Source organism: Tiliqua scincoides, chromosome 4 (genome assembly GCF_035046505.1).
Source record: "Tiliqua scincoides isolate rTilSci1 chromosome 4, rTilSci1.hap2, whole genome shotgun sequence".
Classification (NCBI taxonomy): domain Eukaryota; kingdom Metazoa; phylum Chordata; class Lepidosauria; order Squamata; family Scincidae; genus Tiliqua; species Tiliqua scincoides.
The window spans coordinates 80,023,148-80,167,326 of record NC_089824.1 but is presented as its reverse complement, the minus strand read 5'-3'; the positions used below and the strand labels follow the sequence as shown (position 1 = coordinate 80,167,326).

The window sequence follows — 144,179 nt, the reverse complement described above, 5'->3', positions numbered from 1 at the left end:
GGTGACCAGATCTGCAGATGATAACTATTCAGGGTAGTAAACATCAAAGCAGATTGTGAAGAGTTCCTAAAGGACTCCGCTAAGCAGGATGAATGGGCAAATGCGGTTCAATGTCAATAAGTATAAGGGGATGTACACTGGAGCAAAAAAATATGCACTGATGGTGTCAAAGGTGTGGTGTAGCTACATTTGTTCTTCGTGCTGTTCTGGTTGCCATGTATCAAGATCTGGGAAAGGTGCAAAAGAAGGCAACCAAGATGATCAGAGGGCTAGAATATGCCCTTACGAGGAACGTCTGCAACATTTGCTCTTTTTAGCTTGGAAAAAAAGGCAGTCTGGGTTGGGGGGATCTAATTAAGACTTAAGACCCAATCTTATTCAACTTTCCAGTGTTAGTGCAGCTGTAGTGCTGCCCTGAGGTAAGAAAAATGGCAATGAATTTCACAGACTCTTTCAACTCTATCCAACTCTCTAGCACCGGTGCAACAAAAATGCAGCCCTGAGGTAAGGGAACAAATGTTCCTATACCTTGAAGAGGCCTCCATGACTGCCCCCCTCCACAGCAGGATACAGTGCATGCCCCATTGGCACTGCTACATTGGCACTGAAAAGTTGGATAGGATTGGGCCCCTCACACAACTATGTATTATGAGGAGAGAGAAATTTTTCTTCTCTTTTCACAATACTAGAACATTCTAGGATCTCACAAAACTAGTCATTCAAACTGTTTGGTAGGAGATTTAGAACAGACAAAAGGAGGTACACTAAATCCCCAGCATAACGTACCAGTTCTGTTCTGCAGATCGTTCTGGAAGTTGGAACATACGTACCTCAAACAGCTGGTTCATGCTGGCCCAGCACTAGTGTGCCTGCACAAAAGCACCACAAAGGACAGAGGACATACTGTGCCTGCACAAAAGCACCAACACCACTACCATTAAGTCAGATGTCCATAACTGAGGGAGCCAGTGTACTTCTTCAAACAGCACATAATTAAGGGCCAAATCCTATCCAATTTTCCAATGCCGGTACAGCTGTACCAATGGGGCGTGCCCTGCATCCTGTGGTAGGGAGGCAGTCACAGAGGCTTCCTCAAGGTATGGGAACATTTGTTCCATTACCTCAAGGCTGCATTTCAGTTGCACCGGTGCTGGAAAGTTGGATGGGGCCATGAGTCTGAAATTCGTTGCCACAAGTTGTGGCAATGGCCACTAGCAAGGATGGCTTTAAAAGGGTTTGGACAAATTCATAGAGGGCAGGTCTATCAGTGGCTGCTAGTCATTCTGGCTATGTGCTGCCCCCAGGTTTCAGAGGTAGCATGTCACTGAACAGCAGCTGCAAGGGAGCACTGGCAAAAGAGAATATGCCTTTCTTTCCTGCTTGTGTGCTTCCCAGAAGTAGCATTGTGGGAAAAGAATGCTGGACTAGCTGGGCCTTCGGTTAATCCAGCAGGACTTTCTTTATGTATTGACAATACACAGTGGCATAGTACTTCTGGTTTTCAGAAAAAACTGGAAGTGCCTTATGGAGGCCCCTTAGACAGCCCCTCAAGGTTTGATACCTGGGGTAATGTACCTTCCATTAGCTACGCCACTGTGTGTTATATACTCTGGCTAGCTGTAGTTCTCTGATATCTAAGGGCTCAATCCTATCCAACTTGCCAGCACTGATGCAGCTGTGGCAATGGGGCATGTGCTGCATCCCTGCGGTGTGGGGGTAGTCATGGAGGCTTCCTCAAGGTAAGGGAACAGTTGATCCCTTACCTCAGGGCTGCACTGAGGCTGTGTCGGTGCTGGAAAGTTGGATAGGATTGGGCCCTAAGCCCTGATGTCTCAGATACTTTAACTGGAAGTACTGGGCAGTGAATCTGTATGCAGATCATATACACTACTGTTGAGCTATGTTCTTCTCCAGAAAGTTTTTATTCCACCAAGACAGTGCTGTCGGCTTACATGAAGTTATCCACAAGTCTTGTGATGCTGCTGCTCATGGTTGCTGCTCCTTTGAGAGGTAGGGAATGCAATAAGGGGGAAAACACTCTGGAGGAATTGTTGCCATATTGCTGCTCCCATGTGGCTAAATCAGAAGCTAGGAATTAAAATAAACTTGCAGTCCTAAGCATACTTACTTGATAGTTAACTCCATAAAAAGCAATGGAAATTGTTTCAGAAAACATATGTTTAGGGTGGAACATTAATGTGAAATACACTGTTCTTTTTTGTTCAAAAATCTAACATGTAGGGAAAAGCTTGCACACAGACCCCAAAACATACTTTGCCCCCTTTTTGTCCCCCAATATATCTTTTCCTGTTTACTACCACTGTATATATCTATTGTTTTGTGATGGCTTTCAACACAGTTTTACAGCTAAGCATGTCAAAATAATGTGGAAGTAGAGCCAAGTATAAATAATGATGCTCACTCTGCCCTGATTTGGTCTGTGACAGCAACATTGTTTTTCTCATGTGATTCCACCCTTCTACATGGCTTCTTCGTTCTTCTGTTCCCAGGAACAGCATGGAAGGATGCCACCAGGAAACCGCAACCACTTTGACCCTGTAATATAAGAATCAGGTCTAAGCTGACTGCTCTTCTAGAATTCCATTCTGAAAAGGCTTCCCTGAGTTTCTTATTGCTCCGAAGAAAGACAAGAAGCAGAACATCTTGTTATTAATGATGGCTGTGATTGTGAAGACTGTAGTGTGTGGATTTCCCAGAGTTACCTGCGGAACGAAAGGTGAATAAGGGCGCAATCCTAACCAACTTCCCAGCACTGAGGTAAAGGCAATGCAACTCTGAGGTAAGGGAACAAACATTGCCTTACCTTGAGGAGGCCTCCATGACTGCCTCCCAACTGCAAGATGCAGTACATGCCCCACTGGTACAGCTATGCTAGTGCTGGAAAGTTAGTTAGGATTGCGCCCTAAGTATCTAACTAGTTGTGACCCAAACATGCATTTACAGAACTAACTACTTTTAGATACAAGCTTGGTCTCATTCCAGTGCTTGTTACAACACTGTGCTAAATAGGCAGGGGAGATTGACTGATTTTTATTACATTTTTCTTGTATGCCTTCCAGTACTGCTACCTATGGCCTATTGCCCAATGAGTTTCACAGAACGTACTGATAGAAAAAAAGCATGCCCTCCTGTGGCAACAGCCTTTCATGTTACATCTTGCTCTTCATTCACATGAAATGAGCTTCTCCTGTAACTTGACAATGATGTCACTTGCTTCAGTGACTTCCATTTCATCTAAAGATAAAAAATTATGTTCCATCAGTCTTGGAATTCTTTGGCTTAAAAAGAAGAAGTTAGAACTGAATACCAGTGCCACTTAGGTAAGGTACTAGTACTGCTTTTGACAAGTGGCACCCAAACTGAAACAGAACAACATGTCAGTCATAAGTCATTCAGTTTATTTTCTTCTCTGTTCTGTGTTGAAAGACAAACCCCATTTACACGTACCATGATTTCAACATAACATTTAATGCTTCAAGGTGGAATGTTTGCAAACTTCCCCAATCTTCCTCAGGAGCTGCTGATTATTATTATTATCTTCATCATTAAGGACTGATGTTGCCTAATGGCTAAGAGACTGAGCTGCAACCCCAACTTCCCTGATTTGAATCTCATGTCCGCCATGAACTCAAGAGGTGGCCTAAAGCTACTCCCTTTCAAGAGGCAGCTGCAATATGAGGAAAATCTTTACCTTACAGGGTTGTCATATGGTAAATTCAACCACAAGAAAATTCATGTGAAGCACTTTGCGCGCTCAGGAAACACTATACAAATGCTAAGTAAGTATTGGTAATGATTAGAAGCTTTAAAACACCCTAGCCTTTGCAAGAAGCATGAAGCTGCTTCCAGCATGATGGTGCTGAGTTGGAATTCATTTGCAGACTTGGCAAAATCAGAATTGGGCTCAGTAGATCGTGGGAGCGGCTACCTCATTTAGAAAGTAATTGCCCCTCTTGAGGTGATTGTGGAAAGATTACTCACATTACCAGTTCATCACCAGTTAAGAATGGGTCACCTATATTCTGATTGGATCTTTTATTTTTCAGTCTGGAGCTTGTTGTTATTTGACTCTGCCTAAATGACACCCCTATCACTTGCATCTCTGGGCCTTCTGGCCTCACTTTGTACTAATAGTGCCTCCCTACTACCCTTTTCTGCATGTATTGATGTGTACATATAGAGAATGGTCAACTGAGGACTGCACTTCATATATCTGAAAAAGTAGGCTCAGGCTTATGCCACAATCAATGTGTTAGTCTTTAACTTCCCACAATACTCTGTTTTTTGCCATAGTACTCTTTGCTTTTTTGCTAACAGACAGGCAGCCCAATCCTAACCACTGTTTGCACCAGCACAGCACATGGTTTATGGGCGAAGGCTGTCACAAAGGGTGCTATAAAACACGTTATGACAGCATTCCAGTTAATAGTGCCAGCGGGAAGGTTGGAACCTTCCCCCACATGCAAACATACGGAGCAGTGCCCGCCAGACCATGTAAGTCCAGCGGTGTGCAGCACCAAGGCAGGGGAGGGCAGGGGAGGGGTGGGAAGGGGTATAATGGGATAGGGGGAGAGCAACAATGGTGGCAAGGGGGTCCGATCAGGCTCGGTTAGGGAACAAGATCATGGCGCCAGCACACAGCCTACCCTATCCCCCTTCCCAGGCCTGATTCAGCGACACAGATCACCAGCTATATATCTGGTACAGATCTGCATTGATCTGTTGTGCAGCCTGGGGCTTATACCGCTCTAAGGGACAAATGTCCCCTTACCCCAAGAAGACTTTCTGCCTGCTAAACTCCCCTGCAGGGTGCAGTACAGCCCGTGTTGACACCGCAGCATCAGCATGGGGAAGTTTAGGTAGGATTGGGCTGTAACACACCTACCCCTCTGAGTTTTGTTCAGTTGTGCCCACTACCAATAATGTACCTCTAATAATAACAATGATTCATCATTTATTTATCTGATTTATTTGTGTAAAGAATTCTTTGATGAGATCACAAACATGCATCTCTAGGCTCAACAAGCTCAAAGGAACCCTATCTTGGCAATTAAACAACCACCAATCCTGTACAGTATCTCATGTTCACCTACAGATATTTCTGATGCCCGAGAGAGAGAAAAATCTATCTAAAATTTTATCTGAAATTGCCTGACCCTATCGGACAATTACAAAGACATTCTCAAATTTGCCTGTGATTCCCCAGTGTGCTGTATGCATTACTGGCATGAGCTGTGCACACCAAGTGATTTGTCAAGATTGAATTTTTTAACTTGGAACATCAGAACGCTGGAAAAAAAAATCCTTGGGAAAATCTCAATTCCTTCAATTATATTGATTTCATTCAGAAAGAATGGTTATTATTTGTGAAGGAACACTGAGCAGACAAGATGTCTTGGTCTGGGCACTCATGCTGCTGGTCCCCTTCCTCAGTTCCATTTTGCTCTGGGTAACATGATCAGGGGCAGCTGCCTGGCTGCATCACTCACAGTGACATCCCTCCTTTTCATTTTCAACGAAACATTCCAAAGCTAAAGCCAGCCTTTGTCCAGAATCCCAGAAAACCTCAGCACATGTTTCAAAATAACTCAGTCCTCTCCGTTCTTACTTCTCTAGCCATTGTCATGCTAGCTATATCACACTGGCTATGATTAACACGATTTCTTACATCCAATCTGTGGTTTGTTCCCCTGCCACCACCCAGTATGACCCCCTCTCCCACAAAGTGTTGCAGTCTCCCCAGGAAAACCTTGTGTTTTGCTGCTGTAAAATTCTCTGATGGGGCTGAGAAGTTCCCATTAATGCGTTCTGCAGATGGATGTTTCTGGATGGTGCTCACTGGTGAGACCCTTCCATTTTTGTGCTTATCAAGTGAAGCAGAAAAACAGCATTAATTTAAATGCGTGGAATGAATAACCAACACAACAAGATTGATTTGGGTCTCACCCATGAGTACTAAAAGCAAACCGCCCAACCTGTATGTGGACTGCTTGCAGTAATTCATTACCAATAAGGTCTGTCAACAGTTTTAACAGAGAAGCAGTAGGAGAGCATAGGTTAATTATAAGCAGAAAGATGACTACTGACTAATATACAACCATGAAAAGACAGCCGCAGCACAATCCTATACTCCATTTGCACCAGCACAGCACACACTCCACCACAACAGGCAAACATGCCATCCTGTTGGCACCACTGCAGCCTTGACACGCACCGGTGCAGATAAGTAGTGGGGGGCGGAAGGAGGGCAGGGGCGGGTAGGGATGGGGTGGAATGAGGCGGGGTGGGCGGGTGGGTAGGGGGCAAGGTGGGTAAATTGGGTCCAGGAGGGGGGTGGGATTGTCGGCAGTGGTGCACACTGTATCCTATCCTCCTTCCCGGGCCAGAGTTACTGACACAGGTCCACTTGGACTTGAGCCAGTGATCTAGCAAGCGCAAGTGTGAGTAGATTCATTGCCATGGCTGGGACTTTCCCTTGGGCAAGGGGCCAAATGTCCCCTTGCTGAGACCTCCTGCTAAGACCTCCAGACCGCAAAATTCCCCCGCAGGGTACAGCACAAGCGGCACTGGCTTTGTTGCATCAGCACAGGGGAATTTCAATAGGTTTGAGCTGTCCATGTCATGTAATGTCATGTAACCAAAGTTTTGAATTTGGTGCAGGGAGACCTGAGTTCAAATCTCTGCTCAATTTCCCTGGGCCAGTCACTCCCAGCCTATCCTACCTGCTTGAACCAATCATTCTAATTGCTCTCACATGGTTGTTGTGAGGATGACCTGTGCTAAACAGAAATATACCCACCTAACCTTGGAGAAAGGTAGGATACAAATGCAATAAAAATATTCTGAAGCTTGGTATCACTCTATCTCCATGCCAGGAAGAGCATTACATGTTGCATTTTGGTATGCCAATCTGCTGTTAAGGGCACAGAAGCAGGGCCTACACATGAAAGGCTGGCAACCCTAGCCTTGCCAAGAATGATAAAAGCAGCATCTTTTTCCTTTGTTTTCAGTGCATTTAAATGACATCTGTGGATTTTAAATAGTGTGTAGGAAAACCGAACCACGTGCCAACAGTGATTATTGATTAATTAATCCAGAGTATATTTGTATCCTTTACCTCTGTCTACATCTGCACACAGAAGTCCCACTTGGCAATGATTTTTGCAAGTTGTACTGCTCTGCTTCCTAATGACTGTGGGCAGCTAACATGCTCAAGAGACACATACTTGAACATTAAAAAAATAAATAACTGAACAGGGAACATGAAGATGTAACTATTTACAAAACCACTTAGCATAATGTATGATTTTAAAAAGTGAAAAAGAACAGAAGACAGGAGATATGAGGATGGTAATAAAACATGAGCTTTGAACTGAGGCCAAAGTAAGGGCTTCCAATGCGCTTGAAAGATGCACTGAAGATGTGCCCCAGTTGGCATACGCTTGCTGCCCAAGTGTTTATAAGGGAAAACAAGACAAATGCAGCTGTTTCCAGTTTCCCACGTTGGCAGGATAAGTGTGCTGCTAGATTGCCACAGTCATTCGAGCAACTAGCATCAACATGTGGTGCTTCCAATCCGTACATTCAAATCTCATGCCAACACATAAAAATATCATCCCCCTCACATTGCACTGGCACTATCAAAACTCCCTTCCACCCACATCACATCTGGTCCTAATCTAAAATGCGCCTTTTAAATTTTTCTTTCCCCTCACCTCATCTTTAGAATCAGGCCTTTAAAAACAAACAAATATCCTATTTAAAAATCTATTTTACATTTGTATAAAGGCTTGGAGGCAAAAAGCCCTTTTTGCAAACATCAGGCCCTTCTGCTCATGCAAAAGAAGGGGACTTTGATGTTCACAGATTGTTCCCCTCTATACCGCATCCATTCAAGAGGGTCTCCTAGGAGTGACTTTCTGAGTGTGCAAGGGGTTGTGTGAGAAGGAGAAAGTGGGAAAGCCCTGTAGTGCAAACAGAAGTCTGCTTGCATTTCCCTGATCCAAGCCAGAGTTCAGTTTAATTCAGGCAAATGAAGGAAAATTTTGCTTTGTTTTCACAGTCTTCCATTTTTAAGTTTCTGAAATGGGAATAATTGCTCCTGAAGTAATCTGGATTTGTCTACAAAACCCTTTTTTTTCTCTTTCAATATTTCCATACCCAGTTTGTCCCCTTCCCCACTTTGGTTCTGCTTTTCTATTTATATCATCCTAATTGCTGCATCATGGGGTTCTCTGGTCCCATGATGTGGTTGTGTGCCTGTGTTGTATCACAAGGAGAAGGAAGGGCACAAGAGACTGTCTTGAGAAAAGGGAATGCAGGGAATGTACTTGCTGACCTGGGAGTTCTGCATGAGGATAATCTTACTCCTAGTTAGTTCTTGTCATCAACCCCCACCTAAGGAACATCTCAATGCTTAAAAGAAATCCAGATCATCTGAAACAACAGACCGCCTTCTCCACCATGTCATGTCTTTAAGATTGACTGAAAAATGCTTTCTTGGTGACACCGTCTGTGCGCTGTCAGTATAAGATTTGCACAGCTGAAGAGTTTTTCAGATACATTTAACCTTTTGAATGGGCCTGGCTTTCACCATTAGGATTAACCTGGCAGTGAATGATCTTAGCTTACAGCAGGGGTCTCCAAACCCCGGCCCAGGAGCCAAATGCAGCCCGCAGCAAGCCTCTTTCCGGCCCATGGCCAACCTCTTGTCCCCTGAAAGCCTCTGACCCACTCAACTGAACATGACCAAAACTGTACTCTGATTATGACTGGAGGGTGTTCTGAGGGCCAGAGAGGTTGAAAGAATGAACCCATTCATTCATTTATTCACTCATCTAAGTTCCATCTCTTATTTATTTATTTAAATTTTATATTTAGATTTTTTTTCCAGCCCTCCACACCAGATATTTGTTGCAGCCCTCTGGTCAAAAAGTTTGGAGACCCCTGGCTTACAGGCAGGAGATATGGTAAAGACTCCCTCTTCCCCACAATCCAGGAGCTGCCTTCAGTCCAGGGAAAGGGGGGGGAGAGAGGAGTGACACTGGTGTCCCTGCTGGAGATGGCTGGGCATTCAGCATGAAGTGTGGTTTTGCACTTACTGCCACCATCTGCATAAGCAAACTGTTTTACTTTTCCCCACTGATATAGGTGAATGTGTGTCCATGGGGGACACCATCGGAGTGAGGGCTAAACCTGACTTTGTTGGACCAACCATTAATAATCAAACTTATTCCTATCTCCATGGGCCCATTGGTTCGCTTTCTGGTTGCACTAAAGTGGGATAAAATCTTGGCTACTGGTGTGTGCATACGCTGTACATGTGAATGTGTGCCTATACATGTAAACTGACATTAGTACAGTGGTTAAGAGCCTGTCTGACTGACATATGTTTACTGACATATGTTACTTGAAATAACTATGCAAAAACCCACATAGAAACCAGCATTTCCCACAAATATAAGTACATGTTTGGATGCTAAACCCATATGCATTTCCTTTTCTGTTTCTTCCTACAGAATAAGCTAAGCACTTTTTCACTTCTTAATCCGTGAGTTCAGAATCTTCCACGTGGCTTTTGAATGTATGGTTGGAAATGCAAGTGGTTGTTTTATAGTTTTGAGGAGGGAAGACAGTATCCTACATTGTCTCTCAGGAAGGGTTTACAGGACCACTAAGTTTACTGCCTCCAAAGGGTAAACCTTTATGCGGAAGCTCTTGTCCTGTCCCTTTTAGCAGGCAAGTGCTGCTGGGATACATGCAGATACAGGAAAAGAGCCAAAGGATGATTGACAGTGCTGGAGGGGGGAATATTGTGACACAGATAAAACCCCTAGATTGGCGTTAACCTCTAGTTGCACATCGCAAATGGGCTGTGCACATTAGGACTGGGTCTTAGGCTGCATTAAATACTGTTGGACTTGAGGCATGGTGTAACCCACATGTAAAGGCCTCTGTAGCAACACATAAGCATAGTGGAAAAAAGGCTGCTTGGTGTTTAGAAAGAATCATTTTGCAAGTCTGAAGCACAGAGAATAGTAAAAGCTGCTTGATTTTATTAAAGGCAATAAGCTGACTGAGGCTGGAACTTTGGGGCCTCAAAGGCTGTGTTATACATGTTGGAATTTAGCCTAGAAAACAGTACCAGCCTGGAGATGTATGCCTTGATAGAAAACACACCTTTTGGAAATTAATTTTGGCTAAGTTTTAAGGTGAAACCGCACCTGTATGTATGTAAATCAGAGCCAATCAGTGGTTTTGCCCACTTATTGCCCACCTATTTTCTATCTTTAATGCAAATGGTATCTTATCTATATCCTATTAGGAATTAGCCCCATTTATGATGTCAAATTTTCAGCAAATGGAGAGTCTAGATTTTCAAACAAAGGGCCATGAGTCGTATAAGACTTCTGGACACAGTCAAAACCAGGTCCATGCTTTGGACATGAGTCCCGTGGACCAATTGTATACATTTCAAATAAAAGCCTGTGAACCTTCATCCCTGTGTGCCGAGTTGTTCTTGAGTTGCTGCTTATCAGCCTTGCAACAGACTTACTTCTGAGAAAACTTGGATTGTGCTGTTAGTCTCAGTGACTTCAACTAAAGTTTCTCAGCGAGTATGCTTAGGATCGCAGCCTAAAAATATGTACTGAATAGTCCCTGTATCCACCCTTGCCTCACTCACAAGGGTAGCCCAGTCCTAACCTGCACTGGTACAGCCAGGCCTCCATGGCCTGCACTATATCCAATGCAGGTTGGGAGGCTGCTGCAGGTCACTTTGGGGTAAGAGGATATTTTCCCCTTTACCCCATGTCAAGTCCCAGTCTAATCTATGTCAAGCCCTATCCTACCAGCTATTTAGCTGGTGCAAATCTGAGCAGCCCATGTAAGGCTACCAGGGCTGGAGCTGGAGGCAGGGCCAGGGGTTAGGATATAGCATGTGCTGCCACCACTGTCCCCCTCCTGGGCCCAGTCCTCCCGTTCCACTCTCTCCCTGACCAAAAATGTCCCATCCCTGGAACACCCTCCTGCTGTCCTCTTCCACCCCCTGCGCTTCCTGGTACCTCCTACAGCTAGTGGAGGACCTGGTGAGCAGGCATGGGCCTCCATACTGGCCCAGCCAACTCCTCAGTGGAGCTGGCACAGAGGGCCTGTGCCAGCTCAAGTGCCACTTAGGATCGCACAGTAACTTAGGTTAGGGCGCAATCCTAACCCCTTATGTCAGTGCTTTCCAGCACTGGCATAGCAGTGTCAATGGGATACGTACTGCATCCTGCAGTTGGGTGTCACTCACAGAGGTCTCCTCAAAGTAAGGGAATGTTTGTTCCCTTACCTCAGAGTGGCATTGCCCTTATATCAGTGCTGGAAAGCACTGACATAAGGGGTTAGGATTGCACCCTAAGTCTCTTTGTCTTAGCCTCAGCCCCATGTCTCTTGTGTGGGATCAGGGATGGGCCATCCATGAAAGTGACAGAGGTGGTCGCCTAGGGCAGCAGGTCCGCAGGGATGCCACCACCCCAGTCCACTCACCTTCACTACTTTCCCTCTTCCTACCACTCTACTCCTTTTCCTTCCTCCCAGGATTGGAAAAGGAAGAGGGAGAGTGGAAGAAGTATGGAAGAGTGGAGAGGAGCAGGCTAGGAGCACCCTGAGCACTTAAAATGTATTATTTAAATGACAAGTATAGTGTACATGTGTGTATGGAAAGTGTGCATAGGAAGATACATATGAAGCTGTCTTCTGTTTCAAGCCATTGGTCAATCTAGCTCTACCCTGCCTACAGCAACTTGCCAAGGTTCCAGGTGGGGACCTTTTCAACCTTTCCCAGAGATGCCAAGGATTGAACTTTGGACCTTCTGTGAGCAAGCATTTTTTTGCTTTTAAATCACTGCACGCAAGCCCATGCAAGACACAGACAGAAAGACACTTTCAAGTGGGATGTAGAGTCTATGATATGGCATCAGGCACCTGCAAGTCTTCATTGGACCCTGACCAATTTTTAAAGATTCCGTCCATAATGTCTTGATAAGGTGGGTTAAAAATCTGACTGTATAGTTACTTAAATAAAATATATAAATGCAGTTATTATTTTCTACATGATTAGGTGCTGTAATGTTTTGGGGGAATAAAGTGTGTTCCCAAGAGTATCTACTAAGAATAATTGTCTGTTAGTGGGAGGAAATGTTGGATAATTATTTTTTAGCCTTGAAAGAATTCATTATGAAATCTTCAGCTGACACAGAGTTCAGCTAAATGTATGGGGGAAAGATCACCCAGTAATATAGCCTTACAATATCAGAATCTAATCTCTCTTCTATACTTGCAAGGTTGTAGCCTACAGTCTATGTTCCATTGAGTCTGAAGTAAATCAAGATGGTTCCAGTTTTAATGTCCCAAATCACCTGTTTCCTTTCACAATTTAAGCAACTCTGTTAATACTCTAATAAAACACATCCATATTTTATAATTTCTGCAGTATTTTCCTGGGGCTTTAATTATATTGTAACAAATTGACTAGTGAAATTTAAATAGCTACTGGTTTTTGGCTGCCTGCCTTGTGGCAAGATTTTGGTGTGTGAGCTAGATGGTAGCAGGCCTTGCAGGTTTAAATAATGGTTGGTCTGCACTCTAGAATGGTATTGCACAATTTGTACAAATGCTTTGATTGTTTTTCAGGTTGTTAAAATCATTGGGGGGAATAAAAATGAATGAATATCAAAACAACTGAGTTTGCACTTTTGTGGGCTGGGAGGATTCCCAGATTGCTATACTGTGTGCTCATGGGCTCCCTTTTTCTGCCCCAGATAGGTGCTCAATCTCTTCAGCTAGGTGCTAACTCAAAATCATAACTTAAAGCATGTATAATTTGTGTTTATCGTTATTATAACTGGGACATTCCCCATGAGCTTCCCACAAGGAAAGTCTAAAGTACTTGCATTGCTTTAGTCTAGCACAGGGGTCTCCAAACTTTTTGGCCAGAGGGCCGCATCAAATATCTGGCATGGTGTGGAGGGCTGGAAAAAAAATTTAAATATAAAATTTAAATAAAAAAATTAGAGATGGAACTTAGATGAGTGAATAAATGAATGAATGGGCTCATTCATTCAACCTCTCTGGCCCTCAGAACACCCTCCAGACACAATCAGAGCACAGTTCTGGTCTTGTTCAGTTGAGTGGGCCAGAGACTTTCAGGGGACAAGAGGTTGGCCGCGGGCCAGAAAGAGGCTTGCTGTGGGCCACATCTGGCCCCCAGGCCAGGGTTTGGAGACCCCTGGTCTAGCAGAAATGACAGCTATAGGGTGGGCATGGCTGAGATTTAAATTATGACTGGCTGTGCATCAGATACATTATTATCCTACTTTGATAATACCAAGACAGAGACACCTACAGAGGTTGATTGGCAGTAGTTAGGCAGTGGCAGGGCTAAAAAAGGAAGTACACAGGCAGCCCAATCCTAAGCTCCCTGGTGCTCCCAGGTGCAGCGGCACCAAAATGGCTACCTCTGCATCCAGCGGGGCCAGGGAAGCCAAGGAAGGTCTCCTCAGGAGAAGGGGACTTTCATCCCCTTCCACTAAGGAAAACCCCAAGCCCCACAATGGGGCTACTCAAGTCTTTGTCAACTATTTTGCCGGCACAGATGAGAAAAGCCCTGTGTCAGGCTTTGCAGCTCAACACAGGGGATAGGATCTGGTGGAGGGGGACTTTGTTGGTCCCACCCCCTCCTGGGTCAGTATCACCCTCCCTCTGTCCCTCCTTCCCTCCCTCCCCCACCCTGGAATGCCTCCCCCACTCCAAAAAGCCGCACTGCCACCTGGCGGTGCTACTTAACATCGGCGGCTCAGTGACCTCCTCCTTCCAGCTCTGAGGCCCAGTGCCAAATGGCACTGGCGCTCCCTCCTTTCCTGGTGCTGCAAATGTGCTTTGGGGCACATTTGTGACACCCAGCATCGGTTGAACAAGCGTATGGCTGGTGCTAGAGCCCTCAGAATTGGGTTCTAAGTCTCCAACATATGTACTGGTTCTGTTCCGGAGTTCTGTATGGAAGTCAGAATGTACATATCTTGAAACAGCCAGCTTTTACCAACCCAGCACTATCACACTGGAGTAGAAGCACCGCATGAACAAACTGCACCTGCATGAAAGCATTGACACAGTCATCAGTAACTTGGGCATTCATCACTTGGGGTGCCAGTGTACAGGGAGTGTATTTTAAACTTATGAATGTAATTATAGTCACTAGCTTACGTGTCTTTTCAAAAAGATTAGATCAATTCATGGATGATAGGCTTATCAAATACTATCAGCAATGGCAGCTAAATGCAGAAGATGTTCAGGCATGCCCTAAGTACCAGGTGCTGAGGAAAAAACTAATCAGGTGATATCTATCATGCCATATACTGTTTGTGAGTTTCTTGGGACATTTGGCTTATAGTTGATGGAAACACAAAGCTGAACTAGCAAATCTTGGTCTTGTCTAGCAAGGTGATTTTTATGTTCTTATTTTCACTTTGACTGAGATGAGACTCATTGATAAAAAGAATCCAGGTACGGCCTAGATTTGTGGGGCTTTCTTTATCAAGTCACTCTTAGTTTCTGGAATTCTGAACACTATGATAAGTAGTTGAAAGCCATAATCTCAACTTGACCAACTCAGTCATGCTCTATTCATAGCTCACCTCTATTTTACTGCCCTGCTTCTTTCTGTCAATTGCATCCAACACCTCTCTATCCTCTCTCCTCAAATTTAGTTTCCATTTGCTACATACACCTTTGTTTTGCCTGGATTTAATTTCAACTTATTTGTTCTCATCCATCCCATCATTGACTCTAATCAGTGGTTCATAACTTTCCCAACATGAGACAGAATGAAGCAGGGACGGGCAAGTCCAACACGACTTGACTGGAGTTGAGTCACAAGACTCCCCCCCCCCCCCCGCAACTTAATTCAAAAACAAGTCATAACAGGGGCACTTTCCGAGTCACCCAGACTGTTTTCACGACTCAAGGCTCAAGTTGTTCCCTTTAAAAAACCCAGCAGTGGGGGAAAAAAGGGCTGCTGCCAGGCTGAGTGCATGCGTGCGAGTTTTCTTTAAACATTCCCCTGCTGTCCCATCCCACCTGTAAACAAGACAGGAGAGGGTGGGACAGACTACATGAGAGGGGGGACAGAAGTGGCAAGAGGGCGGAGGGTCACACACAGCAGCTGCGAGGCTTACCAGGATGATCCTTTGCAGTCTACCAATCCTTTGCAGCTCTACTCAAGAGCTCTACTCTACTCTACTCTACCCAGCTCAGTGGAGCATGGGAGGCGAAGGACCAGAGAGAGACCAGACTGGGAAGGAATCCAGCTGGAACGAGGAGTTCTATGAAAGACTAGAACTATTCAATTGTAAAAATCCCTACGGGGGTTTAGAACAGCCTGCCTATGTAAACTGCCTTGGATTAAAGAAAGGCGGTATATAAATACCCGTATAAATAAATAAATAAATACTCAAGTTTCCTCCTCCCAAGTAACAATGGAGCCCACCAGTAGGGTAGCTAGAGGATGTGCAAAGCACTAAGTTTTGCAGCAACTGTGTCTCTGCAGATGCCCAATCTTGTCTGATCTCAGAAGCTAAGCAGGGTCAGCCCTGGTTAGTATTTGGATGGGAGACCGCCTGGGAATACCAGGTGCTGTAGGCTTATACCATAGTCTTTCGAGACTGAAGGTTGCCAACCAAGTTTTGCAGGGAGCCTCACCTAGGCTTGCAAAGCACTAGGCATTGCATGTAGCCTCACCGAAGATGTGCAAGCAGCCAGAGTGGGGATGGAATTGAAGCAGAACTGCCCTGTCATTGTCTGTGGAAAACCACCGCAGCTGCCCCACCTGCTTAGACCCAAGGAGGCTCTCCTTACATCTGAGAAAGCTGGTGTAAGGAGAGCCTCCTCAGGTGTAAGGAGAGCCTCCTCAGGTGTAAGCAGGCGGGACAGCTGTGGTGTTTTTCCACTGACAATGACCAGGCAGTTCTGCCTCACCTGCCACTTTGAAGGGGAGGGGGCCACCTGCATGCATGTGGTGAGGCTCCATGCACTATAGTGCTTTGCAAGCCAAGAGGAGGCTCCCTGCAAACCTAGTGCTTTGCTCCCCCTCAAGCTATGCTACTGGAACCAGCAGTTAGAAAGTGTGATCCCCTTGGGCTCCACCTTCTGCCCTACCTCAGCCAAAGAAAAAAATCAGACCAACCATCCTTCATCCAATGTTCAGTAAAGGAAAAGAGAGCCTGCGCCTGCCTCCCCCCCCCCACTTGATGCAAAAGAAAAACATTAACCCTTCCCTGCCTCCTGGCTGAAACTTTCCTGCTGCTCATCTGGTCTGAAAGATAGCTCCACAAAGTCTTTCACACAGCATAAAAAGTAAGCAAGCACACCCAGACAGACAGACTCCAGTGCGCATGCATGGAGAATTAACGCTGAGTCAAGTAGCCTCAGACTCGAGTCAATGCCAGAGTCATCAACGCAGGTGACTGGAGTTTCCACGAGTCAGCAAAAAAAGCTGGTTTTCGCAACTTGGACTCGAGTCGCCTGACCCGAATTCCCACCCGAGTTGGAATGAAGATACAGAGTTGAATATAAGCCACACATTGGGGACACTCAACTACAAATTCGCTGATAACCTCCCCCAGTGGTTTCATGTAGTTGCCAATAAATATGAGGGATAAGACAGAAATAACCCTGCAGACACCATAGACCAAAGGCCATGGCAAAGAGCAGGAGCTCCCCAATAATACTTTCTGGCGTATACCCTCCTTGAAGAACCACAGCCATTGCAAAACATTGCCCATAGCCCCAACCCAACAAGGAGATGTAGAAGGGCACCAGGGGCAGTGGAGTTAAAAGCTGTTGAGAGGTCCATCAGTACCAACAGGGATGCATTCCTCTTGTCCATCCACCAGGGTGCATGCAACAAGGCTGTTTTCATCCCAAACTGTGGTTGGAAGGTAGACTGAAAAGGATCCAAATAAATCATTTTATCCAATAACACCTGGAGTTATTATGCTACTACCCACTACCCACTCTCAAAAATGGGCTTTGAGACCGGCTGAAAAATTCGTCAGGATAAGGGATACAGGAAGGGGTTTTCTCAAGACAGGATAGACAACCACTATTTTCAGACAATCTGGTACCATAACTGCCCTCAAAGATATATTAATAGCCTCCCTGCACCTCCCTGCCATCCCCCGCCCCCCCCTTCCCGGGAAGTTCTAATTAGCCAAGGTGGACAAGGCCAGAACAAGCAGATGGCCAGACTCATCCTTCCAAGAATGTTGAAGACATCCTCAAAGTGCATAAAGTAAAAAGAATCCATTACAGCTGGTGAAATAGTTGTTTGGGATGGTATGGAAATTGTCAGTGTGGAGTCCAAGTCATGGCAGATCTGAGTAATGTTATCCTCAAAATATCTAGCAAATCAGTCATGTTGGGCCTCTGAGGTCTCCCACACCTTACCCTGAGATCCAAAATCTAATAATGCTTGAACAACTTGAAATCGTTTTGCTGAAAAACTCTGTAGAATTGATGGTGGCAGAGAGGTGTCACCACCAAACCACCATCCTCATAGAATAGGCCCTAAAATGAATTCTAACTCATGCTTAGTAGGATTTACCACAACTTTTCTTCCACTGTCACTCATGACATCTACCTAGACATTCAATGCTAGCTGCTCCCAAGTGGTAGATTGGTTCTCCAACTAGGCAGAAACACTCAGGAGCAATGATGCCAATTACCTTGGTCATTTTTTTTATTCCAGATGGCCTTGGCTGTATCCCCAGCTCTACCAGCAAGAAAATCCCCAAGAACCAGCAGGAATTCATTAAGACCCATGAGCCTCCAAGAGAAGATCTTTCAAATAGGTCCTTCATCCCTGCGGAGGGAAGGACCATGATAAGCCTACCAGGTGGTTATCTATCCATGACAAAGGAGCAATGTTATTCTCCTCTACCCCCAGATCACCATCCATCTCCTCCTTAGGAAACACAGGGTTCAATGTGTGTCCTGCCAAATGTATAGGTATAGATATTGAGACAGCCCCCTGGCTGCCATGGTCCTAATCTGCTTGTGAGCTGGGAACCTAGGAGAGGATATTGAAATCCCCTGACACTAAAATCTTGGAGGACTCCAATGCCACACCCACTCTTCTGCTTTCCTCCTAGAACATAAAACATAGAGATAATTCTAACTACTACATCATACCACCGTTTGCAAATTCTGGTGCTTCTTTTTGATGGAGCACCTGATTTTAGAAGTAGACTAACTCAGAATGCCAGATGAAGGGGAGTGCACCAGGATGCAAGTTGTGTCTTACTGCCTTGTGTGCTCCCTGAAGCATTTGGTGGGCCACTGTGAGATACAGGAAGATGGACTACTAGTAGATGGGCCTTTGGCCTGATCCAGCGGGGCTATTCTTATGGAGAAGAATCAAGGAACTCTCAGCCATGTGATTGTTGCCAGACATTTAGATAAGCCCTGAACATTATGCATTACTGAGGCTTGCCAGAATGTCCCACAATGGTTAAAATACTGTTGCAGCATATGTTGACTGATCTTCTAGATAAGCCCTTAGGTACCAAGTATTATACATGTCTGCAGCAGGTACACAGAGTGAGAAAATAGAAAATAGGTACCTATTAGATAGGTAGGTATTAGATAGGCAGGTATATAGAAAATAGGTGCCTATTAGATAGGTACAATGGGAGGGTTCACACTATTTCTTCAGCAGCCTTGTACTAATGAGTAAATCAAAACCAGAAAAAGTTAATCAGATGCTAAATTAAATGAAGGAGGCTTCTGGTATGTTCTTAAGGTCACTGCTTGACTCAAGGACTGGCCAGTTGCCAGGAGAGTAAACTCCAAAAGCACAAGTACAGAAGCAAGGAAATCCTTGCTGTTAAAAGCAGAAGGGCAAGAACTTAGCCACTGCCAGCAAATGGTTCCAAATGGTTTGATGGCAGGGTGGACCAAATAAAGGCACTCATTTCATTGTCTTCCCCATTATCTTCATACCACATGTTGTAGCCAGTGGCCTACTACATCTACAGAGAAACTACACTGTATAGTTCAGTTATATTATAGTTTAGCCTCAAGGAGATATGCAGGTGGTGGGAGGTCTGTAAGGACTGTCAACTATTTTTCAACCTCAACCTGCAGGCAGAGGCAATGTGTTGCCATGTAAAATCTAAACTTAGTGATAGACTGTGGAAAGAGATAGCTCTGTAGTTTATGGTCACTGAACTTAGCTGCCTCTGGTGTGGCTGGAAATGGCTGAAGTTAACAGCTGTGGTACTTTTTGCCACATTTTCACAGAAATGCTTGTAGCAAAGACTATGGAGAGTATCTGACATCTCACCACCATATGTTGGTACAGTAGCCTTCTTTCTCCCAGCAGTGATATCTTGAATGGCAGATGTGGACTTTTTGAATTCTTCAGCATCCTAGAGGATGGATGAATCTTTCATAACCGTCTGTGCCAAACTGCAAGGTGGTGTTACATCCTCACATGGATGAAGAGCAAGTTGCTACACAGTTCCAAACCTAATGTTGGCGGTTACTTGTATATGCCAGATTTTGCTGCTTCAGTTTTTGTTTGTTTGTTGTAATCTGCCTTTGTTCTGGCTGGAATAGTAGCTTGTCTGCTCTGCATCTACCCATAAAAAAAGGTGATACCAAGATTTCTGTGTCATCAGCAACTACATCTCCTTGCAATGTAGCAGCAATGGCTGCCTGTATAGGGAATTTGGGTTGTTTTAGGAAAGACTCTATTCTGTCAGCCTCAGTCCACCATCTGATTATGTGGATTATAATGTTTCTGGTCTACATAACTGGGCTGTTGTAAGAATGTATTAAGATCCTGAATGTCAAGTACTCAGAATGTGCTCTTAAAATCAAATTAATATTTTTTAATTGTATTGTTAAAAAATTGTATTTAGTTATTGTATTTATTGTATTTAGTTATTTGATTTTTCTCTGTAAACCGCTTTGTGAACTTTTTGTTGAAAAGCGGTATATAAATACTGTTGTTAATAATAATAATAGTAATAAGAATAACAATAATAATAACAGACATAACTATAACTATAACTATATTGTTATATATAAAACTGCAGCAAATTTGTTCAAAATACGCAGATTTTGTTTTTTGCAGTTTAATCTGAAATATATCCAAGAACAGGCCTTTGTATTAGTATAAATTTTTCTCTCCACCTGACATTTCCACAACTCAAATCTTAACATGGCAATCTCCTGCAGGTGATGTTTTATCTGAATAGTAACTCTTAACAAAGTTGTTTCTGTTTCTTTCAAAAATAAATGTAGACTCCTAATGTTTAGTAGAATGTTTGCATACGTCTGGAGACAGGATGAATCCTGAACTATATGTGATAAAACAACTGTCCTTGTATGACCCATTGTGGGTTTGTATGAGATGGGAACAGCAGATGTTAACCAAGGCCCATTAGGTAAAGTCTATTAACATGGTCATGTAGATTGATTTACTAGAAGGACTTGAGGGATGAATAGAGGGAGATGTGTGAGATGAAAGGGAGAGACAGTCCGTACATAGCAGTCAGGATAGATATGAATAGCCCTTGAAGGACATGGACTTCTGGAAAAGCAACTAGTAGACAGTCTATTGAGAGACTTTTGGCAATCCCATGTAGTCTCAGTGGATTGGGGAGAGAGATAAGACATATACAAGTCAGACAAGTATCTGTTTCATGGGCACATTCCTCCCCATTCAGTAACCATGTGACAAAGATCTTGAAAGCTATAGCTGCTGGCAAGAGCCCAGCGCTACAAGCTTTCTCAAGTGTGGAGAAAACCCCTATCACTGCAGCAACTGAAACTGAAATCTCTCTTGATGGCTTAACAACAATTATAGTGGCTTGGTTCTATGAAGTAATGGGTACATGACATGCACAGTTCTTTGCTTCTGGATACTTTCCCTTTCTCTGACCACTTTCTTCACCCCCCACCCTTTGTTTACAATACTTCAAAGTTTTGCATATGCCTGCCAGACATCTAGACTCTCTGGAAAAGGCAGTTTGGATATGCAGGAATGTTGTTCATTGGGATGCACAGGGATATTCAGCTATGTGGTTGACCTAGTGAATTTGAATATCTAATAATCTAACCATCTGTCTCTAACCATCTTGTACAAAAATTGAGGGGGGCATGGAAGAGGGGGATTTTCATGATCCACAATGAATTCAAGTTTGACAAAGGATGGTCATTCTTACCCTGCAATGTCATAAGGGTTAAACTCAAGAGGCAAGGTCTACTTCAGTTCAGGACAATATTAATGGCATGAAGTGGCTGAAGAACTTAGTAGAATGGCATCTGATCCCTTTCCTGTAATCCTGTTTCATCTGTTCTTTGTGCTAGCATACAGATTCTATACTTGTACAGGGAAGTGGTTGGCAGTGTGGTGGCAATTCCAGGACTTCTTTGATGACATAGATTTTCTGGACCCATTGCCAGTCAGGACTCAGGGCAGGGTTTGGGACTGAAATCAACAGTATTTATATATCAACAGTATTTATATACCGCTTTTCAAATCACTTTGTTTTATTTATTTTTCCCCCCAAATTTTTAACTACTTTTCAACAACCAGCCTAAAGGTAGTGTACAAATCAATTAAAACATCATAAAAACAGAATACACCAAAACCTAAACAAGAACTGGAGCATGTGAAGCCAACCCTCTCCAGAAGATCTTGTGGTGAGTAGAATCACTTGGGATTCAGAGTGCTGAAGTCTTTAAAGCTAATGCCATGGTTAGTTGCCAAAGACGATGAGAGCCTGTGTGGACTATTAACACTATTAGAGTGTTGGAACAGGAAGACCTGAGTTCAAATTCCCATCAGTCATGAAGATTACTGGGTGACCTTAGGCCAGTCACTCTCTCTCACCCTAACCTGCCTCACATAATTGCTGTGAGAAAAAAAGCAGGAGAAGAACTCCAATGCCATGAACTCCTTGGAAGAAGGGCAATATATAAATGCAAAACATAAATAAACTCATTGTAGCTGCTCATTGTTAAGAGGAAAAGAACAGTTTGTGTCAGATGCCTTCTTTTCACTATTTCACATATCCTTGTTAGGCCTCAGCACTAAAACAGATGTCTGACAGCCATAGCTGTTTGTAGCAGCAGGACTCCGAGAGCAGAAATAGGATATGGTCCAGGAGAAACTGGGCTCACCAGTTGAGGAGATTATTTGACAGCCAGAAGCAAAGATCAGCTCAGGGAAATTCCTGTTCAGGCAGCCATGGAATCTTATCGGAGCACAGAGGCAAGAGTTGGGTTGGGTAAGCCAAACTTCGAAGATAGTTTGAAGAGGCAGGCACGAAAGAAGGACTTTTTCCCTCAGGGATTCCTTTCCATATCTACTTACTGCCACAGAACCCCGCACACCTGGTGGAGGATGCTGGGAAATATTCTAGGATGTAGACCCAGACTGAATTCCTAAACACACTTTCCTGGGAGCAACCCCCATTGAATACAGTGGTACTTACTTCTGTGTAGACATGCATAGAATTGCACTGTCAGCCAGGGCTTCATCAATGCTCCTCACTGATAGTGTGCTCTACATACTCAACGTGTTCCCACAGCTGCAGATTTCAGGGTAGGGGTGATAATGGGCAGGCTAACTCCCTGTCAGGAAAGCTATCATCACTATCACTATCACGGATAACCTCCCAAGGAATCACTGCTTGAAAATGACTGGAAGCATAGCTTCTCCTGTCAGCTTTACAGCCTAGTGGCATTCCCGGGGGGGGGGGCAAAGCACTTCATTTTTCAGGCCACCTCAACATGCCTTGTAAGCTGCCTCTCCGCCACACCACCAGACCCATTCTAGACAGAGAGAGCTATGTGGAGGAGACACCTCCATGTTGCTGTTGCCCCCCAGAATGGGTCCAACAGTGAGGGGAAGGGGCAGCTTTCAGGGTGCGTTGAGGCACACTGCAAAACTTATGTTTGCCCCCACCCCACCATCTAGGAATGCTACTGTTACAGCCTAATCCTATCTAGCGTTCTGGTGGTGGGGCATGCTTTATGGCTGAAAGTGCACTGAGGTGCACACTTCCAGAATACCACTGAAGAGGCTGAAGCAGCCTTGTTCACGGTGGTGGGAAATGGAGGGCCAGCTGACAAAGGTAGGTCAGTGGGGAGGGTGGAATGGGGTAGAAGAGGGGAGGGCTAGGTGTGTGACAAAAGTGGGAGGGAGCACCCCATTCAGGTGACCTGCGCTGGATGTTATCTCCATCAATAGTAGCCAGCACGCTCCCTTTCTCTTCTCAGACTTGTGCCAGCTAAAGAGCTGGTGCAGGTCTGAGGAGATTCATTGGTGAGTGGGAGGCTTACAGGGCGGTAAAGGAAAACATTTTCCCTCTCCCTCTCCCAATCTGCCCCATTCCAGGATGCCGCGCAAGCCTCCTTGGCACGGCTGCACTGGTGGAGGGGGGGATAGAAAGGCTCAGACTGGGCTGAATAAGGTTGCAGTGGCATCACTAGGGTTCACGTCACCCAGTGCGGGATGCCAGCGCGTCATCCTCCCATGCAGTGGGGGGCAACACCCAAGGTGGTGGGCGTGGTGATGTACCATCACTCCACCCCCACTGGTTTTGGGCTGTACCTTTTGATAGAACAAAGATAGAACACATTCTGCATCAAATTACGCATTGATTGATATATAACATGCTGGTATTATTCCTCCAAACTGTGATTTTAGTGATTTTGGTCACTAGTGATACCATTCCCCCCCCCCCCCCCGGGTGTCAACTTACTAACACCTTATTGCAGCAGTTATCAAACTTTTAGTACTGGGACACACTTTTTAGAATGACAATACTACTACTACTACTACTACTACTACTACTACTACTACTACTACTACTACTAACAACAACAATAACAACAACAACTAGGTATTTATATACCGCCTTTCTGTTCATCGGATTACTCCTCTGACTTTATTCAAGGCGGTTTACATAGGCAGGCGTTTCTAAATCCCTCAAGGGGATTTTTGCAATCATAGAGGTTCTGTTGTTCAAGAACCAACAACATTTCAGAATGGATCTTCCTGGTTTGGTCTCAATTCTGGCCTCCAGCTCTCCCATGCAGGCTGCCAAGCAGCTCCATCTCTCACATGGAGGGCAGCCAAGACGCTTCTTGCTCACACCAAGAGCAGGTCATTGGATTCCTCTCAGCCTGCCCTTTCCTATGGACTGAGGTATGTTCGCCTACTCGTGAGTAAATGCACAATACGGCTCACTTTCACTTTCCATAGGGATCCATGCATTTTTTGTTCTCCAGTTTTTTGGCCATAACTTTTGATAGAAAGGAGATATTTCACTTGGGTTTTTTGCATTGCATTCCGCTCGAAATTCCGCATCCAACGGTATATAAATATGATGGGGTTACTCCTAACCACTGTGATTTTAGCATGTCACCCCCTCAGTGCGCATCACCCCCCGTGCGCATCACCCGGTGCGGTCCGCACCCCCTGCACCTCCTAGCGACGCCACTGTAAGGTTGTAAGCCTTATTGCTTCTGCATTCTGTATGCCACTTCGACTATGGTGTCACGCTCTGAATGGTGGTTCTGGAACAGAGTGTCCTCTCCAGTGCACGAAGCCTGGGTAAAGTACGTATGGAGGATAGACTGTTACCCATGCAGCAAATCCCCCCTCTCCACGTCGCTGAAATGGTCCAATGGAAAGGCAGAGGCCAGTACAGTTGGTTCCAGCGGCGTCGCAGGAGTTGCCAGAACGTAACTGTGTTCAGCCATGAACTGCCTCAGGGACTCCGGCTCCGGATTTTGCCTCGAGGTTGACTCCTGAAGCCTTTTCCATAACTGGATGTAGCCACAAGGCAGTGGAGGTTTGGGATCAGAGTTCATCTGAGAGATCATCTGAGAGAAGGAAATGCCACTTAACATTCAGCCATTAGGTGCAAACTAATGCCACAGAAAAAATGTTCCTGAACTGAGATGGAATTACAGAGGAGACTCCTTACTTTTTGTTATGGCCTCCCTGTGCTACTGTTTCAGAAGGCCCACGGGTAGGCTGTGATTTGAGTAAACGAGAAGGGAATCAGAATCTTGTACTTCATTATGACCCCCCTACTTTCCTCCTTATTTCAAGCCCTTCCTCTAGGCCTGAGCTTGTGCACAGCTTCTAACCCACTCACTGATTTTCCAAACCTGACCCACAGGCCTCTGGGACCAGGAGTCAGGACTTTCAGGACCTGAATGCAACTTCCAAACAGCCATGAGCCTCCCTTGGCACATTTCCTTTTAGAATTCTGCTATAATGTCCTCAAGCAATAGTTGCTTCTCAAGGTTGCCTTCCAGGTAGCTGGGTTGTTTGAAAGCACACTGCACATGGATGCGGTGACAGAGTAATAGCATCACCACTGCACATGTTGGCGAGGGCCACTGAATACTCTCTTAAATGTCTATACTGCTTTTCGGTTCAAAGGCTGCAAACAAACATTGTGTATAGTGGAGAAGGGATCATATTTTTCTGATAACGATGATGGTCAGTTCACAGAAGTGCATGCTGAATTCTGTGGGCTGCCATTACATACATGGAAAGCAGACAAAGGGGTGGCATGTTGCTCCAGGGGGCACAAAAGGTCATAGCATAGAGTCGGAGAACAGAAGTTAATAGACTCCAACCCTTCTCCCCATGGCAAGGTCTTCCATATATCAGACTGCCACAGAATGCCAGAAACAGAGACCTTGTGTACTGCACATATGAAAACACACTACAGCAAAAACATGATTAGCCCTGGCTCACTGATGCTCACTTCCATGAAATTACACAAATGAGGTTGAGAGGTGCTTTAAACGCTACATTTTTAGAAGAAACCGAATATGGATCTGTATCTAGAACAGTAAGATGTGAGGTGACCTTCATGATAGTCCTAGCTGTTTCCTGTCTGACAGGAAATGGTGACACAGTACTGATGAGATTAGCAGTTCTCCATCTTTGTGGTGAGAAAAAAAAATCCAAGAATCAAGAACAAAGCTGGACCAACTCACCCTTCAGGCTGATTTGTGACTAAGAGAAGTCTTTATTGTCCTTTCAGTTGGAAAGTATTTATCAGAATACCTCTGCTAACTCCCAGCGTGAGCTGTCCTGTCATTTATAATCACAGAGCTTGCGAAGTAGTAATTAAATTGTACAATGTGCTTGAGCAGCTCTGATGGGTATGTCTAACAAAGCAGGCAAGCAGGGTGGAGCTCCCTGGGCTTTCTCTTCCCCCACCCAAAGGAAAAGATTTCGGGGAAAGTGAACAGCACCATATGCAAAAGGCAATGACTGAATTAACCGGGCACCTGCTGCTGCCATTCTTCCAGCGCTGTAAAAACTGTGTAAGCAGATCACGACTCACTGAGATGAGAATACTCATCAGGTATGCTGGAGCAAGGGAGAAACCACAACTTGGCTGGCAGGGTTAGGCTCAAACTTCACACTGACTGGGTCATCTATGGTCATGATTCAAAAATAGATTCAGTTTACTGAAAGTCACAAAAGCCACGGTGAGTGAACACAGAATAAAAGACCTATTCATGTTGGCAGGTATTATCAGTTCCCATGATACTCTCTATGTTTCAGATCTGGCAAGTGGTTTAATTTTATTTTTCAGCAGTAACTGCTACAGGGAGCTTGCACACAAGAAGTTTCACCATCTTGTACAGCTGGCAACATAACTACACGTGGAACTTTAGCAGCCCCTTCGTACTGTAAGCACTGAAGTAGGATCTCAGTGGTTACATTTCTGTACATGGACCAGGGGAGATCTGGATTCAAATCCCATGCTAGCTAACTATTTGTATTTCCCCTCTATAAATCAGTGCTGTATTTGGTCCTGTATGCTCCTAATTTTTAAATTTATTTTTAATAATTATATATATATATATATATATATATATATATATATATATATATATATATACACATATATAATTGTGCATGCACATTATATGAGAGAGGACAGAGCAGGAAGGAATGGGGGAAATCCAGAAGCCAATTGCAATTTGCCCAGCTGATCACTGTCTGCTATCAGTAGCAGCAATGGATGTACCACCCAAAACCCAGCTGCCATAGCACAGACTCATTGATCCCACCCACTCTACTTTACTAATTTCTGCCAAGAATTCATGTTCATAGGTTGCCCTGCCACATTCCATTAGCACAGTGCTTTTCAACCTTTTTAATTTCGGGGCACACTGACAAGGCACTAAAATTGCCAAGGCACACCTTCAGTTTTTTGGCAATTGACAAGGCGCACCATGCTGTTAGTGGGGGCCTCACATTCCCCAATAGCTCTACTAATAAACACACCAGTGTGCCATAGCACAGTGGTTGAAAATGGCTACCTTAGCACTCAGCTGCCTGCCTGGAGAAGCTGCCTGGCAGCATCTGACAAAATTCTCTCTTCCAGACACCTCTTAAAGGTACAGAAGCCAAGAGTTCTTTTACATCTGGTTATCCAATGAGTAGATAAGAAAAATGCAAACTGAAAAAGAAGTGAGTTATGTGGATTAAGAGTTTCTATTTCATCCCTCTATGGCAGTGAAGCTATAGATTTCTGGGCTTTCTTAATGCTCTGCTCCCACAACAGCACTTGTGTAAACTAATCTTGTTGAACTAACAAAGAGCATGTTCTTAGCAGCAGCAAAGAGGTTACATTTACAAGCTGCCTGGGGGACCCTTTAAGAGCTGGCAAGCTGGGACCATACGACCTGTCCTCTGGGTCTAATTATATTTTCATTATTCAGGCACTTGATTACTCAGTTATAATTAATTGTTTTGGAAGGTTTGATCTGGAACCAAAGGCTCAGGTACCGAGGATGGGGGAAAAAGCATCAGACAAGCAGGTTCTTCTTTTGAAAATCTACGATTCATCCAGGATTGCTATAACAAGCTGACCTGAGGAGACTCTGGCGCCATATGGCAGGATACAAATCCAACAATAAACTGTAAACACACATGCACACCACCACCACCATTATTTTGTTCTGAGGGCCAGCCTGAAGTTAGGGAAAACCCGTGGAAGCAAATCCAGCTGAATTAACAATGAAATTTATCTTGCAGTTAACACCAGCTTGACAGAAAACAGTACAGGTATTGGGTTTTATTTATCCTTGGTTTTAATCCTTTAACCTCAGAATATCAATATTTGCACAAGCAAATCTGCGTATACAATGCCATGAAAATGGCAAGTTTTGTGACATCATGTTGGTATAATTGCTGGTATGCCTCCTCCGAGCCACTCAGTGTAATGTTTTGAGGTGGGGAATATGAACCTACAGCTGCATGCCCGTTGTCCTGATTTGCACCATCCTTCCATAAACACTCCTTTTGGAAGTGAAAGGATTACAGTAATTGGGGGAATGCACTATGTTGTGTTATATGCACAGTTGGAAGGGTGTGCAATAGCCCACTGTCCCATCACCAGGGACAGCTGCAAATTCTACGTATGTGATGATCTTTAAATCTGTTACCGGAACAGATCTAACCTGTGTAGAATTTGCAACTGGAAAACACATGCTTAATCAAAGTTTTGATAAGCTGCTATAGCAGTCACAATGGAGGGATAGTGAAAATCCATCATTGAGGTCACAATCCTAACCCACTTTCCAGCACTGACATGCGGGCAATGCAACTCTGAGGTAAGAGAACAAACATTGCCTTAACTTGACGAGGCCTCCGTGACTGCGCCCCAACTGCAGGATGCAGCACATGCCCCACTGGCACAACTATGCCAGTGCTGGCAAGTGGGTTAGGGTTACGCCCTAAGTGATGCATGTAGCTAGTCACTGCAACTTTTTTATTTGGGCAGGAATATGCCTATGTTGCAATTCTGCAGGAACACAGAAAAAGGGGGAAATGGTGAATGGGTTGCAGGTCCAAACAAAATTTTCAGTTCATACAACAGTTTAGCTGTGATGTTCAAAAAGTACATTTCAGCCCTTACCATTGCAAACATATGCTCGAATGTTTGTGGGTTATGCCCCTTTCCATAACTTGCCAAACTAGAATTATGCGAATTAAGGGAAGTTGTGCAAATATGCTTGAACAATTTATACAGGTCACAGAATCCAGCTTTTCTTGGTCCAGAATTTGGATTACTGAGCTGCAAAAATTTTAATTGTTAGTTTGAAGTACCCATGGCCCTAGCTATGAGATTTGCAAGGGACAGACTTATTAAGAAGTAGTGTTCTAAGAACAAAAATTCATGATTGTTTCTTCCTAGGAAAAAATTGATCTTTAATGAAAACAGAATAAGAAACAGAGAGCTTTTGGAAGATTTGCCAGGGTATACAATCGGGGTATTGTTTTACTTCCTTTCATCTAGCAGTGCTTCTCCATAAAGCAAACATGAATTGGTACATTGCTTTCTGCCTTCCTGTAACAGATTTAAAGACCATCACATGTCTTCAGATGCAGTGGAAGGGACTTTCTGTCCATTCAAGACTTTGCTTCGAATGGTATCTTTATGATGTATCAAATTGCTTGTTAGCTTAAAAAACTGACTTGAATTATCCAGCAGACTGGGGGGGGGGGGGGAACCTAGCCTGGCCATCTTTCACATATTTAACAGTGGTGTAATATGCAGAAATCAACAGGTGGAGCTTTTAATGGTGTGGATCTAAATGTTATTACCTGTTAATTGCTGAAGATCAAACTGCTGTGAAATGGACAGCTGTAGAGGCTGGTTCCAGAATTTTACAAGGAATATGTAGGCAGGAATAATTACAATCAAGAAAGTCCAGATTCTACTCTCCAGATGAATTATGTACATCAACTAAACATTGCAGGACCTCCCAAGAAGCTTCCATAGTCTCTCAGCTGCTGAGGAGAGTACAACATGACTTTTCTCACTCACTCATCCTTCTGTGGGCAAAATACCACTTTTTAAAGTGCCAGCTGATGAATGTGGGACCAATTGAGTCCTGGGATAGGAGAAGCCATGACTACATTGTCTTCTGCAGTTCTGAGGCTGCTACAGAGACAAGAGGTTCTACAGATGGTGGTTGTTAGCAACACTAGCAAAGCCCTGTCTCTACCCACTATGCAGCACAGCCAGGCTTCCCCAGCATTTTCTCTTATATTGTCATCTTTTTCTCACAAACACGGCAACTAGGAAGCTGCTTATACAAAACTAGAGGGAACTTCCAAGATGCCACATTGCAAGGCAGATGCCCACTTCGACAGTTTGGTGTTCACAGATATACACTGAATTTATGCAGCTGAACGGTTGTAAGGGGATGAATTAGGTAGGTCTTGCTAGCAGCATTTTTTGCAAATGAATTTTGTTACTATTGTGGTGATACTAATATGATGGTGCTTGGAAGCCTGGCTTATGCTCCATGTCTGTTTTAAAGAAACAAGAATTAACACCATTTCACCAATTAACACTAGGGGCTTGTGTAGCCCCTAAATTGTAAAGACAAATTAGGATCCTTACCTGGTGAAGCTTGTCCTATCAGTTTTCTTTCTTGACGTTTATGTGACACTTGGGAGTGTTCAAAGCACTTAATGTGCACATCAATGTTGCAACAGTCTGCAAGGTGGGCCAATATTATTCTCCCCACATTACAGCAGTGGGGAACTGAGGATAAGAGGATGAGCCTAAAACTACTTTGTGACTTAGTGCATGAGAGGAGATTCAAACCAGACTTCATGCATCATAGCCACTATGCCACACTAGCTTTGATCCTAATGCCATCACGCATCTCTCTGACCAAATCCTTTCATTACCACTGGAGAAACAGCATTGCTGATAAGTCACCTCACCACCTTCTAAATCAGTGTTTCCCATACTGTGGGTCGGGAGCTGATTTTTGGTGGATCGTAAAAAGTGTTTTAAACATTAAAAAAAAACCCTTGCAAAAACCCTTGCTCAGTTTTCAGAAGAAAATTGTTAGCTGAAATGCTAACTTGTGGTATGAGGTAATCTTCATACCCCCAAATGAAAATGTCACACTCTTTGATTTTCTCTAGCAATTGGCATGCTGTAGATCAAGTGTGAACCACATTTCAGCCCTTTGTCTGGCCCAGAAGTCCCTAACTGCACATCTTCCTCTCCCATTCAGCCTTCTGGGTACCCTGGAATGACTATAAAGCTTTGGGGAGCAGTCCTTGAACTCAGTTTTTAGGGAGATTCTAGCAAATGCCATATACATGCTATATGAAAGGTTTCTAGCAGCCTTGGGAGCATGGGATACCAATTATTAATTAATAATTTATTAATTATTATTAATAAATAAAATATTTATTTTTTTGTCTAGCAGGTCACAATAGATTGTCATTTTAAAAGTGGGTCCTGGTTCTAAAAAGTTTGGGAAGCTCTGTCCTCAACAGTTGTTTCCGTTGGTATGGAACTCAACAAACCTAAAAGTTTATATTGCTACCTGATCCGCTTATAATAAAACTAGACCAGACATAGCAATTCAGAATACTCTTCTGACATCTGCTGCAGGAATTTAAGGTTCAATCCTATCCAATTTTCCAGTGCTGGTGGAACCTTGCCGATGGGGCATGTGCTGCATCCTATGGTGGTGGGGCATTCACAGAAGCTTCCCCGAGGTATGGGAACATTTGTTCCCTTACCTCAAGGCTGCATTTCAGCTACACCGGTGCTGGAAAGTTGGATAAGACTGGGCCCTTAGTTTGAGTTGCTTTCAAGCATTTATCTCGTTTAGTTGTTGCCCAGAATATTGGCTTGATCTCAGCTGAATGAGATGTGTGAAAAGGCCCCACTGATGAACTTGTCTTCAGAAAAATTTCCCACCAGGAGAAAAATTTCTCCTTCCTTGCTTGTGGTAGGCTGTGGTTCTATGAGTATCTCTAGGAATCCTAAGAGCTAGGACTGCTGGATCTGATAATGCTTATCAATTGCATACCCAGCAATTGCTGTTGAAAGGAACGGGAATTGTGTGTATGTTTTGATGTGATAACTAGGGCTGACAAATTCCAGGCTAGAATGGGGCATGATTACCTTTAAGATACGAGTGGTGAAGCCTTCCTGCCTTCTTCCCATCCCAGCTGCTGTGGTTGCTAGAATCTTCACATCTCTGGGTGCAGGCTTCATGCTGACGGCTGTCTGTCACAATTGCATTTCACAAGTTGATTAGCTTAAACTGTTTTAACAAACCTGCGTTTGAGCTTTGTTGATTATGATTAACCCATTTTTGCCCAGTACACATTTGGTCCCTGTTTTGTATATGCAATGTTGGGCAGAAATGGCTTTAAACTAAACCCAGGAAGGGGAAGCTACTGTATCTGAACCTATCTTTGCTTCTGGTGGGAAGGCAGATGTGAACAGAGAGCTGGTTTGGATGACATTTTTAAACCCATGCTTGCCCCATGTGCTAACTGATGTGCACCCTCATGATGTGTGCATGTCCTGGCCCCTCCCTCACGCAGTGGCATCACTAGGGTTTGCATCACCAGAGTCACTCCCTTGTTGAACCTCCTCCCATGCAGTGAGCAGGGCAATGGCCTGGGTGGTGGATGTGGTGATGCACCACTGCCTCTCCCCTACTGTCTTTTGGTTATACCTTTTGATAGAATAGAGATGTTTCAATGTGATTTATTTCATTACATTCTGCATGAAATTATGCATCAAATGATCTATAACATGATGGTATTATCAAGATTTAAAAAATTTTGACCAGTGGTGATGTCACCCCCTGTGCACGTCACCCAGTGCACACCCCCTAGTGATGCCACTGTCCACACTTCCTCCACTTCCCTTTTATATTTTCCTAATGAGGGAGAGAGAGAGATTCATATAAAATGCACTATTAAACCTACCTTTGGGGGCATGTAAGGAGATGGTTTGGATACCCCCCCCCCCAAATGCAACTAGTGATGTAATTTTTGTGGAAGGCAGGAGAAGGCAAAGGGAGGGGACACGTTGTGTGTGAGCAGGCTGGTTCAGGCTTAAACACACTGTTTAAATTGAACCAGTGCCTCAAATGTCAAAGTCTGGAGTCACTGGTGTATGCATGAATGGTATATAAATATTCTTGATGATAATGTGGAGGTGCATCTGGGGAGAGATGACTTTGCTGAATACACCCAGTGATGCCAATAGCAATATTCATTGCATTCCCAGTAAGGGCAGAACTAGAACTTGATTGGTGCTGATAAGTGTACTGCATACAGGTTGCTTCCCTTAACATACAGTATATAATCTGTGGTTGATTCCTAGAAATATCTGAAGCAAACCTGCCATTAGAGACTATGAGGAAAATTTCATCACTGCTAGAGGAGTTATTCTTTGCTTCATATGAAGAGTAAGGGAAGATAATGCTGTGGATACTAGGATCACATCTTGAGACTACTAGTCCCATGAAAGCCATTACCTCTAACAGCCCAATCCTATGGGCTGGCCATGCTGTGCAGCACAGCTGTGCCAAATGGCTACTGCTGTATCCTGAGGGGCCAGGGAAGCTGCCAAAGGTCTCCTTGGGGAAAGAGAACTTTGGTTCCCTTGCCCAGTGTTGAGACCCGGAGGCCCCAATGGGTCTACTCAGATGTATGCCAGCTCTTGAGCTGGCACAGAACTGCCGATATAGGTCTCCAGGGCTCTGGAAGGGAGACCTCCTGCAGCTTCCCTGGCCTCTATCATCATCTCCGCTTCCTTCCTAGCCCAATTCACCCTCTGGCCCACCCTCCCTTCATCTCATCCCATTCTGCCCCTCCGCTCAGTGCCTTCCCCAGTCCGGAGAAGCCTCCCCACCGCCTGATAGGGATACGTACCAACTAGTGCTTGTCCATGGCATTCTGCCAGCACAGAGGCCTGGCTCCAATTGGTGCTGGCCTCTCCTCTGGTGCAGTGTGCTCCTCACCACCACCAAAGTCCCTTAGAGCACTTGCACAACCGCAGTTGCCAATCAGGGCCTAGGAGAGGGTAGTAAAGGGGGTAATTTGTACCTGGGCCCAGGGTCAGAAAGGGGGCTCAGGAACCAAAGGAGGGGGCCCAGAAGTTTTCTGGGATCTTACATTTTCCAATCTCACCCAGACTCATTGCCCACACGGAATGCACATGGCACATAGTAGCAACTACTGCCAGAAGTCACATGCTCCAGGGCCAGGAATGCATACATTCCTTAACAGTGTCACATCTGGGAGGAAGCTGGCCTGCTCCAGCTCTTTGGCTTGTGGATCTGCTTACAATGAAGGAGTGGGTAGGAGCTCAGGGACACAGCTGTGGGGCTACAGCTGCTGCAGAAGTGGTGCCCACCGCAATTGCCTCCCCACTCTGTTTCACCCCCTCCCTCTTTGGGAAGGGGCCCGAAAGAAACTTTGTACCCTCTGATTGAATTCCTCTTGGAGGCCCTGTTGCGGATGCAGCACACAGTCCACTGCTGCTGACCTGGCTTAGGATCAGGCTGCCCGTAGCCTTGAAAAGAGATCTTTTTATACAAGCATTTTGTATACATCAGCCCCATTTTGCTACATATGGTCAATGCCCCTTAGTCTTAAAGGCTTTCTGTAATTAAAGAGAGGACTGAACAAACTGCAAAATTAGATCTGTTCTCATTTGATGTTTTTGAGAGGGTAGAGTGTGGTGTGTTTGGTTAAAAGATTACCTTAGAAAGACATACACTAGTTTGTGAATCAACACTTGCTACTGAGAAATAACAGATTTTTGCAAACTGCAAATTTTTGACTTGCATGGGTGTGCTGCTTTTCAATGGTTTTTTGGTCCAGCAAACACATAAATTCTGAAGGGAGATGTGTTCTCCTCAAACACTTCAGGGAACACTGTGTGGGGGAACATAAAGACATGCAGTATGGATCTCTGGGTTGCAATCTGACACACCTCTCTCTGGGCCCAGTCCTATCCAACTTTCCAGCACCAGTGTAGCTGCAATGCAGCCCCAAGGTAAGGGAACAAATGTGCCCACACCTTGAGGAGGCCTCTGTGACTGCCTCCCTACCACAGGATGCAGTGCACGCCCCATTGGCACAGCTGCACCAGCACTGGAAAATTGGATAGGATTGGGACCTCTATTGCCCTGGTGTACCCAGGCTTGCATGTACACGCCTTAATGTCTGTGAATGAACAGGAGAGTGAGCCTTTGCTCTGGGAGAAACAAGGACAGAGATGCTGCTCCATGTGTGCCTTTATATTACAAGAGCTTAAACTGTTAACATGTTTTATTATCTGCCATGAGCAAAACAAAATAACAGCTACCAATCACTTGTGGAAATTCCAGATGTGACAATCCTTCTGCTGGCAAGAGACCTGTTTATCCCCATGCACCAAATTAGCTCCTGTTCCTAAAAGCACACTGAAAACTCCCCACGTGTAACCAGATGTCTATAAAACCGCCCCTTTCCTCTTCTCCCCATCCAAGCCTCCATCACAGTTCAGCAGCTGCACCTAAATTGCACTTTCCAAACAATGCAGGCAGGCAGGGCTGGGGAAGATTTCCTTTTGGAACTTGTTTGTTCCTCACAAAATATCATAGATAAATCAGGATTGTAGCAAAGGGGGAAATGGAAGCCTAAACAGATGTGAGAGCTAGGAAAAGTACTTCCTAATTTTGCTAGTAAGATGGGGATTCTCCCTCTCTCTTTGTATGCGCTTGCACGCACACTGAACACCATTACCAGCTCACTCCAAAGAATGCTTTTTTGGGGGGGACGGGACTTGAAGCCAAGTAATTGCATTTGGAATTTCAGTTGTCCTTATTTAAATACAGTTCTTTACTACAGAATACGAAAGAGCCAGACATGCATAACAAATGCTTCTTTGGAAGAAAGAGTACTTCTTTGGGGAGGTCCCCTTGATTTCTTACTTCAGTGCAATCCTAACACCCACCCTTGCAATTGCACAACCACAGTGTTCCTAGATGCACAGCCTTCCCTTCCACAGCAAGGCAGCATCCATGGGAACTCCATCAGTGCTCCTCCCCCCCCCCGCCACCTTTTTAAACACAGGCCCTAATTATGGGGATTAAATGGAACAGATGCATGTAAGATGCTTAGAGCTTTGGTCCAGACACAAGGCCACTTTCCAATCAGCTCACAGGAAACAAGGTAATTAGATGGAATCTTGTGCAGAGAGCAAAAAGGAACACTGCCTGCTCCTGGACCATAATATTTCAGTTCTGCTTCTCCTCTTCCCTTTCCCTCGTGCTTCTCGGAGATGCATTTTTTCCCCATATACACAGCAGCTGATGTCAGCTAATAGCTGCTAAACAGGTCAGGCCTTTGCAGCTGAAACAGCTCATGTCACTTAAGCAGTGCAATGAATCAAGTGTGTCCCTGAAAAAAGCAGCCACTTTTGGACTTGCTACAAGGGGATGGTATGTCCCTTTGCTGTTCCTGGTATGGCAGAAAAGTTGGCCCAAGTTACTGGATGCAACTTAAGCTTGGTACAGCAGTCTCATCAATGGAGCAACATTTTCAACAAATAAAAAAGCTGCTAATTTAAGATTGAGAAAATGGAATTAATTTGTTCTGGGGAAAGTGGCAGGATGCAGAGGGAGATTTCCCACGACGACTGCATTTCAGTCACAAGAAAAAGAAAATGTGGCTTGAATTGTGTCAAACAAACAGGCAGAGTGGTTGAAATGGTTTACATTGGTTTCATTGGTGTGCCAAATGTGCAGGCAACTTCCCAGCACTACGAGAATGGATTGCAAGGCTTGGTTTTTTGTAGCTTTGCATTTCTCACAGCTCAGGACCAGAACTTGTATTCAAGAGCAGGGGTGCCCAAACCCCAGCCCTGGGGCCACTTGTGGTCCTCGAGGCCTCTCAATGCGGCCCTCAAGGAGCCCCCAGTCTCCAATGAGCCTCTGGCCCTCCAGAGATTTGTTGCCCACACTGGCCTGTCACAACTGCTCTCAGCCTGAGGGCGACTGTTTGACCTTCCGTGTGAGCTGTGGGATGAGGGCTCCCTCCACTACTTGTTGTTTCATGTCTGTGATGCAGTAGCAGCAGCAAAGGCCAGCCTTGCTTTGTGCAAGGCCTTTTATAGGCCTTGAGCTATTGCAAGACCTTCATTCGTTCATATAAGTTCATCTTTAATATATTCATTTATGTAAACTTATGTAAATTAATTCAAATTTTAAATATAAATTACTTTTTTTTCCCTGGCCCCCGACACAGTGTCAGAGAGAAGATGTGGCCCTCCTGCCAAAAACTTTGGACACCCCTGTTCAAGAGTAATGTTTACTCAGAAATACCCTAGGTTCAAGGAGACTCACTTTGAGGTAAATGTGCATAGGACTGCAGCCTTTGAATCACTTCTTCTAAAGGCCTAGCCTAGAGGCTACTGCCTGATTGATAAAGGCCACGGGTGTGGCTATAATGATGATTGGGTAGCAGTGCTCCCTGCCCCCAAGTAGCAGCTTGTTTAACCTTTGATGGGCATAGTCTGATCTGCCCGGTCAGTTTCATGATCCAGCAAAAATTGGGTTCCAGCCTACTAATGGGTCTTGGAGAATTGCTGCTTTATAGCATCTGACTGGTATCTAATCTGAGCTTTTGGAGGTCTCAAAAAGTAGGGTAGTTGTTTACCCTTGTCTCTCTGCAGTGGATAGCCATGTACTTGAGCTGGTTTTCCTTGCTGAGTTTAACAGAACACAAAAATGATCAATGTGCAACTGACTGGCAGGATCATTTCACAGGGCACCACACCTGGTGAGAGAAATAATTGGAGATCTCCCATCACGTTTGTCTTCCCTGCTGAATCCTTGATGGAAGGGGGAATAGTAACAGCCTGGATGTGGGAAGAGAGGGCTAAGGTTTATTTATTTAATTTTTCACATTACACCACCCTCCCTTTAAAGAGCTCAGGGTGGGGGTACATAATTCTTCCCCTCCTTTTGTCCTCACAACAACCCTGTGAGGTGGGTGAGGCTGAGAAATGGTGACTGGCCCAAGGTCACCCAAGTAGCTTCATAGCTGAGTGGGAATTTGAACCTGTATGTTCTGGGGATGAGTCCAACTCCCAAGCCACACCATCCTGACTCTCATCCACTGAGGTTTATGAGTGGTAGTGCCCTGGTACCCACAATTTATTTCAATAGATCTGTTCCCAGGTTCCTTTTGTTGCAAATCTATTTCTGATGTCCCCAGATCACAGAAAAGGAAGGTCACAGGTTACATGATGACTGAATGCATTGCCTAGGTTTGAGAGGTAACCTATCTCTGCATGCCAGGTGCAAGGGAGCAGCTTAGCTCCACCAGATCCTAAGCTTCCTTATCCACTGAACATGGAGGCTCTTAATTCTACACCAACCCTTGGGTTGCCATAGAATCAAGTAGCCCCACTCCTCACCTTACCCAGGGGAAGGGGACAAAAGTTCCCTTCTCCTGAGGAGCCACTGGTGCTGCCCACTGAGTGGGCAGGATGTAGCAGCAGCCGGTTTTGATGTTGCTGCAGCCTTGGGCCCCAAGCAACTCAGGATTGGGCTGTTAATCAGTGTCACAAATACATACTTGCCTTTACCCATAATACAGAAAGTGACCCCACATTGTTTCTCGCTGTGTGTATACTGAAAATATGTGATGGCACCAATCATGTGACACAAAGTACTTAGGAAGTCTGTCCTGATTGACATGTGCTTCTAACTTGAACTTCTGTAAGGTAACAAATATGCTTAGTGACAATGGTGGGGGAGGCTGCACTACAGTGATTGCTGAACTGTCAGTATGCATTTAGCATTGTGGTCAAATAGTGACTGTACCCATTAGACTGCAGTCTTGATGAAAAGCTTATCATGTTTGAAATATACTGGACCTACTTGAGCATATTGTTACATCAAATAAGGATTCTTGTAGGGGTCCATTTGTTTTTTTGCTTTGCTCAACAGTTAGCTAGGTCCTCTTTCTAAGTAGGAGCAAGTGAAAGAACAACTGCAGAAGTGGATGAGGATTTTTTTTTTCCACTTCTGCCTCTCCACAAGCAAGACAGGCCGATTCTCAGCTTTTCGAGCCCTTCAAAATCTCCACTACCTTAAAGTTGCAAGGTCATCATATTTCAGAATGAATACTTAGCATTTTACACAAACCTCTCAAGTAGTCAAAGTGCTTTACATGAATATGTCTAGTTATAATTATTTGGCAGCCTTGTGTACATATTAACCAAGTCAGTCTTATGATCTCTACATGGTCAATGGGAGGCTGAGAGAGGATGGTTCGCCTCACTCCACCTGGGCAATTTGTAGAAGATGTGAGATTGGGACTGGCCTCTTGCTTTGGTGTAGTTCAGTCTCTTAACCACAGTGTGGCTGTCACAATAATAATCACATGAAGGACTCTGACAGTTTTGTCAAGGATGCATCCATAGAAACAGAGCTGGAAAGCATCCATGGACATTTCCATTCACAGTATTGCAAATGAATTGATCCTCTGTTGAGAAGCTGGTATGTCTGGATCCATGGGTACTTTGCTGCCCAGACGTGTGCCTTGTTCAAGTACTCTCCAGCTTCTGCCAGAATTCTCAACCAGCTGCTGCCTGCTAAATGCAGCTAGTTATATGAGAAAATAAAGAATTCTCTTGAAACAACAGAGTCTTAATTGAAGGGCTCAGGCGGGCAGCATTTCCCAAGCTGCCACTTAGATAGTATCCAACAATGGATCTTTGTCGCAAGATTTTCATGAACAGTTTCAGCCACAGGCAGCATGTGTGATTTTCTTGTTAGCACCGTTTTAGTGCTGGCACGTGTAAAACATACTAGACATAAGAATCTGGAGAGCAGAAAAATGATACAAGGGACCAGCTCTCTTGTACAGCAGTCATTAAAGATATGGAGAGTTTAACATTGCAGGGTAATTTTTTATCTAAGTACTGAATAAATTAGAGTGGTAGGCTTGGACCCAAGGTAGCATTTCTGTTACCTCTTCCTTTCACAGAAGGGCTGTTTCTGACCTAGTAGAAGTGCACTGAGAGAAAAAAGTGACTACCTAACCCAGACCAGAGAAAAGATTCTGTTGCCACAAGCCCTATTCAGTACCTAACTCTAGCCTACCAGAATTTATATGCTACAGATTGTACCTTCCAGATTCACCATGTTTTTCAGGACAGCAGCAACCTGAAATATTCTGTGGTGGTGGTACACTGTGAAATGTCTTCTGATAGCATTTGCTCAAGAACACATAGAACAGTAATGAAGCATGCCCTCCTTCCACTCATGGGATTGTGTCCTAAGGTTATAATCCTAGCCACACTTACCTGGGAGTAAGCCCTATTGGCCACAATGGGACTTAGTTCTAAGTAGACATGCATAGCATTTGGCTCCAAGAAAGCTTGAGTCCCATTGAAATTATTGGGACTTAGCTAATAATGACTACCTTTTACTAACTGCAGTAGTATTTAATGATTAACATTCTTAGGATACCATATTCCATGGTTTTTGGATCCAAGGTAGTAATAATAAAATAATAATAATAAAACTTTATTTTTATCCCGCTCTTCTCTCCAAAGGAACCCAGGGCAGCTAACAACATATAAAACAGATTAAAACATAATTTCACAACAGATAAGAACATATTAAAAAACACATTAGCAGAACCCATAAAAAGAGTAGTCAGATAAAAGTCAGAATAAAAGAGCATAAAACAGCAGTTCTTAGAGGAAACGGGCCTGTAAAAAAGCAACTAAAAGATGTATAAAAGATGTTAAAAAGGCCATAAAGTCAGAAGGCTTGGTTAAACAACAAGGTCTTCAGGCCTCGCCGAAAGGTCTCAAGAGAGGGAGCCATTCTCAAGTCAAGGGGAAGGGAGTTCCATAACGTTGGTGCCACTACTGAGAAGTAGATTTGTCCAGAATACACTGTGGTGATGAGCGAGAGTGCCTCCCTCATTCCCCAGATGTGCCCATATGCCATGGTCAAACTTGGTAGTCTCTTCTGCCACATGAGGACATGGGCTTGAAAATAGCTTAGGTGTTGTCAGTTCCCAAGGATGGATCTTAGCAAAAACCTACAAACAGGCAATTACCAAAAAACTTAAAAGAACCCTAATTCCCTAACATCCAGATCTCACTGTTTCCTATATGGTACTTACTCCAAGGTTAGCTGGAAGAATCCATTATACCTTGCTGAGCTCCAGAAGGTGGATGAGGTGGCATAGCCAAACACATCGCCGAAGGGTGGAATGTACATAAGCATCTTTGTGCCTGACCCTTAAACCTAGTTTGGTACTAGTCCAACTTATAAACTAATGGAACTTCTCAACTTGCCCTCTGATCTTATCAGGTGGGCTTGGATGCACAGTTGACTGGCTGGAAATATTTATCTTGCCTGGACTCAGCTGACAGTGAATTCAGAAAACCACTTGCGTGCTGTGCCATGTAAGCTTGCTGCAACAGAACTGATTTCAAAGCATCTCAAGGAAGCCTTTTTCTTCTGCAACCATACTGTGAAGCTTTCCTAAAGGGGAATGGATAGCAGAAAGGAAGTGCATTCATCACACATGCAGTGAAATTTATATTTCGGGATAGAGTGAGAGTGTCAGAAGAGTGCTTGCATTAGCCCTCATAGGGAAAGAGAAAGTTCTATCCTCTCTTCAGATGGTGTTTCGCACTCACTTTGGTCTAGTGTTCCAAACAGGTTCATCCTAAGAAAACTGAAGACAGAGTCTTAGCTCTCTGAGGTTTCTACCAATCTCACTTTACCCACATGTTGTACCCAGTGGCATAGCTAATGATCGCGTAGCCTGGTGCTAAGCTCAAAATGTTGCCCCGGAAGTGATGTCACAACCAGAAGTGACATCACACCCTGGCTTTTTAAAAAGTGAAAATTGGGAGGAACACACCTCCTCCCCCCAGCAGCTCACCACCCACTTGCTCTGCTGCCTCCCCCCAGTCAGTGGCATAGCTAGGCATCTATCTATCTGCCTGCTACCCGGGGTCAAAGAAGATTTTGTAGCCCAGCCCCCCCCCATGATAAAATCAAATTTTATTAAGGAAATAAATAAAAAGTTATTGGTTCCATGCTGTATAACAACAGCATCTCATTGGCACTCAGAACAGTCTCATAGGTTGGTTTGGAGTTAAGCAAATTCACTTTTTGTTCCACAAGAGGGTTGTTTTCATTTTCTGGTTAATTGGCCATAATGTTTGATAGAATGCAGATATTCCAGTGCAGTTTCTTTCATTGCACTCTGCATTAAATTACCTTTCCAGTGATATATAACATGATGGTATTATTCATACATACCAAGATTTTCATAATTTTGGTCACTAGTTTCAAGCTCAGCTTGTTGCCCCCTTAAAGCTTGATGCCCAGTGCGACTGCTAACCCTTGCACTCCCTTAGCTACGCCACTGGTTGTACCTTAATCAGAAAATCAACTTCAAAGGAGTTCAGTGCCTTTGGATAATGTGAAGTTCCTTAGCAGGGCAAGATGGGCTATTTCTTGGAAAGAATATCCAAATGAAATATGGATAGGCACAACTGTTCTATGGTGACATGAATTTGTCAAGACAAGATAGTTGGGATGGTAGAAACAGTCTGTTTTGCTTCTAGATAGCACCACTGTGTGGCAGCTTCTGATAATTAACGTCTGTGAAATATGACTACCAATCCTTTTCTCCTCTTGACCACTTTCTGATATGAAACTAGTTCTATTATGCTAATCCAGATGTTTCTGCCCATCGCCCTGTTTCGTCAAAATTGATCAATTGCATCAGTCCTGGAACACATCAACTGGAATTGCAATCTTACACTCTAATCGGTATCTCTTTTGTCAAGGCATCTTTTCCCTTCCATTATCTAATATAGAGCTGCAGTTATCAGGGAGGAGGTCTGGTCTAGAGGGTAGAGCCTCCGTCTGCCTGAAGATAACATCCACAAGGTCGCCAGTTCGAGGCCACCGGCACCATGCGACCTTGGAGCAGCTGACAAGCTGAAGCCGAGCAATTCCATCTGCACTGAGCATGGGAGGATGGAGGCCAGACTGTGAAGCCAGATCGGAATGAAACACCTTGAATGTAGTCGTTCTTGAAAGAAAGAACCTTATTTGAAATTGTAAAAATCCCTATTTGATAGGGATTTAATAAAGCCTGCCTATGTAAACCGCCTTGAATAAAGTCTTGAATAAAGACCAAGAAAGACGGTATATAAAATACCTGTTGTTGTTATTATTATTATTATTATTATCAGAACCAAATTATACTTCTAAATCAGTTCCAAAAGAGGGCTAGTTAGCAAATGGTTTGTATAGCACAAATTTCACATGGCTGACCTGAACCTATACAAGCACCCACCTGGTAAATCAGGCTCCTCCTTTGGCTCTTCACACACTGCATTGGCAGCAAATAGTGTTCCAGGGTTCTTGTTTGTGCATGACACACCCACACAGTGCTCACATGCCAAGCTAATTTAAAGACAACTTTTCTTCTGATGAAGAAATATTACACAATGGGGATCATTCAGACCAAGAACTAATTTAATAGTACTGAACTTATGGCACCTTCACAGCTTGTTAACAGGACACCGGTCAAACCCACTGTACTCAATTTACATGCATATTGGGAGTCATTTTTCTCAAACTATTGTACAACTTGGTTTCTGAATTCTTTTTAACCCTTTTTAAAGCAGTTGATTGCAGGAGAGCCAGCCATCTCTAAAGGCCAGAGCTGCTTTGACAGGTGGTTTTTCCACTGCTAATTTTTGCAAGGGTGCACACTTAATGAAAGCTACTATAATTTTAATTATACAGAGTCTGAACTTACCTGCAATTGAAATCAGTAAAACAGTTTGAGCAGCTCATCATTTTTTCAGTTTAGATTACTGAATGGTGTTGTAAGAAATCATTTTGACGAAAGGATAAGCCTTTTTTGTCTTGTTTAAATAGGGCCAAATAAACACTAGGTAGAATTTGAAGATTATGCACAAAATCAGATCACCTCTGTGATTCAATTGAGTGCACTCGTGCTATAAGAGAAGGGTAGATGAATGGCTTAGCTCAAGTCAGAATAAATGTTGAAAGGATTTTTATCTTGCTTTTCTAAGAACACAAAGCAGTATACAACAAAACATAAATGCATCAAAATAAAAATATCAGAATATTAAATTAAAAATAATTTTAAATATAATAGAAGAGCAGAAAGCAGATAAAATAATGTCTGCCAGGCCAAGCAAAATATAGGGGTCTTCAAACCCCACTGGAAACAATATACTGAAGAGGCTGCTCTCAGATCTTCAGGCAGCTGGTTCCAGAGGTGTGGTGCCACAACCAAGAAAGCCCTACACCTTGCCTCCATCGCCCTGGCTTCAGAAGATGGCGATATTCTAAGGAAGGCTCTCTCTGATAAGCACAGAGGACACCCAGGAACATATGGGGGAAGGTGGTCCTTGAGGTACACTGTTTCTATGCTGGACAGGGTTTTTAAGGTCGCAACCAACATCTTGGATTGGGCTCAGAATGCAGTGGGCAGCCTGTGTAACTGCCAGAAAGCAGTTCTGTGGCAGAATGCTATGCCAGTGGCATAGCACTTTCCACATGCTAAACCTCAGTGACCAATTGAGCTGCCACATTCTGCATTAACTGCAACTTCCGAACCATTTTCAGGAGTAGGCACACCCCTATTTAAATCATTTTTCCCATTTAGCTACTTCCTATAGAAATGCATACTAATACAGGCCTACAAAACCCTACAATGTTTTAGCTGCCAAGGATATTCGAACAAATTTAGGATATGAATCCAAAAATAGCATCAGTTTTGCCCATTTGGTTCTAGTTTTGGAGGTACAGCATAGCCCTTATATACTGACTCAAGCAGCTTCCTCCTGAGGAAGCAGCTTGAATCGGTGTATAAGGACTATGCTGTGCCCCCAAAACTAGAACCAAATGGGCAAAACTGATGCTATTTTTGGGATTCAGCCCCCCAAATATTAGGTCTAACTTTTATAACAAAATGCACGTAAGCCTGTGTTATTTGCTAGGACCATAACATAATAAGCTTATGTTGCTTCATACTGATGAAACCTTGTATTTGTGTTGCAGTGTTTATTTAATTCAATAAATGTAGCACTCAAATGTCATGAAGGATTTGTAAGCTAAATTGTAAAGCACTATTAAAATGGAATTTTATTTCTAGGAACGCACTTGTCCTAGACCGGAACAAGCACCAGCAGGACACTGTCCCATCCTTCATAACAGATAGGAAGCACTTGTATGCCAGAGGCCAAAACAGAGCTCTATTCATCTCTTTGAAACATGTACTGCAATAGTACAGCCCCAAATTCTCATTTTAAAACTTTTCATAGAGTGATAGCACATTATACCAAGAGTGGCAGGCTTTTTATTTCTGATATATGGGCAATCTATGCTCATGGATACCACAGGGGACATTCAGCTTCTTAAAAGTAAAATGGTACATGCATGTCAGTGGAAATTGGGTTCCTCGTCATCAGCGATGTTCAAGCAGAACCCATGATATTCAGACCACTTCCACAGAACACTTGTTAGAGAACCTAGAGACTGACCAAGGAGAGTAGGGTCTACTACCTGGCACTCAGTACACTTCTTCCTGCTCTCTGATCCATTGATTTACTGAGTTACAGACTAACGGGAAGGGGACTTGCTAGATATCTGCTGCTACCATCCTATGCTGAGGAAAACAGGTTGGGGAAGGGGCCATGCGGGAAAAGCCTCACCTTCTAGGAGAGTCCAGGGCTCAGCAGTTCTCATTTAAAACTAAATCACAGTAGTACCAGCAAGCAATTGGACATAACCTAGCAATTGAACAAAACCTAGCAAGCAATTGGACATAATTGGGCAGGAGGTCTGGTCTAGAGGGTAGAGCCTCCGTTTGCCTGAAGATAACAGCAGAAGGTCGCCAGTTCGAGGCCACCAGCACCGTGAACGGTGAGACCTTGAAGCAGCTGACAAGCCAAGCCATGTTTTTCCATCTGCTCTTTGGCCGCCCTTCAAGTGAGATATGAAGGATTGTCAGCTTGCGTGGGAGGAAACTGGAGGCCAGATAATAAAAGGATCCATCTGAAATGTTGTGGTTCTTGAAAGACAGCACCTTCTTCAATTGTAAAAATCCCTATAGGGATTTAATATAGCCTGCCTGTGTAAACCGCCTTGAAATAAAGTCTGAGGAGAAATCTGACGACCATGAAAGACGGTATATAAATACCTGTATTATTATTATTATTATTATTATTATAACCTACTGAACTACTAGTGAATGTCAATTAGACAGGCAAGGAGTTAAAATTGCCACCAGTTTATTAAAAATTCCAAAAAGAATTAAACAAAATGAGAGAGGGGTGAAGTACAAGTAGACTGATGGGAAAAGTCTAGATTGCCACAGAGGTAGCTTGATAAACTTGGATGCAATAACTAGCAACACCCAGCAGAGGGAGGCAGGTAGCTACTTGGGAACACCCTCATTTAATTTGCAGACTTTGAGTGGAAAGAGCAAATCAAACAAAATTAATTCTCTAAATCCATCTTGCTAGAAATGCAGTCCCCATTGCTAGCTACTTACATGCTGACCTTCTACAGTTCCTGGGGAGTAGCAGGGTGTACCTTCTGTGAACCAGCAACTGGGTCCAAGAGGCAGAACTGCCAACGTATCAAAGTATCCTTTTGCTTGATCTTAAGAAACATAAGCTTGATGATATCATAGTATCATCCAGTTGAATGAGGGGAACCCACCTGATCACTCCATGCCACCCCTTGACCTAGACAGAAGCTTGGCTGCCTATTCCAGGAGCACATGTCTCTCAGAAGAGTCAGTTATAAGCTACTGTCTTCAGCTGGTCTCAGACTGGTCAATTGACTTTCTGTATATGTGGCTTTTTAGGAATATTTCAAACAATCTGAGGAGCATCCCAAAGTAATGGCTGCTGCATCTGGGATGCCAGGCAGTGCCCTTGGGAGGCTCCAGCCTCCCGAAGTCTCCTGTGGGGCTAGAAATGTCCAAAAATGAGGAAAAATGGGAGGAGGGGGAAGACAGAAATAGGACATTCATTATAGCACTATGGCAATATGCTGGCTTGAAAGAAAAAGAAACAGTATGCTAACAGTGGCAAAGTTGCAGTGTGGGAAGTGCTATTCCTCCTCAGTAGCATTGTCTTGAAGACAGACATCTGGATCCCATGAAACTGCTGAATAGCATCTGTACAATAATGGCAGGAAGGAGAGTCATCTGGAAAAGGTCTATACTTTTAAGGCCATTAGACTCTAAGTGTCACTAGATCAAAAGACTCAACTGGCCAGTAGCTATCTTCAGTTCTAGCCAGAAAAAGTATGTTGCAAAGGAAGGTTATATAGCACAAAGCATCCCAAGCGTGCACCATTATAAGCACTTGTGCCTCAAGCTTTACACTTAAACCAGGGTTACATATCCAAAATTAACTATCACATAGTTCAGTGAATCTTACTTTTGCTATATTTTTGTTCAGGACATTATCAGTAGCACATTACCTATTTGCATTATAAGTAACCTTTAGGGAGGTTTGCTTCAACAGTGCAGCTGGAAACAAATCATCGATGTTACTGAAATGGATAAAAGAATTGATTCATGAACTCTAAGATCTGATGAGAGAAAAATAGCAATTACCTCTTTCCAAAAGAAGGTCTCTACTCATTTGGCCCATGAACTAGCATTTTGGCTAGCATTACCCAGGACAAAAACTCCGAATTGGCAGATATTTCAACTGGCTTTAATCAAAACATCGATCCAGTGAACGCATGCTCATTTGTAGCTCTTCAAGACATGTTCATATAGCACTACACCAAAAAGTCCAAACTTTTTGGCAGGAGGGCCACATAATCTCTGACACTGTGTCGGGGACCAGGAAAAGAAAAGAATTTCAAATTTGAATAAATTTACATAAACGAATATATTAGAGATTGAATTTATATGAATGAATTAAGGTCTTGCAATAGTTCAAGGCTTATAAAAGGCCTTGCACAAAGCAAGGCTGGCCTTTCCTTTGCTGCCGCTGCTGCATCGCACATGTGAAACAGCTAGCAATGGAGGGAGCCCTCGGCCCACAGCTCATGTGAGAGGTCGAACAGTCACCCTCAGGCTGACAGCAGTTGCGTTGGGCCAGTACAAGCTCCAACAAGTCTCCAGAGGGCCAGAGGCTCACTGGAGACCAGGGGCTCCCTGTGGGCCAGACTGGGAGTCCTTGAGTGCCATAAGTGGCCCCCGGGCTGGGGTCTGGGCACCCCTGCACTATACCATGATATAGTATATGTCTCATCTCAGATGTATCTGTATAGTAATCTATATCATCTCAGCCCACTGCTCCCACATCTGAAAGGTGAAATACTACTTCTGCACTCTTTTAGCATTGTTTAAAGAATTACTGAAACAACGCATGTGAATTTCTGAACACCAATATTTCTTTTTTCAATTCCTGTGTAACTTTTGTTAAAAAGAGTGGTTATTTCCTTACCAAGGATATGTCAAAACCATAGTAGTACTGAAGAGATCTCAATGCCCAATTATCCTAGTAGAAATATTATGATTTCAGAACCATTCGCCTTCAGCAAAGGCCACAGAGGCTGGGTATTCAAAAGCCTAACCTAACTGTACTATTAGCTCCTTCAGGAAAAAAAACCAGCTATCCTAGCAATTTATAGACAAACACTTCCAGTCCAAGTGCAGAAATACTATAAAAGCATGTCACAAGTCTGGGGATAACAGACAGCATGGACTTGCATCCCGGGTTAGTTTTTCCCATGAACATCTTGAGGCTAGATTTATAGTGGCTGGTGGGAGGGGCACTACAAGGCAGAATCGAGTACATGTGTTCATCCCATGTGCAGGCTCAAAACAACCATGTAAAGCGTTAAGTTGAACTTGTCCTCTTGCTTAATGTGACCTAGGAAAAAATGATAAAGCGCATAGTAATACAGCATTCCAAATCTATACCAATGTTTTATTGGAAAAACTGGGCGACACTTTAAACAGGCAGGCATAATTTTCACAGCAATTCTTAGATATGTATATCAGTTGCAGCACAGTTCAAGTTTTCAGATATTCAGGCAGCTATTCGCCATTTTTTGTATAGCTGAAATTCAAACACTAAGTTTTGCACTTTTAGTTAAGAAACCAACCAACATAATGCTTCAATATTCACAATTACTAACACTAGGAAGCTCAAAGAAAGAGCTTGAAGGCCAATTTAACAAGGACAGGATAGCTCAGTTAGCTAAAAGGAAGCTAGAGACCACCTCATGTCTCTAGAGCTAGAGACTATCTCATGTCATTTACATCAGAATTGCTGTATATACAAATATATACTGTTTATGTATGGTATACATTTAGAAGTAGCAAAGTCCTTGGGTAGAGTCCCAACTAAGTATTTTCACAGCCAAAAATGTGAACTTATGGAGCAGTCATCTCATTCAAGGACTCCTTGCATGAGTAGAATACTGCTTCTGTTCATAAAGGGAGCTTCTGAGAGCAGAAGTGCTATTGAGAATGCATTGTTAGTCTACCATATAAGAAACTCTACTGGGACTTTCTTATAAAGCAAACTAGTGGTGATTTATTGCTCCTGTGATTACTCTTACTGCTGTTTTTAGTTTTTATGTTTATAATGGGTTGTATCCAAACAACTGCTTCCATTCACAGTAGTGTAATTTACACAGGGGAGAGGCAATTTTCCACCTATCTTTCCTCCTCCCTACAGCCCGTGCCCCTCCCCGAATCAAAATCCTGAACAGGTTTGGAAAGTGTGCTAGTAAGGCAGGTATTTCTTCTCCCTGTTCTGCTAAAAGCAGGAGCAAATCTAGGACACTGCTATCAGTCACCGAGTAGCACAGCCACCAAACATTGAGAATATCTTGAGAATCCAAGCCCATTTTTTTAAGCAGCTGACATAGTTCAGGAAACCTTTTAACATGTTTATAGGAACTTTAAGAGCAATTGTTGCATTCACTAGATTCCTGTATGTAGAATAGTGGAACCCACACCATTTCTTGATCAGCGCTTCAAACACATCAGACTGCACTATTATAGAGTTCAAGGGCCAAATTACACATACTAACCACATAAATTGATGCTTACATGTTGATTTTTGTTTCCTAAGCAACAATCAGGCAGGTGGGAGGAATCTTGTGTCCCCCATTGAAGTCCTGATCAGAATCTCTCCCCCCACAACACCGATGGCTTATTGAGAAAACAAAATCCAATCACGCAAAGGTCAAAATTATGAAATTTGGCCTCAAGACTTTGCAAATATTCCTGTAGCAGACAACTCTGCAATGCAGATGTTAATGTTATAGCTAACCTTAATTCATTACTGGTTCAGCATCTCTTCTACAACTGTAGCTTTAAAAACTACAAACATGAAAGGCTCATTTTCATTTGGACAGAAGTTTAACAATTTGCATTTGACACACCTGCAAACTTAAGGCATTTCATCTTGAGTTGATAGTGTCTTCCTATTTAAAACTTAGGTCCAGATCTCAAACAGCAGACATAAACATCTAGACCTAACCATTTAGACAGCAGGTAAAGGCTCACAAGATGGGAACTTTTCTCCACTAAAAAACCTCATGTCCCTGAAGATGGAAAACTAGCATAGCAGAGAAAAAGGCTAGAATCCTCCATGCTAGTTTTCTCAGTGCAAGATTTGAAAGGGGTATGGAAAAGCTACAATTTGAAGTGAAATACTCCACAAATTTGTTACCACCTCATCTGCTGTGTGAAGTAACTATTTCTTATTGGCAAAGTTTGGTATGTATGCATGACAGACAATACTTCCTACACTTGAAAACTGAAGTAACGGGAATACAACAATCATTTTGGTTGAATCAAATTCAATCAGTAGTGTTTCTCAACCAGTGGTGCTTGTACCACCAGCGGTACTTGAGGCATGTTTGGGGGTACATGTGGGACCTCCAGATCCCTGCTGCCTGGCAGTGAGACCAGCAACAAAACATGACAAACGGTGACAGAGCTCCAGTGTGCACTTTCTGTGCACTCCCAAAGCACCTCCCATCCGCCTTGAGCCTCTTACAGTTGTTTACAGCATCATATCTAGCTTCCCAATCAGGAAATAATTAGCGATGACATCACCAGTTACTTCTGGTGGTACTTCCAATAGATGGCCCATGAAAAGTGGTAGAGCAAAGAACAAACTTTCAGAAATGCTGAATTAGTCATTAAGTTCTAGCTGGGTAGATAATTATCACTGTGTACTGCCAAACATTGACTTAGAACAGGGGTGCTCACACTTTTTTCGCTCGAGAGCTACTTTGAAACCCAGCAAGGCCAGGAGATCTACCAGAGTTTTTTTTACAATGTTCGCGCCATCATAACATATAACATTTATGTGTACAATGTATGTTGGTGTACCTTGAGCCCCACTGAGTATAACAGGACTTACTCCTGAGTAGACATGCCTAGGATTAGGCTGTGAGGCTGCAATCCTAGCCACACTTTCCTGGGAGTAAGCCCCATTGAGTACAATGGGCCTTACTCCCGGCGTTTCCTCCCAGTGGCACCTAAAGGGGGGGGGTCGGCACTCCGCGATCTACTCACTTTGCCTCGCAATCTACTGGTAGATCACGATCCACCTATTGAGCACCCCTGACTTAGAATCTTGTCTACTAAAAGCTATGAAAACTGGTGAGTTCCAAGGGGCAGCCATTTTGTAGTACTAGAAAGTACAAGCAGCTTCAAAATTTTGACCAGCACTTGCAACGCATTCATGTACAAAATAGAAATGCACAGCTCTCCAGTGTTATGACATAACAGTGGTGAAACATGTCACATTCTCCTCTTGTGCAGAAAGGAAAATGAAGCTCCAAACCAATTATTATTTTAACGGGGCAGCACTGAATGTGTGCCAAATTCAGACACAATCCCAAAATTCCAGAACAGTGAAGATACCAGTCAAAAATCTCAAAAGGTGGAATGCACAAAGACTGAAATGTATAGCTATCAGCGTAGCCAATGACACCACTACCTCTCCCACCAAGCTCAAAGGTGTTAAACACACACTCATCTTCTCACCCTTTGCTGAATACAAGAAGCATGGATAATATTCAGCAGAGAAAGAATGCAAGCCAGCAGACTATTTTGTTCAACTGATGCCTTGAATGGATAATCAAATTTTATTAACAGAATACTTAAGTCACAGTCTGCAAATTTTGAGAACACCATCCAGATTACTATACTTAAAATATAATGGTCTTCAAACATCAATTTAGTAAATTTAGTAAGAGCAAAATGTGAACTGGCAAATGTGAACACTAAGCATTAAAGTTAATTTTTCAACAAAAAAATTCAGAAATAATCAAGTGACGCCAAGTACAGGTGCAACCTATTCATCCACAGATTTTTTATCTGCTTATTTGTCTCAACCTGAATGGGGTGGGGGAACTGAAAGTAGCATACACTTTTGCCTCCTTTGCCTGCACTGGCCTCTACTCCATTTCCAGGCAGCCCAAAATACTGCAAAAAGGCTCTGCCTTAAACAGGCAGGGAAATAGCCCTGGGGCCATGGAAGAGGTTCCTCTTGCAAAGGAACAGTAACACTCTTGGAGCCCCTGAGCCAGCCAAGAGCCTGAAGACGGGAAGGGTGGGCAGAAAACCTCTGTAGCCAGAGCACATGCAGCAAGGTGGAGCGCTCTCTCTCTCTCGCACACACACACAAGCACACAGGCAGGTGCAGTAGCAACAGAGGGTATTGCTTTAAAAAACCCAGGCAGTGTTTGCAAATCCCCCCCCCCATGGTGCAGGCTCTCCGTGCTCCAGCCTACAGAAACAAAACAGCCTAGCAAGGCTACAATCCTCTCTACTTACTTCTGAGTAGAAAGGCATAGGACTGGACTCTTAAAAGCTCAGCATCCCACCTGTGAAAGAAGCAGGACAGCTGGCTGGGGGGGCTGAGTACAGAGGAGAGGGGAATGATAACGGCTGCCTTAGTTTGTGCATAACTCTATAGAATTTAGCACAACTTGTTTTTTGTTAATGGCGCAGAGTCACGGAACGGAACTAATGCAGATAAATAGGCTCCACCTGTATAGGCATTTTAGATTACTTCAAACTCAGTGGTAAATGACTATAAACGCACTAGTGTCTTTGGCTCCAATATACATCCCAGCACATCAAGCAATACATATTATATGATGAAAGGAAGAAATAAAAATTGACAGCTGACTTGAACCTCCCAAGGTACTATTTGAACCAGATTACGGTTTTAAAAAAATCTGATTTTTTCAAACAAGGAAATGGCTTTAAGGTGTTCTATACCTTGCTTCAAACCTTCCCTTTTACTATTAAATCCAATATTTTAAATTAATACAGTATGCATATTTTAATAATCCATATTAATTCAATTTGAGACCAAGAAAAGTTTAAATTATGAAGTCTTATATGTAGTTTTGAATTCTTATAATTTCAAGTTACGAGTGGTTAATAATTACTATTACATTCCCAGTTGGAATTTGCTTAAGATCACATGCCTGGAAACAAAATTCAGCTCTGCATTTCACTCTAAATCGGAAAGAGTTTATGGAGTTCAAGGGAAAAGGCGCCACACAACTCAAGAATAAAACTGTTAATGTTTTTACTGTCATTTTAGAACTCATTTTTTGTATACAATCAAATATGGGAGCAGAAGAGCACACTTCTGCTATACAGTTTGTAAGCTGTCGACCAGACACCTTCATGAAACAGTCAAACCTTGTATCCAGCTTTACTCAAGAAATTCAACGCATTTTTCCATCCATGATTGGGTTTGCAAATGGTGGGAAAATTCCTACAATTTATGCAGATGAGGCTCAATTTGTAACCATTTGAACTAGCATTCCAGAGTTACCCATCTACCTACCATCACCAGATCTGCTGACTCACGCTACTAAATTTATATTGCAATCCAAAAAGGGGATGATGAATGCTAAAGTGAGCAAACAATCCATACTTCACAAGTACTGCTGCTGTAGAAATCTCTTATTTGACACATATGCAAGAACATGTGGGATCTCAGACTGTGCGCTTTAGGTCAAACAGCAGCAGCAATTTTTAAAAAAAAACTATACTGCTAAAAGCAGTTACACCTGCTTGTGCCTTTAGAATACTAGCTACACAAAATGCGACTCAGTGCTTCATGAGAAGTTCAACATGCATACTAAAAATAGCTGCATACATGTAGCAAACAATGAGATTGATGACTCTGGGTAATAGATAGGAAAATGCATAAAGACCTTTTTATATGACAGGATACAATCAGAATAGGGTAGAAACTACATATTTGCATTTCTGACAAAAAAATCCAAAACAAAAAAGCGTGCAAATGACAGATCAGCATCATGAAGAGACTCTAAAGGCACATTTCAGATAGCACAATGATTCTTAAAAGTTTCTTAAAAAGGAACAAGAAGTGCATTTTCAGCAATGTTCTCTGAACACAACTCAAATGCTTAGTCCAAATGTTTCATAGTATTCTTCTCAGTCAATATGGCTTCTCAGCACAACTCCCAATTCAAGCAAAACAAGAGGGAGGGGTTGGATGGCTGGGTTAATAAAGGCTGACTGTACTAATATTTACTCGTCAGATCCTACTGATCTCTTCTGTGCCCTTTTGCGGGGCAACCGCCGTGGTGAAGCTTTGTCTGAAGGAGAAAAGAAAAAGCAGTTATCCAAGGTTATCAGTCAACTAAAACTTTAAAAAAGACTATACACCAACTCAGACTATCATGCAAGAGGCAGATCTAAAAGAACCTTATGTGCTTTCTTTGGTTCTGTACATGCCTATGCATTCCTAAAAGAATACAAGACCAAAACATTCAATCTCAGCTGTTATGGGCAATGGATGGAATGGATGGACTTTAACAAGATGCTTGTGCAGTTCACAGAGAAAAAAGAATAATAGTGCACTATTTTGCACAATTGCTTCAAGGAGTAAGATAACATTATGCCACAATTTCCCCTATGGTTCAGGATAGTAAAACCTAAAAATCATCTGTGTTCACAAGCTTAAAGTTCAATATTCAGAATTATAACTCACACTGTAGAAAGAATGCCAAGTTTTAAGTTGGTAAAATTCCAAGCAAATTAGTGGAAGAGTTCAGATGCAACACTAAACCATGATTAATCCATGGTTTACCACTCCTGGTTCAAAAGAAACCAGGATTATTTGTTGCATTTAAACTAAAAACTATTGCCCTAACCAGAGTTTGTTAACAGGCAAGAGAGAGACTAACTGAATGTAAATAAGAAGCAGGAACTCCTACTTCCTATTAACATCCAGTTAAGTCTCCTCTCTGTAGCGTGCAGGTTGGTTGCCTGCGCCTTCAGTCCTTCAGTGAAACAAGAATGTTAAGCAAGCAACACCCATGCTACAAGCATTATTACAGCAAAACAAAAAAACTGTAGTGGAGTACTTGGGGTGATGCTATTTATACAGGTTGAATCTCAGTATCCACAAGGATTCCATTCCCAAAACCCATGCAGGTATCAAAAATTGCATTAAAGGAAGTATTTTAAAAAATCCCTTTGCTCAGCAATTTAAAACCAGCCTTGCTTTCCTTAGTACTGCACTACAGACGCAGCAGGCAATCAGTCTCTCTCCAGGTGCTTAGAAAGGCTTCACTCCCAGGCAGTGATCCCTCCCTTTATGGGGAAAGAATGCAAAGAGGAGGTGATAATCACTTCCAGGCTGCATTTTTTCACATACTCAGGGGGAAGATAGGTGTCACCTGCCTCAGAGTGAAGCTGTTCAAAGCAACTGGAGAGAAAGATTGACTGATTATCTGCCATTGTTATAAGGGTAAGTGAGGTGATTGTTAAAGGATGTTTTACTTTAAAGGGCTCTTATCATATTGAGATAAAACCATGGGTGAAAATTCTGTTGATAATCTGTGGATAACATGTATAGGGTCATCCATATCCATATCCATGGTTTCCATATCTGTGGTAAAATTGGAATGGAACGCCCATGGATACTGGGGGTGCCTGTACTGTCAGGGACCTACTTTTTTTGTTATCCAGAAATATTATCCAATGTTTTCTTTGGAAAATTAGATATGAAAGTAGGAAGCCCAAAAATCCTTTTTAAAGAATGACAACTTGTTCAAGGCTTATTAGCCCAATATTTTGATCATCTTAAGACTGCATAAAGCTCAGTTATCCTATTTCATCAACAATAGTAAGTGAATATACCAGAAAGCTAATATCACTTTAATTAAATTAGAAATGGTTTTATCAGCGTACATATACTAGAAGAATAAAAATACACAGCAAGACAGTTATTTCTCTGGGGCAGTAACATACTCTGGCTCAAGATGTACAGTTCAGAAATACAATAGGCAAAGGCTAAGAAAGTACAGTGGTGCCTCGCATAACGAAATTAATCCATTCCGCGACTCCTTTCGTTATGCGAGTTTTTCGTTTTGCGAAGGGTGCCTTACTAGGGTGAACGGGATCATAAAGTGACATGAAGATCCGCCCCTTACTAGGGTGAACGGGATCATAAACAGACATGAAGATCCCCCCCCCTTAAGACAAACCAAAACAAAACAAAAATTCGTTATGCGAAGCAAAAGTCATAAAAATTCGTTGTGCGAGTTACCAAACTTCGCACAATGCTTTCGTTCTGCGGATTTTTTGCTGCGCGGGGCATTCGTTATGCGAGGTACCACTGTAGTAGAAACTGAAAATTTGACAAATGAAACAGCTGTAATAAAAAAATCCCTGCTAAAATTCCCCAGCTAAGCAAGCAAGAGGCACTTTTTCGAGTGGTGTTCTTATAGGGTAGAGCAACTGTTTTTTTTTCATCCCAGCACAGTGCCTTTTCTAGTGACAGTTTGGTGGTGGTGTTCTGCATCTTTTTAGATTGCAAGCCCTTTTGGGACAGGGAGCCATTTAATTATTTTATTTTGCCTGTAAACCACTTTGTGAACTTTGTTGAAAAGCAGAATACTTTTATTCTTATTATTCATGGCAAATACTTCAGTTTTAAGACAAGGTTACAAGCCAGTATGTGCAATACCTCTTTTTAAAAACCAACTCTTTAAGAAAAACATACTACCACCAAATTAGGCTCCTTGCTCCAACGTACATATACTTTTACCTGAAATCAACAACACAAACCCAACATCCTGCAGTTGGGTGACTCACGGAGGCCTCCTCAAAGTAAGGGAATGTTTGTTCCCTTACCTCAGAGCTGCATTGCCCTTATGTCAGTGCTGGAAAGAACTGACATAAGGGGTTAGGATTGTGCCCTAAAGGGAACAATTTTGAAAGTCTACAATTTGAGCAATTTCTTGCTCAAGAGCACTGAATGAGAATTCTGGCTATTCCACCATTTTGCACAAACTTACACAAAAATAATGTGGCCGAAATGTGACATGAATCTATGATTATGTTTAGTATAGTCCCAATTAAGTGTTTACTGACATTCTGCCCCATTTGTTACACTTCGACAATTGAGTGGGTAGACTCAATTCTTTCCTCCTTGCTGCTTTTCTTAGTCGTACAGACTTCTTGCTGTTTCCCATCCTGACAAGACAGACCCTGTCAAAGACCCAATTTCAAGTCTTACACAAATCAATTACATTTACTGTGTAATAGATGGAGGCGTTCTTAAATATTTTTATTTTTTTTGCAGATGGTGTTACCTGCCCCAGGAGGAAAGTGCAGAAAACAGTATTCTGTTTTTATTCCAAGGGCACATTTTTATAAATTATAATTGCTTCAAAAGTGTACTAGGTAGGGGACAGGTGGTATAGTGTAAGAAGATGCGCCACAGTCATTACCTATTCACTCCCCCAGTCTAGCCCCCCCTTTTTTGCAGATTTCCCAGTTTATTTTTCACAGAATTCAGGGTTTTCGCTTGTTTACTAATAAGTTCAGAAAGTTGTGTTATGTGTTACCTCATTATCACCAAACACTCACACCTCTAACAACAGGTGGACAGAAAGATGGCAAGCCCTTAATACTTCTGTCATTCCTCAAAAGAGAGAGATCCTGCATGGTCCATACTAGTAAACACAGGGTGAACCAAAATTAGGTGGACAGTAGGTGGAATAGGCTTTGTTTTGGGGTTATACTATAATTTATTAAATTTTCAGTGCCTTTGTATTGTATTATTGTATACAATAAAATTTATTTGTAAATGTAATAATTGTTTATCAAAGTTTAATTGTATTAGTAAATATAACGTATATGTAATCTCAAAATGAATGTTATAATTTATTGTCCACCTACTTTTGGTTCACCCTGTATATATTATGTAATTCAAACAATAGCCAGAATGAACTACTAAGATACAATATTATGAATATTTAGCATATTTAGCAAAATTTAGTATCCAAAAGTGTAAACAGAATAATTATGTTAGTATGAACACCACTTGCCCAAAACTATGCAATTTATCAAGTGGAGCTGAATGTGGCCTTTTCATAACCAAAGATTAAATCCTCAAAAAGTTGGTGTGGTAAGTTATTTTAAACACCACATGCAGTTATTTGAAGTTTACAAAACACCACACATAGGAATGTGCTCCATGTAGAAGCAACTAATTAGTGCACAAATAATTTCAGCACCCTCAGACTGATAAAGATTCTCACCTCTTCTACTCTGCACTGAAGCCACAGGAAAAGCAAAACAGAAGAGACAGCAAGGATGTTAGAAAAATAAAAGTCTACAAACATTTAAAGAGATCTAATGTCATACGAATGGACTTGTTTCTGAGTTATGGATAGAAGCCATCAGAATTTAGGTCTCTTTCTCAGGGCTCCCTTGGCACCCCACCTCCAAAGACGACCCAGGATACAGTATTGTTAATCATACAATTACAGTTTTGTCTTCACTCATTAGTACAAATAGATTCAGTCATTTTAAACAATGAGGAACATTCAACTAATTTTACTCCAGGCTTCTTCAGAATCACATGCAATCTCAGTTTTAGGTGGGGGATTATTAAAGAAAATTAAAAGCAATTTACTAGTAAAAAGGGACCTCTTATGGAATACTCTGAAAGAGGAAGAACACTTTTGAACATGTACAAAAGCTAAATTCAATAGCAATTCAATTCACTTCTATTCTGAAAATTTTCTATAACTTGTTCGTTTTATGAACTGGATCCAATGCCTACAAACATTTCAGTTATGGGATTACCAGTCTATGAAAGCTTTAATACTTACTAATCTGATTTAAAGTTTCTTGAGGAATCCAACTCATGTCAACGTCGTTCTGATTTGATGTCCCCATTTCTACTTTTTGAGCTGGTCTTTTTCTCTGGAAGCATTAAACACAAAGTTTATTTCATAAGGGATGATGTTTCCTTCTTTAAATTTCCTTCTCTAACAATGGCAATTTCAATACACACCATACTTCAGGAGGTACAATAAAGCTGGTATTAGGTGCATACAGTGTACAGAAGCAATGTTCAAGTATGTTCCCTGGACCACATTAACTGAAAAAGCAGTTTTTCATAAAAGCTACACTCTTTAATAAACTTTTATAATATTTGTTCAAAAGTATATAGTCTCTCACAGGCAGATAAAAGAGCTAAGACCCAAGATGTGATAAGTTTCAATGCAACACAGAAAATCTTGCTGTCCTTAGCAATTTTGTTTAATCAGCAGCATACTGAACCATCACCGTAGCAACATCTAACATTATATTCCTATGCACTTGTATTAAGAGGGAAAGTACAGTACTGAATTAAACTGTATTATGAATTAAACATATTTATGCGAGTATATCATATTGGGAAGATGAAATCCAGGCATAACATCTGGATTTTGATTTCTACAAGATCTCATTTGTATCAACATAAGGAAGGATTTGCATCTTTAGTGACTTCACACAGTCCATAATTGATTTAAGTGTTACAGATGTGTCTTACGATACATTGAGGACCCACTCCTATGCATGTCTACTCAGAGGTAGGTCACATTGAATTGAATGCGGCTTACTCCCAAGAGAACATACATAGGATTACAGCCCAAGACTCAAATCCACATGCAAGATATTCCAAATCGGCTTTGGAAACACCCTCTGCGTCCCAAGAGAATAAGAAATAGGGCCTGTATCCTAAAATCAGGAAAGAAATGCAGAGCCAATTACTCACCTTCCTAGATTCTAACAGCTGGTGTAGACCAACAATTACAAGCAGGCCAAGTCCAGCAAGGAACACGTACATAAATATCCTTATTTAGGAAGAAAGGCAGAAAGTCTAGTAAGTTTTAATTTATTTAAACATAGACAACTATAAAAATTACAACTGAACATCTTTACCAGATTAAGTAGACAATTGATGTCCTAAACACACACACACACACACACAAAGATCCTCCCAAGAATATTTTATGACATATTGCTATGGATTCTCCCCAAGATAGCAACTGCCTTTAACTCAGGTATCTTCCTGAAGTGCGAGTAATACAGCTATACATCAAAACACAAAAATCACCCCTTATCTTGCATAGGTAGAGTAGCTAGAGTTACTTTAATAAGTAAGCAAACGGGATGTTTAAATCTTACGTTTCACCATCAAGTCCATCTTCTTTTTCAATAACTGTAACAGTTTGATTGAACACAGCATCTTGAAAGAAGTTCCCCTAAAATGAAATATTCATGGGCGTTAACACCTGCCAAAGATATTACATTCAAATGCAGTAGGTATAAGCTCAGGTTAGAAAGAGGAACCCTCTTTAATTTTTGGCAAACACCATTAGGATGCAGCAAGGATGCAGGTAGCACTTACACTATTGTAAGCTCCCAGGAATAAACAACTTGATCTTTCTCTGCTTCCTACTATTCTGCATTTCTCCCAACAATTAACACTCATGCTGCAGATCATGATTTAACATCTTTGATGACTTACAGACCTAGATTTAAATGCATATTAAAAGCCTTAATAAAAGCAGTGTGTGCACATGAAATAGAAAACGCCAGAAGTGGAAAATGTGCCTTACAGCCAAAATCCAAAATTATGAACACTGGGCATGATAACTTTTAGACACAATTACAATACAACTGGAGATTTCTGACAGAAAGCAGCTTTCTGACTTGAGGGGGGAAGGCACAGAAAGGCACATTACTCTTGATTTTTGGTCCAACCTCCTGATTTTTGAAATGGGCTATGCCAGATGCAAGGGAGGGCACCAGGATGAGGTCTCTTGTTATCTGGTGTGCTCCCTGGGGCATTTGGTGGGCCGCTGTGAGATTCAGGAAGCTGGACTAGATGGGCCTATGGCCTGATCCAGTGGAGCTGTTCTTATGTTCTTATGATGTCCCTCCCTTAAAAAAACCAGCTCCAGACAATAATGTACATCTACAGGAACAGACAAATAAAGCATTACTACTGGGGAGGGGGAAGAAAGTAATTGGAAAACACAGGCTTTTAAAGATTCATTGTACCTTACTACCATATATGCCTGGTTCACAAAATTACATACGCTCAAACTTGATTCAGAAGCAAAAGCTCCACCCTACAATGCTTCTTCCTAAAACCACCCACCTCGAAGTATCATCCAGGAATGTGTATCATCTTGCTAAGGGTTTGAAGGCTACAGATAACTTGTAGAATAGCTACCAGAGTCCTAACAGGGTTAAGATGAACTAACTTACTGGGCATCACTTGCATGTTGCTGGATAACATTTCAACAAGAGTCACATTTGACATTAATTAAAAAATAAGCCAAACCCAGACAACCACTCACATTTTGGTCTTTGTAATTTAGATTGATTACTAGTCCAAAGGGACGACCACCCATAGGCTCTGCAGGAATGAAAGAATATTCAAATGTGGCTTGTCTCTGCGGTGGAACAACCATATTCAGTGGAAGAGCAGTGAAATTCTGAATGAAGAACTGATAGTCTTGAGGGTACCGGAAAGATGCATCTAGAGATTCCACAACGAAGTCTTCTGTACCCTTGTTGGTAAAGCCTACCAAAAACTTTACAATGTTGTTTGCTGGAAAATCTAGGAAAAAAACACACACCCAAATAGGAAAGATTAGGACAGAGTTTTATGTACAACTTACAAAATATTTTACGTATGTCTGTAAATTACAACAGCATAAAATGAACTGTGCTGGCCTCATGTAGAAAGTAGCCATGTTTTACCTTCTCCTTTCACAAATAAGATGGTTGTATCAGCATTTGGTGATGCTTTGGGTTCTCCTGATAGGTCGTCTTCTTCTTTCTCTTCTGTCTAATACAAGAGAATGTTTTTGAAAAGCCTATGATGAATAGTGAAGTAATGAATGTCCAAACACTAAGAGCATGATTGCAAATTTCCCCATCAGATTTTCCATATGGACACACAGACTCGCCAATAAGCACTAGGGATATCTTAAGATGAATTACTAGCAGAGCTAGTAACTGCTCATATAACATAAAATGTAATTTTATTCATGATTTTATTCACCATGTTTATGTATAATTTATTGCTTGTATATATTTTATATTCATATATTTTGTATATTGTGAATTTTATATAATGATGCTTCATTCTGCCATATGATTAAATAAATAGAACTAGCAGAGCAGGAACAGGAGGGAATATTAGAACATACAGTAGTAGCGAGGGCTAAAAAGAAACATTTCTGATCTCTACCAGACTGCATCAACTTAAGGAGTAACTGGAAGCTTGGGACCATTCTGCGGCTGCTATCCATGTTTTAGAAAGATGCAGCACGCAGTCTAATCCAACTTCACGCACTCCAACTATAACAAAGGGACAGCAATTGCCTAGCACACTTCAAGTATTAACTCTAACATGTATGAAATTCAGGCTGCAATTATATATAAATTTACATAGGAATAATGTCTTATTGAACTCAACGGGATTTACTTCTGAGTAGATGTAAACAGAATTGTGCCATTACAGCATTTTCTTTAAAACTAAATTTTAGCAACCTTAACTATTCAGTGAAGTAGGTTTTCCAAAATATTTGCAATGACCTAACTTAATTGGGATTGATATACCATATTTATTTAAACTCTCCCAAGGGTATCATGCAAGTTTCATAGTACTGACTAAGGGTACAATCCTATCCAACTTTCCAGCACTGATGCAGCCCCGCCAACAGATCTGCTGTACCTGCCGGGGAGGTATTCAAGAGGACTTCTCAAGGTAAGGGAACATTTGTTCCCGTACTTCAGGGCTATACTGGCTTTGGAAAGTTGGATAGGATTGGATCCTAAATATCAATATACTTTTTCAGTAGCTAGGAGTAATTGAACTGAAATATGTACTTGATTAAAAGGAGGAAAATCAAATCAATAGAGCATTTAATGTGGTTTCATGCAAATCTTTAGCTACAGAAAATGTTCTGCACTGTGTCACTACAATTATTCATAATCCCTATCAATATCTATATAAAAAAAGAACCAGCAGGCACGCTACTTCTGTCCTATAGGGTTCCACTTGGAAGTACCCTGACTTTCTGGATACATGTTTTATATCTATTTCCCCCCCCCCCCCACTATCCCCAGCTGGGAGAGACAGAACAGCTAGGTGAACGCAGCAAAATTGGTTAGACTTACATTATCCATCTCTGTTCTTTAGCAGAGGAATAAAATAAGACCAGCAACTGACTCTCTTATTCTTTAACAGGGAGAGAATGAATTAAAATCAACACTCAGTTTTCATAGTAAGGCTATGGTGGCCAACTGAGTACCAAAATCCATGCATTATTCAAGACCCGCATGGTCCAACATGCAGCCCTCGGGGTGGCATGAAGCCCCCCAATTCCCCCTGGGCTGGTGCTGTACCAGTGCGGCCTGCAGTCTGGCTAGCAGGCCCACCCGGCTCAAGCTGTCAAGTGCCTTCGCACTCATCAGTTCCAGCAAGGCAAGGCATACTGGTGACTTTTCAGTCCTCCTGCTATGCCATTCCAGTTTCTCTTTTGCAGAAGCTGAATGGTGCAGCAGGGAGATTAAAAAGCCCCACTGTACCATCCACCGCCGTCTCTGTGCTTGTGTCCTGAGGCAGGCTCAGAATATGGAAGTAATTGTCATCACATCACCATCAATCACTTCCAGGTTGATCCAGCTGGGGATCATGCAAGGGTTATGCAGCGCCATGGCTGCCAAAAGTTTGGCCATCTTGTTCTAGATCTAGTGTTTAGCTCCACATCTGGGAAAGAGAAAGAATCACCATGTGTGCTACGGATGCTAATGGCAGCTACCAATCCAGACATCTCTGATCTAGGGGCTGGAAGCATGATACCAACACCTTCTTATGTGCTCTAGGAATGGGAAGAGGATGAGGAGAGGTTCAGATGACTGAATCATGTAATGACCAACGTACCAGCCCAATTTGCAAAGCTATTAGAAAGTACTGTTCATGTTATGAAACAAAACAAGGCAGTGGGTCCTCTTTAACCACAAATTTGGAACCTGCGGATCTGACCCACTATGGGTTCAGAACCCTCATCTGGAGGACCCACAGAGGACCTCCTGGATACAACCAGAGGTCGTGTCCAGGCGTCCTTCTGAGTCACGGGGTGTGCGCGTGTGGCCTTCCCTCACCTCAGAATGCCTGCTGGAATTGTCTGCCAGAAGGCTCTGGTAGGCATTCTGGGTCACAGGGAAGCCACTCCCCCGCAATTCAGAAAACAGGTCAGACCTCAGATTTCATTATCTGTGGTTTTTAGCATCCATGGGGATTCCAGGAGCTGAACCTCCACGGATGCCAAAAACCAACCTGTAAGCTGCATATAAGAACACTTTCACATGATCAATGTTTCACTTACAGCACAATCCTAACTTGCGCTGGAAACAGGCAGGCCTGGAAGCCTACACTGCATCCAGTGCAAGATTGGGGCCAGCATTGACTCAGTCAGAGGTAAGGGAAAACTCTTCCTCTTACCCCGGGTAAGCCACCACAGCCCCAATGGGTCTCCTTGGACCACATCGCCTCAAGAGGTAACCCAAGTCTGAGGAGAACAGAGCAGCTTGGAGTTACTCCACACTACTTGATGAATGGGGTTGGGATCCAGCATAACTCTTGGGTTCCAGTCTTATACTGAAACACTGGAAGGATAAGTGTCCCCTACTATTATTCAATGGATTGAGGACTTTTAACTTATACTTTAAACATATAGTTTGTAAACTGCAACTACATATGGATATATTTTGGAAGACTTTTTTAGAAACTTATGCATCGATTGCTTATTAATACATTTTTAATCTTTATGCATTCTAATGTATTTTCCCCTTTTCTTTTTTTCCTTTTTAAAATTTTTACTCATTAATAAAGAAAGGGGAAGATTGTGCACCGAGTCACAGATTTTTCAAAACGCACAACTCTTCCCATCCTATCTCCCCCACAACTAGGCCAGAAGGTTGTTCTCATACACATACACTTTCTCCAGTAAATATAATGCCATTTTTCTCCTCTACATCCACCCATTTTGTAGACTGGGTGGTTGGCAACCTTCAGTCTCGAAAGACTATGGTATAAGCCTACACCACCCAGTATTCCCGGGCGGTCTCCCATCCAAGTACTAACCAGGCCTGACGCTGCTTAGCTTCCAAGATCGGGCATCTGCAGGGTAACAGTTGCTGCTGGTAACGGATTGGGTATGTGGCTTGTTTTTTCTTTAACTGAAATATTGATCTATGTTATGAGCTATTTATAGGTCATACAATTCAAACATTTTCTATGTTTGTGGGAATAGGAGATATCAAATATCTGCCTTAAAGATGGTGGTCCTGGGCAACATTAAGGTACAGAAAAGATAATGGTAGATATACCAATTCTGTGGGTTCATCTTCTTCAACTTCAGCTTCATCATCTTCATCTTCAACTACTGTATCTTCTATTGCTTCCTCATCTTCAGTGGCATCCTGGGCAGCAACAAGCAAGCTAGAACCTGAATGTAATACAAGTGAAAAATTATAAAAAACTGCTTTTCATAAAGTTGACAAGTTCTTATACTGTTGCACTTCAAAAATAAAACAATCCAATTAGACTACTAAACCACATAACTAATCTATTGTAAAAGCATCAATGAACTACTTCCGTGCCAACACTGTAAGAGACCATAAAAAGCTGACACTTACTTTACACAGATACTTTAGTCTAAAAGCTCTGTGTAAAAGAATCCATGAAGTGCTTTATGAAAACCAGAGCAATCAGCAAGATTACTGCTTTCAGTTTTGCATCCAAGATTTCAGAAGGTATCATGCATATTTAGACAAAACCATCTGACCAGATATTCAAATACACAAACACAGGTTCAAGAAACAAAACTAATGTGGTAAATGTTGACAAGCTGGTATCATCTGTGTAAACTTTCTATCTTTGAGGTTCACAAAGCTCAACATAAAAATTCCAAGACGGAAGCTATGGATTCAGGTTACTGAAAACCTTTGTTATGCTATTTTCTAGGAGTACTACTCGCAATATACATCTACCAAATGAGTACCTGTATAGCTAACTATAACACTGTGGTGACAGAACACTGAACTCTTCAGTGGCATTAAAGCCGTACTGAATATCCAAATTTAAAGCTACTATTAATCATACTATACAGAAGTTTACTGTTCGAGACTTTTCTCTAAAAATACTAGTTCGTTCTATACTTGCATAATAATGCAGCAGTCAACATATGGTTCTAAAACCAGATACTAACTTCCCTTGTTTATTACAATGTTAATATTTTCCATTTTATTTATTATATATGCAGGTACTGCAAGATACAGCAACTTGCAGCTCCATCTCCAATACCAGATATTTATTAATGTATCAGAACAATTTTACTTTTACATTTCAAAATTCTGTCACTACAATTTATATACAATATTGCATATATTTTAGTCTGCCCCCACTTGCCCATAAGTCGATTTCACAGATAAGTCGAGGGCAGGTTTTGAGCCCCAAATCATGGAATTTTCTATGACCCTCGAATAAGTCGGGGGTTAAACTTAGGGGGGTCTGACTATAATTTTGTTTGATTTTACCTGAAGCCAGATCTTGAAAAATAACCTTCCAGTAATTGTTACATAAAAACTGTACAGTTTCTTATTAAAAATACAATAAAAGATCATAAAATGCATTTTTGACATTAAGTTTTAAAATTCTGGTCTTCACAACATTTGTGTAAACACTGTCAGAATAAGTGCCTGTAAACAGTATACCAGTGGAACCATCAATCAAATCCTTCTTTAAGCTGCCTGGTGTGTTAAGCCAGATTCCACATATAACGTGCAGTATAAAACACGTAATTGGGAGTGTGCAGTTCAGTTCACAGCAAGGAGACAAGCAACAAGGACTGAGCTGCGCACAGTTGCAACCCTCTTTACTCAGAAGCAGACCCACTGCTTTCCAAGGGTGTTATTCTTAAGTAATGGCGCATTGCAGTCTGGGACTTCATTTCAGATGGAAATAAGGATCACATCCTGGGGTTTTAAAAACCAGACCCCTAAACTTGGGTGTGTGCGTGCGTGTGAAATTCTTTACAAATGACTTGCCAGGAATGTTCTGAGGCAGCAGCAAAAGAAAAGGAGACATTTCCCTTCTCCAAACTGTAAGGGAGACAAAGGGATTTCTGGGAATTGTGGGGAGGCTTTGTGGGAGTATGTGCTGCACTTCCATAGCAGCAGCCCATACAGACTACAATTCCCAGAAGCGCCTTCACTTCTCTTCCTATCTGGAGGCTAAAATGGCTGCCTCCAAATACCGTAATTACTGGTAAAAATTCTCTTTTCTCCACCTGCTTCCTGCTTCTCAGCCCATTTCCACACCTGCCCGCCCCACTTCACCAGACAGCTGCTGAGCTTCCATAAGCTTCCCAGAAGCTCCCAGAGGACCCCGCCCCACTCACTGCATTGACCCGGGTATAAGTCGACTCAGGATCTCAGACTCTATTTTCAGGCATAAATTTTTCAACCTATAGGCGAATATAGTCTTGCAGCTCTAGCAGAAGTTTTAGGCAGTAGAGGGTGGAGTTAAGTCTAAGGGAGTCAGCACACTCTCACCAAGTTACACAATCACAGCACTGTACTGTGAATAAAACTATTTTGCAATGAATGAAACAGCTAAAATAGTTTTAGGACACTTCCTCCAAAAAAGGACAATGCAAACAGGGTAGGAGAAAGAATCTCAGATTCTCTTTCCCCTTCATGATGAGGGAAGATCTCAGTCTTTCACTAACCAGAATTCAGACATTGCAGTACAATTCAAATGATTTCAACAGTTTTTCATTTAACTACTAACGCAGAATTTGTTAGAACAGTCCCTTAAATTATAATCATCCTAATGCTAAATGGCAGAATCACACTAAAATTTAAGGAAAGAAATAGTTGAAGGAAATATGCAAAATATTTTATTAACTTCCCCAACTGGCCTCAATAGTTTGATACACTATAAATACTTTTGGGCAGAGCATTCGTTATTATTTCCTTAAAAGAGGAATAGTGGTAAAGACAACTGAAATATAAACAGGCCACCCAAACTTTCCAAGTAATAGTATACTTTCCAAATGTCTTTGATCTTGCCAGTGTATTTTAGAAAGAATGATGTGGCATCGTGCTGCAGAAAAGGACATTTCTCATAGAACAGAACGTAGTCAGCATTGGTTATGGCAGCCAGGCACTGCCCCAAGCCAAAGGTTATTTTAAATGTATTAGTATTGTATTACTACATAGTAGGTTGTTTCCCCAAGTAATACAAGCACACCACGCTTATCTTCCCTGTCTCTTATTTTCTAGGGAAGACCCCCTCCCCTAAGACTCACTCCTGAAGATCAGAGAACCCTTGAGAACACAACGGTTGGAGATGTAAACTGCTGCTATGGAAAAAGTTACCAAAAATGCATGAAAGTAGGAGCACAGTTATTTTTAGACTTTGTTGCTTCACAAGTTATAAACTGCTTTGATTAGGAAAATGGAAGGAACTACACAAAGAAGCAGGCACAGAAGGATGCAACTGGCAAAAGCAAGACTGAAACTTCAGGCACTGAAATGCACCAACATTTTACAAGGTCACTAGCATTTACTAGCTGCCACATTTTACCAGCTGCAGAGACAGAGGCTCTGGGTCAGTTACCCATACACTGGTTATGTGCAGACTAAAACACTTTTCATGGCACTGTCTTTAAAAACACTTGGAAGCTTCAATAGATGCAGAACACTACTGCCAGAATGCTCTTGTGGGCAAAGCAGCTGGAAGTATATTATATGTCCTTTTTTTCCCCCCAACTCTTATCTACTCTTCTAATTGTGAGTTTTCAATTGTGTTTTGTATGCTTAAACAATTTTGTTTTACTTGTGATTTTATTTAATCTTATTTGTTTTTTAAACTGCTTGAAATTTTAAATGAAAAGTGGAATGTAAATTCAGTTCTAAAGTCCATACCATGTATTTTATGTAGACTATGTAGAGACTAAAGAGACTCAACTAGATGCAATCTTTTCCCCACTTCCAATATGAACCTTCTTATATTCTTAGGATGTGGAGCCACCTCTGAAGAGGTCATGAGCAAGTTATATGCTGAAATAGGTATTGAACTGTATTCTACAAAGAATATCTAGAAGAATGGATTAAAGCACCATAGGGAACAAAGCTGCAACCCTATACACATTTAGATGGTAGTAAATTTCATTAAACGCAGCAGGACTTAGTCTACTCAGTGAGGAGACATGCATAGGATTCACTCCTATATTGTGAATCTGGACTTCCTCAGTTCATATCTTTGCCATGAATTCATTAGCCTTCAGGAAGCCATTCCCCCCTAAGCCTCAGCTGCAGTATGGGAATGCTACTGGCCTTATAGGGTTGTTGCAAGGATAACATGAAGTTACATTTACCACTTGGAAAAGTTATTCACATGCTAACCATCACCACCACCACCACCACCACCAAGAATATTCACATACCATTTTCCAATACAAATTAGTTCACAAAAGTTTAAAAAATAAATGGTTCCATGTCCCCAAAGGAGTCACTATCTAAAAAGGGATGCAAGAGACACCAGCAATGGCCACTGGAAAAGATACTGTGCTGGGGTGAAAAAGGACAACTGCTTTCCCCTTGCTAAATATAAAACATATGACCTACATATGATACCAACATCTTTGGTCCTTCTGTTGAAATGTAACTGTTTCAAATTCAGAACTCTTCCAAAACACATGCAATATCACAATAATTGTTTACACAGAAATATTTGTACTGTTTAGAAAAAGTAGACTGCACCCTACCAAGTCTGAAAAGATGCACAATGAAAAACACAGCATGCTCACCTAGAGCACCACTATGTGTGTTATTATACTCTGCATTAAGCAAATATTCTGCATACTAGCTAAGATTAGGCAGGTTAGTAGTTACATGCCCCTGAAACTCTGCTCACACTTGTGTGCATGTTGAGTCATATATCCAACATCCGACACTTCCATTCAGACAAAAATATATACTTCCACCAACACGGTTTGAAAGATCAAGAAAATCTACGCTACCTGATAATTAATCCCCAGAAAAGCACACACAACCCAAGAGAAGGTCTACCAGGTACAAAGCTGATCAGTTGTATGGCCAAGCTCCTACCTTTCAATAAAGCACAAGAAAAAAAAACAGCAAACAGTCACAAGAAAGCACTGCAATACAACAATGCTTCTGCTGGGCGTGAAGAGCTGAACAGAGACTATAGCCAACCACACACATGTGCTCTAGGGTCAACTGAACACAGGATAGTAATTTGGTCCAGTTCAACAAACTCTCTTAAGTAGATCCCATCAGAGATTCTCACATTCAGCAAGGCATCTGTTGGTCATAAATACTTGGATGTTCAAATAAAACTACTATGTTTTGTAACACTTGAAATCAGTTTCTTACATAAGCTCTAGCCTTCACATACACACAACAGACATATTAAAGAACTGAGCTGTCATTAGGCAGCTGTTGGTTTTCATAAATTGCAATCAGGGCTTTGATACAACATACATGCATCTCACTTGAACCAGCAGATATTAGCTAATTCCTCCATCAGAAACAGAGAGAGAAAGAAGGACAACTAGGTAACTTGTAATAGTATTTGACAGCAGTGCTACAAGACTAATATCATAAAAATTTGAAATGCTTCACTTCCCTCAGCTACCTGCTACAACTTCTCTCTCTTTTTAAAGCAAAAGAGGCAGGCTTTGTAACGCATTTGCACAGACAGTTATCATAAATGACTAGATGATAAATGACTTCTAGTTGAGTTGCTAGATGGTCTTCCTTGCCTCCTCTGAGGACTTATCAATAAAGTCCTCAGAGGAGGCAAGGAAGACCACCCAGCAATTCTGACCACCAAGCCCAGTAAAGAGGAACTACAGTACTTGTGAGTTTGGTGAGAGAGAAGCAATCATAGCAGCAGCACTGGGCTGCGGTACTACAACATGTCATCGTGACCAAGCAAGGGCTTTAAGGATGCCAGTACCATCGCAATGAAAGGCAGCCCCTAGGAACTAGCATATGTCATACATTAATTCCTCCACAGTGGAATTAGGCCAGGGGTGTCAAACTCATTTCATACAGAGGGCCGAATGGCATTCATGCTACCTGCTGAGGGCTGGAAGTGATATTGTCAGGCAGAGAGTATTGTCATTAAACAGGTCATAACCAAAAATAAGCACTTTTTCTCACTTAAGAATTCATTAGCTGCAAATGACAGAAGAGAAAATACATAAATCTCTATCATTTTTCAAGATATGGGAGAGCCCAATTCTTTGGCAGGCTGCCCTTTCAGCAGTAACACTTCAGCACTGCTCTGCAGGTGAGAGCCTGAGGGCTGGATAAAAAGCTTCTGTGGGCTGCATCCAGCCCCTGAGCCTTATGTTTAACACACCTGAATTAGGGGCTCATTAACTATCAATGGTGCCCAACATTTTCCACCTGCACACCATCTGGCAGCCTATTCCTATAAACCGCACACCTCATTTTACCAAAATATTTGTAATTACCATGGTTAATTCATAGTTGATAGTTCTTAGTTAATAAGTTTAACTATATTAATGTTATAGTTAGTCTGTGTACTTGTTTATTATCAGATATGGATCAGTGCTTGTAAACATAAATTTGAAATGTATAATATAGCATTAATACAGTATAATATACTTATTAATAAGTACATTATACTATAATATACTTATTAATTAATAAGTTTATTAATACTTATAGCTTATATTATACTACAATGTACATTAGTAAGTATATTATACTGTAGGTATACTATAAAATACTATAAGTATAATATGCATTAATTAATGTATATTACACTATATTAATGCTAAGTTATACACTTCAAATTTATGTTTTCAAGTACTGATCCATATCTGATAATACACCAACTGATGGCTGGAAACGAGCAGTTGGTGGGGCTTCTGCATGCAGCCAGCCCAGCAAGGTATCCTAAGACAACCCTGCCTTCGCCTGCCATCATTCGGTCCTTACTCAAGCACCCCAAGGTCCTGGCAAGCCCCCCCTGGGGCTCACGCACACCCCAGGCCGAGAACCGCTGGCCTGCGTGGAGCCACCAGGCAGTACGTGGCCGAGAGTGGGTGTGAGGCAGAGCCGCGAGGCTGCACTGCACTGACACGTCACCCCGAGAGGGAGCCCCCCGCCCGCCCCATGCCCAGCCACAGGCAGGCACCGGTCCCGCCAACGCCCCAGCCAAAAAGTTCCGCGAATCACGTCACGCGCCGCTCCCGTTTCGAAAATTCAAGCGCCCGTTGCCCGCAACGGCCGCGACAGAGACAGAAAGGCGCGCGCCTAACGCCTCCCTCACACAGACTGCCCCCTCCCCTCACCTGGGCCTCGCCCGACGCTGCCGAGGAGCAGGGCGGCCGGGAAGGCCAGCAGCGCGAGCAGCAGCAGCTGGGACGGAGACCTCCTCATGGCAGCGGCACGACTGGCACCCTGGGCAGCTGCTACGACTTTTCCCTGCCGCTACGCAAATGGCGAGAGGCTTCCATCCGGCCCTGGTCCCGCCTTCCCAGCGCTACGGCACCCTCGCGTCACTCCCCCCTCACGCCGGCCCTGACTCCGCCTTCTCCTCCTTTCCCCGCCACATAGAGGACGTGGCTTCCCCTGGAAGGAGAAGGGTGGTCATGTGGCTCTTCTTTGCCACTCACGACGCACGCGCCTAGCCTCAAGTGCGCATGTGCAGCAGCTCTTTTACGGCTCGGCTGTAAAACACCTATACTGCAATTCTCACAGACGGCGGTTCCACTCCCCCCTCCCGAGAGGCTGAGTCTAAGGCTCATGCGTAGATCTTGGTAGCCGTGCTGGGCAGGCTATCGCTCACTCCAGGTGTCTGAGGCGCATGCGTGGAATGAAACTCCGAAGAGTGGGGCTGAGCTCGCCTTGCGTTGCTTCAGCTGCTGGCAAGAAAGTCACAGGCCAATCCTATACACCCTTACATGGGAGTAAGCCCCATTGAATCTAATGGGACTTACTTCTGAGTAGACATGCAGGGATTGGGCTCTCATAGGCATAAAGAAGCATTTGCTTTACTTGGTCACCTTCACTCATTCATATATATGTATATATATGTATATTGTGTGGGCGTGTATGTATATATATATATACACACACGGAACGGTTGGCAACCTTTAGTCTCGAAAGACTATGGTATCGTGCTCTGAATGGTGGTTCTGGAACAGCGTCTAGTGTGGCTGAAAAGGCCGATTCGGGAGTGACAATCCCTTCCACACCGGGAGCAAGTGCAGTCTGTCCCTGGTCTGTCTCCCTGGCTATGGGCCTTCCTTCTTTGCCTCTGCCACAGACTGTTGGCCAAGTGTCTCTTCAAACTGGGAAAGGCCATGCTGCACAGCCTGCCTCCAAGAGGCCAGGGTTTCCCACTTGTTGAGGTCCAATCCTAAGGCCTTCAGATCCCTCTTGCAGATGTCCTTGTATCGCAGCTGTGGTCTACCTGTAGGGCGCTTTCTTTGCACGAGTTCACCATAGAGGAGATCCTTTGGGATCCGGCCATCATCCATTCTCACGACATGACCGACATGACCGAGCCAACGCAGTCGTCTGTTTCAGCAGTGCATACATGCTAGGGATTCCAGCTCGTTCCAGGACTGTGTTGTTTGGAACTTTGTCCTGCCAGGTGATGCCGAGGATGCGTCGGAGGCAGCGCATGTGGAAAGCGTTCAGTTTCCTCTCCTGTTGTGAGCGAAGAGTCCATGACTCGCTGCAGTACAGAAGTGTACTCAGGACGCAAGCTCTGTAGACCTGGATCTTGGTATGTTCTGTCAGCTTCTTGTTGGACCAGACTCTCTTTGTGAGTCTGGAAAACGTGGTAGCTGCTTTACCGATGCGCTTGTTTAGCTCGGTATCGAGAGAAAGAGTGTCGAAGATCGTTGAACCAAGGTACACAAAATCATGGACAACCTCCAGTTCATGCGCAGAGATTGTAATGCAGGGAGGTGAGTCCACATCCTGAACCATGGCCTGTGTTTTCTTCAGGCTGATTGTCAGTCCAAAATCTTGGCAGGCCTTGCTAAAACGATCCATGAGCTGCTGGAGATCTTTGGCAGAGTGGGTAGTGACAGCTGCATCATCGGCAAAGAGGAAGTCACACAGACATTTCAGCTGGACTTTGGACTTTGCTTTCAGTCTGGAGAGGTTGAAGAGCTTTCCGTCTGATCTGGTCCGGAGATAGAAGCCTTCTGTTGCAGTTCCAAAGGCCTGCTTCAGCAGGACAGCGAAGAAAATCCCAAACAAGGGATTGTTTCCCAACAATCCCAAACAATAGAAAACTCCTGCCCTAAAGCTGGGCACCTGGAACGTTAGGACAATGACATATATACACACACTCACACATATATACACATGCACACACACACACATATATGTATGTTTATATGTATATATATATGTACATATGTGTATATATGTATAGGTATACATGTACGTATACAAATATGTATATGTGCGTATATATTTATACACACACACCCACACATGAATGAGTGAAGGTGATAAAGTAAGGCAAATGCTTCTTGATGCCGATGAGAACTTACGCCTATATATGTATATAAAAACGCACACACACAAAGAAATGTCCTACAAACTGTCTCATCAACACCCAGTCATGAAATTTGGGAGTGAACTCCTTCCATGATGGAAGGACCCACTAAGAAGGGATTTTTAGACCCCTAAAGGGGTGAAAAGGGATAAAATGTGTTTTCACGGATTCCTCAGTATCTCTTAGGTCTGATTAAATATCGACTTGGTTTTTGCTTACAAAAGTTAACCATACAATACATAAAAACATAATTCAGAATTTTGCCCTAATCAACCCCTAAAGGGGCAAATTCAAATTCAGGGGTGAATTATAGAACCCTTCCTATTACTTAGGCCTGGCTGGCTCCCCCCCCCCCCCCGTGCTACTGCCTGAGAGAGGCCTGTGGCCTACATGGCAACTGAGGCCAGGCCAGCCCTTTTAACTTTTTAAAGTCGGTATGGCAAGAGATAGTAACAGAAAAATAACAGTCATTTTAGTGATCCAGTGAGAGGGGACGGCACTGGCTCTGGAGTTCTGTGGCATAGTCCAGCTTCCTTCACAGGAGGCATTGCTCCACTTATTCCTGTGTTCCAGTGAGAGGAGAGTTAGGGAACGACACTGGCTCTAGAGTTCTGTGGTGCAGCCTACCTTCCCTCACAGAAGGGATTTTCTCTTGAATGTAGTTGCTGTAAATAACAGCTGAGGGCCTTTCAAGTTAAGTCAGTATGGCAATTGAATATTTAAATGTCAATGGAGAGATGGTCCTCACACTATTTTCCCCTTCACAGGAGACAGAGTCTGCCTGTTCTCATCCCTCTCCTATCTCATATATGACACTGAGCTAATGGCTTGGGAAGTTTGTGAGCTCATTGTGAGGCATGTGGTGGACAACTTGGAGGAATTGTTCCATCATGTCCCACAACAGCGAGGGGACAACTACACCAGCTCCGCCAAGTACTTTGCTCACATGTCCCAACTCTTTACTTATGGCGGTTTATGTAACTGGTGGTGGCTGGGCAACTGTTGGAGTTCATCTTCAAGGTTTACTGCAATGGGGAGCTCTATGAGACTCTTGGTGCTGAAGGTCACCCCGTGAGGAGGCTACACTTTACGGAGGACTTTTCTAGAGGCCATTTTGATGTGTAACTGTCATGTCAACCTGAAGAAATGTCCACAGCACTACCCCTCCCTCAGCTCAACTACGTCTCACACTTCAAGTGGGATCAGTTTCAGGTACTGTACAGCCTAATGTATTTAATAACTTGATCCTATGCAACTTTAGTCAGAAGCAAAGTCCAATGGGATTAATTCTTAATTGCAGCCTTAAGGTGCAATCCTATACACAAGTGGTCCCCAAACTGTGCGCCATGGCTCACAGCCATGGGAGTCATGGAAACCAGCCAGGGGAGTCATGGAATCTTCACAAAATCCCACTGCCTTAAACAATGTAGCCCTAATGGGGAACCACAGCCAATGGCCCAGTAGGTCAAGAGACCCGTCAGTCGAAAAAGTTTGGGAACCACTGTTGTATGCATTTACCTGGGAGTAAATAAAATTGAACTGGATGGGGCTTCTAAGTAGACATGCATAGGATAGCTTTGTTAGGGTGGTAATGCTATAAATGCTTATGTGGGAGTAAGCTCAGTGGGTTTTCTAAGTAGCCATTCATAGGATTAGCTGCAGAATTGCAATCCAGTGCACATTTGCTAGGGAGCAAATTCTATTGAACTCAGGGCATATTTCAGAATCACCTGTATAAAGTCATACTGCAATAGGTCATTACCAGTTTTCTAAGATGCAATAATTCATCCTATGGTCTGTATCTGTAATAAACACGGAACCTTATTTGACAGTAATTGGATGGCATAATTCATATCCTGCTAACTGGACAAAGATGAATTTTTCAAGTGGTGTTCCTCTTACATTCAGCAGGGGAGAGTAAGAGCTCCACTCCAGCAGATTCAGAGCGTTCATGTGGGGCTCAGCACCCTACACGAACACTTTTATAATTGAATAGCTCCATTGTGGGGCTACTTTCCTTACCCAGGAGAAGGGAACAAATGCCCCCTTCTCCCAAGGTGCCACCTGTGTAATTTCTACAAATTACATAAAACTATGTAGGCTTACACAAAACGTGAACGCTGGTCTTCACACAATACACAGAAGTGTTTTCTGAGAACTCAGAAATTGCCAGCTCCCTTCCTTTGTTTCCCAGTTCGTTTTGGATCCCAGGACCAGGTACATACTACCCCCTGCACCTCCCTCTCATGGGCCCTATTCGTTAGTGTTTCATCTGTATATTTCTAGATTGTGAACACTTTTGGAACAGGAAGCCATTTAGGGCACAATCCAAACCCATGCTAGAGCAGGCAAGCCAGGAGGCTTGCGCTGCATCCAACGCAGGTTTGCAGCGAGCAGCGGCTCAGCCACGGGCAAGGGGAAGCTCTTGCCCTTACCCCTGGGTAAGGGTTGTGCGCCCCTATGGGTCTCTTCGGACCTGCACCACCTCTGGAGGTGGCGCAAGTCCGAGGAGAGTGGAGCGGCTTCAAGCTGCTCCGCTCACCCCGGGGATGGGGGGTTGGGATCCAGCATAACTGCTGGGTCCCAGCCCCACCCCCGGCTCTCCATGCGCTCACCCTTGGGGTTGCCCTCCCCCTGCCCAGTAACGCCCCCTCCTGCCCCCTCCCCATGCCTACCTTTACCGCTTGTGTTGGCGTGCTCTCGCTCATGGAGGCGCAAAGTGCTTTACAGCACGTTTGCAACCCTCCATAAGAACATAAGAACAGCCCCACTGGATCAGCCCATAGGCCCATCTAGTCCAGCTTCCTGTATCTCACAGCGGCCCACCAAATGCCCCAGGGAGCACACCAGATAACAAGAGACCTCATCCTGGTGCCCTCCCTTGCATCTGGCATTCTGACATAACCCATTTCTAAAATCAGGAGGTTGCGCATACACATCATGGCTTGTACCCCATAATGGATTTTTCCTCCAGAAACTTGTCCAATCCCCTTTTAAAGGCGTCTAGGCTAGACGCCAGCACCACATCCTGTGGCAAGGAGTTCCACAGACCGACCACACGCTGAGTAAAGAAATATTTTCTTTTGTCTGTCCTAACCCGCCCAACACTCAATTTTAGTGGATGTCCCCTGGTTCTGGTATTATGTGAGAGTGTAAAGAGCATCTCCCTATCCACTCTGTCTATCCCCTGCATAATTTTGTATGTCTCAATCATATCCCCCCTCAGGCGTCTCTTTTCTAGGCTGAAGAGGCCCAAACGCCGTAGCCTTTCCTCATAAGGAAGGTGCCCCAGCCCCGTAATCATCTTAGTCGCTCTCTTTTGCACCTTTTCCATTTCTACTATGTCTTTTTTGAGATGCGGCGACCAGAACTGGACACAATACTCCAGGTGTGGCCTTACCATAGATTTGTACAACGGCATTATAATACTAGCTGTTTTGTTCTCAATACCCTTCCTAATGATCCCAAGCATAGACTTGGCCTTCTTCACTGCCGCCGCACATTGGGTCGACACTTTCATCGACCTGTCCACCACCACCCCAAGATCTCTCTCCTGATCTGTCACAGACAGCTCAGAACCCATCAGCCTATATCTAAAGTTTTGATTTTTTGCCCCAATGTGCATGACTTTACACTTACTGACGTTGAAGCACATCTGCCATTTTGCTGCCCATTCTGCCAGTCTGGAGAGATCCTTCTGGAGCTCCTCACAATCACTTCTGGTCTTCACCACTCGGAAAAGTTTGGTGTCGTCTGCAAACTTAGCCACTTCACTGCTCAACCCTGTCTCCAGGTCATTTATGAAGAGGTTGAAAAGCACCGGTCCCAGGACAGATCCTTGGGGCACACCGCTTTTCACCTCTCTCCATTGTGAAAATTGCCCATTGACACCCACTCTCTGCTTCCTGGCCTCCAACCAGTTCTCAGTCCATGAGAGGACTTGTCCTCTAATTCCCTGACTGTATCTTTGATGAGGCATCCTATGCCTCATCCTCCAGGGCCACCTATGCCGGCATAACTGCCGGTTAGGATTGCGCCTTTAGTTATTTGATTTTCTCTGTAAACTGCTTTGTGAACCTTTTTTTGAAAAGTGGTACAGGGGGCCCCCATATCCATGGATCCCATATCTGCAGTTTTACTTATCCATGGTTCTGTGGATGCGGGATTCCCCTGCGCACCCTTCAAAAAGCATTACATAAGAACATAAGAACATAAGAACAGCCCCACTGGATCAGGCCATAGGCCCATCTAGTCCAGCTTCCTGTATCTCACAGCGGCCCACCAAATGCCCCAGGGAGCACACCAGATAACAAGAAACCTCATCCTGGTGCCCTCCCTTGCATCTGGCATTCTGATGTCATAATGCCTTTTAAAGGCATAAAAACATCACTAGTTTTGCAAAAAACAAAATGTAGCTTTTTAAAATTGTAATAGCCATTCTGAGGCCCACAAAGGTTGCATCCCACTTACCCGCGATTTCCCATATCCACGGGGATTCTGGAACAGAACTCCCATGGATATGGGAGCACGCCTGTATATAAATATCCTTAATAATATTGTAGCTTGGGAGCTGCATGGGAAACAGTCTATCCTCCATATCTACTTTACCCAGGCTTCGCGCACTGGAGAGGACATTCTGTTCCAGAACCACCATTCAGAGCGCAATACCATAGTCTTCTGAGACTGAAGGATGCCAACAACAACTGGGAGCTAGATTTCCTAACTACGTATCTTAGCTGGAACTCTGCTTTTGAAATTTTGAAAATTCTGGGAAGTGCATGACAATTATAATATGCATTTTTACATCTTAATACAAACTGCAGTTGGCTACTGAGATGGGTGGAGCAGGAATACCCTCACAAGACTTGCATGGCCACTTTCTCCTCTTTTTGTCCCCTTGATAAATCAGGCTTGCTCCAACATACTTGTACTAACACAGAATGACCCTGGAACCCTGTGTCCATTAGATCACTCTTTCAGTTGCTGGAAATAAACTTGTGGATACAAATGCCAAGCTTTCCCCCACCTTCTAACTCCTTATCTTAGTGCTGCCATATCTGGATGTCAAAACCAACCATCTGGAGGCAGTGCGTAAAGCTAAAATCACATATACTCAAAATTATCTTAAAAATCTCTTGCATCCAAAAAATACTGACTGTGTTTTTAAAAGTTACTAGAGGCAGGTGAGAACTGAGACCAACTGAGGAAACAGCAACTTCATTCTCATGCTCACTCTCACACACATATTTAGTAAGTGAAATGGTGGTTGGAATGACCTTGCATATATTGTTTTCGTTCTTTAAGTGCATGTTGTTGAATTAGCAAAAGTAAAGTGCGCCTAAGGTGCAGGCTGACTGTATTTTGAACTGTTGATAATATTATTTATAGAACAATGATGTTTTTCTAGCATTTCTGTAACCAAAAAGATAATTACCCTTGGGTTTTAAATCAGTGGAGGACAATAGATTTGAATGCATCTACATAATGGAGAACACACAAAAGATTGGGATGTGATTGAGATTTACCATGGGTGAACAACTCCGTACCCATAACACCCAATTGCATTTTCATGGGGAAAATCACCATGGAATAAATCCCTAGTAAATAAATTCCCATACAATAACTACATGTTTTTTCTAGCTCAGGAGTGCCCAAACCCCGGCCTGGGAGCCACTTGTGGCCCTCTGGAACTCCCAATCTGGCCCACAGGGAGCCCCTGGTCTTCAATGAGCCTCTTGCCCTCCAAAGACTTGCTGGAGCTTGTGCTGGCCTGACACAACTGCTGTCAGCATGAAAGTGACTGTTTGACCTCTAATGTGAGCTGTGGGCCGAGGGCTCCCTCCATTGCTTGCTGTTTCATGTGTGTGATGCAGCAGTGGCAGCAAAGGAAAGGCCAGCCTTGTTTTGTGCAAGGCCTTTTATGAGCCTTGAACTATTGCAAGACCTTCATTCATTCATATAAGTTCCATCTCTAATATAGTCATTTATGTAAATTTATGTAAATTTATGTAAATTTATTCAAATTTGAAATTCTTTTTCCCTGCCCCCCCCAACAGTGTGTCAGAGAGATGATGTGGCTCTTCTGCCAAAAATTTTGCACTCCTGTTCTAGCTCATAGGCTATACAATAGTATACACACATACCCAACCAGGAGTATGCCCCACTGGAAGGGAAATTTCCTCACCTGAATTTAAATAAGTAGTTATGTATAAAGGATGAAACAGGAATCATTCTCTTTAATTATTTTAACAGCATTCTTAGGTAAGAATTCAAACACAACTCTCAGTGTGTCTTGTTTCTTATGAATTAATCAGAAAATTAATCTGCTTGTCTACACACAGTAAAAATGAAGTACGATGCTTTTTATCAATTTTAATATGTCATTCATAAACACTGTTTTTTTGCTATGGCATTGAAAATCATACTGAACTTATTCAATATTCTAAATTGCTTCCACTTGGTTCTTGAGCATCCTAGAAATGGGAGGAAAAACAAAAATCACAATTCAATGTTTTCTTTAAATTGTTAATTGATATTTAACCATGTATGAGATTAAAATGAATAATTTTGAAACAATGCTGAAAATCACAGTCTGAGATGACAGATTTAAGGAATGCAGTAATGTTTAACTTCAGTTGATATTGCTGACAGAGTTCAGCATGTTCTTAATTCATTGACAGAATTCAATAGAAATTAAAAGTGCTTAACTTTAATTGCCCATGCATATTGGAGACAAAATAAAAATGCACACAAAATGCTAACTTTACTTTAAAATGTTCAAATGAAAACATTTTTATTTTAAAAGGTTTGGTGTGTCTTATATTGAATCAAAGTTCATAGCAACATTGGGGTGGGGGCATTCTAAAACCCTGTGCAGCTACAGTGTTTCTTGGAAGGATCTTTTGTCAACAGAATCAGGCTGGAGGGCAGAGATCCTGACTCTCTTCTCCCTTAACCCATTTTCGCCTAGCCCACAGGTGTATACATTTGGTCCCTGTTGCGTATATGCAACGTTGGGCAGAAATGGCTTAAGTTGCATGTTGGCCAGTCCTGTGACAACAGATGTCACTCCCTTTACACATCTCTGAATTGTGAACCGGAACACAATTCTGAACTGGCAAACCCTGCTGCACTGCTCTTTTACCTTATAGGGGTTAATCAGTCCCAGGGCCCAATCCTATCCCATTTTCCAGTGCCGGTGCAGCCATGCCAATGGGGTACGCAGTGCATCCTGTGGTGGGAGGTAGTCACAGCAGTCTCCTCAAGGTATGGGAATACAGCAGAACATCTTTAAATTGAGCACCCAAGGGACTGAAGGAAATTGGTCAACACAGGGAGTTGGTCAACACACGGGGGAAAAAGGCATTTACATATTATCATGTTTAGCTCCCAGGACAACAAATGCAAGGCCAAGTTATTATTTAGATTGGATTTTTAAAAAGTTTTATTGCAAATATCTATGAGAGTTGATGCTCTTGTGATGTTTACTATTTATATCAGAGGTGCTCACACTTTTTTGGCTCGAGAGCTACTTTGAAACCCAGCAAGGCCCGGAGATCTACCAGGGGGGAAGGAAGCGTCTGACAGACACACTCTTTAATGTATGGAGCCCCTGCTGGAGTCTAGTCAGTTTCATCAGTTTTGTTGCTGCATGCCTGAAGAGCTAAAGTGTCAGTTTCAGTTTAGTGTCAGCTAAATATGTCAGTTTCGTCTAGTCACTAGACGAAACTGACATATTAACAGTTTGGAGAGACAGGGCTCCGCGATCTACTCATTTTGCCTCGCGATCTACCAGTAGATCGCAATCCACCTATTGAGCACCCTTGATTTATATCATTAATATGTATATCAAGAGACAGAGAATAAACAGCCCACAATCAGTGTTTTTAAAAACCCCTGAAAATTCATAAACTTAAAAAAAAAAAGTTAAAAAAAAACTTGGTTTCATAGCAGACAGGCAGACCAATGCTATCCCTTGCCAGCCCATAGCATGTAGCATGTTACATAGCCCCAACAGCTAAACAAACAAACAAACACTTTTTTACTTAGGCTGCCTGGCCTCCACTGGGTCTCCTCAGATTCACTAAATGCCAGAAGGTGTTTGATACTGTCTCTCACTAAAAGCTGTTGAGAAAACTCCACAGTCAGGGAATAAGGGGACAGGTCCTCTCATGGACTGGGAACTGGCTGAGGACCAGGAAACAGAGAGAGGGTGTCAATGGGCAATTGACAAAAAAGGTGGAGAGAGGTGGAAAGTGGAGTGCCTCAAGGATCTGTCCTGGGACTGGTACTTTTCAACATCTTCATAAATCACCTCCCTGCTTATCCCTGTTTCCCAGTCGACAAGTTTGTGGATGACACTAAACTTTTCTGAGTAGTGAAGACCAGAAGGGATTGTGAAGTGCTCCAGAAGGATCTCTCCAAACCGGGAGAATAGGCAGCAAAATAGCAGTTGTGTTTCCATATAAGTGTAAAGTAATGCACTGGTGATGGGAACCAAAGTGAAAGGACAGTGGCTTCACTATGCACAGGCAACCTCATGTCCCTCACAACTTGGTACATGTCCAGGTACAATCAGCAGCCGGCGCAGGTCTGTCAGCTATGTGCAGTGTGCCCATCTATAAAAACCCTTTCGCACATGCTCTAGCAAGCGTAGGGGAGGGATTGTTGCATGGCTTCTTGCTATTCCAAGATGGGACAAACCAGACAAAACACAGGCCCACAGTATCACGTTCAGTGGACAACTTACAGAGGATAAATTAATACTCTGTGCAGTTGTCAAAGTGGTCAAGATACAACTTACGGAGATGGTCAATACAGAGAGGTTGGTCTCCCATAGTGTATATGCAGTGTCTGTCCATACTGTGCAAATTAGGTCAACTTAAGGAGGTGGTCAATATAAAGAGGTGGTCAACTTCGGAGGTTCTACTGTATTTGTTCTTTTACCTTGGGGCTGCATTGAGGATGCACTGGAGCTGGAAGGTTGGATAGGATTGGGCCCCCAGGGGTCTACAGTGGTTCATCCCTAATCTAAACACATTTTTACTTACCTCTTGAATCTGCGCTTTTGGAAAAAATGAAGATAACTTTTGTCTGTGAAAATGTAAAGAAAGTGCATTCAGACAGAGGACTTCATATTATACTTTACCAAATGCTAACAAAACCACCTGAACTAATGTTAAGAGTTGTGGCAGGGATGGCGAGAGGTAGCAGTGACAGAAATGCCTGAACAAGATTTTGGAAGGAACAGAGATCCACAACTTGTGCCAGCCTTCCCATGGAGCTGCCTGAAAGCCATATGTTAAGTTGGGGGGTGACAAATTGATATGGGGTGCCTCACACCCCATGTCTATTTCCCATTCCCTGTAGCCTGTTGGAGCCACTCCAGTCAGTGCTCTGATTCACCTCCCACTCGCTTTCAGTGAGCAGGAAGAGGATCTGAGCAGTGGCAGCCCCCTTTTTCTTCTCCGGCACTGCTGGAGAAAGAAAGGAGGTGGGGGAACAAAACAAAACCCTGCTGCAACTGCCTCCCTATTCATCCAGCTGCTTAGGAAAACAGGCAAGTGGGCCAGGAGATGGAGAGGCAGAGTATCTTTTCTTTGGCTGTTCCTATTGCAGGCTCTTTCCTTGACATGGGTCCTGTTTGTAATGAACTAGCTAGAATGGTACATGCTGGCCAAGGAAGGATACTGCATCAAAAACAACTGAAGGGATGGGCTCAGCTTGGCTTGGCTCCCTTTTTATCCACCCAGGAGGTTTTGTTGTTGTTTTTGTGGGGGAGGGAAGCAATTCTGGGCTGTTTTGGGCAGCACTGAGTACTGGCTGGGCCTGCCTGCAACCAATCAGGGCCAACAGTACTGCAGGCCACACTAGAATGTAATGTTACCCCAGTGGCTCTTTTGAACTGGAAAGACAACTTTCAGGAAGGTAATCAGACAGAACAAGCAACTGCAGGAGGGGAATAGGCATCGTATGCGTATTCCAAATTACCTTGAGCAGCTTTCCCTTCCACTGAGTTCCAATGAAGGCTTGCCAGGGAGGGGGAAATAAACTCAGAATAGCTTGGAATAGAGAAGTGGCAGGTGGAAAAAAAAGTTAAGACCCCTCCCACCTGCTTCTCCAATTCCAGTTGCCCCTTGTAAGCTGCTTTTTGTGTGGGTAATGTCACATGTAATTATGTGTAACATCCAGCTTGGCCCTGCTTTTTGTGTGGGTAATGTCACATGTAATTATGTGTAATATCCAGCTTGGCCCTGAAGTAGATTAACCTCTGGTCAGTTTCAGTTTAAGGGCCACTTCACACAACACAATTTCCTACAGGAAGGATATAACTTCATGAAACAGATCTGTATACTGTGTAACCTATAACAAATGCAGACATACCACTTCACTTACATGGCAGCTGGAGTCTGAATTATATAATGCTACTTACACACCCAATTCTTTCACCATAACAGTGCTTTTTGTTGTGCCAGCTCTTGTGAAAGGGTCCACTATATGACTCCCTACCAATATGTTTTTGACAAAACAAGACTTTTGAGGTCTGCTGAATATTTCTGTGTTGGCCTGAGGAAACACATGTGAGTGAAATCCCTTCACAACAACTTCCAATGGCACCTGCCTCCATGTGTGATTCATAGTCTCACCCCATACCAGATGCATAGCCCAGTTCAGAATGAACAAAAATGCATACAGAAATGTGGGAGGTGAAAGCATGCTGGCAAGAACCACAGTGCTTCAAAATCCCAGCCCCATTCTTCACATGTCTACAGTGGCACATATCCTTCATGGGGGAGAGACCATCCTTGAGATTAAGCATGCTAGAACTACCATGCTCTCCCCCCACCCGCCCCCCGCAATTATTGTATTTGTCTTTGTAACTTTTGGGCAGGTGATTGTAAAAAGTGATTCCATGAAGAAAATTAGCTATATGAACAAATTGGAATTCGTAGTTGGTTGCATTAACCAATAACTACTTAGACTTTTATTAGTTACTGGCATTCATGGATGCATATCAAACATAATTTTACTGTACAAAGAATTTAGAGTATTTTGGTACTGTGCAGATTCTCAAATTGCTTTATAGCATTTATGATATGGTAATAACTGTGCCGAGATCACACTGTTGTATGTACCATAAAAATACATTGCAAGAGACATTCCTGTTTATATGTTTTGTTAAGATATTGGAAAAAGAAGGGGGTAATACTGGGGCTATCTCCCAGGCACTCAGGCCCAAATATCACTTTATTTATCTTTTTCCAATATCTTAACAAATATTCCCTGGGGATTGCATCGCTGCTTTAGCCCCTCTCCTGCACATACTTGCCTTGGGTCTCAAACTCCCCCTTTGAGAACCAAGGCTTTATGAGGCATGTGTGGAAAGGGGGAACCTAGAACAGCAGTCTTGTATCTTCTCCTCTCATCCCGTAGTCAAGTTTCATTAAAGAAGATGCATGCAATGACATCATTATGCTGAGGATTGTTGTTTTTCCCCCACCCCATTGCAAACAGCCGCCAGTGAGGTGTAGTGGGAGAGAGCTACTGATATCTCATCAGATATCACCTCTGAAGAAATGTGATCAAGTGGAGTTGAAGGGAGGCAGTGGTTGCATATTCCTCATAATGACTGGGTATCAAAGGAGCTCTTCTGATGTAGCAAAGAAAGAGGAATCACCTCTGAGTTATTTTAATCTCGCTGACAGTGGGCCTAGCACAGTTGCATGAAAAAGAGAATGCTTGTAGATTTGCAAGCAACATGAACGCCTTCAAAACTTTCCTCTTCTTGAATCTGAAATATATATGAAGTTTACCTCAGTGTTCTGATTTTCTTTCTGAACTTCTTAATTAAATCTTCCAAATTCTTGTTTCTTTTCTCTAAACTGTCAATAAGAGACCATTTAACTGATTGGTACATTTTCCCCCCCAGTTATTTGAGGTACATTGTTAAAGAATGCATAAAACTCTATGCTGTACACTATATGCTGTATACCACAGGTGCTACTGTGGTGGTACTCAAGACCAAACTGTTTTTGTCAAGCACTTCATTGGCCAGGACATGCTGGTGTCCCCCCTTTTTAAAGTCACAAGGGGTAGAATTTGGATTGGGACCATAACATATGGGAAGAGGGGACATTTAATCTTTAAGTAAACCAGTACAGATCTTCTCATAGGCTTCTATTTCTCTCAGGAAGAAAGCACTATATTATGTATTTTGGAACCTCCATTTTGTTTTCCTTTCAGTTGATTGTGGTAGAGCAGTGCTAACGACATAGAAGCAACCTGGGTTTCAGATAACTTTGATTATTATATTATTATTACAATATTATAATTAATTATGTATTTAGAACAGGGGAGGGCAAACTTTCAACTTTAGGGTTCCTGGACCTTTAACAACTGTGTAGGAGAGAGAATTTCAGCAGGTGCAGCTTGTCATCTGTGAGGTGACAAGCTGTACCTGCTGAATTTCCCTCTTCTATACAATTATTAAAGGTTCAGGATCCCTATAGTTGAAAGTTTGCCCACCCCTGATTTAGAACATAATTGAGAGGAAGCAGTTTGGGACAATTCTGAGAGGAAAAATGAGAGCCTTTAAACATCTTTTTCTCCTGAAACTTCTCCCGCCATGCTGCTTTTATCCACGTGATTCCAGATCACTGTGAAGAAATAAGCACCTGAAATACTGGCAAGGTAAAAGCAGCTCTCTCTCTCTCTCTCTCTCTCTCTCTCTCTCTCTCTCTCTCTCATTTTCCTCTAACTACAGAGAGAGAGAGAGTTGGCAGGGAAAGGGTTAAGCATTCTCTTCCATCTGGCCTGTACTTTAAGTCATCATCAGGGCTTCTTTACATGCAGGTGCCACTTAATGTGTACCTTGTCTTAGACCATCATTGAAAACGTGTCAGGTGTGAATCCAGGAAAAAAATTAAGCCTTAGCCTTTGCCACTTCAGGCTGTTTCAGAACAAAAGCAACCCAACTTACCACTACAGTGCATGCAGAGCTGAACACTTTCTCCTTAACATTCAGTAACTAGTTATTGCTGAAGCAGTCATTCCAGATGAATATGATGTGACTGGTATGGCTTTATTAAACTACTGTTATGTGCTTAATAACAGTCCCAATATTCAGCAGAGCAGCTAATTTGGAGTGGCTGTGGCATTTGGCAATTTCTATAAAAGCAGACGTGCCAAAACTCCAGATTACATGTGGTTCAATTGAATCAAGGAAGTGGTTCCTCTATCCCATAGGTTCTCAAATGTTATGTTCCTGTGACCCCCGGGAAAATATATAAATTTACATGACCCTCTCTATTATAACTAATTTCAACTCACTCTTTGAAAACCTCTGGAGTAAGACAATTGGTCCATCTAGCTCAATACTGCCCACAGTTACTGGCTGCAGCTTCCCAGGGTTTCAGATAGGGTCTTCCCTGATCCTATCAGGGATTGAATCGAGCTTTTCCAGAGCTTTGCAACCCTTTTCCAAGCTACTCATAGGGGTTGAAATCCATACTTCGGGAACCCCCTGATATAGCCTAATTTTCTAAGTGTCGGACTTGTCTCTTACTATGTTTTTTTTTTCTGGAAAGTACACAACAGGTTTTAAAAGGAATCCAATAGCAGCATTATTACTTCCTTCTGTTAAAGCTTTCTGACTTGCATATATAAATCCATAGACTGGGACATTTCTAATATATGTTCATAAGCACTGTCAATATCGTTTCTAGTATACATTCACAAGCACTGCCAGCTCTCTGGCAGACAGGCATCCTCCAAGATAATTTCTTTCCATTTCCTCAATCATGTTGGGGAAATGGAGAGGGGGAATGATCTCAGCACTTAGGATGTCTTCCCTCTGCTCCCCATAGCTATAACTTTGCAGAGGGGGAGATGCCATACTGGGATGGGTTGGCAAAAATGGAGAGGAGTGATTGGAGGTCACCTTTTCCTTAGCATTCCAGCAGCACTGAGGGCCAGAGCTGCGCCCTCCCCATCCAGGAGGCAGGAGGTCTGGTCTAGAGGGTAGAGCCTCCATTAGCCTGAAGATAACATCAGAAGGTCGCCAGTTTGAGGACACCTGCAGCTCCCTGAATGGCGAGACCTTGAAGCAGCTGACAAAGTTGAGCTGAGTGATTCCACCTGCTCTTGGTGTGAGCAAGAAGCGTCTTGGCTGCCCTCCATGTGAGAGATGGAGCTCCTTGGCAGCCTGCGTGGGAGAACTGGAGGCCAGAAGTGAGACCAAACCAGGAAGATCCATTCTGAAATGTTGTTGGTTCTTGAAAGATCATAGAACCTCTATGATTGTAAAAATCCCCTTGAGGGATTTAGAAATGCCTGCCTATGTAAACCGCCTTGAATAAGAGGAGTAATCCGATGACCAGAAAGGCAGTATATAAATACCTAGTTATCATCATTATTATCATAATCCACTGTTGGGTTTCCTCAGAGGCTCTTGAGATTGCACAGGCCTCTAAGGAAGCCCAGGATAGAGAGAGAAGGCAATGATGATGCAAGTTGATTAGCTGAGTGCCTGCTTATTCCTCTGCTGCCTGCTTTGGGGAGTTTCAGGGGACAATTGGGTGGACCCATGGGCCCTCAGTCTGTGCACCATGTGGCCAACTTCTGATACGTTTCCTGTTCACAAAGCAGTCCTGTGACAGTGCGGAGTGAGAAAATGGGAAATGCATCATCATACACCATTGCCTTTATAGAAGTATAATGCGAACCAGATTCTTGCCCTCATTATATTTTAAGCCTTTCATAGATGAACACCACACACACACACACACACACACAAAACCCCAAGTTCCATATGGGAACTCCATCATCTGGAAAGGTTAAAGCAATTAGTCAAAAATAATAGGGTACTTTCTGATCAGTATTTTGGGAAGCCCAGGAAGGCTGAGTCCATGTGACTTCATCAACTGTTGCTGTTAGGAGCTCTCCCTCACAAATGGTTGCCCTTAAAGAGCACCTTTTGTGGGGGATAGCATGTTATTTGTGTATAGCCTTTTCAAGATGTTCAATTAAACCCATAGTTCAGCATTCAGGGCACCAGCAAATGCACTATAATTATATCTGCATGCTGGTTGGCAAGATATAGACATGGTAGGTGTGGGGTTGGCCAGGTTAGGTATTGGCTGAGGGTCCATGCCTATTGGATGGCTCACCTAGTCAGGCAAACCCTTGAACCCTTAGTACCTGTGTCGGTGTTAGTGCCCAGTGAACCATCAGGAGGAAGGTAGAGAGTTTCATTGGGGACTAGTGCAGGACTTTGCCCCAGGGTGTTACTGGCAGTGCTTTTTAGAACATGAATAACATACATGCACAAGGGGGAAATGCAACTGTGTGCAGGGATCCTGTGTTGAAGCTAATCACATGTCTGTGTAATTCAGCAAGGACCAAGATTACCATTATTTTTCTGCAAGGATTGAGAGCTTTGTGTTGTAGGGTTGCAGCGACAAAGGGGCTGACCTCATGAGTCCCCCTGGACAAAGAAGGAACTCAAAGATGGAAAGATAGCTATCAAACAAGCCCTTAAACATGCATGGAGGAAGTAGCCTTGACAGGAGCAGGACAAGGGAGCCAAGCTGCCTTTCTTTGGCGAGAGGGGGTTAAGGGTGCTTAGAGAAGTGGCCCAAGAAGTTTGCTTGACTGGCCTGCACTGGCTCAGAAGTTCAGCAATGCTCAGAGAGAGGGAAGGTAAACAGCCAGAAAGGAAAGAGGGTTGCAGTGGTTTACCAATCCTTGGTGCCACCTGGCACAGTGGTTCTCAAAAGAGGCTGGCATGGGGTGACTGCAGCAGCAGCAGATTAATGATCCACAATGAACCATCATCAAGGGAGACATGATTCAGGAAAGGATTCAATTTGGACAATGAACAGATCAAGCAACACAAGGCTCTGAAGGCAAGGGTTTTTATGGATTTTTGTCCCATATAATGTATGGGATTCTTAGGTGGGGTGACTCAATCAGGAGGTCCTCTACTGTTATAGTTAAGAATCCCTGCTGGATTCAGCTTTTGTTTTGCCACACAGTTGATGGTGTGGTACTTAGTTGGATTGTTTCCCAGACTTGAGCTCAATCATGCAATTGGTGTGGGTCATTAGAACAGTATTCTTCAGCCTTGGGGTCAGGACTCCAAAGGGGTTGCGATGCCTCAGTTGTGAGGTTGCAGCAACTTACGGGAATGAAAAAGGTTGAAGACCAATGAACTAGAGCACCACCAGGTAAAGGGGGATGCATCTGGTGTACCCCTTCAGGGATGAGGAAACAGTGTCCCAGTCTTGCTCAGGTTCTTAGCAATTATGCTAAAAGAGCTTGCACTAGGCCAGGCTTCATGGTAACTTTTTTGCTCTCTCTAATAAGAATATCTGGTTACAGGGAACAGTGCTTGGAAGGCATTACAGGGGCAGAGAGTGGGCAGTGATAGGGACTGGGTGAGAGGATAGGGTCCCGGGAGGGGGGCAATTGATGGTGGGTCCTCAGTTTCATACTTGGTTTGGGTTGTGGCATGAAAAAGGTTGAAGACCGCTGCATTAGAGGTGTGAAGACTTTCCTTTGTCTTAACAAAAGTTTTTTTTCCAATCTTAGGAGTCCAAGGAAGTGGCTTGGGTTATAAACCATTACATATGCTGTTCCAACTCGATTTAGGGAATACTGGAGGTATGAGAACTCCCATCAACAATTAAGTAGTAAAACAAGCTATTTTCAAATTTGGAGAGTTGAACTTCATAAATCAATTAAAGAATAAACAGAAATAATATACTGACTAATGATTGCTCCAAGCAAACTGGTGCTGGCAGTGGATATATAGATGTAGTCTATGGGTACTAAGGGGTCTATGGGAAGAAATAGACCAATTAATACAAACTGATATGTAGAATTTTTGTAGAAAATTTTTTGGATTATAATAGATCAGTAGTTTATGGTACAAAGAAGCAGGCTGCATAGATATAATTGTGCTTAGCAGTTTATGAACATTATTAAAACAGAGATAAACCTTAAATTCCTCCCCCCCCCCAATTCCCCAATCCATCCATATTTAGATTGGTTTGATCCATGGTTAGATTGTGAACCCTTTGAGTATTTGATGAATATTACTTTGAAAATAAAAAAGGGACATAATCAACCTACTATGATATTTGGGAACTGGCTTGCTCAAGTCTTTGATCAGCACATTCAATGATTTCCTCGTATGATTTCACCTTTAAAATAAAATCAGAAAATGACTGAGGGCAGTATGGTAAATAAAACAGTGATACCTTCATCAAAGCATAGTTTTCTTGTAAGAGTATTAACAAGGTATGTGGACCATTGCCTATATAAGCATTGCGTACAAAACTATATGCCAGCCATCATATTCTTCTAAATCAATGGTTCCCAAACTGGCAGGTTGTGACCCATGAGGGGAACTGAAAGGAGGCCATTCCCCTTTAAGGGGAGTCACCCAGAAATAACTACGATGATGGCACTGCTGCTGCTGGGATCAAGGGCTTTATAACATAACTAGGGGATAGTGCGAGCCATTTGGAGGATGTGGGGCCTCCCTGCTGCTCAGAAAGTCTCCTTACTGCAAACATGACCCACTTCTAGTTTGCAGTTGCAAACCCAGAAGTGGGTCACAATGTCAGCAGGAGTCCCCTGCACCCTCCAGATGGCCAGCACAACCCCCCAGGCATGTTAAAAAGTCCCTTGATTGCAGTGGCAGCACAATCAAGTGGCAGCACACAGTGGGTGTGGTGCAGTTGCTACCCCCACAAAACCTTACATATGAAGCTGCAAATTATTTGCTGGCAGTGGCTGCAACTGGCCCAGCAGCAGTGTGATGTTCACGCTGTTGCTGGACCTTTAACCACAGCAGAATGCTTGTCCCACTGTCATAAAAGACCTGTAGAGATTGAGCTATAGTTCTTCAGATCATCATCAATGGCTAGTGCATCCCCAGTAAATTCTCTTACTAACTGAGGCTACAATCTTGAACATACTTAGATGGGAGCAGGTCCCATTTAATTGAACAGAACTTACTTCTGAATAGACATGCATACAATTGTGTTGTGAAAGAGCATATGGGACAACCATTCCTAATATGATGCAATTAGAATAAAAAACTGGTTCCAATGTGGATTAATTTCACATACATACATGTATGTCCCCAGCAGGTGTTTTTTTTCCCTGGAATGTGGTTCAGGAAACAGTAAGTGGAGTCTGCACTTCATTCTAAGTGGTGCTCCTGATTAGGTTTTTACTTTCAGGTTTTGTTTTAGGCAAGTTGATAGTCTATGAAGAGCTTCCAGAGACATCTGGCCATTGCTGGAAGTAGAATGCTGGACTCGATGGACCTTCATCTGAACTACAAACAAATTCTAACATTTTCAGCTCCTTATTGCAAGAATTATGTTTTGAAAGTTATCAGATTTACCCAGGGTGACTAGATGTCATAACTGCAATTGAGGACAAGGCCCCCCAAAATGTAGGATAAGATAAAATAAAAGCTAAACATACTCAAATTGATTTCATGTGTTTAAACATTATAATTCTTATTAAATTTAAAATTATATTACAGATAATTTTTCCCATATAATTTATTAATTACATTACTTTGAAACTGACTGTGTGATGTTTACCAACCAAATCAGACTATGCCTGCGGTTTTAAAACTCTTGGAGTTTGAAACCCTAAGTAAGTCTTTGTGGGGACAGGGGGGAGGCAGCAGGGGCAGGGGGAAGACAGCAACATGATCCCCAGGATTGCGTCACTCAGGGGGCTGCAGGGACTGGGGTGCACCCTCCAGTCCCTGTGGCAGCCATCCCTGGGTGTGGGGAGCCATGCGTGAGCACCTGCAGGGCTCCCCAGGTCAGGGAAAGGGAGAGTGGAGCGATCTGCTCTGCCTCCGCAAAAGCGGAGCGCAGGGCTCCCCGCACCCCCCAGGAGGCTGCAGGAGGCTTGGGCAAGTGTACCCAAGCTTCCTGTAGCCCCCCTGAGCTGCGAGATCCTGGGGAAGGGGAAAGAGACCTGGGCCCTCAGGCCCCAGTTTGAATACCACTGGACTATGCTATCAACATATAAACCTTTTGTGGTTTAATAGAAGGCTAATTTTAGAATCAGAGTTTGGACAAATCAGGAATTGCTACCTGTACATGTTCTGAAAACTCCCAGCTTTATTGAGTTCTGCTAGGGGATTCATATTCAAATCAATCCTCTTCCTGGAATTAGCACATCAACAGCTGGGACCACTCCCAGCTAGGAGCTTGTCTTTTCCTAACCCCTAAGATTTGCAAACCAGTTTGCAAACTGGTGACCAGTTATGCTGGACACCAGAAAACATGTTGATTTCAGTTCTCTCCTGGGGGGGGGGGAATACACACAGCAAAGCTACAAAAGCCAGCCCACAGGGAAAAGACAATGAAGGACATTTAGGGCACAAGCCTAACCAGGTCTACTCAGAGTCCTATTTTGTTCAATGGGGCTTACTCTCAGGAAAGTGTGGTTAGGATTGCAGCCTTAAGCTCTTTTCCCAGATACCCCTACATGCAGGAGGCTAAAAAGGAGGGCAAGTCTGACAAAAGGAAGATGTCTTGTCACCCTGGTTTACCAGCCCTGTCAAAATAACATCAACATGCAGTTAATGCTCATACCTTGCATGTCAAGCTACCTAGGTCGTTCTGTAGCTTGTCATTTTCTCCAATGGCCTTTTTGCAAGCTGCTTCTTTGGATGTCAAATTACTTTCCAGTTCTTTAATCTGAAAAAGACAATACTTAGCCAACAACTATTGTCGAAGGAGTAGCCATACTCCTTGGTTCCATTTTAATCCTACTCCTCCCTGTGAGTGAACTTCAGCCTGGCCTTCAGTTGCCTACATCAGCTTTTCCTTGGGCTTGTTATGATTGCCTCTTGGTGAGGTCTGAAACCTATGAAATCCCTCAGGTCTTGTTCACAGGAGAAAGTTACAGGCGCTGTACCTGATGTAGCCTGTAGGTGTGTAATTCTGTTGTGCTCCATGTATCCAAGTGGCAGGTGATACTAATTGCAAACCCTGTGCACCTGAGTTTGGGCATGGTTGTGTGTATAAAAGCAGACCTGCAAACAAATGCTCTTGGGGCATAGGAGATTGTGGAGTTGGATGTGTGTTGCTGTCTGCTAAGTTGCTGTAAATATCTCCTGTAAATATATATACCTTGGTGGTGGAACCCAGCCTTTTTGTTTGGCGTGGTTATTTGCAACTGATGAGCCTCCTGTGGGACAGCCTTGAGCATCAACTTCAAGTTTCTACTGCACAGCCATTTGTATTGCTCTGCTGGAAACTCCTACACTCCACAACACCTCTCTCTTGTCCTCCAAGTCACCCCACTCAAGATTCACTTTTAAAGCATAATCTTTCCTCAGCTGTTCTAGCTCTTTATCAACTCCTCCTTTGCTTCCCCATCATTACTTTTCAATTACTAATTCACCCTCCCCTTTTCAGACTTAGTAATCATTTCAATAGACCATATTATTGTTGAGTTCTCCACACTGCTTAGCTAGCATATAACTAGTACCAAAAGTGCTCAGCAGTAGTAGAAGAAACCATACCAGTAGTTTTTCCTGGGATATATCCTGGGAGGTTAATGCAGTCAAGGAGGTGCCCACTTTCATTTTTTTTCCTTAAATGTGAATACCTCTCCAATGAAATGAGCCAACATTAATCAGAACATGGATTGTCCTAACTGACGAATCTGGTTTGCATGGGGCCTATTTTGTTTCAAAGTTCTAATCATCCTGAAACTCATTTGTGTGGAAGTGTCCCAAGGAGTTCATCCAGAGATTATTCCAGGAGCACAAAAGCTACCCTGGGTGTCTTTTAAAGCAGGCTTCAACTGGTTCTTTATCTTTAACTGCTGATTGTTACTCTTTGTGCTAAAAACTGATCATCTGGGACATCTAAGTTTAAGGTTTTTCTATTGAACATGTAAAAAGGAATCAGACACTGAATTTTCCCTTAAACCTTCTGAAAAGCTTCCAAAGAGTCTTAAACATATAAGTTGTGCCTCATTATCTACTGAGGTGCCATTCCTGAGCCCCCAGTGGATTAAAAAAAATCAGTGGTTACCAAATAAGTGAAAAAAAAGCTTTAAAGACCCACTTCCAGATTTCTTGCTCCTCCACTGTCACTCCAGAATGCATTGGTATAGGTGCTATACCACAGTTAGCCATTAGATGGGATGAATGAAATTTAGTGGAATGAAATTTTAATTACTTAACAGCACAAAGGTGGAAAATTGGATTTTGGTATTTTTTTTCCTTGTTTCAAGGCATTTAAAGGTAGACCTTGGTATCTGTGGTGAGCCAAATCAGTGGATACTAAAGTCCTGCCTGTAATAAGAATTCCAATTTTCTGAAAGCAACAATGCATCCACAAATTATTCCCAAGCCCTCTTCCTTTTGTCTCTGATTTTCCTCACCGCAGTATGGAGTTCATCACTTTGCTTATGGTATTCATCCAGTTTTGTTTTCAGAAGATTTGGTAGATCAGTGCCATTATCAGATTCCTCTTGGCCATTCTCTGTATCCTGGGAATAAATAATATCTATTCAGGCTTTATTTGAAAATTTGATTATGCTTTTGATATGTTTACACAATACAGGCATGCCCCCATCTCCACAGGGGATCTGTTCCATGTTAACATCAAGAAGCTTACTGGGAGAAGTTTTCTTGTTTAAACAGGTTGCTATAAGCATTTAAGCTTATAGTGCTACAAAGCAGGCTGCCAAAAGCCTGAATGCTGGATGAAACTCGCTCTGAAGCGAAACAGGAAAAACAAAATAAGAGGTTAAAAAAATTGTTATATGAAGATTGCTCAGTGTGTTTGGAAAATGGACTTCATCAGGGACATTAACATTAAAATGAATGTTTAACATAAAAGATATTACACTGAATGAAAAGTGATAAAATTAATGTCTGCTTGCAAGATATATGATGTCATATTGCATTGTAACTCAGAACATGTAACAATCAGTGTTCATGCATCACCATATAACTGGTAGGATCCACATTTTCAAAGAGTAGAAGAATAAATGGATAGTTTTAACAAGCAATAGGGCATTACAGTTATATCAGTACCCACTGTTTCTTATCCAAAGGTAATAGGTTTCATTTGTTAAAAACATTTTAAAAACAGAATGCTAGATTAGAATAAATGCTCTAAAATTAACTCACAGGATAGTTTAATACAAGAAACTGAGTAAGAGATGGGATCAGCTCACAATGGTTAATGATAGATATAATTAAATAATTCATATAAGGTTATAAAGCAAGTAGTATGTTTCCACTTTGAAGCCTCAGAAATGAAAAAAAAAATGTCTTAACATCTATTCAAGCAACCATAAAGATTTTTAAAATGAGTTTCTGAAATGATATATAGATTGCAATCCTATGCACACTTATGTGGAAGTCCCAGTAATGGCTACTACTCTGCCCACACCTCCAATCCAAACCAGGATCTTTTAGGGTCAGGAAGAGCTGCTGTGTTTGCCTTGAATTAACAACCACAACCAGAGTTAAAACCAACCCTGCATGATAGACTGCTACCACCCTTTATAGCCAGTCCTCAGGCTAAGGGGAAACAATAAGCCTTTGGGCATGCCAGCTGCTCAGAGGAGAAAAGTCTTGAAGCCCAAGAATTTCCTCCCTTCCTCATCACTGGCAAGAAACAAAATAAAGTGATGTCAGTAGTGCATTTAGTTGCCCCACACTCAGTAACCACACACTGCTGAATGTTAAAAAATTTATTTAAGAATAAGAGAAAGATATAAGTACTTAAGATCTCCAGAATATGGTTGGGAATTATACAGAAGCAGACAGAAAACAAAAGCTTAACTCCTAGCATACAAGACTTACAGCCCAATCCTAACAAAATCTAACCCCCACCAGTGCAGCCATGCCACCAAAGCACACACTGCATCCTGTGGAGCAAGCCTCTGCTGCCCTAAAGAGTCTACTTGGACCTGAGCCAGCAATTTTGCTAGTATAAGTCTGAGTGGAGCCAGGTAAGTGAATCAAGGCCAGAAAAGGGGATAGGGTATCAGTGGGGTTACTGCTGCTGCTAACTGCACCTTCCCACCCTCAACACACACCCCCCACTCTGCCCAACCCTGTTCCACCCATTGGTCCTTGCACCAACTTACCAGCACTGGAGCACCTGCAGAGGTTGCTGTTGCCTGGTTGCCACCACTCACCATCTGCAGCAGCAGCAGCAGCCAAGCGGTGCTGTATGGTGCATTATGTTTTGCAACAGCCATAAAGTGCACCACACCACCAGAATATGCATTCTGACAACACAGCCACTGGGTAGGATTGGGATGTTATTCTCACTTGGAACCAATGTCTCTGAGCAGCTGCAGAATGCCAAAAGTTCTTCCATCAGCATAGCTGATAATCACGCTGGGCCATCAGGAAGATCCTTTGGTCCCTCCCAAACCTGATCTTTATACATAGGAAGGCAACTTCTTCTGGTCAATCAGACCCCAGAACTCCCTGAAATTATCAGAAGGCTTATACAATCTGTCTGAGAATAGCTTCTCTCTCTCCCATGGATAAATCAAGGCTGTAGCCAGTTTGTAATTAGGATTGCCAGGTTTGTCTTGAAGGCCTCAGCCTAGATTACACAGGTGTTTCTTCTAAGAACAATTCCAAGTAGCAGCTATTCCCACAGTAGTGGAAGTCATAGGCTCCCCCCTCCCCCAGTGAATCCCCTAAGAGCTTAAAGATGACTCAAGTGGAGTTTGCAGGGATCTTCACAGTTTCATTGACCTCTATGGGGCTTACTTCTGAGCAGACAGGCATACAATTGTATTGAATCTGTTTTGGTCATCTTGAATTAGTCTTCAGTGATTCCAAGTGAGCAATTTTTTCTTGCATTCTGTCTGTCAGTATCACAGAAGGCACCTGTATTGATCCTTTATAGTATACAAGTTGATTTAAATAAACTCTCCATTTATTTGAAGGCAAAGATGGGATACAAATCTCTTAATTAATTAATTAATTAATTAATTAATTAATCAATCAACAATTTAACAGGCAAATATCTAATTAAAAAGCTTTAATTGTGTTTCAGCCCTCATTATTACTTTTTCCTATTTATTATTCTAAACATATGTTTCCGTAAAATAAAACTATTATGGACTGAGTGCTAGATAAATACAGGTAGGCCCCCCATATCCGCGGATTCCCTTATCTGCAGATTGGGTCTGGGGGGCCCCCTGTGTGTGCCCCCTCCACAGGCCAGGGGAACTCTGGAAGCCCAGCCCTCCAGAGGCTTCCTCTTGCATCCTAATGCCTTATAAAGCATTAAAAAAAATCACTTCCAGTTTTAAGAAAAAATTATGAAAAATCAGTTGTGTTTTTTTCATACTAAGAGTCAATCTGAGCCCGGCAGAGACCACTGGAAGACACACGTGGCCTCTCTGGGCTCAGAAGATCCGCTGGTGGTGGGGGAAGCAGAGTTCCCCTTGCTTCCAGTGGGTTGGGGGTGCATTCCCTGGTATCCACAGTTTCACTTAATTGCAGGGAATTCCAGAATGGAATCCCTGTAGATACCAGGGCATGCCTGTACTTTAGAATCATCTATTACATCAGGAGGAATCTAAAATACTTCCTTATTAATGGAAGGACGTGCTTTTGAATAAATCCACAATAAAACAACCCCTCAACCACCTTTCTTTTGATTTCTTTATTTTTTCACAGTATAGTTAAACTCACGTCGCTAGCATAGTCTTCAGGAGACTTCCCATTAATGATTAACTCCCTTATAGCTGCTATGTTCTTCTTCTGTTTCTGCAACTAAATATTTATAATGATAAATTATAAATGACATATTGAGAAAGTCAAAAGAATACATTTCACTCAGGCATTCTTTTAACTATAAATCCTAAAACAATGCTTCAAAGTAATACGTATAAAAAGATATCCCAATAACGGCAACCGTTAACCATAATATTCAATCACTATACATCCTACAATGTACTTTTATTGCCCTCAACAGAGTGTTCCAATTCTTTGGGCATTGTCTATGCTTCAGTTTATCACAATGTATGACAGAAAGTGATTGAATTTTATGGTTAAAGTTTACCAATATTGGATTATATGACCAGCAGTATACAGAGGAATCTTGTAATGTCCATTTGCTGTTAACACTGAATTCTCATAAGGACAAATTGATGAATAGTCTGTAGTCCCATCAAGAATAGCTGGAAATGGTATCCTTGATGTGTTTATACCTTGAGAATCATGAGAACATTCATGGAGCTTTTCTCATTCTTTGCATCAGTTATTACAGATAATTAGATTTAGTAATATTGTCGAATGATTCCTTTTGTACAGACATTTCAGTTCTCTTATCCAGTGGGTGTTGCTGGAGTCCCTTTTGTGGCTTTTTTTAGATTGTTAGCTCTTTGGGGATAGGGAACCATTGATTTACTTATTGAGCTAGGCAAACGGCTTTATGTACTACCTTTTGTTGAAATGTGGTATATTAGTTTCTCAGTATCTGCAGGTTCAGTACCCACAAATTTGAATATCTGTGGATTTGTATCCTGTAGCCCACCTGTAGCCCTCATGAGAAACTATGAGAAACCTGTAGCCCTCCGAACCCAACCAAGCACAGCTCTGGTCAGGTTCAGAGGTTTTTCGGTGCCCAAATCCACAGATTCCAACATATGTTGATTTTTGGTATCCACAGGAATTCCAGGAATTGGAGAAATAAATAAATAAGCCAAACTCCTACCTCTTTCTCCACAGTTTTCTTTTTAAAAGAGAGACTCTTCATTTTTTTCTTCAGTTCAATAACTGTCTCCCTTTTCTGGGAACATTCAGCAAGTCTCTTGTGATCTGTGTCCTATTAAACACGGTGATATAACATATATAGTATCTGTGAGTGCCTATTAATTTTTTAAAAAATCAATGCTTTATTTGCAATAAAAGCTGGATTTCTAATCATTATGGCTATAGAGCAATAATTTCTGCACAATGTGTCATATTTGGAGTGTATCATGAGAAAAGTGCTAGCTTTCTGTAGCAAACTCCTGTGAACTCAAATTAGCTAGCTGCAGAGGAGGCTGTTCACTGAGCCTCCATAAGTCACCACTCTGGCCTTGCCTCCTTCCTGTCAGGAAGCAACACCCACATCAGTGGCTCATGTAGATACACCGCATGGTGAGGGTCCCTAAGATTTGTGAACATTTTCGTGCACTAAAAATTAACCCACAGGAGTGTAAGGGTGAAGTCACGCCCAGGTGGTACTTGGACACTGCCTAAGATGGTTGGGAGAAAAGCTGTGCGGCGTGGGCCATGATGTGAGGCCATTCCGATGTCTACCCAGCTGTGATGTCACTGCTTGGTGCACAAGTCTGAGGAGACTTCAACAGCAGCACAGCCAGTTGCAGTTTCGTTGACTGGCTATAGCATCTAGCATGGGTAGGTTTAAAGTGCTGAGCTTCAGTGAAATTGAAAGACCTTTACTGCTCCCTTCTGACCTCCTTGGCATCCTGGATTTTCAGTGCGCATGAGATCCCCAGGGCTTGGAATAACTGGGGGGGATATGACCCACCCCTCATCCACCAATGCGTCCTTGCAAATGCCCCCATGTTACATGGCAAACACACGAAACATGCAACATGCAGCAACACTACTGCAACATGTAGTTCTCTCAGTTGTTTAGGGAAACCTCAACATTGTCCACCTACTCTCAAGGCTGTATATGTTTTCTGTGCAGTGAAAAATTGCACAAAGCAAAATAGGTAGAAATTTCTGTTGGAAAGAAGCTATGAGTAGGCTCATCATTTGAAGGCCCGGCTCCCTTTCTGCTTTCCATAGTGGCTTGCTTATTATTTGTTGCTGATTGCAAGTAACAAATATTTATTGATTGATTTATTATATTAATTTAAGAGATTTATACCCCGCCTTTCTATCCCATGAGGACACTCAAGGCGGCTCACAATTAACATAATATACATATAAAAACATTAAAAACAATGAAACACAATAAAAGCCTGGATCCCAAATTAAAATCCATTCAAAACGTGCCATGCCCACTAGTGTTAGCATTAAAAGGCCGCCCTAAATAAAAAGGTCTTAAGCCCCCGCCAAAAGGACTCTAAAGAGGGAGTTGTTCTCAATTCCAGGGGGAGAGAGTTCCACAAATGGGGAGCCACCACCGAGAAGGCCCTCTTTCTTGCCACCATCCCCCTCACCTCCACCAGTGGCGGCACAGTCAGAAAGGCCCCCTCCGATGACCTGAGAGGACGGGTCGGATTATATGGAAATATTCTGAATTAGCATGTTTCTCACCCACAGTCAACATGAAAAATGTGTGAATTCCCATGCTGACTGCTGCCAATTGAAACAGACTACAGTAGTAGGATAAATGCAGGTAACACAGCAACCACCATACAAAACTATCAGTGGTAACGCTAACCCCATCATATTAATCAGTACCTCTATCTAGATGTACAACTTCCCTTACTTCCTATCTAGTGGCTACTAGTACTGGGAGAGTTGGCTCTTTTGAACTACTTTTAAGAACTAACATCATTCCACACAATCTCATATTGAAAGGGGTCCTCTTTTTCAGCATACTGTGATTCGTGTTCATGGCTTATTTGGCCTCCTTGTGTGACTAGTGAACTAGCAATGGTTTTGTTCCCTTCCTCATGTAGTGACTGAAAAACCCAACCAGATGCCAATGACAGTGCATTTTTTTCTACCTGTAATCAGGTGTATTGAACTGAAGTGCTATAGGATAAAGAACACCATGTCTCCTTTTCTAGTTATACCCATGAGGGACAAGAGAACACTCAATCAAGAAACATAAGTAGCATTGCCCCACTTTATATATTTGGCTAGAAATGATTTGTGAGCATCACTAAAATCCTGTTGTGCTGTCAAGTTCCATGCTAAACATGAGACTACCCTACATTTCTCTGCTTTCCTGGAGCACTTATTTCATGCTTTCCAGGGTTGGCAAAATGATAGCAAGATGTTGGAATGCCTCTAACAACTCAATCCTATTGGGCTTTAATGCTGGCAGAACATGTGTTCTGTCACATTAACTGTCTTACAGCTGTCATGAAATGTACTCAGGCATGCGCTGCCAGAACACTGATGGGACAGTGGCACTGTACACAGCAGTGACCTCATCATGACCCGCTGAGGCAGTTACGTTGGCCAGGGAGGCTGGCAGAACAGGGTAGGAGAAGGTGGGTGGGGAAGGGCAGAATGAGGCAGCAATGGGGAGAGGGTGGAATGGGAAGGCAAAGGGGACGGGGATGGGTGAATCAGCTCCAGGAAGGGGGTGGGTTTGGTGACAGCAGTGATGACCCTATAGTAGCCTCATTCCTGGACCTTGTCCTGCCGTCTGGGTCCATACCAAGTTGCACCGGCGATTTTGTTAGCCCAGGTCTGAGTAGATCCCTCCATGCTGTGGAGGCTTACCCCCAGGTAAGACTTGCCCCTTACCCAGAGGAGAACTCCATGACTTCCCCCTGCACAGTGTAGTCTATTCTTGAGTCACTGCATCGGTAGCAGGGGTGGGGGTAGGAATAATTGGATTGGGCTGTAAATGTAAAGACAGACACACACTTTCACAAAAATTAATTGCAAACCACTTATTATGAAAACAAAACAAAAAACTGTAGTGCCATCTTGAGGTACAGTATGTGGCATTTTTTATGTAAAGCTTAAATATAAAAGTGCAATGTTGATTCAGTACAGCAGTCATGGGTGATAGCACAGTCTTCTTGGCAATGCTAAATGAATATAGTCTCCCTCGCTTAAGCTTACAGTGCAGTCCTGTGTTTACTCAGATATGTCCCTTTGTGTTCAATGAGGCTTACTCCCAGGAAAGTGCATATAGGATTACAGCTTAACAGCCCAATCCTATCCTTTCCTCCACCATAGGACACAGCTGCACCAAAACAAGCTTCACTATACTACTGTGGGGAGGGGGGTGATATGGAGGCTTGAGAGAATTAAGGGAAAATACTTCCCCTTACCCTTCCATAAGTCCCTTGATCACCAATGGGTCTCCTCAGACCTGCATCAGCTTTCACTAGTGCAAGTCCAAGGAGACAAAGTGGTGTTGAGAGGCTCCAAAGGGGACTGCATCCAGTGCAAGTCACTCATGCCAGGTGCTACCCTCTCCTGATTCACCCTGATTCTCTCATTCCTCGCCCTGTTCTGCCCACCCAACTGACTTACCAACAAAGTTGGCAGACCTCTCCTCGCTGCTGCTGCGCGTGCGATCTTCTCTGCTGTCTCTGGCAGCCATGACCTGGAAGGGCCTGGCTACGCAGGCTTCCGTAACGGTGTTCATGATGCTGTAAACTGCAGTGTTTCTCAAACTGTGGGTCGGGACCACTAGGTGGGTCGCAAGCCCATTTCAGGTGGGTCCCCATTCATTTCAATATTTTATTTTCAATGTATTAGACTGCTATGTGACTGCATTTAGGGAAATGTTACAAATCTGTACTTTTAACAGGTTACTGTGTATATATTTTTAACAATGATAGTCACTCCTGGGTAAGTGTGGGTAGGATTTCAGCCTAGGATTGTTAAAAATTTTCCTGCTTGATGATGTCATTTCTGGTCCTGACAGATTCTCATTCTAAAAAGTGGGTCCTAACACTAAATGCTTGAGAACCACTGCTGTAAAGAGTGTTCCATTTCTGAAACATTGGTTCTACCAATGGTCATGCCGCATAGGATTAGGCTGTTAGTTACCTATGTAATGAGACAGGAAATTCCTGTCCCTGCTTTAGCCCAGTGGATAGAATCAAACCTCCTGTTAAATTCTAATTCAGCCATTTCACACTGGAGACTACCTTTGAAGTTATTTTGCTGTAGAATGGTGACTCTCAGGTTAGTAGCTGAGTGTCCTGGGAGAGCGAAAGGTTTTCCTACTGGTTTTTGAATGTTGCCTTGTTTCATGTCAGATTTGTATTCATTTTTTCTTTTGTGTACAGACTAATATGAAGATAGGAGAAGGGCATTGTTAGCAGATGCTAGCATATATCGCACTGGGAGATGAGAATGTGCATGAGCCCTTGATGTCATTCATGTCCATAATTATGCTGACTGAATGAATATAGGGGTATGGGGAATGGAGGCAGATCTGAGTTTGTTGCAAGGCCTGGTCCCTTTGTTTCTTATGTAGCCCACAGTTGCTAGTGAGTTGCTCTTTTCAAATTAGGGGGTTGTCTGACAGCAAGGACAACCTCTACCCAATCCTGTAAGAAGTGTCATTATCCAGGATGGCTATAATTCAACTATTCATCCTGGGCTTGAATTCATATAATTCAAGCCAAGCTATGAGCAGCCGCTTCTAGCAGCTCAGCAATTCAGAAATTCAGCAACGATGTCATGACATCATCACCAAATGTCTGTCCCCTTTTTGCGAAAAAGTTGCCAAACCCTGTGCTAGGGTATAATCTAAATTCCAGTGAACAGAACAGCAAGTGTTCTATTGACTGGAATGATTGTGACTCAGGCTGCATTCCTATACATACTTTCCTGGGTGTACACCCCATTGAACAAAATGGGGCAGACTTCTAAGTACATATGCATAGGATTGCACTGTTAAGTCCTAAACAATTTTCAAAGATAACTTAAATAGATCCTATCTCCTTATCCTTAGTAATAGGAGCAGAATACAAATCCCCTTGCACTTCAGTTATGGGAAGAGTTGCCACTATTTTCAGAAGCACTGGTATTTTATAATTATATTTTATATTTTTTTCATTTTCAGATGAATAGTCTATAAATATGATAATCTGAATCTAGTCAAAGTGTGACTTGGGTTAGAGAAGCCATAGTATAGTAATGTTCCAAGTGCTTGCCCTTCTATTTTCATGTTTTTTTTTTCCAGTAGCAGGCAGAGAATGATGAATTCATGTCATGTGTGAGTGTCATTGACCTAGGATTCAAAGTTTCAAAAAGTAACTTCAAAAATAGGAACTTTTTCTGTTCTAATAGTAACATACAAAGGCTCTGTCTACATAATAATGGTTGATGACCGTTAGAGGAAAGGGACTACAACAAAGACCGATTTGTTTTAGTGGCACAGATGAAAGAGCATTTATTTCAATCTTGTTGGAAATAAACAGTACAGTGTATATCAGGTGATTAGAAGTTCTGGGTGGCCATAGAACTCATGTTTTAGGCGTTATCAAGACCATTATTGAAAAGGACTGTTTTGCATTACCTGACAGGTCAGTAATCCTTCTGTAAGGGCCACAAGACTGCGGATTTTTGACAAGAGGTTAGATGCTTTCTGGACATAGGGAGCGTTGAAATGGTCTTCCTCAGTGTGGAGGCTTCTGAAGGATAAATCAGAATGCATGGATTTCATGTCCTGTTTGGACAGAGCAAACATTAAGGCCTGTTAGATTACAAAGAAAGAAACCTAAACACAAGCTGAACTGGAAAGTTTATCACAAAAGGAATTCAAAATGCATTGAGGAAAATATTATTATTATTATTATTATTATTATTATTATTTTAGTTGTCATTTTTTTTCAACAGCTCATCTTCTTTGGCTTTTGCTAAATGTTTTATTTTTTCCTTTTGAGGAAAATAGTATATCTGGGCAAAAATGATTAGTTTTACAATAATTTCAAGCAAAAGCTTCTGGAACCTTTTATAATTGATACATTCCACTTTTTGTGTCATGCCGATTGTACTCAAAACTCCTACGAGAATCAATGAACATTGCGCCAATCTTTCATTCACAGCCACAATCTGAAAATTCCACGGCCACAACTTGGAACAAAGATATAATCACGCTGTATCCAAGATATGTTAGCAACAGAGTTCTACTGCTATCGAAGTCAGATGAAATTTGTTGGGAAGACAGTGACACAGGCAAAGTTTCCTTCTCTTTCATCCTTTTTCTTGGGGGGGGGGGGGAGGCTGTCATTCTGCTGCCAACATCACTTAAAGCTCTGATAGGTTTCAGGGAAATTGGATCCTGCCATTTTTCTTTCCTCCACAGTATGTGAGGTAGGGTCATTTCCCTGTGTACTCTGGAGAAAAAGAACTTATATGATTCTGGTAGTGCTCAAGTCATTGCTGTCCACAGAGGCACAGCAAACAAAGTTTAAAAAGGAAAAAGCTTCCTGCAAAAACAAAGCTAAAATCCCCAATGGATATGTTAATTTAAAAATAAAATACAGGCTGCAATCCTATATACACTATCCTGGGAGTAAGCCCCACTGAATACAGTGGGGGATACTTCTGAATAAAACATGCACTGGCTTGCACTATAATACTTTTTAAAAGATTGAAAGTCATTCAATCTTTGTCAAACACAGTTTGTTTCATTACATTCTGCATGAAATTATGGATCAAATGCTGTATATCATGATAGTATTATTTGAAAATACCTAGATTTTAAAAAGTTCTGGCCAGTAGTTGTGTCACACACACCCTGTGCACATCACACCGTGTGGCCTACCCCACTAGTAACCCCTATGCTTTAGATCCCTCACACCCCACTAGCAACTCCACTGCTTTACATACAATCCACAGCCCACTGAAAGCACTGACACGGAACTATCTTGTAGACTGTGGTCCAAGCCTACAGAATGACAAATGCACGCAGTGCAAAACCAGGCATTGCCCTGCAATAAGCATAATGGAAAACTGACATACCAAAAGAAACCGTCCCAGAATGTGCATCTTCCACTCTATTATGTTTTCTTTCTTCCTCAACTCCTTCTGCTGCAATCCAATTTTATGCTTGAGTACTTGGATCATTTGATATTGCATCTGCTCCTATTAAGAAGACAGTACCAATTAAGGTTCCTGGTACATACAGTATATTGAATACAGTACAAAGGCTTATTAAGTTGTTCATACTCTTACTCTTCCGAGCAGGATAAGGAGGGCCCACTGTACTCATGGTTTAAAGAGCTAACCCAAAGTGTCACAAAAACCTGCTAACCTTTTTTTCCCCAAAGTATCTGAACTGAACTGGTACAGGGAGGGATTGTGGGCCCAATCCTATACAGTGTGCGCCAGCTCACCACTGGCACGCACTGTCGCAAATAGGCCATAAGACACATTTGCGGACCCTAGCACCGGTGGAGCACCAGTGCTAGCCCAGCAGCGGCTAGCGCTGGACTAGCACCAGGCAAGTACCAGAGCTCTGATGCTTGGCAGTCGCATGAACCACCAGGCAGAGGAGAGGTAGGTGGGGGCAGGAGGAGAGGTGGGGAGGAGGCTTCCGCGCAGGGGGAGGCAGGGAGGTGGGGAGGAGGCTTGCCAGGAGGAGGGAGCAGGGTGGGAGGGAGGCGGGACTAGTGGAGTAAAGCCTGGCAACACAGAGGCTAAAAATTCTATGCCAATGCTTGGGTTGACGTAGAATTGAGTAGCCCCATTGCGGGGCTACTCAGCTTACCCAGGGGAAGGGGACAAAAGTCTCCTTCTCTGGAGGAGCCACCGGCGCTGCCTGCTGAGCACGCAGGATGTAGCAACAGTCATTTTTGGTGCCGCTGCAGCCCTGGGCACCAGGAACACAAGATTGGGCTGTGTGTCTCTTCAGCAGTGAGAGAACAAGCACTAGCCAAAAGATGCCAATGCCAATTGCACAACAGAACTCTCCAATTCAAAATGGCCTGAAAAATTGAGAAATGTCTCCATTTCCAGAGTGCTCTGCTCAGGGGCAGAGCAGAAGCAACAGTGCCAAGGGAGCCCTGGAAGGTATGTAAGTCTGCCCCCAGCCCCTTCCGATACTAAGGGCCCAATCCTACCCACCTTTCCAGTGCTGATGCGACCATGCCAATGGATATACGCAAGTAAGGTAATGGGTTCCCTTACTTCAGGGCTGCATTATAGCTGCATCAGCACTGGAACGTTGGATAGGCTTGGGCCCTACCTTATGGAGCTCTTTTGGTGTTTAAATTGAGGGTTCCCTGTACTGGCTAGCTACTGTGGGTGACAGAGTGCTGGATAAGAGAAGCATAGGTTTTCCCTCATATGGTTATTTTTATGCAGCCATACTTCTAAAAGTACAACATTATTCTATGGTTTCAGGATAGTTTGTGATACCTTCAGTGACTGTGACTCTGTAATCTGGTCATACTGTTGTTTCCACCTGGCAGATTCCTGCTGTAGGAACTGATTTTGCAGCTTGCACTTCCCAACCTGCTGCTGAAGTTCACTGTTCTCCATCTTGAATGCGTAGATCTGCTGCTGAATTTTCTCTGTCTCCACCTGTTCATTCTCAGATTCTGCCTGCAAGTTTTTAATCTGAGCAACCAGTTTACTGTATCTGCAGCCCAGCTCCTCCCTTTCTACCAGCCTCTCGTCATTCTGCCTCTGCAATTCTGCCTGCAAGGACCCAAGGCGTTTCTCAATGTCATCCTTTGCTTCCTTCATTTTGCGTAGAGCTAACACGGTGTCACTGACTTCACACTCTAATTTTTGCTTGAGGTGGTTCAGTTCATGTATCTCTTGCTCTTTCCTGATCAGAATGCCGTCCAGTTCTGCACACCGATTCATGTATTTCTTCTTCTCTTCCACCTCAACTTGATGCTTTTCTTGAAGAATATCGCAATCAGCTTTTAGTTTTTCTAACTGCAGTATCAGAGTTGACTTCTCAGTTCCAACATCCCACAGATGATCTGTCATGCTGGCTAAAACATCACTTGTGTTCTTCAGGTACCTTTTTGCCTCATCCTTCTCCTCAATGACTTTGTTCTTCACTTCTATAAGGTCAGCAGTGTTTCTCTCCAGCTTCTTGATTGTGTCACTACCGTAATGCTGCTTGAGAATGTCCATTTCAAGCTGTTTAATCTTGGTCTTCAAGGAGACGTTGTCATAGTAAAGGTCCATTATTTGGGTTTGTTGCTTCTTCTGGTCTTGCACTAACCCCTTAATGACTTTGTTCAATCCCATATCTCCTTCCTGAGGCAACTTTTTCTCCATGTCTTTAACCTTCTTCTCCAAAAATATATTGTTATACTGAAGATCCAGAAAATGGGTGCACTGCTTCATCTGGTCCTGCTCTACAATGCTAATGGTTCTGTTGAAATCCATGTCACCTTCTTGAAGCCGCAGTTGTTTTGAACAAAACTCTAAGGCATTTCTGTCACTCAGTTTTAGGGATGGTTCATAAGGACTCAAGCACCTCCTTGTAGTATGGTATGGAAAAATACCTCTGTCACCCATGTCCCCTTGTCTGCATTTTTCAGCCACAGTGAATGGCTTCTCTGAAGGAAGATACAAAGAGTTCTCCTCAGTACTATTTTCTTTGGACACAATTTCAATCTATGGTAAAAAGAAAAAAGAAAAGTTCAAATCAGCAAACAATTCAGATGACAACTCATGACTGGAAAGCAATTGTTTATGAGATGTGCCTTCCATAACCAGAACACAGACAATTCCACTCATGTGGCATACTTACTCCTAAGCCTGCTATAGTTTAGCCCAGGGGTAGGCAAACCCTGACTGAGGAGCCATTTGTGGCCCTCAGGGGCCCCCAGTCCAGCGCACAGGGAGCCCGCAGTCTCCATGAGCCTCTGGCCCATCAGAGATTGTTGGAGCCCGCGCTGGCCCGTGAATGCCAGTCGCGACCACCAGATGTGAGCCGTGGGCCAAGTTAGAGCAAGGCCTTTTATAGTCTTCATGTGTTTTCTGCCTTTCCTTGGGCATTATTTTAACCTCTCCCTCCATTGTCTCTGAACAACTTATGTCTCCATGTGTTTCTGGCTTGGTCTGTATGTTTTTAGTGTGCAAGAGGTGTGTGGCAAACAGTCCATAGTTTTCATGCTGTAAGCCTGTATTATAGTTCTCATGTGTAAATAAGCTCAGTAAAATTCATTCATTCACATAAGTTCCATCTCTAATGTGTTCATTTATGTAAATTTTTTCACATTTGAAATGTAAACTACATAATTCATTTTTTTCCCTGACACAGTGTCAGAGGGATGATGGGGCCCTCCTGCCAATATGTTTACTCACCCCTGGTTTAACCTAATGAGGTTTGCCTCTGCTATGACTAAATTTCTAAGCCTTCAATAATTGCCTTTCACCTGGCTACCACCAAACTGTGTCCTACATCTTCACGTGTTCTTCAAAGACGGGAAACTATGTTTCCCATCTTCACATGTTCGATGAGGAATATAATAAGTTGTAAATAAAAAACGCGCTTACAGTTTGTGGTGGAGAAGTGCTATCAATCACTTTCTTTTTGTTGATACAATGCGCTAAGTTGCTCTTGAGGCGTTCTTTTAAGTGTCTGTTTGACTGCATCTGTGTGCGAATGTAATCTAGGTTTTCATCCAAAAGATCTGGAGAAACGGTGAGCCCACTATCTTGGAAATCTTTTGTTGTTGAATCAGTATGTTGTCCCATGTCCACCTGTCAAGAAAGGTGAAGTCAACGTTTGTTCACAAAACGGGAGCGAAAATATGCTTACTATCACAGGCTTAAAAAGTACAGGGCTTCAGCCCAAACAATTCAAGTTTATCCTGTTTTTCTCATCATAAAAATCTATCACCATGATAGAGTACTGGGCTTGAAGCTGTCAGATACAGGTTTTCTAGAACATTTTTAATTAAAAAGTTTTCCAATACCATTTGGAATCTGATTTAGCTAGTTTATTTGACTTATATGAAACAAAACTGAACATGTTGATCATGCTGTATGTTTATCTCAAAAGTGTTCGTAAAAGGCAAAAGTATTTGAACTAAAATATTTTATTAGGACAAAAATTCAGTTTGCCAGTAAAGCAGTAACACTTGCATGTTACCTTCACAAACACAAGTGAAATACAGTTGCATTAGAGTACAGAAGGACGTGAGTTAATGCATATTTGTTTGCTTGTTCTTGAAAAAGCTTTTGGGGGGGGATTCTGATTATGGTGGCAACACAAAAACGCACCTTAGACTATAATTTGAGAATCCAATTGCATTCTACTATTGTTCCACATGAATGCCAGGGGAGGTGTCCTTTCCCAATGGACTTTAGAATCATTGCTACCTATTTTTAAGCACAGGGCTATAGGAAATTTTACCTTATTTCCTTCATGGTTAGCAATTTTTTCAGTTGCATCTGAGTCACCCTGTTTAACAAACAAATCTTCATCAGCAAAACATATGTTTGTCTTCAATGAAGCGCCTGTAGGTTGAGTGAGGAAACTTGAAACTTCTTTGATGGGGGAGTCCCTCACAATACAGTCCAATAAAGACTCTCTCATGACCACCAACTTCTCTTCCTGGGTAGGCAAACCTGATGTATCCACCACTGATTCCTTGACTAGCATAGCTTGCTCAGTTAAGAGATTCCACGATGCTTTTTGACTGGTGTCTTTTTCCTTTTCACAGCCTTCCTTTGGCAAGTCCAGCATTCTGCAGTGTTGTACTAATTCACCTTGGGACAATAATTCTTCATTGGTTTTCCTCCTCTCAATAGCAAAAGAAGCGTCTTTGTTTACAGGGCAGGTTCCTAGAGTGTCCAGTGGTGACATTAGTTTCTCTGAAGCATCTTCAAAATCTGCACGTAATTTAAAAAAAAAAATACTGAGAAATATATCAGAGATAGCTTACAGAACTGATGAGATTTCTGAGGTCTGTAGAGTAACTAATGGCACAATCCTAAACTGGAGTTGAGTCGGTGGCCGTACCCCTGTGAAATCGGAGTGTCACAAACATGCTGTAAGGCACATTTGTGGCTAATCAGGAGTTAGCTGGGCTGATGTAAAGGTCTACACTGGCAGCACTGCATCCAAACCCTGCACCAGCCAGCACAGGTATGTTTGCACCTGGCAGTATGGGAGCTGAGAAAGAGTGGCAGGAGGGCATTTTGGAGGTGGGGAGGGGCATTTCTGAGCAAGAAGTGTGGAGGGACATTTCTGGAACAAGGGAAGGACTGGGCCTGGGAGAGTATGGAATTGGCTGTGGCATAAGTCATATCCTAACTCCCCCCTAAGCCTGGCTGGCATTACACCGGGCTTCCCAGATTTGCACAAGCTATATACCGTATTTTTCGCTCCATAAGACGCACTTTTTCCCCCCCAAAAAGTGGGGGGAAAAGTGCATGCATCTTATGGAGCGAATACTGCAAAAAAAAAAAAACCCCGCCCCCTGCCCGCTCTGCTCGGCTCCGCTTCCCAGGAAAGTGTGGGTGGGGTGGCAGTCTCACTGCGCAAGCCCATGTATCTACTCAGAAGTAAGTCTCAGAGTCACTGGGGCTCACTCCCAGGAAAGTGAGGGTGGGGTGGCAGTCTCACTGCCCAATCCTGTGCATGCCTACTCTGAAGTAAGTCCCATTAGAGTCAGGGGGGCTTACTCCCAGGAAAGCCTCTCTCCGCCCCCCAAGCCTGGAGCATCACATCCTCTCTCCCCCCCAAGCCTAGAGCATCACAGACTCTTCCCTCCCCCCAAGCCTAGAGCATCACAACTTCTCTGCAACACAAACACTTTCCCCCTCTCTTACACACACAGATGCTCTGCCTCCCCCCCCCCCACACACAGCAGGGGAGGGGCACTTTCACTCACCTCATCCAGCATCTGAATGTAAGCCCCCCCCCCATCACAAAGGAAAAACTGTCTCCTTGGTCAGAATGCCAGTGTTTGCTTATTGCACAAGCCCCAGGTAAGGCTCGGTTCTCACCATAAATCCAGAGGTTTGTTGTGTCTTGAGAATTCAAGTTGTGGTTGGACTTTGGAATCACGGAAGAACTGGCGAGGAGGTAGATGTGGTGTCAGCAGTGGCCCCTTTAAGGGTAAGGCCTGGCATCCAGCAGAGTGTGCTGCACAGCTGCAGCCACTGGAAGGCAATAGGACCCTCAGGGATATAAGGAGTACCAGAGGCAGAAAAGGTTTGTGGGTTTTGAAGGAGTGCAGGGGAGACTGACTGGGTTTATTGAATTTGGAATCTGACTGTGGATTATGACTGGACTTGATACCCTGATGGATTTGACTGACCTACCTGGAACCTGACCTTGGACTGTAATTTGGCTTATTGGCTCTGGACTCTGATTTGGTAACTCTGATTGATTGGACTGATTTACCTGGCATCTGTGGACTGGAACTGGACCCACTTTTGCTTGCTGCACTGGTGAGTTGCACAAGGGGGACTGATCAGCCTTAAGCGGGCACGAGGCCCAGTGGATTGGAATTTAGCAGAACATCATTGTAGCAGAAAGATAATGTGATCCCCTATTTGCGTGCACCTGCTTTTGTGAGCTTCATAAATTCTGACTCTAGCAATGATGAGTTCTTGGGGTTTCCAGAAAACTAGAGTACTCAAACCTTTAAGCCTCTCCATTTGTTAATGATAGTGATAATGGTTCTTAATGCCACTGTTGACTGCTGTTCACTTTACATGGTTCAAATGTTGTTCTGTTATAGTTTATTAAATATTTTATTACACTATTTGGTTCAGAATATTTTTTTCCTTGTTTTCCTCCTCTAAAAACAAGGTGCGTCTTATGGTCAGGTGCATCTTATGGAGCGAAAAATACAGTATACACATATCCCCTTACCCCGAAGAGATGTCCAGCATGCTGCTAAGGTGCAGCTTAAGATTGGCTTGGCAGACATTTCCCTGCTCACTGTTAAGCCTCCAAGCAGGTTGTAAGGGTTAAAAGCAGAAAGTGCAGATTGAAATCCCCAGTCCAGCCCCAATAGTGCCTCTAGCTAAATTGAGATTCCCAAGTTGCATTGAAATTAATGGGATTTCAGTTAGTCATAACTAACTTGTCTCACTGATTTCAATTATGTTTAACTCACATTCTTAAGATATCACCCTTAGTCTAGAACAGCCATTTTCAACCTTTTTCAGCTCACACACTGACAAGGCACTAACATTGTCAAGGTACACTCCCAGTTTTTTACTTACATTAAATTACTACATTACAATTAATTTTTAATAAATATAATTAATCAATTAAATCATTACATGACAAAGGGCACAATCCTAACCAGGTCTACTCAGAAGTAAGTCCTATTTTGTTCAATGGGGCTTACTCTCAGAAAAGTGTGGTTAGGATTGCAGCCAAAGACTCACAAGAAGTTTGAAGAGGAAAGTATATGTGCTTCTGGAAAGGATCTGGAAAATGTTGTTATTAAAGTATAATGCCAGAAAGTGTTGGCAAAGAGAGGTCAGACTGAGCACATAGTGGGGTGAGGGGCAATGAAGACACATGATTGAAAGAAGTGCAGGCTTCAGCTGGAGGGGGGGAGAATGTGAGGAAAGAGATTCTGGACCTTTGAAAGATGCAGAGGAGTGAAGAGGGACAGTAAGAGAGGTGCTAACTGCGACTATGAGATGGGGGGGGAATGTGCCTGTGGGAGGGAGTGGGGTGGGGAGAAGTGCCAATTGCCTGCTCCTGTATTTAAGAAAAAAGCCCAATCCTAGGCAATATGTCTACTCAGAAGTAAGCCCCACTATAGTCAATGGGGCTTACTCCCAGGTAAGCGTGGACAGGATTGTGGCCCAACGAGAGGATTGTGGCTCCTCTGAAAGGCAAAAGACAAGGCAGGGAGGGTCGCTTTGGGGAGTTGTAGGCAATTGTGGCACCAGGACCCTTTTAATCCGCCAGTTCTTGGGCTGGTGGCCTCAGCAGACGTGTGCTCCCTTCCGACCTGCTTGCCTGCTCCTGCCTCCCTCCTTCTCACTCACTCCACAGGAGTCTCTGGCTGCCCCATCAGCATGCGGGGTGGACTTGATACCCAATCCTAGGCATGTCTACTCAGAAGTAAGCCCCATAATATTCAACGGGGCTTACTCCCAGGCAAATGAGGATCCTCTCATTTGCAGCCTTCCTCTTGTTCCTCTGGCCCCACGGCACACCTGAGGTTGCCTCACGGTCTAGAATCACCACTCACTCCGCTTTTACAGAGAATCCAGAAAACATCAGTGCTAACCCATTCAGTAGCATAGCTAATGAACATGTAGCCCAGTGCCAAGCTCAAAATGTTGCCCCGGAAGTGACGGCACAACTGGAAGTGACGTCACGCCCGGGCAATTTTAAAAGTAAAAATTGGGAGGAACCCGCTTCCTCCCCCCAGCAGCTTGCTATGTACTTGCTCTGCTGCCTCCCCCTCATCAGTGGCATAGCTAAGGCATCTATCTGCTATCTGGGGTCAAAGAAGATTTGTAGCCCCCACCCCAGACAAAATCAAATTAAGTAAATAAATAAAAATTGCCCCTGATAGGTTCAAGACACTGTGCTGGGCTGAAGAGGGATGGTTATTCTCCCCTTGCTAAATATAAGAGGGGCACTACTTGAAAAATTGCCTTTTACCCATTTAGCAGGGGTAACTGTATTCTGATACATGGAAATGAGAGCTGACTCATATTAACACCTCATTGGTTTCATGCTGTATCATGATAACATGTCATTGCAACATGTCAATAACATGATAATATGTTACTGGCTCTCAGAACAATCAGTCTCAGGTCAGTTTTGAGTTAAAGAAATCTACTTTTTGTTCCATAAGGCAATTGTGTTTTCATTTTTGGCTTCATTGGCCGTAACTTTTGATAGAATACAGATATTCCAATGCAGTTTGTTTCATTGCATTCTGCATTAAATTACCTTTCCAATGATATACAGGTTGAGTCTCATTTTTTGTGTGAGTTCCGTTCCCATAACTCACATGGTCGGCAAAAAACACACTAAAGCAAATCCATTTAAAAAACAACGTTCCCTTGCTCCAGTGATTTAAAAACAGCCTTGCTGACCTTTGTGATGTAAGATAAGAGTCTTTAAGAAGACAAGCATCAGTCTCCTCCAAGTGCTTAGAAAGGTGCTTCACTCAGCCCCTCCCTTCACCAATGCAAAGTGATCACCTTTCTTTCACTTGCTCAGGGGGAAGGGAGGGGTTGCGAGGAGGATTGATGGATTGTCAGCCGGTTGCCCTCTCTCTCTCTCATTAATGAGGCTATTGTTACAAGACTGTTCAGTTTGTTTAACTGATTTTAAAGAAATGCATTTTTCCCCCTCTCCAGGGACCAGCACATTCATTATTTGCAGTGGCCATTCGTGTTGAGTCAAATCAGTGTATAAAAAATCAGTGTATAACAATGCTGGACCTGTATAACATGACACTATTATTCATAATACCAAGATTTTCACAAATTTGGTCAAGCTCAACTTGTTGTCCCCCTAAAGCTTGATGCCCAGTGCTATGTCACTGAACCCATTGTATTCTAGTTTTTCAGACCTGATTTGTGATTAACTTAGAGCACAATCCTAACCAACTTTCCAATTGCATTGCAAGGACAATGCAGCTCTGAGGTAAGGGAGCAAACATTCTCTTACCTTGAGGGGACCTCTGTGATTGCCAGCCAACTGCAGGATGCAGCTCATACCCCATTGGCACAGCTGTGTCAGTGCTAGAAAGTTGGTTAGTATTTGGGCCTTAGGCTACAATCCTATACACACTTACTTTGGAATGAGTCTCATTGAACTCAATGGCACCTACTTCTGAGTAGGCATGAATAGAACTGAACGGTTTTAAATGTTTAATGTAATTGTGGTGCCAGCCTGTCCAATGTGGTGATAAGACTCTCTATCATCCCTATTTGGAGCCACTATTTACTGGCACTTCAGTTAGACTTCTTCATATCCTACAGTCAAAATAGAAGATACCATATATATAATCTTCAAGTAGCTGTTCAAAAAGATGGTCTCCACTGTAAGGTGTGCAGTCCAACTCACATTTCTTCTTTGTATCCTGCACTTCATCCTGCAACCACAAAAAAGTAGGGATCTTTGCAACTGACTCTGTGCAACATTGGTCCTAAAGGCTCTATACTGATTGCCAGCTGATTTCAGGACACAATTCAGAGTGCTGGTTTTTATCTTTAAAGCCCACACACAGCTTGGGCCCTGAGTATCTGGAGAGTACCAACTCCCTTGTCACCTGAACTGTTCCAACTCTCTTTTGCAACTGCACCCATTTTCTGAGTTGCAGTGTGCTACTTCTAAGTAGGGGTGTTTCAACATGGAATTTTTTTTTGAAAATTTGTTGAATAAAAATGCAAAATATGGTGTTTTGTGTTGTATTCAAATACTATATTTCAATTCTCCCCTGGGGGCTGGGGATAAGAATAGGCCCTCAGTTTGGCTGTACTTGTTGTAAGAGGTGACTAAACAGTCACTGGGTAGATGGGACTCATTAGCCTGGGAAGGCAGCTCATCTGAGAGAAGGAAAACTCTGTTCCCAAACTGCCTTGTGGCTACATCCGGTTATGGAAAAGGCTTCAGGAGTCAACCTTGAGGCAAAATCTGGAGCCGGAGTCCCTGAGGCAGTTCGTGGCTGAACACAGTCACGTTCTGGCAACTCCTGCGACATGCTGGAACCAACCGTATTGACTTCTGCCTTTCCATTGGACCATTTCACTGATGTGGAGAGGGGGGATTTGCTGCATGGGAAACAGTCTATCCTCCATATCTACTTTACCCAGGCTTTGCGCAGTGGAGAGGACACTCTGCTCCAGAACCACCATTCAGAGCGCAATACCATAGTCTTCCAAGACTGAAGGATGCCAACAATATTTTAATTTTTTTATAAAAACAAGTACTGGTTTGGTCTGGAACGAGGGTCGCTGGTTGCGCCTGCGGAGCTGCACCTAAATTTGTGCCTAAGCTTGCTGGCATTGTAGCAGGGTGAGGTTTCAAGCTACCTGATGGTGCTTGCAGAGATGCACCTAAACTTGCTGGCTCTGGGGCATTCTTGCTGGCATGGCATGTGGCAGGGTGAGGGTGGTCTGTCTACAATCTTCCCCGGTACGGGTAAGGTCGAATTTTGCTCCTATAACACTGGCAAAGTAGCTCCTACATTTGCTTCCAACCTGAACTGGAAGTTGTGCTTTCTGTGACCATCCAGGCCTGTTCTTGCTGGCACGACGGAGGTGAGGAAAGCCTTCCGATTCAGGCCGAAACCAGAAGCTGCTCCTGCAGCCTGCACCCGCCAGTGAAATTGCACCCCAGCAGGCCTTGTGCCACCTGAGCTGATAGAAGTCATGTGGAAGAGGCCAAGAAATGGCCTATTGGCATGGCACAGGATGAAATTGGTGCTACTTAGCAATATACAAAAAAAATCACTTTATTTCATTTTATTGATGAAAATTGGCTTTGTTTTATTTTGAAAATATCAAAAACAACCCCCCCTTTCTAAGATTTATAGCCTAATCCTAACAGTGTCCACTTACCCAGGGTAAAGTTCCAGCAGCCTCTATGTGGCTTCATCCTTGTCTATGATATTGCTGGTGCAAATCCAAGCCGCCCCACGTTGGGCTTTCAGGCCTGGGAGGGGGGATAGGATGTGGTGATTGCTGAGGCCACTGTCCCCACCCCCCCCCAGGCCTGAACCACCCTTCACTGCCCTTTCCCATCCCGTTATGCCTCCCCTACACCTGTTACGTCCTTCCCCCACCTAGTGGACAGCCTCTCTGATCCAGCGGTGCAGGCCTCCAAGTGATGGCAGCAGGCTGGTGCAGGCCTTGTGGCTGTTGCTGTGGACCTCCATGACATCCACATGGGCCTTACGGAACTTTTGCAATAGCAATCACACCCATTCCACCATAGGAGTGGGCCATTAGGCTGCATCCTATACACACTTACTGGCAGTAAGTCTCATTGAATTCAATGAGACTTACTTCTGCATAGACATACATAGGATTCTGCAACTAGAGCCTTCTTGGTGGTGGCACTCCCTCTTCTCTGTTGGTTTTTAGAAAGCAGATGAAAATGGTTTTGATTCAGAGAGCTGCTAGCCAAACTGGCTGTTGTTTCACGCAAGAGTACAACTGGGTGTTAATTTCTGCTATGAGCATTTATGAATGTCGTTTTTAAAAAGTGCTTTTTAGGCTGTTTTAACTGAATTATTGATTTCATTTTGTACAATAATAGCCCAATCCTGAGCTGCACTGAAATGGCTGCTGCTGCATCCTGCATGCTCTGGGCAGCTGCTGGCGGCTCCTCAGGAGAAGGGAACTTTCCCGCAATGGGGCTACTCGATTCACTGCCAAAAGGTTGGCAGTAAATCAAGAGCCCCTGTGTCAGGCAGTGAGCCTCCCTCCCTCCCTGCTGCCTCCCTCCCGCCTTCTCCCTGCCTCCCCTGCCCTCTCCCCACTCTTAGCCCGCCTCCCACCTCCTTATAACACCTCATCCCTGCCTCCCCCCACACTTCTACTTACCTCTCTGCTGGTTGGTGGTCCATGTGACCACCGAGCAGCGGAGCTCTGGCGGCTGCCCAGCAGCAGCCCAGCTCCAGTTAGCACTGGGCTACCACCAGCGCTCACCCAGCACTAGGGCCTGCACACATGCCTTATGGCACACTTGCGACAGTGCGCGCCAGTGGTAATCCAGTGCACACTTTCAGGATTGGGCCCTAAACCACTTACAGAGTTTTTATTGTGAAATGCTATAAACATCTAAAATACATACATAAATAAAATAATGATGGCTACAATATAGACAGAAAGCTGTACTCTAAAAACAGGCAAGAGAGCACTCTTAACCATATTCTCGAACAAACGTACTTCAGAGATCTCTGAAACTGTGCTGCCGCTTTCAGCTTTCATTGAGTCTTTGTAGGTCACCTCCAGAGAAACATAGTTGATGGAAATAGGATCTTCTTCACTCATGATGCGCAAAAGCTCCCAGGCACATGGATCGTCCTCTGATGTGATGATTTCTAAAGAAAAACAACAAGGTTCGATTGTCTTTATTTTGAAATACTACTAGATGATAGGAACACTTCTATAGAAATTAGGTCTTAAAAATTATACTGATTCAGTTATAGTGATTGAACTGATGAAAAATTATACTGATTCACCTATATCTATTGCATGCATGCAATCATATATCCACAATAGGTATATATTAATAGTTATCAATAAAGCCAAAGGAAAAACAGCAATATATTTTTGACTTTCAGAATTTTTTTAGTATCTGACACATGTCCACACTATATACAACATAAAAGGTAAGCTTGCATCCAAGATGGAATGAAGTGCCTGACATAAAGCATGACTTTTAATTGCACACAAAATTTTAGGAATGTTTGTTTGTTTGTCTTTTTAATTATGAAAAGGTGTTTTATCACCTTCAAATTACAGCAGTGAAATCAACAGGACTCAATCATGACTAGCTAAACATGGTGATCATGAATTTGAAAATGGCTTATGACAACTGAGAAATGGAATCTGGGGGAGGGCTTCTGACTATGACATTTGCCTGGTTCTGAGTTTTCAGAAACTATTTCCCACACAAATCAAAACTCAGTTTATCTGGTGCCTCGATTAAGGAAGGTCTTCAGAACTTCCCCTTCTTCTGGTTCAAAATTTTCCAGCTCACTCATTTTGTCTCCAATTCCTTTGTAAAGAACCAGGGAATGAGAAGATTAGCTAGCTAGTCAACTTTATCCCCCACCATGCTATAGGATCAAGTTGCAAACTATTGGGGGGGTGGGTGGGCCAAAAGGCAGTAATTATATACACACTTATATGGGAGTAAGTCCCACTGAACTCAGTGATGCTTTCTTCTGAGTAGACACACATAGGCTTGTGCTCCAAGTTTGAAATCTTTTGTTAGATTTCAACTCATCTACCAAAGATTTGTTATCACTACTGTTCTACAAAATTTAATGCTTAGAAAGTCCTAGCGGAAAGCTAACAGTGTAGGTTTAGCTTGGGAAAAATACCTGTCAACAGATATGTGGGCAGGCTTGTGGAATAAAGTACTATTTGAATCTCTATCACCATCACTTAAGGGAACAACAGTGAAAATCAACCACAGATGGTATATGACACAAATAAAACTACTCGACATGAAATTGATCCAAAAAGCTTTATACTGGAGAGGATATAAAAATCATTCTTTCATATGTGGTGGGATTGTAAATAAGCTGCAGATTATGAGAGATATTTATGGAATGTTCAAATATTTCTTACCTACTCACACTACTGAATCTGAATAAGATCTTTCTGAATATTTTTATGGATACTTACAATTGTTTTCTGCATAAAGAACTTTTTGGTTTATGCCTGGCTAAAGCTCGCAATTGCTAAATACTGTAAATTGTCAACTCCACCCAACTGTACTGAGAGGTATGACAAAGTATGGGCCATCAATTAACTGCACTATAAAATTAAACAAACATTGACATGTTTGATTGTTTGGTTCCATTTTACAAAATATGTCAACACCACCCACTCTGCCTTTCCACTTCCAAATGCTGAGGCATCCAAATGACCCCTTGAATTATTTGGTCTTTCAAAGATACAACTAACATGATTCAGCTTATGATAACACAATACCATGTCACAACATCATATTGTTGTGTTATGTTGTTTTTGTTCAGAAATTTTAAATTTTAAAAATTCAAGAGAGAGATTAATAAAACACTTCTGCTTCATGATAAAGGTATACTCCCATGCTTGGTCTGAACGCAGACATTTTATGAGACACGTGATGTCTCATATTGGATATGAAAACCCCTCATGATCTTCCCACTCTGAGATCAACAGAGATCTCCAATAATACTCCAAACTGGCCAAGGAGAAGCTTGTTACTCTACTATGTTTTCCCCATATACAGCTCCAGCATCCTTGGAGAACCAGTGTTTCTGAAGAAAGGAATGATTATGTGTGTGTGAAGGAGAGAGAGAGTTTCCTGAGCATACTTTCATTGAAAGAGACCTGCTTATACTTCCCATAATCAGTTATATGCTCAAGGGAAATGGATAAGGAATTAAAGCCTTTCCATTCTCTTTGGGTCGCTTTTAACGCTAATCTGCTCACAATGTTCTGGCTCCATTGAGGTTCAGTAGATCCCAAACTTCTGCGAGGAGCCCGCCCACCACTCACGTCCTCCCCACCTCTTCTCAAGCGGCTGCTGACTGCTCCTTGATGGTCAAACTTCAGGTGGCCAAAGCAGCCCGAGTGATGTCACAAAGAGCCTAAACCATCCCAGCCAATCACACAACGGAGAAACCAAGGAGGGGCCGCTTTGAGAATAAACATTCCATTCGCCCCGCTCAACGGTATACTCGCTGTGCGTTCCGATCCGAGGCATGTCTCCTCGGGAGTAAGTTCCGTACTGAATTCAATGGGGCTTTCTCTCGAGTCTGGGACAGCAGCTTTAGGCTGCAAGCCTATGCACATCCTTGGGAGCAAGCTCTATTGACTCTGATGCAACTTACTTATGAGTAGACATATAGAAGATTGCACTGTTAGGCACAAGTCATGCACGCTGACTTGGGAGTGAGCTCCATTGCACACTGAGATTTATTTCCGAATGGACACACATATAGGGTCTGGCAGCTGCTGTCAGTCCGGCATTAAGTAGGGTTGCCACATACAAAGGGGGACAGAGTGCCTCTACCTTTAACAATTGTACAGAAGAGGGAATGTTGGCAGGTGCAGCTTTTTAAACCCTTCCACCTGCACTTGCCAAACGTCCCTCTTCTGTACAATGGTGAAAAGTAGAAGCACTCTGTCCCCCTTTGTATCTGCTAATCTTAGGGAAATAACAAGGCAAGGAAAGCTTTGATGGTATTGCAGCAGCAAATCTTTTCTATATGCTCAGATGCAGCTATCTAGGGGCCCAATCCTATCCAGCTTTCCAGCACCAGTGCAGCCCCAAGGTAAGGGAACAAACATTCACTTTTCTTGAGGAGGCCTCTGTGACTGCCTCCCCACCACAGGATGTCCCATTGACACGGCTGCACATGCACCGGAAAATTGGGTAGGATTGGCCCTAAATCAGCTAGGATCTAGCCATGTAGGGAAGGAGTCAGCTCAGGAGTGCAGCGCACGGCTCAACTGCAAGGTGCAATAGCTGGTGTTCGTTAATTAAACGTCTCTCAATCAGCAGAATTAGGGAAGACTTCTTGCGCCAACCAGAGCAGGACACTCAATGCATGTTTCCCATTTCCAAAACAATTTAGGGCCAAATCTTATCCCTTCTTTCCTGGTAAGCCCTATTGAATGCAATGGGACTTACTTCTGAGTAGACAAGCATAGGCTTGGGCTTACAGGCTGCAATCCTCTGCACACTTTCCTGAGAGTAAGTCCTATCGAGCACAATGGGACTTACTTCTGAGTAGACATGCTTGGGCTCTTAAATAGCCATGGGGGGACGGTTCTAATCCTTATTGGCACCCTTTGGTAGGTATTGGCTTGCCCCGGGAAGGAAGGCTCCATTTGGATCGGGACTGTACCGAGCAAGCCTATGAGCAACTCCACCCCCGCAGGTCCTACGAAACGCTTTGGCAGCCGACTTCATGTGACCCTCCGGGGGAGCCGTACAACGTCATTGATGATGTGTGTGCAGGAAGAATTTGATTCGTGCCTCGTGGGTCCGCAGCCTCAGAGGCTTCCCTTGGCTTGGAGTGCTCCATAGTGCAGCAGGTAGGGCTGAAGGAGCCTTGTTGAGGACGTGCGAGGCTTTGGGCAGTCAGGTGTGCTTTTGCCATGGCCTGAAAAGCACTGGTCTAGATAGCAAACAGTTGTGTACAGTGGGAGCTGGAGAGCCCAAGCCTGTGCCTGTCTACTCAGAAGTAAGTCTCATTATAGTCAATGGGGCTTGCTTCCAGGAAAGTGTGGACAGGATAGCCGCAGAGCCCAATCCTAGACATGTCTACTCGGAAGTAAGTTCCATTATAGTCAATGGGGCTTACTCCTGGGTAAGTGTGGGTGGGATTGCAGCCCTACAGGTAGCAAAGGGATGCAATCCCCATGCTACTATAGCAGAGGGTGGCCAAGCTTGCTTAATGTCAGAGCCACATGTGATCAACTTCAGATGTTTGGGAGCTGCAATATCTAAGATGCATTTAAATTCTTAAATATATTTACTCACCATGAACATTAAACTTATGTTTTAATCCAGTGGACTCCCAGTTTATACAGGGTAAATAATTTTTAAAGCTTGAAAACTTCTTGTTTACCTTTTCTGTTAAATGTGATGCAGAATGTGCATTTACCCAGTTTATACAGGGTAAAATGTGTTTTACCCAGTTTATACAGGGTAAATAATTTTTAAAGCTTGAAAACTTCTTGTTTACCTTTTCTGTTAAATGTGATGCAGAAAGGATTCAAGCATCATATTTCTGAGAGCTGCACATTATATGTGCATGTGGCTCGTGAGCTGTGGTTTGGCCACCCCTACTATATAGAGAACATGTGGGTAAGTATTTTGCTTCAGGTTTATGTGTTGTCTTCCATCAAGGTTGGAAACCTATACAGCATATCTTCTTATTACAGGGCAAAACATTTCTATGTTAATCACATCCTTGTAGCATAATAGCATTTATATGATGCACTGTTGTTAACCTCTTTTGGCATTCATTAGATGGAAGGGTAGGCAGTTCTTGTAGTGTTTCTCAAATTGTGGGCTGGGACCCACTAGGTGGGTCATGAGCTAATTTCAGGTGGGTCCCCATTCATTTCAATGTGTATTTTATTTTTAATATATTAGACTTGGTGCGACTATGGTATGTGACTGGATTTGGGGAAGTGTAACCAGTCTGGACTTTTAACAGGCTACTATATATATGCTTTTAACAGTGATAGTCAGTGGGGCTTACTTTTGGGTAAGGCTGTAAGGATTACAACCTTTGGAATGTTTAAGAAACTTCTTCTAAACACGTCAGCAACCGCTTGGGAGGGTTAGGAGGATGGTATTTTTTCATGGGGCTGAGAAATTCTAGCACTTGGCATGTAGACAATGAACACCCAGTGTAGCATATATAATATGCTCCCCTGTTGTAACATCTGCATTTTTGTCTTATAGGAAACTAAGCAGACGGCAGAAGTACTTGCACTGGTGTCTACCTATCAGCAATAATGAATTACAGAGAAAAAATTATGAGACAGATCGTTCCAGGACAATTTGATGATGCAGAATCTTCTGATAGGTAATGCAGAAATGAAATATTAAGGTGATTTTTCTGATGATTTGGCAACAAGACAAAACCTTATAAAGAATCCATAGACTTATTGTGACCAGGCTAGCCAATCCAAATTTGTAGTCACCTTCAGCTGGCACCTCCCCTTAGATGAAAGTGCAGGATCTTGATTCTGATGTCTTGCTGCTGGGGCATAACAGCCCACAGGGTCTTCTAACTCCAAGCTGCGGAAGAGTTTGCAAGATATCTTGTTGCTTTGTAAGCTTCTTGGCACAAGTCAGAGTGATTCTCCTTGCTCAGCATCAGGACAGATCTCTTCAGACCTAGTCCTGATACTTAGAAAGAGTGCCATGCTGCTTTCTGTTTCTCTCTGGGTCTCACACAAGATGGATGATCTTGGCAGAATACTGTTCAGTCTATGTTTGCAGTAGAATGAAATGGTGGAATTCTAAGGTGATGAGAGTGGATTGTACCACTACCTCTGAAGCACACTTGCAGACAACTTTGTGTGACCCTCCAGTAAAGCCATACCATTTTAGGTGAGGGATACCATTTTTTAAACTTCCTCAAGGTTCAAAAACCTGCACCTCAGGAATGGCGTTTCTAGCTCAGCCTACTTACTGCTCTGTGTGTGTGTGTGAGAAACTTGCAGGGAGTTTTGCACATGCAGAAACCTTAAGTGTCCACCTGAAGTCAGAAGGGATGTGGTCCACTCTACCATCACAGTCTGCAGCTGCATTTGTAGACCCAGCCTAAAAAATGTGTGTTCTGGTGGTGAGCCTGAGCTCACATTTGTGGTCAGCCGTTGCAGCACAGCCTAGGTTGGCTAGCAGGGCAGAGATTAACCAGCATTCCTGGGTATCATTTCATTATAAAACAAAGCTTTGAAAGAAGTGTCTTGAATAGAGAGCTAATTGTGCTACTTTGTTTGCTGTATGTTGAGTCCATGAAAACTTTGGTAAATATGTGCTTTAAAAAAAAATTAGTGAATGCGCAAAGGTCGTCAAAGTGACTTCAGAGGAGAAAGCAATAATTCAGACACAGCAGTCACATGAGTGCATAGAAGAAGATGCAGATGAATCTAATGATAGTGGTGAAGATGAGGAAGATGATTGGGACTGGGATGATGCCATTGGAAAACTCACAAAGCGAAATCCCTTATCTGCTGGAAGAAACCCACAGGTATGTTGTTTAAGGAATGTGTGACTTGAGGGCCAATATCCATTGTTCTTGCTCTTTAGTGAGTTCTGGGCAGTCCTGGGCTCACATCCTGGTTATACCTTATGAAAGGTTTTGGCCTTAGAACTAGTTTTTCAGAGAGCTAGCCATGATATCTTGACACATGCATAAAGACCCTGTTTTGTGTAAAGTTGCTGGGGGGGGGGGTAGAAGGAATAGGGGAGCGCGAGCATGAAATTCAAATTGCTTAATCGTTGTGAAAAAGTGACTTATTTCTTGATGTCTGCCAGAGTGAATGTGAGATTTTATAATAGCCTTAGGTAGATGTTGCCAATTATAATTATGTCACAAATCATTTGTTTCAGGGAAACAGACAGATTCTCAATTGCAATGCAGCAAAAATGTCCACTCCTACAGATAAGGCCCTAAGAAAATTTGAGCACAAAATTAATCTAGGTATGTATGATCTTCCATCATATTATTGAGTAAGGAGTCATTACATTACCATTTCTTGTGGGCTGAAGTTGTGATCTTTTGTGTGACTGTGATCACCTTGTCTCGCCCTCCCCCCCATGGGTGGATCCACATCATAAGGGCTTGGGAACACCATTTTTGTGAAGTGGCATACTCATACACATCACTACAGGTCCATGATAACTGGTTTTATTTAGAAAAGGGAGTTGAGGAACAGAGGAGGTAAGCAGGTTGGTTTCCCTGTCACCAATATGCTGACTTGGCATGCAAGGGGTGCAGTTGGTCAGGGAGGGAAATGGTAATCATCCTGTGTGGTCATGTTGCTCAGGTTTGTCTTTACCTGGTGCTCACTTATATAATGTCATTAGAGAGTTGGGTGTGGCTACTAAGCCTTGGCCTAGTTCTCCATATTTCTGTTCAGTCTCCATTTGGAGTAGCAGCAGGCCTGATCCACTTTGGAGTAAAACAATTCAGGATTGATGTTGAAGTTAAGTGCAATGCTTTGCCGAAGATAGTGACCTTATTTTACAAGCATTGTAATATCTATAACTTTGCTGTCCTAACCAACACTGTCATGTGACGTGCGTAGTATATTTTACATGTTCCAGACTCAGAGTTGAAGCCTATTTAATTGGATGATGAGAACGGGGTGGAAAAGCTTTTGTACATTAATTTCTGTTTAACGTAAGTGCTACTTTCCCCCTTTTCCAGACAAGCTACATTTTGCTGATTCTGTTATAAATAAAGTTACAGAGAAGTCTAGACAAAGAGAAGCGGAAATGTAAGTAAGTGACGTTGATGGAATAGTATTGGGGTATTATAGAACATTTTCTGTGGGGCGGGGGGGTCTAAAAACTTTGATTCTTGAGGATTTACCGTTTCTAAAAGCTTGAAATCTTGCTTTGATTGTTCATTTGTATCAGCTGCTGGCCGTAACATACAGTAGATTGCTACCACTGATAGGTGGAGAAGTGAACTACTCCTAAAGCTCTGTATGCCGATCAATTATTTTCCATGCTGCTGGTTTCCCCCCCCCCCGTCATGATAGTAGCTGTTGCCAGCAGTTCTGATTCTGCTGCCAGTCAAATGCAGTGGTCCATCAAGCAGTCTTTTGGGTGATATCAGAAACTATTCCCAAATACAGAGAATGCCACTTACATTTTTGAGTAACAGATTGTGCCTTGAAGAAGTGTCATTGCTTTGTTGGGCTCCTGTTTAGGCCCTTAATCCTTAAGCTGCAAGGTGCTCCCTTTGGGGTTAGTGAGCATAATAACCTATGGGGAGAATAAAGTTCCAGGAGGCAAAAACAGAGAAACTTTGCTCCCACAGTATTTTGGTACAGTCTAATGATTGTGTTTCCACTAGGTACCGAGTGAAAGACAAATCGGACAGAGCAACTGTAGAGCAAGTAAGTCATGCACTTTTTAAAAGGTAGTTGTAAAGATCCTCATTTTTACTACAACCAGTAATCCACATTCTGAAGAAGGGAACTAACAATGTCATTCAGTTTGCCCTACTCCTCTAACCTGTGCCATACTCCATCTCTCCTTTGTTTGTTATGCCTTTTTGCTATGATCTGTTCACCAAGTAATAAATTTTGAATACTGGAAACAGTAAACCCATGAGGGTTGTTAATCAGCCGTGCCAAGCACAGAATAGCATGATGATAAATGCAGAAAACGGAAAGATAAGAACTGTGGAGATTAACACAGTGGGAAAACTGAACAAGACCGGTTCTATGTTGCCCAAGATATCATTAGAGTATACTCTTATACAAATATCAGATTTCCATTAAGTGCTGCTATTTCATTTAAAACCTAGGGCTGTCATCTATATCAGAACTACTGGCAAGCAAAGTGTTCTTACATATTAGGTATTTGGAGAAGACTTGATTATGCTCATTAAAAATAATTGGTTCTTGGAGCCCATTCCTCTGGGTTTCAAGCTTAGAAGTGGTCATTCCACAAATTCCAAATAATGTAACTTTTCTGGGCCTTTTTTCCTCCCTTCTTGAGGTACTGGATCCAAGAACACGAATGATTCTATTCAAGATGCTAACCAGAGGTGTCATCTCAGAGATTAATGGCTGCATCAGCACAGGGAAAGAGGTTGGTTCAACTACAACACACTTTAAAAACACACTTTAAACAGGAGTCAGGCAACCTAACCCTACAGTGCTCCCACGGGGGGGGGGGAGGGGAGGCAGGCAGGCACATGTGCAGTCACAAATGTTGTGACAGTGCAGAGGCCAGTGCCACTGATGGAGAGGCATGTGCTGCCACTGGAGCTGCACCTGCCGACCAGGGAAGCACAACTCTGGGGAGGTGGGGATAAAAGGCAAAAATAATGCACTTAAGGAAACATGGAAAGGCAAATGAAAGCTTTAGGTGTATGGGTTAAGGCAAAAGTTGGCATAGAGGTTAAAAGACAAAAATCACCACTCTCTCTTGGCAGGTCTATGAGGTGAAGATGTTCTCTTTGTAGGCATGCAAAGAGAGAGTGGCGACTTTCTTCCATACAAGTGCCTTGTGCAGAAGCATTCCTTTTGTGAGAATAATTAAGATGCCTGCAGAGAAATTGGTTTGCATGGAAAAACCTGTTTCACACAGCAGATTGTGCTTGTGCCTGGGTTTGCACATCTGCATGCAGAAGTGTCCAAGTTATTATTTTTCTTCTGTTCATGACCCAGGTGTTTGGGAAGGGGCTACAGGCTGAAAACGTAAACAGAACCGTGGTTGTACGCATGTGATGTCTAGAGGAGGTCACAGTTCGTAACCCACCTAGGGAAACATAGTCTTAGCCATGTTTCGTGGGTTGATTGATGCTTAATAACCTCCCTCTCAGTCCTGTCGTGCAACAAAATAAAGAGGTTTGTTGATTCTCCTTGCTGACTATATTTGGCTTGGTGAATTATAAATAGTAGAGGCCTGTATAGTAGGATCCCACTGCATCATAATTTAAAGGTTAAACTAGTTTTTAGGAAGTCTTGTTTATCTTCATCTAAAAATCAACATATACATATTTGCTTTTATGTTTTTCTCCTTTGCAATTTTCTAGGCTAATGTATATCATGCCAGCACAGCAAATGGAGAGAGCAGAGCAATAAAGATTTATAAAACGTCTATTCTGATATTTAAAGACCGGGATAAGTACGTGAGTGGAGAATTCAGGTGAGGTTTTTTTTAAAAATCTATACTTAAACTCTCGCTTTTCCAATCTGACTTGGAACTATTTATAAAGAAATAGCTTCTTTTTGGGGTCCTTATAATGTTTGTTTGCTGTACTCTCAAGGTTTCGCCATGGATATTGTAAAGGAAACCCAAGAAAAATGGTCAAGACTTGGGCAGAAAAAGAAATGAGGAATTTGACAAGGTGACCTTTCTCTCTTTTTTTTTTTTAAATTTTAATCTTGCCTTCATTCTCCTCTTCCATTTTGTAGTAGACCACTGGGAACACTACCATTGTTTCCTGCTGGGAGTTGAAATAGAATTCTAGGGTCTATAGAGACTAAAGGGTCTGTAGGGTCTACAGAGACTAAAAATTTATTAACTGCACTATCCTCTACACAGAAGTTGAGTGGGACTTACTCCCAAGAAAGTGCTAAAGGAATGTAGCCTAAATCCCATTCCTTTTCCCTCCTATCCAAGTCAGACTTTTCTGCATATGATTCACCTTCTCATAGATCACTGCCACTGGGGCTGTAACTCACCTTTTTTGCTCTTCCAGTAGTGAAGAAGAAGGTCTTTTTTGGAATTAGTATTTTTGTTGCACTTTTTTACACTTTTCTTAACACTTGCTTGAAAATTCTTACACAGTAAAAATGTAATCAGTTTAGAAGTAGAGCTCTTTCCTTTTCTACCTATATGCCTTCAGCTGTGGGAGTAATCCACATTCATCTGCTCTTGTTACTGCTGCCAAACATAAGTTGATAGGTTTATCGAATTCATCTTTTACACTACTTCAGGAGAAAGTGGAAGATGCCAGGCTACTCCTTCCGAAAGTATTCTTCCGTCTGCCTTCCTTCCAAGACAGACAATGTGTGTGACTGTTCCGTACACATGCCAGCGAATAGTTGACTGTTCAGAATGTTGGCAGACTCAAGGGAGTAGGGACCCTGATTTTTCCCATTCTTTGCTCTAGATTATCCCCCTGGGGCTGTATGGTTGCTTGTTACTCTTACAATGGTTTCTCATGCTGTTTACGTGCAACGCACTTTGGTATTACTATACTATGTAATAGCGCTTTTTTTCTTTTGCATTGTAGGTTACACACAGCACAAATTCCATGCCCAGAACCAATTATGCTAAGAAGTCACGTTCTTCTTATGGGCTTTATTGGCAAAAATGATATGTAAGTATCCTCAGAAACACACTGTGTGTTAGATAAACCAGTTTTTGAGAAAAGCATCACCACAATGAAATCAACCAAGAAATAGTAAGGTTTGAAAAAAATAATGCTCAAATCCTACAATATTTTTGTTTAACTTCATTGTTTTAAAAAATCTTCAAATGTACTGTGATTAGCAGTGGTAGGGCTTTTGGCCACCTCAACTGACTGAAATATTTTAGGGCAGCGTTCCATAGAATGCTGCAATGTTGGATGTGGACTAACATACCTTTAGGGCAGCAGTTCCCAAACTTTCTAGGGGAACTGGAGTAAGTTGTTGCAGAGGTGGGGCAAAGGCAGTGATATGATCGCCAGGATCACACTGCTGCCGGGGACAAGGGTTTTTCCCCAATTTACCATTAGCAGCTCCAGCCTTTTGGGGGTGCGCAGAGTCTGCAGATGCCTCTGCAGGACCCCCCAAGGCTTAGAATATCTAAAAATAGCAATTGCGATCCACTTCCAGTTTGCGATAGCTATTTTTAGATATTCTAGACCTTTGGGCAGCCCCACAGAGGCATTGGGAGACTTCCTGCATCCCCTAAGAGGCTGGGTCTGCTAATGGTAAGTTGGGGGGAAAAAACCTTGTCCCTGACAGCACCGCAATCCAGGCAATTGTGTCGCTGCCTTCCCCGTCGCCCCGCCCCTTAGGGGGCAGAGACAGGGCTTCCCTGGCTGGGGTGTCACAACGTCCTAGTTTAGGAACCTTTGCCTTAGGGCAGGGATCTCCAAACCCCGGCCCGGGGGCCAGATGCAACCCGCAGTGAGCCTCTGTCTGGCCTGCCGCCAGCCTCTTGTCCCCTGAAAGCCTCTGGCCCACTTGACAGAGCATGACCAGAGCTGTGCTCTGATTGCACCTGGAGGGTGCTCTGAGGGCTGGAGAGGCTGAGTGAATGAGCTCATTTATTCATTCATCTAAGTTCCATCTCTAATTTATTTAAATTTTATATTTAAATTTTTTTCCAGCCCTCAGCACTATGCCAGATATTTCATGCAGCTTTCTGGCCAAAAAGTTTGGAGACCCCTGCCTTAGGGTAAAATGTAGCATAAAGGCTTAGGATAAGGGTTAGCATAAAGCCTGCCCCTTTCTAAAAGAGGGTTTTCAGGTGCAAGTAGGAAAGCAACAGGAAAGACAAACATCTTTCCGACTTGCAAGTCAGGTGCACAGGTGAAGCCTTGAGGCTTCGCCCCACTTCAAATGCTGAGCCCCTGGATCTCCCACTCCTGCAGACCTCCAAGGCACGACTGGAACAAATCCACCTCTAGGAGGATTTTTGAGCCTTGGAGAGGCCACACACAGCTTCTCTCAGAAAGCCACCTGGAGTGGTTTTCAGACAACTTCCAGTAAAACTGGAAGTTGTCCAAAAAACACCAAAGGGACCATTCTGAGCCTTGGAGAGGTCTCGGGTGGCCTCTCCAAAGGTCGCATTAGGAATAAAGGTTGGCTCTGAAAACTGTGCATTTCATTATCCACGGTTTTCTGTATCCACGGGGGTAGAGGGTGGGGGTGGTAGTGGTCCAGGAACGGAATCTCCATGGCTCCATAAATATATGTGTTATGTCAGACTGATGTTCCACAACCAGTCTTCTAGAAATGCTCGGAATTGCGTGCAAGATCACGTTGTCCTCTTTGTTTTTATCCTCCCAACAATTCAGAAAGGTTGAGAGATATTGACTGTCGCAAACTCACTTGGTGAATTTCATGACTGAACACAAATTTGAACCTGGCTTTCCCTTGTCCCAATCCAGCATTCTTGCTGGTGTGATCCCTTCACACCTGTTTTCCGCTCTCTCATTTGAATCTGAGTGGGTACAATTTTGTAGAAGGGTAGCTGAATTTTTGCATGCTGAATTTTTATACTGTTTTTCCTTCTTTTTAACTCAAGGCCTGCTCCTTTGTTGAAAAATGCCCAGGTATCGGAATCAAAAGCTCGAGAGTTGTATCTACAAGTCATACAATATATGAGAAGAATGTACCAGGATGCCAGGCTTGTTCATGCAGATCTGAGTGAATTTAATATGCTGTATGTTTTCCAAACCTTAGAGTTGATATGAATTTCTTTGTACAATGTATCAAAGCTGTGGTGTACAATGGTGCCCTCAAGGAAGGGTGTTCTCCTCCTGGCTGCAGTTCCCCAGAAATCTCTTTGAGCTGGCATGGCTTTCAAAAAACAAAAAGGAGTTATATTCTAAGAACCTCTTCCATTTAAACTAGTGGAGGGGAATGGAACCCTGAGGAACTAACTTTCAGGGACTCAAGGAGCTATAAGAGGAACCGAAAAAAATTGCTCCTCTTCCTCCGTTACAGAATGAAAGTTCCTCAGTGGAAGGAAGTTCTTCAGGTATAATTAAGCTTAATTTTTCATACAAAATGAACAATTTACAAATGACTTCTGTTATCCGTTTCTAGAAATTGACTTTAGAGTTCACTGAAAATTGGCTGGCTTTCCACATCGTGCAAGTTTTAAGAAGTATCAAAGCCTGTTGTGTGCTTGAAGCTATGCAGTTGTGCAATTTCAGATGTTCACAGTGCTTCACATAACTAATCTCAGTTAATCTTTAAAACCGCACTGTGAGATAGGCCAGCTGGTGGCAGCCCAGGCAGGAGAATAGGGGCTTTGCATGAAGCTGCTGATAAAGGTCTTGGTTTACATAAAATTTGGACCAGGGGCTTCACCACTGTGAACCCTCAGCCTCCATGCTACAGCAGCTCTCAGATGATGATGTGAGAGAGTGGCCAAGAATTAGCACATAGAGAGGCATTTTTCAGATGACCAGTCCATTTCCTTCAGAGGGCTGCAAGAATTACAAGCTATTTTATTCCAAGGTTTTCTTAAGTAAAATCTTGTCCTTCATGAATCTGCATCCAGCTGTCTTCCCATGGATTTCATAATTGCTGTTTCACTAGGATACACCCCTCAAACCTCTCCCCACTTCATCCTTAGAAAGTGGAGCATGATCAAAAGATCAAGTAATTAAAGGAAATGGCTAAACATACTTACTGACTTCTATCTAGCCCCTGACTTCTTCCTTAATTTGGCTATCGGCTTTCTTCCACCATACAAGGTGAATTTGAGACATATATCATAATGCTGCTGTTTTATATAAATGGCTTAGACTTTATAAAAACTTTACTTTTCAGGTCCTTGGCCCAGGAGATTTTTTTCCCCATGATGGTAGGATGTTCTCTAATATGCCTCTTGTAGATTGTGTTTTGGAAATAATCAAAATAAGAATGTTAAAAATAAAAGGGTTTACTTCCCTTTCATTCTTGTCTAGGTACCACAGTGGGGAGGTATATATCATAGATGTATCCCAGGCTGTGGAGCATGACCACCCACACGCTTTAGAATTCCTGAGGAAAGACTGTGCGAACATCAATGGTGAGTGGGAAGCAATTCATCAGACCTTACCTGAATTCTGCTTACCTCAGACCTCTCCTGAATTCTGTGTCAAATGATAACAAAGTATATATTGATGCCTGATCTTGTCTGATCTCGGAAGCTAAGCAGGGTCAGGCCTGATTAGTACTTGGATGGGAGACCGCCTGGGAATACCGGGTGCTGTAGGCTTATACCATAGTCTTTCGAGACTGAAGGTTGCCAACCATTAAAGGGTGGCTTTGATTTGGAAGCTTTTCCAGGCAAGTACTTGGAAAAAGCATGGGTCACTTATGTCTGCTTCCTATACGTCCCAGGATAGTTCAGTTAGCACAGGGAGTAAGTCTTACCCGAGAGTAAACCCTACTGAAGAGATCTGTGCATCCCTGTTCAGGAATTACAAGAGGTGTTTGAACATAGTGTTATATACTTTACTCAAAATTAAGCCCACTGTGTTCGTAAGATTTAAGCTGTAATCCTATCTTACTCTCTGGCAACACCTCTAGGTATTACTCTTCCTATGTGTTCCTTTATGTAAGGGGGAGCTTAGGGCTCCTTAGCCCTGCCCTTGTGCTGACGCTCACAGTGAGCCACTGCAGTTTATGCAGGCTGCCCTGATATGTTAGAATCATAACAATCTATATCAACTTTTTCTGCCCTTCCTGGTAGACTTTTTCCGGAAATACAATGTTGCAGTGATGACCGTGAGAGAGCTCTTTGAGTTTGTCACAGACCCATCCATTACAAGTGAGAACTTGGATGCTTATCTTGAAAAGGTAAGATTTTGGAAGGTTTGCTTCTATGGGAAGGTGTTAGAAATAAAGACCTAGGTCTGAAGCAAAAGTTTTCAGCCTTCTTTGTTTCTGCTTGTTTACAAGTCCCACTTTTCTGAATACCACTTCTGCAGGCACTACTTTTCCAAGTAACACTGCTAACAAAGACTGCAGTTATGCACAGAAGTGGACCCTTTGCTCCATAGTAGTCCCTGCAGCAAAGAAGAGGCTTCTCTAGCTGCTACTTCAACCTGAACTCTCTTCTGCTCTGTACCCTTCTTGCTTGGCGCACATCTCTTTTGAAGGGCCAGCTCACTGCATGGCCACACTTTGCTATTAGTGTGCTCCCACCCCACTTCTAATGATGGCAGGTCAGGAAGAGCAATGACATGTAGCTCTATGGCAGTGGGGCCAAATGCCACCTGCCATATTGTGATGTGGAATTTGTACCACTGTTTGAAAACCACTGATCCTTGGCACTCACAACTCTTTTATAAATTAAAGTAACAGTATTTTATTATCATATATGACAGTAGTCCAGTAGTTATAAAACCTTCAGTACCCTGCTTATTGGATATGAAGGATGTGCACATGTAGTGTTAGCCCCTTCTCACTGCAACATAAACAAGATTGAAACTAGTTGTCTATAATCTTGGTCTGCTACTGTCTGCTCTCTTAGCCACAGCTTCTAAAGCCACACTGCTCAATTCTGCAAAGTGGTATAGGCCAACTCACCCATGATGTACCATTCCAGTGGCCAGTAAGCCAGTGCACACTGTTTAGTCTTGGGCCCTAAGACACTAAACGAAGCATTACTGAGGGCCCAATCCTAATCAATTTTCCATCACCAGTGCAGCCACAATACAGTCCTGAGGCAAGGGAACAAACATTCCCTTTCTTGAGGAGGCCTCTGTGACTGCCCCCCCCCCCCACAGCAAGATGCAGTGCACATCCCATTGATACAGCTGCATCAGTGCTGGAGAGTTGGATAGGATTGTGACCTAAGAAAACTGGGGCAACAGTAGCTAACTAGGTTGCTCTTTCCAAAGACTTTTCTGATACTGAGGCTTATTATATCTTGCATGATGTCCTATAGGCTATGGAAATAGCATCTGAGAGCACAGAGGAAGAAAGATCTAATCAAGATAATGTGGATGAAGAGGTAAGACAGACGCTTAGTCTGTTTTTCTTTATTCTGTGTCCATCACATGTCGTCTTGAGCAGACTTAAAAATGTTCCTCATTACTTTGACAGTACTATGTACTATCCAATGCATGTATAGTTTCTAAACACCTATTGTATGGTTTCCTTTGTCCTCAAATTTTTCTTATAGTTTCTTTAGTCCACGGATGCTTAATTGTGGGCACAAGCCTAACCAGGTCTACTCAGAAGTAAGTCCTGTTTTGTTCAATGGGGCTCACTCTCAGGAAAGTGTGGTTAGGATTGCAGGGTCTCATTTTTCTAATCCATTGGCTCAAAGTTCTTATATTCAGGGATTAGCAGGATGCAGTAAGAAATATTTATGGGGATTTATATGGGAATAGATTTGGAGGGTCCTGATATTAAACAATTAAAAATTGTGAGAGAGATCACAAATGCTGCCCCAGAAGAGATACTTCCATGGGAAATTCCAACTTATGGGAACTGTGCTTGCTATGTACCTAAGGGCACAATCTCAACCTCACATTAGACCAGGGCAGGTCCCCTGCACTTGCCCATGAGTGTCGTGAATGTGCTGTAAAGCACATTTGCAGTGACTTGTGAGCTGGGTAGGTCAGCATGAGAACATGCACCAGCCTCCCAGCACATAATCCCAACCAGGCAGGGATATGTTTGTGCCAATGAAGGGCAGTTGACATGGGGTGGTAGGAGGGCAGAACAGGGCTGCTTTTGGGCAGAGGAAGGGCAGGCTGGTGAACAGACTGGGCCTGGAAAGGAGGTGGACCGGCTTCAGCAACTTAGGCTGGATCCTAAACCCCCCCCACCGGCTGGCCCGGCGTTGCACTGGGCTGCTCGGATTTGTGTTGGCAAATTCGCTGGCACAGATCTGAGTAGCCCCATGGGGGTGGCTAGCACATGACACAGGGTAAGAGAATGAGTATCCCCTTACTCTGAATTGTGCCACAGCCACCTCCTAACCTGCATTGGATACGGTGAAGGCCAGTTGGCTTGCCTGTTCCAGTGCAGGTTAGATTTGGGCTGCCTGTTTGTTTGTTTAAAAAACGTATCATGTTGGCAACCTTCAGTCTCGAAAGACTATGGTATTGCGCTCTGAATGGTGGTTCTGGAACAGTGTCTAGTGTGGCTGAAAAGGCCAATTCGGGAGTGACAATCCCTTCCACATATACTCTGCCTTATTCTCAAAAAAAGTATATTAAATGTATATTAAAAAACGTATACTCTGCCTTATTCTAAAAAAAAAAAAAAAGGCGCCCAGGGTGACTTACAACAATTAAAACACATTAAAATCTAGTAAAAACAAATACAATAAAAATAACAATAGATCATAGTGCAAAAAGGGGCCATAAGAAAAATTCAAAGGGAGACCAATGAAAAACAAGTATGTGTTTCATGGAATGTTTAAGTCATTTCTGCTCAACGATGCATATATGCAACAGGGACCAAATGTGTACACCTGTAGGCAGGCAAAAATGGGTTAAAGAGACAATGTTAACTTTTTAAAAATTTGCATCTACTCCTGTGGAGAAACCTTTTGCAGTGATTTTGATCTCTGCACCGTTTGTTACCTGCTTCCTTTCCTGTTACCAGAAGGCATTCCAGCAGCTCATGTCAGACATAAGGGAAATGTAATTCTGTTTTACATAGATGCTGATTTCTATTTGCTTTATATTGGCTCCATATAGATAGAAATCTGTGTGTTTAAAATTCAATACAGAAATTAAGGATATATGACTGCAGTTCGCATTGCAGTGGGACTTCTGAGTAAACATGCAGGATTGTAGGACCGCACTCCTTTACACACTTATCTAAGAGTAAGTCTTCTTGAACTCTAGGGACTTTTGAATAGATACAGGCATAGGGTTTCACTGTAAAATATTGATGTTGTAGAATTGATTGTGTGTCTGGTGGTTTTGCCTTATTAGGTGTTTAAAAAGGCCTATATCCCCAGAACTCTGACTGAAGTTAAAAACTATGAGAGAGATGTGGACATAATGATGAAGCTGAAGGAAGAAGACACAGCCTTAAATGTGCAGCAAGATAATGTAAGTAACTTCAGACAAATCACTGCTTAACCATGGAGCTCACTCTTGGATAAATCACTCTTGCTCATCCTAATCTATATTACAAGGTTGTTGTGAGGAGAGGGTGTAAGCCAGTTCCAAATTCACCTCAGTCATGAAATTGCTGAGGGCCCCCCCCCCCGTTTATACCAAGGGCCTACTTTTTGTGACACTCTTCAAACATTCAGAACATGTTTTATCATGAAATTTTCTCTTTTTTCCCCCACAGATTCTCTACCAGACAGTGACAGGGCTCAAAAAGGATTTATCAGGTGTTCAGAAGGTTAGGTGATAATATCCCTACTCCTGTATTTTTCAGTAATATTGTATGTAAATCATAAATGTTTTTTAGGGAGAAAGTGTGCAAGATCTTTGTCTGTAACCGCTTCCAAAATTGTATTTGACTTTCATGTATTGTAAATATGAATTACTTTGTTTCCACCAACTTGGTGCCAGAGGCACCACAGTCCTGGTTCCATGATTTCCCCCAACAGAAAAAGTTATCTCCAACCCAAACAGTGGCGATTCATAATCTCTCTGAAAGGAGGGGGGAAAAGCCTCTGATGCAAGAGAGAAAGTTCAAGCAGCTATTCAGCATAGCAGACCTCATAATTCAGCCCTCCCAGTCCATCTTCCTTCTCCCCCATATTGAAAATGGGGGGGGGGAGCCTCAGATGTGACGGAGCAAAGGAAAAGTTTCAGGGTCTTGCAAAAATAGCAATGAATCTCTCACAGCCTTTCCTTCATGGGAGGTGGGTCCAAGGCAACTGTTGTGGCAGTGGCAGCAACCCCACATACTGCCTTCTCTCTCTCTCAACCAGGCTGAAGCTCCACCTCTACAGCAGTCCCAGCTGCTTTTCCTGTTGTATAGGGTGTGCTCCACCTACAGGCTGGTGCTCTTGCAGTGCCTTCTAAAGGTCACAAGAGCTCAGGAGAACTCATCATTTTGGCTGCTCGAGAGAGAGCAGCCTCGTGCTGGGCTAGCAATGTTGGGATGAAAGCCTCTGGCAGGCCAGAGGCTTGCCGCAAGCCAGAGGGAGGCTCACTGTAGCCACATCTGACCCACAGGCTGGGGTTTGGAGACTCCTGGCAGAGCACAAGCCACATGTCCAAATGTACAACCGGCAAACCATAGCTGTTTGTCCCTTCTTTGGGCACTCAGCTTTATCAATTTACTCTCGTCTCCAGAGTGCAGAAGAATCTGAGCTGGAGCAATGGTCTTATATCTGAATTGACAAATCATAGTTGACACCAAACCACGATCTCCAGACCCACTTCAAACTATGGTGGCTGATAACTGGTTTGTTACCCCCTTGCAGTCTACAACAAGTCAGAATCTAAATCATGATTTAGATTCACCATGAATCAACTGCAGCAAAGCTCAGGCTCTCACAGTCCTCCTACCTCTTTCCTCCTCAAGGCACAAGAGGAAGAGACTGAAAGCTTCCACTTTTGGTTTTAGATTAACCACATTTTTCTATCAGTGCCCAAAATGGGAAAAATGTGGTTAGTTCTAATTGTGGGTAGTTCAAACAATGGTTTCAGATCATGGTTTCTTATCAAAATTAGAACAAATTACAGTTTCCCAAGTTTGGATTTCATGGGAAACTGTAGTCCAGGGCTGCTCAAACCCCACCCAGGGACCAGTTCTGGCATTCCAATGAATCCGTTCACTTGGTGAGTGGACCCTACCATTCCGCCCAGTGCCGCATGTATCCATGATTGGAGGACAGGGATGCTCTGGGCCGTCGCATCTGCCCTAACTTCCTGTAACATGGTGTTCTGGGATGCCAGGCAGCAGACACAACAGCCCAGAGTCTCCCTGTCCCCCCCCGATCATGGAGGACTACATGCAGCACCCAGGCAGAACAGAAAGATGTGGTCTGAATGGGGACCACTTTTCTGTTGTGCAGCAGTGGCAAGTTTGGCCAATGCTACTGTAGTCCATTCACAAGAAGAATTTTTCATTCTCCTTGCTTTGCACACAGAGAAGGGAGGGGGTGTCGCTGAGAAGGTGCAGACTGCACTGGGTGACACACTTGGGTGTGTGTGTGTGTGTGTGTGTGTGTGTGTGTGTGAGTGATACCACCACTGGCCAAAATTATGAAAATTTTGGTATTTTTAAATAATATGATATTATAATAGCCTTTTAGATACTTGAAAAGAGGGGTGTTGTAAGAGCGTAGTGCTTTGCTAAAAGGCAGACATATTTAGTTAACAATGGGTGCAATCCTAACCAGCTTTCCAGCAGTGACATAGCTGTGCCACTGTACCGTGCATTGCATCCTGCAGTGGGGAGGCAGTCAAGGGGGCCTCCTCAAGGTAAGGGCATGTTTGTTACCTTACCTTGGGACTGCATTGTGGCTAGGCCAGTGCTAGAAAGTTGGTTAGGATTGCGCCCAATATTTATTTCCTTAGCAATCTCTGTTTGCTTGTCACTTTGAAATTCAGTGTGAAATAATAAAACTCTGTGTTCCTTAGGTGCCTGCGCTCCTTGAAAACCAAGAGGACATAGAATCTGATTCTGATGATGATGGCAGTTCTGATAACTCTAAATCTGACTGTAAAGAACAGGAAGTGTCTGTGCATCCAAAAGATAGACCTGATGATAAAACTGATGTAGATAAAAAGGTTGGTTTGCTGTCCTCAGCTAGAACCATCCTAAAGATAGTGATGTTCTTGGGGGGGAGGGGCTATGATTCTCTTGCAGGCATGTCTAGTCAGTTTATGTAGGTTCTCTTCATTCAGCACAGGGTCTCCCAGTTTATCTTGTGTCCAGCAAGACTGATGCCCACCAGTGGTTCCCATAGTGATATTCGTATCTGTAATTCAGGAGCATTTGATGTCGTCAGTACTGATAGAAACAATTGAATATGTTATTTATGTTGTGGCTTAAGAACAAAATAGCAGCAGAGCCATTTAACCATGTGAATGGCTTCTGTTTCAGAGAAACAGCAGTTCAAATTGTACCATTGGTTTTGAAATTAACTAGTAAAACACAATGTTCAAGACATCTTGCTTCAGCTAATGTATTTTGCATATTTTGTCCTCCTCTCCCCTTTAATGTTGGGGTTTGAGTTGTCATTGGGACTTCTGAGAATTACAGTGTAAATGGACTTACCAAGTTTCACTGTAGTATTCCAATACTTGGGAAATAATCACCTACAGTATCCCATTATATCTGTCCCAGCCTCTTTGTGAACAAGTAGTATGACTGAGCTCAGAGTTTGAATATAGAATTGTACCCTGAACTGCTCACACACTTCCATGGTGAGTGGTGGGGAAGGACTGTTGAGTAGGAGCAATGGTAGGGCATCTACTTTGCTTACTGGAAGACCTAAGTTGAATCCATGGTGCCTCCAGGTAGAAGCAGTATCATATCTGGAGGAAAAATCCATTACGGGTTACAAGCCATGATGTGCATGTACAACCTCCTGATTTTAGAAATGGGCTATGTCAGAATGCCAGATGCAAGGGAGTGCACCAGGATGAGGTCTCTTGTTATCTGGTGCGCTCCCTGGGGCATTTGGTGGGCCGCTGTGAGATAACAGGAAGCTGGACTAGATGGGCCTATGGCCTGATCCAGTGGGGCTCTTCTTATGTTCTTATACCATTTGCTTCATAATGCAACTCGGGTATTGATCAGTTCTGTTTGTACTTTAGACCTATTATATTAAAATTATTTGTCTCTCTTTTTCCAGGAAAGGAAGAAGATGACCAAAGAGGCTCAGAGAGAGAAGAGAAAACACAAGATCCCAAAGCACGTGAAGAAACGAAAAGAGAAGACTGCAAAAATGAAAAAGGGCAAATAAGCCACATTTGCCATTTTTAGGGCAGTGTTAGCTGTTTGAGACTTGTTGGGTCACTCCGTTGGTAGCAAAGAACTTAATACCCCTTCACCTTAGCAAATCTCAGAAGAGCATTGTGAATGGACACCTTCTTCTCAGTGGGGGAGACGAGCTTCAGTACGGTAGTCTCGTGTCTTCATGCATATAGTGTGTAGCTCTCATCAGAAATGTATCTTGTGGATAATTATTTTACGTAAAAACTGGAAATTTCTTAAGGCAGTTGGCCAGTCCAGAGTAATTTGTACAATTAAGTGGTAGTGAGAAAATCCATAGTGATGCCATATGGTGCCTTTATTTTTCATGTCCAAAAGCTATACCTGATGATTTACATATACACATGTATAGTGTTTAGTGATATATTTATTCTCATGAATTCAAACTATCTACATTGAAGCACTACAGGTTGCCTGTGAGAATATTTCTGCAAGGGGAAAGACTTTTTCCCCTTGTTTATTGACGTGTGTATGTGCTCATTAGAGGCTCCCCGTCAACCTTCACTGTTCTCATGGGATGCTGGGAGCAGGGAAGGGATAAAAGCCAGGCTAGTTGAGATGATCCTTCTCTCAGCTATGCTTGGACTTTTTCTGGCCTAGAAGCTGGGATGGACTATAGAGAAGAGAGCAGTGCTTCTTATTGTTGCTGTTTGTCAGTCAGTGAGGGGTTCGGTCTGCTGGTGTCAGACTTGATCTCTTGCTGCTAGGTGAGAGAAGAGCAATGGAGTCGTGCCCATACAGTTCCTTATATCCTGTCTTGGAAATATGATCATTATTGCCCCCCCCCCCCACTTGCTTCTATGATTAATTCTCCTATGTCAGTTTCTTTATTGTTTCTCCTGCATCTTTGCTGCCAGTATGTTCCAATTGTGTTAAAACTCAATACTGCAATTTTTTAGTGTGAAAGGGGCACTTGCAGTCAGAGGACATGATACACATGAGCAATAACCTCCATTTGGATCATTCTGGTCAAGTGTAACACTTGTTTCTTTAAAATGGTGAAAATTCACAGA

General features: G+C 43.0%; 3 protein-coding genes across 5 annotated transcripts; 1 reads left to right on the top strand and 2 right to left on the bottom strand.

Moving 5' to 3' along the window:
- Nucleotides 1–53,569: 53,569 nt before the first annotated feature.
- On the bottom strand, nt 53,570–72,994 carry SSR1 (signal sequence receptor subunit 1). Of its 2 annotated transcripts, XM_066625174.1 has the most exons (9): nt 72,772–72,994; nt 65,741–65,859; nt 62,102–62,189; nt 61,696–61,958; nt 60,515–60,591; nt 60,102–60,180; nt 59,170–59,263; nt 58,594–58,608; nt 53,570–54,636 (listed from the first exon to the last, which is right to left on the bottom strand). In XM_066625174.1, exons 1-9 carry the CDS (start codon nt 72,857–72,859, stop codon nt 54,569–54,571), a joined length of 891 nt encoding a protein of 296 aa, XP_066481271.1. In that variant the 5' UTR covers nt 72,860–72,994; the 3' UTR covers nt 53,570–54,568. The 2 variants fall into 2 exon arrangements, with proteins under 2 accessions (XP_066481271.1, XP_066481272.1); XM_066625175.1 differs by lacking the exon at nt 58,594–58,608.
- An 8,368-nt stretch (nt 72,995–81,362) lies between these two features.
- Nucleotides 81,363–124,253, bottom strand: CAGE1 (cancer antigen 1). The gene is made up of 15 exons (XM_066625597.1): nt 124,209–124,253; nt 120,526–120,680; nt 117,629–117,725; nt 112,043–112,521; nt 111,181–111,387; nt 109,075–110,295; nt 107,677–107,799; nt 106,229–106,378; nt 100,757–100,867; nt 96,438–96,545; nt 94,634–94,738; nt 92,133–92,203; nt 86,813–86,881; nt 84,050–84,092; nt 81,363–81,472 (listed from the first exon to the last, which is right to left on the bottom strand). The coding sequence occupies exons 2-15, from the start codon at nt 120,628–120,630 to the stop codon at nt 81,434–81,436; spliced, it is 2,928 nt and encodes a 975-aa protein (XP_066481694.1). The 5' UTR covers nt 120,631–120,680; nt 124,209–124,253; the 3' UTR covers nt 81,363–81,433.
- A 67-nt stretch (nt 124,254–124,320) lies between these two features.
- Nucleotides 124,321–143,840, top strand: RIOK1 (RIO kinase 1). 2 transcript variants are annotated; one of them, XM_066624184.1, is made up of 18 exons: nt 124,321–124,398; nt 125,780–125,903; nt 126,881–127,076; nt 127,439–127,529; nt 128,259–128,328; nt 128,913–128,955; nt 129,563–129,655; nt 130,605–130,717; nt 130,839–130,919; nt 131,811–131,897; nt 133,817–133,954; nt 135,210–135,313; nt 135,980–136,086; nt 137,180–137,245; nt 139,188–139,307; nt 139,555–139,608; nt 141,807–141,956; nt 143,027–143,840. In XM_066624184.1, exons 2-18 carry the CDS (start codon nt 125,833–125,835, stop codon nt 143,135–143,137), a joined length of 1,695 nt encoding a protein of 564 aa, XP_066480281.1. In that variant the 5' UTR covers nt 124,321–124,398; nt 125,780–125,832; the 3' UTR covers nt 143,138–143,840. The 2 variants fall into 2 exon arrangements, with proteins under 2 accessions (XP_066480281.1, XP_066480282.1); XM_066624185.1 differs by lacking the exon at nt 124,321–124,398 and adding an exon at nt 124,405–124,547.
- The last annotated feature ends 339 nt before the right edge of the window (nt 143,841–144,179 follow it).

Coding starts and splice junctions, on each gene's coding strand:
- SSR1 (XM_066625174.1), bottom strand. CDS start 72,859: ATGAGGAGGTCTCCGTCCCAGCTGCTGCTGCTCGCGCTGCTGGCCTTC. Junction 62,190..65,740: donor AAGATGAACCCACAGAATTG/GTATATCTACCA, acceptor CTCTTGTATTAG/ACAGAAGAGAAAGAAGAAGA. Junction 60,181..60,514: donor GATGGACTTGATGGTGAAAC/GTAAGATTTAAA, acceptor TTCCTAAATAAG/GATATTTATGTACGTGTTCC.
- CAGE1 (XM_066625597.1), bottom strand. CDS start 120,630: ATGAGTGAAGAAGATCCTATTTCCATCAACTATGTTTCTCTGGAGGTG. Junction 111,388..112,042: donor CTAACCATGAAGGAAATAAG/GTAAAATTTCCT, acceptor CTTTCTTGACAG/GTGGACATGGGACAACATAC. Junction 100,868..106,228: donor AAGGATTACTGACCTGTCAG/GTAATGCAAAAC, acceptor CGTGTTTAATAG/GACACAGATCACAAGAGACT.
- RIOK1 (XM_066624184.1), top strand. CDS start 125,833: ATGAATTACAGAGAAAAAATTATGAGACAGATCGTTCCAGGACAATTT. Junction 130,718..130,838: donor TACGTGAGTGGAGAATTCAG/GTGAGGTTTTTT, acceptor TGTACTCTCAAG/GTTTCGCCATGGATATTGTA. Junction 131,898..133,816: donor TTTATTGGCAAAAATGATAT/GTAAGTATCCTC, acceptor TTTTAACTCAAG/GCCTGCTCCTTTGTTGAAAA.